Raw genomic sequence first — 144,179 nt, forward strand, 5'->3', positions numbered from 1 at the left:
CCCTGCAAGACACAAATAAGATATAGATGAGACTTTGGAGTTCAACACACGTGGGTTCTCCTTAAATATTTTTCAAGAATGGGTTGATTCCTCTGAGAATTTCCCCTCGCACTTGAAAAGCTTGACCAAAGAATGATTCATCTACAAAACTTCACCACAAATCATTAAATCGACATGAAATTAAATAAGCGCGGTGGAAATAATTCCTAGAAATACATCTATTATCCACTAGAAGATTTATTTTCCTAAAGCAAATAATTAATTCTTATGCTAATATGAGACAAATGCATACTAACATAACTTGAAACAAGCAGCAAATGAACAATGACATGAGGAAATAAATAGAAGCATAACAACAAGTCACGAATTTACACATATGTAAGGAGAACACCATCACGTTTTATCCCAGAGACTATTGTATTATATTGCAAGTAGTGAATACAATCCCGCAGAGTCTCCTCAAGCACAATAACTCGTATTACATGATACAATATGAGAGCACATAGTCTCATTATATAGAGAGTTGGGAGAAAATCTCAAGGAAGAATGCATGTGAGAACTAAACTTGGAGCAAATCCCAAGGAAAGATAAGTCAAGTTCGATGTGGAGAAGATAGAGACACCAGAGCAAAATCAAATTCCATATGTGCACCTCTAGGGAAATTGAATTCCATAAATGGCATAGTAAACATATCCATGTGTGAACCAAAGCAATGAGATAACTCTAGTCAAACCAAATCAAACTCGAACCAAGTGTCGCCACTTCAGATGATGATACCAAAGATGCTTTGCGCAGATCCATAGGAACTACATGATTTCCTCAAGTGAAAATCGTAATCCTCCATATGAAATGCTAAGTGTAGAAGCAACTTGAGCTGACAGTGAGAGAAGGCCCCACAAAATCCTTAGTCTAAATATTCCATAGAATATTCTTTTAGTACATGAGTTCCTCTAATAAATTCGATTTTCCACATGTGCAACTGTCGCTTTATCTCTGGGAAATTCGATTTTATGAAATAATGGTATATTTATGATGGAATGTGCTCAGTCATCTTCCACATGTCAACGATCCACATGTCCGTTGACTCAACTCTTTAACTTAGGATAGTTTCCAAGTCATTTCCACATCACTCTATCACATGGAATAATTTATAACTCTCTATTTTATTTAATTCTAACCTAATTAAATGCCACAATTTCCATTAAACTTAGGAAATATGGGTTTTGAGGGTCACAAGTTATTAACCCCTTAAAGTGTGTCATAGTAGAAAGTTGAGGGCGAGAGATGTCATTTTTATTACTCATACCCCATACAACTTCTCTAGACTACCCTTATTACAATTTAAATACAATTTTATTTGCAATCTTTGACTTGCGAGAAATCTAAAAAATTAAAAAATGACTACCTAAACCTAACCAAATTCCATGAATTTTTTTTTGTGATCTAGTATGGTAATATACATTGACTCTAGACACTAAGATGTGTTATGGGCTCAACCTTCAAACCATCACCCCGGTTTTGGGGTAAAAAGTGAGTGAAAAAACCCAACAATTTATCTGCCTTCGAAAAAAAAGGGATAATTAACCAAAAAAAAAAAAAAACACTCCAAGGTATACTCGTTTGTTGATCGAGTCCCAACATCCTAGGCCTATTAGAGACTCAAAAACTCATCATTACTAATATCACTTATTACAATTCCCCGCAGGGTGTGGAATCTAGGTACAAGAAAGATGATGAGAAGATAGAAGTAGAGTTTAAAAACTTTGTTGACTAATGATATCTAATAGTACAAGTGTCATTTGGATCATCCTTGGGCGTGGAGTCTTCATATAATCATTAGGTGTCACTCCAGTGGTCAACAAGCCCCAAGCAGACAATTAAAGAAAAATCATAAAAGGCAAAAGGCATATAATTAAGGGTGGAAAAATCAAGGTTGAGGCACCTTATGTACCACTATTTCTCCCTCCTATACATTATATACCCAATTGTGGGCATCCCTTTTATTGGCTACCCTTGTACCCCAACATGTGGCCCAGCGCTGCCCCTTTTCATCCCCTACTCCATTCATCTCTTTATCACATGCCACCACCCTTTAAAAGATGTACCTTAGACATATTATCCCCTTTCAAAGTAGAAACCACCTAATAGGAAACTTGGTTAACCCCATTTGAAGCTTGGAGACATTAACACATGCCAAAGCCCACTATGGAAGGGCATGTCATTATGAAGTGCCCACCTGTTGTCCATGGCTTGTAAGCACTTTTACTCGATTTCCTTGATGATTGTTGTACTGGAAGGCTAGGTGATGCATTGGATCTTATGCAGGATTGCAGGTGGTCTCCATTTTGCGTTTGGTCTCCCTATACGAGGCCTTAACTGTTGAAGAAAATGTAACTAGGCTTGGTTTTCATAAATGTACTTTTGATATTTGTATTTATTCAAGAAAATAAATATTATTTTTATTATATATGTTAATCAGTTTCTTGCTCATTGAAATAGGTCTAGCACATGTTAAAGTGCTATAGGTGAGTCAAAGAGTCAAAAGAATTATGTTGAAGACCTTGAGGGCATGTTACTATAGGTATACTTATGTATTAGAGTCAAGGAAGACACCTCCAAGCAAAGTCAGGTCCCCTCCAAGCAAAGGCACCATCAAAGGAAGTAATCTGTAGCAAAGAAGACAAGTCGGCCTTAAGGAGGGACATACCTCTATATATAGATATATAGAGGTTGTCCACTCCTCCATCGTCAGGCTCACTCATATCTGAAATCAGCGAAGTAAATGAAGCTGATAAAAGGGTGAACAAAGGACAAAAAAAGGGTCTCCAAGTGCATCGAAGAAGAATGGTACACAATCGAGCCTAAGAGGACTGTTTCTAGGGCAAGCTGCAGTCACATGTGCGAGGAAAAGGAAGGTTGCCTGCAGTCATAACAGCAGAAACTCACAGTCAACATATCTCATCACTTGGGCTAGAAACATAGGCCTAAAAGGCCTCCCACTCAAGCGAAGAAACAAGGAAGGAAAGCGAAGTTAATAGGACTGTTCTAAAGCCTATTACAGTCACACGTGCGAAGAGAAGGAGGCTGTCTCTGCTGTCATAACAACCCTCCCATTACAGTCATACAAGTTCATTGGTTGGTGAAGAAGAGGAAGACATCATCCCATGTGAAAGGGTCTCATCAAAGATCAAGGATAAGTGTCTCTTCTAGAACAAGTGCAACAAGATCTAACAACAGTTGGAAGGAGGACGAAGTGTCGAAAGAAGGAAGACTAAGTGTCGGGGAACAAAGTGCAGAAAGGAGAAAGGACTTGACTTGTGCTTGGAGGACATTCTAGTCAAGGGTCTAGGGTTTGGCATTTATCAATAGAAGCTTCAATAAGAGAAACTTACTAAAGGGTTTTCCTCTCAAGATAAGAGAGGTTTTGGCCCTAGCAGAGAGCCAACATCTTGTGTTCTTGTTCTTATGGCTTTTGTAGCATTTTGATGAAGTACACACACATGCATTAATAGTAAGAAGAAGAAGATTACGATAACAAGAAAAAGTAAAAATAATCCACAACTGAATATACATCAATGTCTTTTTGCAAGAAAAGCAACAAATTGGTAGGTACCAATAACTTTCTTGCATGGAAGAAGAGGATTGATTTACTTCTCAAGGAGAATGAACTTCTAGAACACATCAAAAGGAATATCACTATCCCTGCTAAGGAACAAACTCAAGCCTTAACCAAGTACAATAAGGATGAGACAAGAGCTCAAAGGATTCTAATAGAATCCATCAAAGACTCTCATTCCTTATGTCTCCAAACTTGAAACATCAAAAGAAATCTATGACAAACTAGTAGAGCTATTCTCGGTAACCACAACTAGAGAAGTGATATCTCTACGAAATGAATTGTACAAAATGAAGATATCAAAGGAAGGAATAGCTCCCTACTTCATGAAGATCTTTGAGATGAGGGATCAACTTCAAGAGCTAGGGGAAGTCATGTCCAACAGGGAAATGACAACTGTAGTACTCAATGCTCTACCTGAGGATTGGGGCAACTTCACATCAAGCATATATGCAAAGAAGGAAGCCACCCCACTAAGTGAAATGTGGTATCTATGCAAGATAAAGGAAACAAGACTCAAAGCAAAGAATGACGTGGGATCACAGGAGCAAGCATTTGCTACCATGGCCAAGAGAAAGGGAAAATTTGGCAAATTTGGTCCACGAAGAACAAACAATAGAGATATGTCCAAAATCCAATGCTTTGGATGCCAAGAATAGGGACACTACAAAAGGAATTGTCCAAAACTTAAGAAGGACAACAACAACAAAAGAAAAAGGGAAGAAGCTCACATGACTCGAGAGGTGAAAGAAGAAGAAAAGAAGCAAAAGAAGGAAGATCCTCTGGATCTTTACTATGACTAAGTCCACTTCTTTACTTAAAGTCTTCTTTCAAAGTTTTGAGTAATATAGGAGCATGTAGGAATATAATAAAATTGCATGTCTAGAAACATCTTCTAGAATCTAGAAGCATGAAGTACATAGAGTTCAAAATGCTCATGTAGAAGGAGCATTTATAAATAGAAAAAAAATGCATGGTTAGAAATATCTTTTAGAATATAGGAGCAAGGTAGATATAGCTAAAGATATTCATGTAGAAGGAGCATATCTAGTATAGGACCTCATCTACAATGAAAGAAAATTGATCATGATTAAGAATATTAGAAGACCTTCATCATCAAAAAGAAAGAAACATTTGCAGGGTAAGGGTTTTCAAGATCCTCAGATGAAATCTTCAAAAGAAGATCCATAATATTAGATATCATTTTTGGGATTCCACTGCGTTAAGTAAGTCATTCAAACGTATGACCATTTCCATGAGAGGTAGTCGTAACTGACTAATTTCTCATGATTTTTGAATAGTTCACTTAGCACTCATTGCATCGGGTGATGCTCACAGGGGTGAAGAAGTGGGATTGAAACTAGTGAAATGTGGAGAACGAATCACATAGCATCAATCATCACTTCCGGGGCTTGCACCCGGTAACCAGGACTTCCCAGGAGGTCACCCATCCCAGAACTCCTCTGGCTCAAGCGCGCTTAACTGTGGAGTTTTTCCCCACAATCAAGCCCACTTAGCTTGCTACCCCATTTGCAAAACCTTAGCAAGTATTGTGCCTCATGAACCATTCAAGTAGAGATCCCTTGACTCTTTTTGAATTTAAGTATGGGGGATTTACGCAGTGCATTATATTAGATATCATTTTTGGGATTCAACTGCGTTAAGTAAGTCATTCAAACGTATGACCATTTCCATGAGAGGTAGTCGTAACTGACTAATTTCTCATGATTTTTTGAATAGTTCACTTAGCACTCATTGCATCGGGTGATGCTCACAGGGGTGAAGAAGTGGGATTGAAACTAGTGAAATGTGGAGAACGAATCACATAGCATCAATCATCACTTCCGGGGCTTGCACCCGGTAACCAGGACTTCCCAGGAGGTCACCCATCCCAGAACTCCTCTGGCTCAAGCGCGCTTAACTGTGGAGTTTTTCCCCACAATCAAGCCCACTTAGCTTGCTACCCCATTTGCAAAACCTTAGCAAGTATTGTGCCTCATGAACCATTCAAGTAGAGATCCCTTGACTCTTTTTGAATTTAAGTATGGGGGATTTACGCAGTGCATTATATTAGATATCATTTTTGGGATTCAACTGCGTTAAGTAAGTCATTCAAACGTATGACCATTTCCATGAGAGGTAGTCGTAACTGACTAATTTCTCATGATTTTTGAATAGTTCACTTAGCACTCATTGCATCGGGTGATGCTCACAGGGGTGAAGAAGTGGGATTGAAACTAGTGAAATGTGGAGAACGAATCACATAGCATCAATCATCACTTCCGGGGCTTGCACCCGGTAACCAGGACTTCCCAGGAGGTCACCCATCCCAGAACTCCTCTGGCTCAAGCGCGCTTAACTGTGGAGTTTTTCCCCACAATCAAGCCCACTTAGCTTGCTACCCCATTTGCAAAACCTTAGCAAGTATTGTGCCTCATGAACCATTCAAGTAGAGATCCCTTGACTCTTTTTGAATTTAAGTATGGGGGATTTACGCAGTGCATTATATTAGATATCATTTTTGGGATTCAACTGCGTTAAGTAAGTCATTCAAACGTATGACCATTTCCATGAGAGGTAGTCGTAACTGACTAATTTCTCATGATTTTTGAATAGTTCACTTAGCACTCATTGCATCGGGTGATGCTCACAGGGGTGAAGAAGTGGGATTGAAACTAGTGAAATGTGGAGAACGAATCACATAGCATCAATCATCACTTCCGGGGCTTGCACCCGGTAACCAGGACTTCCCAGGAGGTCACCCATCCCAGAACTCCTCTGGCTCAAGCGTGCTTAACTGTGGAGTTTTTCCCCACAATCAAGCCCACTTAGCTTGCTACCCCATTTGCAAAACCTTAGCAAGTATTGTGCCTCATGAACCATTCAAGTAGAGATCCCTTGACTCTTTTTGAATTTAAGTATGGGGGATTTACGCAGTGCATTATATTAGATATCATTTTTGGGATTCAACTGCGTTAAGTAAGTCATTCAAACGTATGACCATTTCCATGAGAGGTAGTCGTAACTGACTAATTTCTCATGATTTTTGAATAGTTCACTTAGCACTCATTGCATCGGGTGATGCTCACAGGGGTGAAGAAGTGGGATTGAAACTAGTGAAATGTGGAGAACGAATCACATAGCATCAATCATCACTTCCGGGGCTTGCACCCGGTAACCAGGACTTCCCAGGAGGTCACCCATCCCAGAACTCCTCTGGCTCAAGCGCGCTTAACTGTGGAGTTTTTCCCCACAATCAAGCCCACTTAGCTTGCTACCCCATTTGCAAAACCTTAGCAAGTATTATGCCTGATGAACCAAAAGCAGATGTATCATTGGGAGTCCCATTCATGGGATTCAAGAAAAGGATATCAGCAGGCAAGCTAAGATGAAGCGAGAAGGGCCACACCATGGACAATCAATTGAAGATAAGATGATCAAAGGAGAATCAAGATGAGGTATGTATGCATCAAAGTTTAGTCATGTTATTATATGTATATTATTGAGTCATGGGAATAGTTCTATGACATGATCAAGTAGGAAAGAATCTCTTTCACCAATGACATGCTCGAAGGCATGTACTACAATGCAATGAAGGTCAACAAAAAGAAATACTCACATAAGGAGTATAAGATTGCTAACTAAGAAGCAAGTGAAGAAGGAATGTTGACTAGTCCTAGAAGCAAGCAATGAAGAAGTGCTCCCACAAGGAGCATAAGGTGGTTGACTAATCTATCCAAGAAGAAGCAAATGAAGAAAGAGATCAAGCATGTGAAGAACACCATGATCACAAAGAATCACTATCTAACAAGATTCATTGAAGACATCTCCCGAAAGAAGGCAAAACCACTCTGAAAAAGGAAGGAAAAGATCAAAAGACCCTTGACACCTATGAAGGCCTTGGAGATATGAAAGGTGCAAATAACTGATTCTACTCTACAAAGATGTCATGATGAAGAATCCATCCAGCAAAAGCAACATTTAATGTTGAAGCAATATCAGGATGAAGTCATGAAGGGCTACTAGATCAAAGCATGGGAAGAAGCAAGTACAACGAAGCATCCATGTGAAGAGTAGTCCGAAGCATAGACAAGATGACAAAGGACTAGACAGAAGACAAGAGAACTTGATATATGTCAAGAAGGCCACTTTCCATGAAGGAAGCAATGACATGAAAAACCAGGAAGGAAAGTGATCGATGGATGGTGCCCTACCAGGAAGAAGTTCGAACAAAGACTTCATGACATCAAAGGAAAGAAGGAGATCAAGAAGCTGGAGGACCCACGAAGAAGAACTTGCTAATGAATAGACAAGCCCCTAGCCAAGAGGGAGTTATAACAAGTTCCAAATTACAAAGGAACTTGGACAAGTACCTTGTCAGAGGATACTTGTTAAAATTGGCATCTAGGACCAAACTCCATGTGGGTCATCTTATTTATGGCAGCTGATATTTTTCTTGAATCCCTCTCATCGAAAGGTGTAGGATTGATCTAAAGATCATCTGATTCCGATAAGTATTCATGGAGTTATGAATTTATTTGCGTTATAAGACAATTCGTCAAGGTCGGCCAGCAACCAAATAAACCCCACATGTGCTCAACGTTTTAGTATAAAAGGAGATGACCTGAGAGTCATTTCACACACACTTCTCTCTTGATTCCTCTCCACTCATTTTAGGTTTTAGTGGAAGAGAAATCAAGGAGTAGAAACCCTAGACGTTGGAGGAAAGAAGGCTGTTATAGCCGCAGCAAAGAAGACAAGCCAGCGAAGCTATGGAAGGGATCTACGTTGACCTAAAGGAGCTCATGGAAGAAGTTTAACGTAGCTATGGAAGAGGCCTTAACAAGCCCTAACCGCAATCCTAAAGCAGCCCTAACGCTGTCCTAAATCTGCCCTAACCACAGGTCTGCCCAACCCTAATTGCAGGTTTGTTCAAGCCCTAGACGCAGGTCTATTGAGGTGTCTTGGGTACAGGAAAGGGCAGCGTATGATGCTACAAGAAGAGACCAAGGCAGCGAGGGAGTTAAGGTCTGGTTCAAGGCTAGCAGAGCTGCTGTTAGAGGCCTGAGGAGCTGAGGTTGGAGGCCGAGTTGAAGAAGGGTGATCACAAGTCTATTTGGGGCAGCAAAAAGTTTTAACAACTCCAATTTGGAGTACTCTCGAAATGTTGCCTAAGATTGGTGGTGGTTAGTGATGAATTTAACAATCTCGCTTGCTTCCCCTATGATTTCCTTTATCCATGGAACTTTGTTGTCGATCTCCTCTAAGATCAGATTCAGATTATGGACAATGTAGGGTGTCCAAAAGATGTGGTCATACCTCCCCTCAATAATTAAACTTGCAACTTTGCAAACAGGTGCATTATCTGTGATAACTTGCACCACCCTGTTAGGCCCTATTTGTTTAGTAGCTTTTATAATAACATCAGCAATGAACTGTGCATCTTTTACCTCTATCGAGTAGTTTTCCGCCTTTATAAACAGTGCCCCTTTGGGAGAAGTGGCAATGATATCTATCAATGGTCTGCACCTTGTATCTGTCCATCCATCTAAGACTATGGTAACCCCAGAGCTACTCTAGGAAGAACGAATTGGTGATAAGATATCCTCCAAAAGCTCCTTCTCATTTTTGAGAAGCTAAGTTCTGACTTTCTCATAGTTGGGCCCCTTGTACCCTTGAGGAACTTTGTTAATTTCCCTTATCATATCTTGCCAGTAGGGAGAGCGAACAACATTGAATGGGATACCACATGCATAAATGCACCTAGCCACTCTGGAATCGGTTTCTTCTCTCGCTTGCACATTCACCGATTTAGAAATTTTGCTATCCTGAACTGAAGGAGATGCCCCTCTGGTATTTTTGGATGTTGGTTGTTCATGTTGTTGAGTGGCACTAGCTCTCCTCTTCTTTGCTTCAACTACAATCCTTGGCTCAATGTTAAGTGGAGCTTGAGGAGTAACTTGACTAAGCTCATCATGCCTTCTCTTAATTCCATCCACCTCATCTTGCTCTCTTTGATATGCCCTCCTTATCAATGGGTCTACTGTTTTTGTGCAACCGTTAATCCCCTATCCTCCTTCATGCAAAAGATGTGCCTTCACTCTTGGGTAGGAGCCCTTGTACGAATTACTGCAAAGGTTACATCGCCATTCCCATGAGCCACCACCTCCACATTTTTGAAGCTTCTGAACATGCCTCCAAAGAGGATAATATTCAGCCCTTGGGTTGGCCCTGGGGCTTGAACTCGCAGCACTTTGGTTGGAAGCCATTGTAGCAAAAAAAAAAAAAAAAAACTGTAATGAGAAAAGTTTTCATATTTTTGGGAGCATAAATCCTTAAAAAATTGAAGAAATAGTGGGAAAAAACTAAGAAAATGAATGCTTCTTACCCAAATTAATTTTTTGTAGCTGAAGCTACCCCAAAATGCCAGAAAAGAGAAGAGAAATATGGCTGCAGCTGAGCCAAAAGCCAACAATGCCGAAGCCGGAAACTCTGCACTCCAAATCTGCTGCTCAAATCTCTTTCTCTTGCTGTTGAAATCTCTTTCTCTTGCTGCTGAAATCTCCTTTGCTCACTATTGAAAACACCCTAGCTAAAACCACTGATCTCTTCCTCTTTTCTCCTTTGTTAAAATCGTCCGTCTCCAAGAGAAATGACTTGCTCAATTGTGTGATGTGAGAATGAGGTGAGAGTCTTTTTTATAACTTGAGAGAGGCATCTAGAAGCATCCAGAAGATATTTTAGTCGCCTAGTAAAAAATTTGAAGCGAAAAAATAAAAGAAAATGACAAGTGTTAAGTGGAATCTCTGCCATACGGCCTGGAAACTCGTTTCCAGTCATACTGGCCACATTTCCCTAGTGTGAAATGTGCTAGTATGGTCGAAAATGAGTTTCCAGGCCTTATGATATGAGTTTCCTCATTTCCGTTTCGTTTCCGGCCGGAAACGGACCCCTGGGCAACGTTTCCTGCAACATAGCTTTAAACAATTACTCGCAGTTCCTATGACAAATATTGAAATACATACACTACAACCTTCGCTTAATTAATTTATATACGGAAACAAGCCACTAAGCAAGAAAGAACATACAACACAATAAAACTGCTATTTTTGGACAAATTTCCCCGAAAAACCCAATGCGGGAAAACCGATGCAGCAAATATGAGGGTTTTATTATTATGCAGTGGTAAATCTGAGTACAATTTCTTGGATGCTCAACTAGCAATCTGATACAGAGAGAAACTGGACAAAACAAGTAGTGAGATGCTCTCACCCTATCACTAGAAGAATGTGAGTCTGATCATGCTGGATTGGAGCCTCTGTGTCACCTCTATGTGGCCTCTGCGTAGAACTGCATAAGCCTCACGGAGTCTCTGCGTCCCCTCTACGTGGCCTCTATGCAGAACTGCGTAAGCCTCACGTAGTCTCTGTGTCACCCTTGCTGGGAATCATGTTGCTCCTCCTTCAGACCCTCTGCTGGTTAGAAATTCTAAATTTCTGCCTCCCTGTGTCTCACCCTGGCTCTCGACTTCTGAAACTTGATTTCCTCAGCAGGAATTCGATCTCCCTCTAAGGCCTGCGTTGCCACTACGTCAGCTTTGCGTGGGCTAGCATCTACCTCTCTCTGGACATCGTTCTGCCCTCTCTGCCTTGTACTCTCTAGCCCAGGAAAACTTCCCTCTTCCGGATACTATCTCTGCCCCTCACTGCAAAAGATCACTTCGATCACTCCTCTAGCAATTGTTGCGCTGCCCTCTCTGAGAAATTTGATCTTCTTGATCTCTCTCGATGTGTCTTCCCAATGACCCTCAAGCCTCCTTAAATGATCTTCTTGTTGACATTCAATGGCTTAGATTAGAAGCTAGTCAATGGCTAAGATCATTTCTGCTTGATCCTCGTCTTCTTCTAGAAGTTACACGCACAGTTAGATTAATACCTATTAATTATTTTAATTTCCTAAGTTTAGACTTAGGGACCCATTAAAAATAATTAATTATTTTAATAAAACTGTCTCCCGGTGGAATTTCCCAAAAAGCTTTTTGGATTCTTTGGAATACATGTGCCCAAGCCTCCCTACAAAATTTGAAACTTAGAGCGCATCCGATGCTACCAGAAATCAACACATGGATCTTTGCAAAATTTACGTAAGTAACAAAGCTTAATTGGAGCTGGAATTTTTTTACAGTAAGCCCAAGCAAAGTCCTCCCTTGGCATTTTCACTGTTTAATGCTTACTATGTTTATGCCCTAGGGCTTAGGGGCTGCTGCAGATCACATACCACCAATATGTGTCAATAAACAAGTGCAAATTGATCTGTAAATGGAAGAAAAATCGTAGAACTTTTCCCTAAGCATGGGGTTGCCAACTATGGTGCTTCCAAACCTCGTTGTGTTTAGACTCATAGGATTCATTAGATTATGATTAAGCTCAATAATACTCTAATTGTCACAAAATAAGACAAAGGATGATCTTGAGCAAAACTTAGCTCACCAAGTACATCTGAATTCCAAGAAAGATGCCTCTCGAAAGGAACTAAACTAGCATATTCAACTTCAGTAGAGAAGAGCCCAACCCCCTGTTGCTTATTGGAACACTATCAAATTGATCCAGAACCAAGAGAGAACAAATATCCTGAGGAGCACTACTCATCACATCACATGCCCAACTGACATTAAAAAAAAAGAAAAAAGAAGGGGACAAGTATATGAATCTGAACACCTCTGGAGTAGGAAATGCGCATGAGAATGGTGCCCCTAGAATAGCACAGATTACAATTAACGGTCTGCCAATTACTCTCATGAGGTTCTTGCATATCATAAGAATACATACTAACCATAAAGGAGATATTTGACTGTGTAGGTGTAGGATACAGAAAATTGAAAAGTAAAAACATGCATTTAAAAGGATTGAATGCAATAGTGAGACAACTGCAGATGGTTGTGGGGGTCTTAATTTTGTACATATACACAAAACAACATTTATTCTCATGTAGCAAACTATGGTGCTGCCGATTCTGAAACTGTTTTGGGTGGGATGAGCATGGAAGTTTAGAATACAGTTCTGTTATATTTTCTTCTGTAAATCCCATTTTCTCAAAGACATCCACTTAAGCTCCACTAGCTCCAAAATCTCTTACAACTTGTATTAGCCCCTTGGAGCTCACATACTCTCTCCATCCCAGAGGAGAACCAGCTTCAACACTTAGTCTCTTCTCAATACTTGAAGGAAGAATGACATCCCTATATCCTCGCAGTGGTTCTTCAAACAATACCCCACAAGCTAAAGAGACCACTCTTATCTTCATTCCTCCTTTTCTGAGTTTCTTGGCAGCAGTCTTGCAAAGGCAAAGCTCTGATCCGGTTCTAATCAAGATCTTTGTCAGAATTATCATCCATGCCCTCAATTGTTGTCCCTGCCAGGTTTGCAGCCAACTTTTGCCTAGATAGTGCAATTACAGATGGTCCTTTTATATATCCAATTGCTATTTTGTATGCACCTGCTATTTCATTGTAATCACCAGGTCTTAAGACCAACAAATTCAGTACAGCTCGCAGACCTGCAAGATGCTCAACTAGCTGGTGTGTTGGGCCATCTTCCACTAGACCAATTGAGTCATGGGTTAGTATGTACCCACTCCAACATGGCTGAGAGCAGAGAGCCTCATTGAATTCTTCATGTAGTCTGAAAACACAAGGAAAGTTGCTGCAAATGGGATTAACCCACTACCATGCAAGGCAATTCCATTAGAGATCCCAGCCATGGCATGCTCTCGCACACCATAATGGATGTTTCGGCCCCAAGGGCTTTCTGGCTGCTTGAAATCCTCGAATTCTTTTAGGTAGACTTTGTTTGAGCTTGCAAGGTCAGCACTTCCTCCCATTGGACTAGGTATGACTTTTGCAATTCGATTCAAGCACTTTTCAAAATACCCACGTGTTGCATCTATCTGGTCTGATTGCGAGAATCTCTGTATTCATATACCCAACCACACATAAATTATATGATGCACAACATAATTGAACTTAGTTTACAACAAAGCATACAAAATCCACTTTGCCAAGCACGTCCATGCCTGGAATGAGTCATGTGTTGGGTGTGGAAGTACCCTCTTACTAATCGACCAGACAAAATTAAACTTTGCAACAATTAGCAGCAACATCTATTATTATTCTGTATCAGGAAAAAATAAAAAAGCATTGTAAGTACTGACTGGCAGAGCTAATTCCCAGTCAGAAAGAAGTCCACCCTGAAGAAAGTCATGATTTTTTTGCCTTGTTGATTTGGGGTAGCATCAGATGTGCTCTAGCCATGAAAATTGGTGGAGAGGCTAATGCACATGAGATCTCCAAGACCCAGAAATGGTTTGGACAGATTGTACCCAGTTTGGGAGATATTAAAATAATTAATATTTTTAATGGAGTTCCTAAGTCTAAACTTAGGAAAAATAAAATATTAAGGGTATTAATATAAAATTGGGTTAGAAGGTTCCAAAAGTCATGGATCAAGCCAGATCTAATCTTAGCCGTTGATTAGAGATTTAGTTTCAGTCGTTGAAGGACCAACGAGAAAAGTATAAGAAGAGGCTTGAGGGTCAGTTGGAGAACACACCAGAGTGATCAGTCATTCATTTTGCTAGAGCGGGGTTGCTAAGAAAAGTTGAATCAGTGATCAGCAGTGAGGGGTAGTGATTATGAGGCAAAGAGGCAGAGACAGTACTGAGAGACCAACGCAGAAGCAGAGAGAGCAAGAGCAACAGCTAGTCTAGGCCACGCAGAGACCAGCAGAGACAATGCAGAGCCAGAGGGACTGTGTCATCCACGCAGAGGCTGTTGGAGTGACGTAGAGGGTCCCAGAGGCTGCACAGTGCCTCAGTGCCTCAGTGGACTGACGCAAGTCAGCAGGAGGCTAACACAAAGGCCAGAAGGGTCAGTGCTGAGCTTCAGTTGTGCTGGAGAAGGTTTCGTGGGAATAGAGGTATTGCTGCCGTGTATTTTTCTCTGTCGGGTGAGTCAGTTAGGCACCTAGTTGTACTTAGAAAAATTGCATAATAATATAACCCTCTGAATAGCTACAACGTTTTTCCCACATTGGGTTTTTCCGGGGACATTTGTCCAAAAATAACAGTGTCACTTGTGTGCTTGTTTTCTTTCAGTTGATGATCTGTAGATGTTGTGATTGTATTGTGTTTATTTCGGTATTTAAATGTATTAAATAACTTGTTCGAATTTAAGCAAGTAGAAGAAATAAACCAACAAAATACAAATTAATTTTCTAACAGACAGACTTAGAAAATTCAACATGGTATCAGAGCGTGATTGCAGATCACGGGAAAACTGAAGGCATTAACTTAGCAGAGCATTTGCAGCAGATTCAGCTGTCCCGAGTGACAAAGTTGATCCTTGCAGAAAGCGACAAAGGAAAGAATGATGCAGAGGGACTGCGTCATCAGTCTGGGCCAGAGAGAGGCAGCGCAGAGGCTGAGGAGGGCAGAAACAAGCTCACGCAGAGCCACGCAGAGGCTAGGTGGGCTGACACAGTTGGCTGAGGGAGTTGTTTTGCCGATGCCAGGATTGCGCAGAGCCAAGAGGCTCAATCCTTTAGTTGCTGGGGCATAGGAGGTTGTGGGTAGTTTGTGGAGCGAAGCTGGTGGGGTATTGTGGTTAGAACAGTACCTAACAGGGCAAGACCAAGGTAGAGGGAGTTGCTGCCGAGGCGGATTTCTAGCCAAGGAATCCGGATCAGTGTTGCAGTTGCACAGACGATCAGAGAGGAGCAACTTGATAGTTGGCAGAAGGATTTCCAGGAGGGAAATCGGGACTCAGAGGGAGTCCAAAAGAGAACTTCCAGATGGGAAGTAGAGAGACTTAGCAGGAGTTGAACCGAGAACTTCCAGGCGGGAAGTAGAGAGACTCAGAGGAGTCAACAGAAGAGCAACGAGATGGCCGTGAATGGGCTGAGAGATCAGGACAAGCTGGACGGAGCGTCCAACTTTGTGGTCTGGAAGGCCAGGATCTTGTCCATTCTAGACAGACATCGTATCAAGGGCTTCGCCTTGAGAGTGATGGCTATCCCAGTTGACCTGGTAGCTAATGAAAGGTATGAGGAGGCAATGGCTAAGGCAAAGTGCATCATCCTTGATGGTGTCAAGGATCATGTGGTACCACATATTGCCGAGAATGAAATGGCAAAGGAGATGTGGGACACTTTGAAGACATTGTACCAGCGTACTTCCATGCAGAGGAAGATGCTCTTGGAGAATCAGCTAAGGTCATACCAGATGTAGAAGGGAGAGCAGATAGATGTCTTCCTTCGCTGGTTGAAGGAGATCCATGACCAGCTAACTTCCATAGGGGCCAAGCCAGATCCGGAGTTGATGGTAAGGACCGCACTAAACGTAGTCTCCGAGGATTAGGAGACATTTGTCCAGAGCATACTGGGCAGGACGAGTCTTCTGGATTGGGAAGAACTGTGGGCGACTATTCGTCAAGAAGAGATCAGACGGCTGACCAAGGCGGGGAGTAGCAGCAAAGGGGTCATGATCAAGAAGGATGAGGAAGAGGATGTGGCTCTAGCATCTGTCAGAAAGCAGGAGAAGAGGAAAAAGAAGGACCTCTCCAAGGTCAAGAGCTTCCATTGTGGGGAGCTGGGTCACTATGCGAACTAGTGTTCGAGGAAGAAGAGTAATGGAGAGCCTTCTGACTCGAAGGCAGCGCTAGCGAGGGCAGAGAAAGAAGTCGAGGAGGATGACGATTGTGCCATGAGTGCTCATGTGCCACTTGAGAAGATGTGGGGAGACATCGAGTTGTAGTCAGGAAGACTACATGAGATGAGGGGCGGGATCTTTGAGGTACCCAACCTCTTGGATTATACCTTGCTACGAGAGCCCCGAAGAGGAGTAGCAGAACTAGCGAATGTAGGTAGAGACAGATGTGGATGAAGCGGCGAAGAGTGCTACAGTGCAAGAGTCCTCGGACAGCACGAGGCTAGTAGGCTACAACAGTGCGAGAGGCACAGGAGTGTTGCACCAATGCAGGATGGGACAGAGAGGTGTGCAACGGTGCAAGATGCACAGAGTTGTTGTAGCAGTGTAGAGGTCAGTAGAGGGAGCACTTGTTAGTGGCAGAGGGAGCTTCAACATCGGGAGTGTTTCTAGCCTGACAGGGATGTCAGAAGTTGGGTGGATCAGTTACTTACTTCTCAGTAACTGAGTTGCAGTGCAGTAGCACGATGCAACATGATGAGAGGGGATGCAGTGCAGATGCAGTGTTGGGAGGATGGACCAGCAGCAGCACGGATGCAGAGGGAGCTGTCGTACGGATGCAGCAGTGGTAGTGGCAGGGCCATGGGTAGCAGTACAGGATGCAGCAGTGTAGAGGATGTTGGGCGGGGAGGCTTAGCATCAGCACAAGGACCAGTGCCGGATAATCAGTGTGATGCTCAGTGTGGAGTATTACTAGAGCACAATCCTCGCTAAGAGGGAGTGTTGATTTGGGGTAGCATCGGATGCGCTCTAGCCATGAAAATTGGTAGGGAGGCTAAAGCACATGAGATCTCCAAGACCTAGAAATGGTTTGGACAGATTGTACCCAGTTTGGGAGATATTAAAATAATTAATATTTTTAATGGAGTTCCTAAGTCTAAACTTAGGAAAAATAAAATATTAATGGGTATTAATATAAAACTGGGTTAGAAGGTTCCAAAAGTCATGGATCAAGCCAAATCTAATCTTAGCCGTTGATTAGAGATTTAATCTCGGCCGTTGAAGGACCAACGAGAAAAGTATAAGAAGAGGCTTGAGGGTTAGTTGGAGAACACACCAGAGTGATCAGTCATTCATTTTGTTAGAGCAGGGTTGCTAAGCAAAGTTGAATTAGTGATTAGCAACAAGGGGCAGTGAGTATGAGGTAGAGAGGCAGAGACAATACTTAGAGACCAATGTAGAAGCAGAGAGAGCGAGAGTAGCAGCCAGTCCAATCCACGTAGAGCTCAACAGAGACAACGCAGAGGCAAAGGGACTGTGTCATCCACGCAGAGGCTGCTGGAGTGACGCAGATGGTCCCATAGGCTGCACAGTGCCTCAGAGGGCTGACACAGGTCAGCAGGAGGCTGATGCAGAGGCCAGAAGGGCCAGCATTGAGCTTCAGTTGTGCCGAAGAGGGTTTCGTGGGACAGGTTTTCTAAATACCTGTTTCCAAATATAGAGGTATTGCTGTCGTGTATTTTTCTCTGTCGGGTGAGCCGGTTAGGCACCCAGTTGTACTCAAAAAGACTGCATAATAATATAACCCTCTGAATAGCTGCACCAGTTTTCCCGCATTGGGTTTTTCCGGGGACATTTTTCCAAAAATAACAGTGTCACTTGTGTGCTTGTTTTCTTTCAGTTGATGATTTGTAGATGTTGTGACTGTATTGTGTTTATTTCGGTATTTAAATGTATTAAATAACTTGTTCGAATTTAAACAAGTAGAAGAAATAAACCAGCAAAATACAGATTAATTTTCTAACGGATAGACTTAGAAAATTCAACATGCCTCAACAGGATATTTTGTTTATATATCTCTAGCATTGAGTTCCATTCTTCTAGTCTTTCTCCATATTTTTTCTGCATTTCTTTGCGTCACAAGCAAAAGTAGCCTACCAGTCATAATAAGCTAGATTAAAGAATGTGAATCATAAAGTACACAAAGGCATCTTTCAAAGAAGAAAAATGAGTACAATCAACTAGACATCAGCGAGATAACAATTAAAATAGGTGCTATAGATAGGAGCACTCTCTCTCGTGAAGTCAAAATCCTCTCTTACAATAATCAACTGAATACTAAATAGAGAAAATTGAATATTATACTATAAAGCTCAAAAATAAAATTAATCCTCAATTTCCGACTAGTGGAATTGGCTAAGGATGAAAAATGCTTGTAACAAAGGAAATATTCAAATTTAGGGAAATCATTCATTCTGAGTAGTTCTCATGAAGCAAATTTGCCTTAAGATAGATACACACTCTTATAGGAATATCATGACAACTATTTAAATTCATGAGAAATTTAGTTATCACTAAGAGGACTGTTCATATTCATGACCAATTTGATAACTTTAGATATACAAAAAAATGATATTTCATATTTTGGTAGACTTACATTTGGAGTGTTTGGTGGGTGTATGCCAACTTTGGTTAGCACTCCGCTTGGAGCCTTTGTTGTTGACTTAGCCAAGGGTTTGCTTGTGGATTTAGTTCATGTTTTATTGTTGGCTTCACTCACCTATTAAATATATAAAAGAAGGAAGTGCCCTTGTAATGAAACACTCATAGAAAGCATGCCATAGAAAATTTTGGTTGGTGTAATGCTAGCTATGTGATAGATCTTAAAGATCGTACACTCACTCTTCTAACAAGGATAGTCCCTGTTGACTGCATTGTGCTAGGGTTCTTTGGCTTGTGAAATGCAATTGAAGAGCATAAAGCTTGTGTGATGAAAGTGCTTTGGTTGTAACTTGGAGAATTGGTGTGATCTAGCGCATTGTTGAGCTCCTTGGATAGGCCCTTGTAGTAGTGGTTGGATCCCTTGCAATGCCTTATTATCACTGGTTAGAATTTACAATGACTGTAGATTCCCTAGCTAGGGTTTGGGAAGCTTGGGAGGAATCTTTGCTTAAGATAAGCTGATAGGAATTATCAGTGTTGATAATATCGCCGAAATATCGGCGATATTCGTAAATATCGTGATATTTTCGGCGAGCCGAAATATCGCCGAGAAAATATTGCGATATTTTCAGCTCCCGAAAATATCACGATATTTCCAAAATATTGCCAATATTTCGGCAAAATATCGTGCGACGATCTAATTTATCACCGGGAGACAGTAGAAAATATCCGCGCGGGTTATAAAATTCAGATTTTGGTTTTTTATGAATCATTTTCATTTCTGATTGCTGGAGAAGGAAGGGGAGAGCTATGTGCTTGCTGCCAAGGAGGGTTTGAGCGTTCCATAGCTATTATCGCCACCAACAACGAAGATTTCATTGATCTAAGCTTCAAGAACAGTGAGACAATTTCATTTCTTCCATTAACAGGTATGTTCAAATAAACCCCTATTTTAATGAATTTTTTGTTAGTTTTAGGATTGTTCTTGCTTGCCTATTTGCCTACAATCATTTTGCTTGTTTTTTTTTTCCATTTGAAAATATTTTCATGCCCATGAGCAAATGCAAGGGTTTTAAGTTTTTAAGTTTTCTCCATATTTGGAGAGCAAACTCCATTTTTTTTGAGTTCATAGCTACAGAGGCTATTTATTAATTTTATTATATATTAGAGGTTCATCTCTATAAAATTTCTTCACCTTAGAAATTAGTTTCTTATTGTGCAATGTGAACAGTGAGGTAGGTTTACCATTTGACTATTTCTAAAAGTAAATTCTATGTATGAATTTATGAATTTTCAATTCACATTGCAAAATTGCAAATAATGTAGCAAAAAAACTATTTTGTAAAATGATGTGGTTATTACTTATTAAGTTACTAATTCCAATTTTTTTTTTGGTGCCCTAGGTTTGAGTTAGCCCACTACAAAATACAAATATGCCAAAAGCCTTGGACCCATTTTGGGAGTATGGGAACCCTAATGGTGGGACAAATCGTGCATATCTTACATGCAAATTGTGTGGGACCAAGATGACAGGTGGGGTTACACGACTGAAATACCATCTTGCTAGACTCAGTGGACATGATGTTGGGATTTGTACAATTTCTAGTCCGGAGCTTATACAAAAAGCTCTTGAGGCAATTGATGAAAAAGACAGAAAGAAGGAAGAGGCAAAAAGAAACAAAGCTGAACGTGCAGGTAGATCTTTCGGGATATCTTCTCCTGATTTTGATGTTGAGGGTAGTGGGAGGGGCTCCACAGCTGGCACATCATCACCTGCTACTGCTAGTGTGAGGTCATCATTTTTTGTTCCACGAACAGGACCTGGAGCACAACTTGGCATAAAATCGCTTGTTAAAAATAAGGAGAAGCAAGAAGCAGATAGAGTCATGGGGAGGTGTATTTTTTGGACCGACTTACCTCTTAGGATCACCAAAACCAATCCATTTCGGCAGCCAATGTGTGATGCTATTGCTGTTGTGGGCCCAGGGTACAAAAGTGCCACATATGAGGAGTTGCAGGGGCCAATTCTTCAAGTAGAAAAGCAGGACATCAACTCTAGATTGGCGGAGTTGAAAAAGACATGGGAAGTTACTGGATGCACAGTGATGTCTGATGGTTGGACAGATAGGAAGGGTAGGACCCTTCTAAATTTCTTGGTACATTGTCCTAAAGGTACCATGTTTATTAAATCGTTGGATGCATCAAAACATATCAAAGATGCAGCAACGATATGTGAGTTGTTAGATGGGTTCATTCGGGAGATTGGTGTGCAGAATGTGGTGCAAGTCATAACAGACAATGCAGCTAATTATGTGTCTGCCGGCAAGATGCTTATGGAGAGGCATCCCACATTGTTCTGGACTCCGTGTGCAACACATTGTCTCAATTTGTTGCTTGAGGATATGGGGAAACTCTCCTTCATCAAGGAGGCGGTTGATATGGCTAGGAGCATCCCCAAGTTTATTTATAACCATGCTTTTGTTCTTAGCCTCATGAGGAGGTTCACTAGAAACAAGGAGTTGCGGCGTCCTGTGATCACACGTTTTGCCACAAACTTTATTACTCTTCAGTCTTTGCTTCGATGTCAGTTCGAGTTGAAGCAAATGTTTGTGTCTGATGATTGGCGTAATTGTAGATACAACAGGAGACAGGACGGGAAAGCCATTGCAAAAATGGTGTACTTTGAGACGTTTTGGCGTGGAGTAGAAGAAGAATGCGTAGTTAGTGAATCTATAGTAAAGGTTCTCAGATTGGTGGATGGGGAGAAGCCTGCAATGGCTTATTTGTATGAGGGCATGGATAGGGCCAAGGAGGCCATTCATTCTTATTATGCAGACAAGGGTTCTGTTGGCCTTGATAGGCAGATGATGTTATGGGATGTGATTGATAGTTGGTGGACAGGGATGCTTCATCGACCCATTCATGCAGCAACACTTTTCCTCAACCCCGCATTTTCATACAAATGTGGCTTTGATTTTGATGGCGAGATGATGGAAGGGCTCCATTCCTGTATTCAGAGGATGGTACCTGATCCTGAGCTTCGTAGCAAAATCAATCGCGAGATATAGTCTTATCGGGATTGTGTTGGCCTATTTGGCTTTGATGATGCTATTAGGGAAAGGACCCTCTTCATGCCACGTAAGTGACAAGTCATCACTCATTAGAAATTAGAATTTTCAATTTAGAATTTCCTTACTTATAATTCTATTTTTTTTAAATTCAATTATGTAACTTTTATTTGAAAGTTTAATTATGTTTTAAGTTTTTGAATTTTTTATTTCATTATTTTGTTGTAGATATTTGGTGGCGAAGCTATGGTGCAAGGGCACCAAATTTGCAGAAATTGGCCATACGAATCTTGAGTCAAACATGTAGCTCTTCAGGGTGTGAGCGCAATTGGAGTGTATTTGAGAAAATACACGCAAAAAAGCGCAACAGGTATAACTTTGAGCTCCAGCCTTCAGTTGAGCAATTACACTTATTGTAATTTTTAATTTTTAATTTATGACCTTCAAGTGTCAAGAGTCAAGAGTCAAGACTCATTACTTTTTTTGACACTCTTACAGGTTGGAGTTCGCACGCCTCAACGATTTGGTGTATGTGCATTACAACATCCGACTTCGAGTGAGGCAAATAGAATCACCAATGGATCCAGATGCCATTTCCTTAGACAATATTGATGTATTGTCTCAGTGGAGGGTGGAGTTTGAGGAGCCCATATTGGAGGAGTCACCTTCATGGTTAGAGCCAGTGGCAGATGATCCATTAGAACAGGGGCAGCAAGAGGAGGAGGGTTCGGAAGAGCAGCAGCACTTAGAGGAGGAGCAGGAGGAGGAGGAGGACACTGCGGGAGCATCAGCATCAACACCACCTGCTATAGATATAGAAGAGCATAGCCCCATACCTAGCACTCATTATTTGACATTAGGTGCAGAGGCAGGGTCAGGGCCTTCTACTACTAGGGGCAGGCCTGGCAAACAGCCCATCATGTTTTCCCGTAAAAGGGGGAGAGGGCAGTGATTTCAGATAGATAGTTGCTAGTTTTATTTGTTATGCTACATATAACTCATGATGATGAGATACTTTTATATATGTGATGTTATTTTGTATTGGTTCTCCACATTTGAGTCTTTGAATGGACAATTATGAGGGATCAGCATGATTTGGTATTGCCTTTGATGTATCATTTCTATTTGACATCATATATATCAGTGCTTTCTTCATATTTATGTGCCAATGTGTTTATTTCATGTTGTTATTGCTTTATATATTTAAAAATCTGAAAAAATGAATATATTATGCATTTTTTATCCTTGCCGATATTTGCCGATATTGCCGATAAGATATTTTCTGGACCCTCGCCGATATTTTCCCGATAGCGATATTTTCAACACTAGGAATTATTGTACTAATTTGGAATGAACTGAGGTATATTGCTTTATTTAATATATTGTGATAATAAGGAGTTCTACCATTGCTGTCCTAAATTCTCCTTTATTGCAGATCTGATATTCATGTGTTTTGGGCAAGTTTCATGGCTGTTTGTATATTCTGGTTTGTTGAACTAACAAGGTTGAAATGTTGAATGGTTTGGCATGCCTTAGTTGAAAACTTCAGCTCTGAAATGTGTGTCATACCTTTGCTGTCAATTAATGTAATTTTCATATTATTTGCATACTTGATTAACTACACCCTAAGGGTCGTTGTATTGATCCAGTTTTGGAAGATTTTTTTTTTGGTGTTTATCCAGTTGAACTTGCCAAGACTAAGGTCTTCATATGTAAATATTTTAGTGCAACCCTAAGTTTGGAAGTCCTGCGTATAAATTCATCACCTCATTTAAAGTGAGGTGGCAATTTCAGAATTGGGCAGTTTTTCAAAATTTCTACAAATGTCATTAAGACATTGGGCTAGGCCAATAACGCCCAAGAAATATAATAATTCAGAGTGGTGTAACCTACTCCCCACATGGTAGATGTAGAAGGGAGATGGTTCCTAACATCCGAGGGCATTGATTTCCCCACTAGAAAAGATGGAACTAATGGTGCCTTGTGAAAATGTGTGACTCAATTGCCCAATTGGTGATGCCTTGGAAGTTTGCATCTAATTGTATATGGTGGTGTCAAGTAGCCCTAAGCATTCCCTTCCAATTCCAGAACTTGATTTGGAGTGTATTTCTTTTTTGGTCTAGTCTTTTACAGTCTACTCAGGGCAGAATGAGTGTGCATGATCATCTCACCTTGTGTCTTGAAGACCGATGTAAATGTTTCCTTCTTTACAAGCTCAATAATGAGTGCATTTAAATAAGTGTAACACCATATCTTATTATTCCAGTACCCATTTGACATGAATTTTTATATCAGCAAAATCATCTTTGACGAGATGAATCTAATGGTGAGGTTTGTTTTAAGCATGTATTGTTTTTGCGGTATATGGTCATAGAACACCGAGGACGGTGTTCCCCCAAGGGGGAGGGGTTGTAATAACTCCGATTATTCTGCAAATATATTGATTATCCTAACCATCATGCACTCAAGTAGATATGGTAAATGTTGTCTTGTTTAGTTGTGTAAATATTGTCTACAACTCAAAAATGGGAAATATACATATATGGCTTTTCGGGTTATTTTGTAAATATTGCCAATGATAAATATATAGGCCTCCTTGGTCACTTTGCAACAGTGTGAATACTAGCTAGACATGTCCAAACTACATAAGTATGGTAAAGTGGATATATATGTGTGTGTGTGTGTGTGTGAACCTTAAGTTGGGAAAATCATTGTCTTGGAGGTAACACTTAGATGCATGCAGTTTGTCTGACAGATGGCAAAAAATTCTAAAAACCTAGGACGGGGGCATTTTTGGTTGGTCCAGAGGAGTTGGTGTTAAGTTATGGTATGTTTTATGCTTATAATAGTTTACTTCTTTTTCTTATTATATTCCACAGATTAGCAATCACATGTACATAAAGTAAAGTGCAGATAGAACATTAAACGAATGACAGAAAACAAGCCAAGACAAGAGACACAAGATGTGGCGGCTAGCCAGGGACAAACCCCACAATGTGTGGGGAAACCCTTTGATCAAATCTTCTTTTATCTTCAATAATTCAGCAGAGAGAAATAGTACAATAAATCTGATTTATATCAACAGTAGCAAACCCTAGATCAGCAGCGTCAACATTAGCGGCTTCATCATCAAACTAGGGCAGACGATATCTCACAAACCGACCGTCGAATCAACATGATTCCACCACCAAAAGTTGTGGCTTCCAGAGGAGGTTCAAATGAACCTACATCGCAGTTCAAGTGAAGAGATCTTCTAGTCCACACAGGTCAGTCTTTACTTCTGCAGTTGCAGCGTCAGTTTCGGCAGCTTCCAGCTTCAAACTAGGGCAGTCGATATCTTGCAAACCGTCTATCGAATTGACTTGATTCCACCACCAAAAGTTGCAGCTTTCAGAGGAGGTTCAGATGAACCTACAGTGCAGTTCAGATGAGGAGATCTTCTAGTCCACGTAGGTCAATCTTTACTTATGCAGTTGCAGCTTCAGTTTCAACAACTTCCGGCTTCACATGTGTGAGAGAGAGACCATTTTCTGCGCAGTAGAGAAGAGACTCTTTTCTGCGCGGTAGAGAGAGAGAGATGTGATGAGATGAGTGAGTCCAAATGAGGAAAAGTCCTCCTGTATTTATACACAACGTTGGTGTTTGAATAGATGCGACTGTTGGGCTTCTGAGCCTACATGAGTTGTAGGTCGGCTTGATAATAATTCCATAATCAAAATAAATTCATATCTCCATGAATACTTATCGGAATCGGATGATCTTTATATCAATCCTACACCTCTTGACGAGAGGAATCTAATAAAAATATTATCAGCCATTAATAAGATGACCCACATGAAGTTTTGCCCTGGTTGCCAATTTTAACACTCCCTCTCAATTAGGGAGAACTTCATCTGCAATCTATCTATCAGTCGTTACTATTCATCCATCAAATGCACTGCCCTGTACAGCCTGACCCTTGCCCTGCTCTGCTTTATTGTGCTTTGTCTTGTTCTGCGCTGTACTGATCTGTATTGTTTTGCGTTGTTCTGCTCTGCTCTTGCATTGTTCTGTTCTGCTCTGCTTTTGTCCGAATTATGAAGAAGAAATGATCGAGGATGTATCATATTGACTCAAAGTCAGTCTCATAGTATGTACCACTAGTCCCAGACCAGTCTCAACCAACCCGAAGTCAGCGTCATAGTGAGTACAACTCCACTGGTCTCAGACCAATATCATCCTCCACTGACTCAAGGTCAGTCTCGAAGTGCGTACCACTGGTCCCAAACCAGTCTCAACCGACCCGAAGTTAGCTTCATAGTAGGTACCACTCCTACCACTAGTCCCAGATCAATATCGCAGTCTCAGAGAGTGTACCACTGGTCCCAGACCAGTCTCAACTGACTCGAAGTCAGCTTCATAGTACGTACCACTCCTACCACTGGTCCCAGACCAATATCGTAGTCTCAGAGAGTGTACCACTGGTCCTAGCCCAGTATCGTAGTCTCAGAGAGTGTACCACTGGTCCCAGACCAGTCTCAACCGACCCGAAGTCAGCGTCAGAGTATGTACCACTCTCACTGGTCCCAGACCAGTACTACACTGACACGAAGTCATTCTCAGAGTATGTACCACTGGTCCCAGACCAGTCTCAACCTACCCGAAGTCAGCGTCATAGTATGGTACAACTCCTACCACTGGTCCCAGACCAGTATCATTGATCCCAGATCAATGGAGGTCATCCTAGCGTAGGGAGTACGGTAGATACAATGATGCGTCCATCGGTACTACTATGGTCCCTAACTTCATTTCCCTGCTCATTGATCAGATGAGAGGTACTTGTAGGATGCCTCGACAGGAGAACTAATCAATCCTGTCCTCACAGGAGAACACATCAATCCTGCTACAATTGCCATGGAGAACACATCAATCCAGGCTGCCATGGAGAATACACCAATCCAGGCCTCACAGGAGAACACATCAATCCTGCTACAATCGCCATGGAGAAAACATCAATCCAGGCCTCATAGGAGAACACATCAATCCTGCTACAATCGCCATGGAGAACACATCAATCCAGGCCTCACAGGAGAACTAATCATCCTGCTACACAGGAAAGCGAATCATCCTATTCCACAATAGAGCGAATCATCTTGTCCCACAAGAGAGCGAATCACCTTGTTCCAGTGCGCACCACCAGGGGAGGGTGAGTCACCCTCTGGTCGTATGTTGCTCCAGTAAGAACTGCAAGCCCTCAGAGCTCCCAGAGCTCAATGTATGCAACATGCAGGACCCTTGTAGAAGGGTTTCTTGATGACTCCAAGTCGTTTGGGAAAATCACATATTAGATCTTTCCTCGGGGCTTTGACAAGGTATATAGACCTGTGCATCATCTTAATGCGATGGAGCCTCCTTGCTCATCGACTTACCATATCCCAGATGATGTTTATCTGCTGGAGCAATCGACGAATACGAGATTCCTCAATAATCGAATCCCACCTCTGGTTGTTATAGAGAATCATAGTGGTATGAGTTCAAACAGCTCACTGAAGAGCTTCCCCAACCAGGAAGCTTCATACGAGATCATACTCGTAGATATGTATCCGGTCTCGGTGGTGTTTATGGCAACCGACTTCTTCTTCCTGCTCATCCATTATATTGAAGCAGAATCCAAAGAGAAACAACACTAAAAAGTGCTCCAGTGATCCTCCACACTACTTGCCTAATCAGCATTCGAATAATCATGCAGTTTCATATTTCCGGCAGTGTATCTCAATCCATTTGTAATTGTGTCACAAAGATATCTTAGAAGATTCTTGGCATCAATCCAGTGAGGCTCAACCAAATATGAGCTCACAATGCTAACTGTAAAACATATGTTCGGACGGAGGTTCACTAAGAACATCAATGCGAATGAGTTTATGAAACTCAAAGGCATTTCCCAAATCTGGTCCAACATCACTACCATATAACTTCTAAAAGTTAAGATCCTCGAGGTAGTCACAGGCTTGTAGTCCTTCATACCGAATCTTTCCAATATCTTTACCACATATTTTCCTTGAGATAGGAAAATTTCCCTTGGCTTCTGCCATACTTCAAGTCCTTGGTCCTTCATTTCAAATTCAGAAGCCAACTCCCTCTTACATTTGTGAATGAGAGGGTTTGCACCTGTTAGAAAGAGGTAATCCACATACAACACCAGTATGAGAGGCTTGTCATCTTCAACCTTAAAGTAAAGGTTAGGATCGGCTTCACTCCTAGTGAATCCCAACTTCATCAAGTAGCTATCGATCCTCTCATACCATGCTCGGGGTGCTTGCTTCAGCCCATAGAGAGCCTTCTTCAACCTGCATACATGAGATTTTCGATCATAAATCTCAAATCCTTCGGGTTGCTCCACATAGACCTCTTCTTTGATCGAACCGTGCAAGAATGCGGTCTTGACATCCATCTGATGTAGGTTCCATCCTTGTGAAGCCACAAGGGCTATGATCAAGCGGATGGTCGTATATCTGGCAACAAGTGCAAATATCATAGTCTATACCTTCCTTCTGGGATAAACCACGAGCAACAAAACAAACCTTATACTTTTCCGTACTTCCATCTGCTGCATGCTTTATCTTGTAAAGCCATTTTGAAGTAACAATTGTCTTGTCTGAGGTCTGGGAACTACTTCCCAGACATCATTCTCCATAATAGACTCATATTCTATGGTCATAGCATCCTTCCATACTTAATGCTTGACGACATCTGAGAATGATGAAGGCTCATTTTGTATGATCGTGCTCATGATGGTCAGGTATCCTTGATACTTGTTAGGTTTCTTACTTTGACGGAAGGTTCCTCAGGGTGCAGCATGTCCTTCAGCATCATCAAGTATCCCCCTAAGCCATGAAGGCCTCTTCCTAGAAGAGGAAGGCTCATGTGGATGAGGATCAATCGGATCCATGGGTTCTTCTACATCAGGTATTGATTCATCATCCTTTTCTTTTGGTTCCCTGGTGTCGGCTTCTTGAGAGCTCCTCAAAGTCGGAAGATTGTCCACCTTGCTGAGAGCCATATCTTCATCAAAGGTGACATCATGACTAATCACGACTTCCCTTTGACCGGCGGTGAACATTTCTTTAGGAGTCTTGGAACCCAATGCTTAATGGGGGCATCGATTTTGTACATACATGACGGTGTTTGTAATTTCAGCGCATAGAAACTTCGGAAGTCTTTGATCATGTAGCATGGCCCGGACAGCTTCCACAAGCGTGCGGTTCTTCCTTCCCGCCACACCATTCTACTTAGGAGTATGTGGTGTAGCAGTCTCCCTCTTAATGCCAACCTCAGGTATGCCTGAGTGAACCAACTGTAATATATCGGAGGTCTTGCTTTGGCTTGAGGGGAATGGTCGGCTTGAGGGGAATGGTCCCCTTTTGAGCTTTCCTTTGGCACATCCTAGACATACACCTTCTTTCTCTACTTGGAATTTGGGCATCCCTGTCACCATTTGTCTTACACCGAGTATAGCTTTATAATGAAGGGGGGCAAACCTTCGATGCCAAAGTTCGGACTGAAGAGATGTGTCATAAGACATGACACCTAGCGGACTTCCATCGACCTGATATAATGAATCAACACTAAACCCAAGAGTAAAGGCATCTTTAACATTATTTTTCCATATACGTACCTTGCCATCGCTGAAGGTTACCTTGTAGCCTTTGTCTTCCATTGCTGAGATGGACACTAGGTTCTTTTTGAGGTTAGGTGCATTTAATACATCCTGGAATTTCTAGCCTTCTTGAATGGTTGTCCTCTTCCTCGATTCCCAGCTCTCCTCTTACCTTTGCTATTGAATTTGTCATTCCTTTGATTGCCATCAGAGGGATTTTGATCATCGTCCCGGTGTGAGTCCTTTCTATCAGGGCACTCCCTTGCATAGTGACCTGCTTTATCGCAGATGTGCATCGTCATTTTCTTCCAGCCTTTGGTCCAGCCTTTCCTTTTGATTTAGTCCCGGAATTATTTCTTTTCTTAGCATGAGAAGAAAAGGCAGTAGGAGGACCTTTAGGCATGGGCATTTCTTACTCTTCTTCCCTTGTTTCTTCTTGAATGCATCTAGCCATTAATTCCTCGAAACCAGGAATTACATTATAGTTCAGAAGAGTAGTCCTGAACACGTACCATTCGGATGGTAATCCTCCAAGAGTCGTGAGTGCCATTTCCCTGTCAGTAATAGCCTCCCCAATAGATAGGAGATCGTTCTTGATCTCGGTTATTCTTAAGAAGTATGCTTTCATACTCTCATCTTTACCCTTCTTGATTTCCCTCAGTTTATTTCTAAGAAACAAAACTTGATTTGCATCATTAACTTTAAATAAACTCACCAGTCTATCGTAGATTTCCTTGGAGGTGTCCAGTTCAGAGATGTAGGCCACCAAGTGCTTGTCGATAGAGTCCCGGATGATCTTCTATTTTGACTTCTTCGGTTTTCCATTTGTTCCATGTAGCAGCAGATGCATTTGATGGAGGCTCAACAATATTGCCTCTTACATGGTCCAACACTCCTGGATCTTCTAGGGTTAGATCGATAGACATCTTCCATCCGTGATAGTCATCTTTCTTACGAAGCTTGCCTTCGGCAGAGTGTTGAGGACCCCATAGTTCTTTTAGGATAGCCTTTCCAATCCTCTCTTCGGTGATTGCTCTTGCTCTTGCTCGGGCTTTGTCTTCACCTTAGCTCTGATACCATGTTAAGTTATGGTATGTTCTATGCTTATAACAGTTTACTTCTTTTTCTTATTATATTCCACAAATTAGCAATCACATGTAGATAAAGTAAAGTGCAGATAGAACATTAAACGATCGACAGAAAACAAGCCAAGACAAGAGACACAAGATGTGGCGGCTAGCCAGGGACAAAACCCACAATGTGTGGGGAAACCCTTTGATCAGATATTCTTTTATCTTCAATCATTTAGCAGAGAGAAATAGTACAATAAATCTGATTTATATCAATAGTAGCAAACCCTAGATCAGTAGCATCAACATTAGCGGCTTCATCATCAAACTAGGGCAAACGATATCTCACAAACCGACCATCGGATCGGCATGATTCCACCACCAAAAGTTGCGGCTTCCAGAGGAGGTTCAGATGAACCTACAGTGCAGTTCAGGTGAGGAGATATTCTAGTCCATGCAGGTCAATCTTTACTTCTGCAATTGTAGCTTTAGTTTCGGCAGCTTCTGGCTTCAAACTAGGGCAGTTGATATCTTGCAAACCGTCCGTTGGATTGACTTGATTCCACCACCAAAAGTTGCAGCTTTCAGAGGAGGTTCAGATGAACCTACAACGCAGTTCAGATGAGGAGATCTTCTAGTCCATGCAGGTCAATCTTTACTTCTGCAGTTGCAACTTCAGTTTCGGCAGCTTCTGGCTTCACATGTGAGAGAGAGAGACCCTTTTCTGTGCAGTAGAGAAGAGACTCTTTTCTACGTAGTAGAGAGAGAGAGATGTGATGAGATGAGTGAGTCCAAATGAGGAAAAGTCCTCCTGTATTTATACACAATGTTGGTGTTTGAATAGATGCGACTGTTGGGCTTCTGAGCCTACATGAGTTGTAGGTCGGCTTGATAATAATTCCATAATCAAAATAAATTCATATCTCCATGAATACTTATCGGAATCGGATGCTCTTTATATCAATCCTACACCTCTTGACGAGAGGAATCTAATAAAAATATTATCAGCCATGAATAAGATGACCCACATGAAGTTTTTCCCTAGTTGCCAATTTTAACAGTTGGGCTAGACTGGACCCTAACCAATCATATACAGAGATCGAACAACATAAAAGAGAGGGAATGGAGCGGGGAAGGAAAAAAAAGGATTTTTCTGTTGGGAGACAGAGGGGATCTATGCCGATATGGAGGAGAAACAAGGGAGGAGACAAAGAAAAAAAGGAAGCAGAGAGCGTAGGTCAAGGCAGCAAAAAAAAAGAGAAGATTGAACGGGAGACAGTTCAGTTAGTGCATGGTAGCAGAGAAGAGAGGCACAAGAAGCTTGGGCGTGCATCCTGTGCGGTGAAGAGAGCAGAACAAACCTTGGATAATACCAGGGAACGAAGGACTTAGGCTAGCAACTCCCTTGGGTAAGTTGTTGATCCATACTCATTTAATATATAAATTTCAGAATTAATATTCCCTGCCTGCATACCAACTAATGAGTAAACCGTGGGTCTAATGTTGTGGATAAGTAAAATTATTATGTTACAAGTTGGGGTGGGATTTAGAATCCTGGAATCACTGAATTGAAAGGTTTTTTTCTTTATCTATGACCGTTCTGCCATTCTAGAATTAGTTTAAAATAGAGAATCATGTTTCTCTCTGCCGAAGATTGTTTAATAGTTGTTGACACCTAATCGTCAGGATTGGGTGAATATAATGTAAACAAATAATAAGTAAGATGAATAGTCATCGGGAGATGAAGTGAACAGTCTCTCCCTCATGTATATAATAAAGACCAACCTGAAAGAATATAAGATACAAATCAATTTTGCTTTGAGGAGTTACTGCCTGGCTTGACATGGTGTAGCTGAAATAATGAATAGGACAATCTTAAATATGGTACGATCCATGCTCTTCTTCAAAAATGTAAAGATAATGTTTTGGGCTGATGCTGTTCCATGTGCTGCATATATAAAGAATAGATGTCCATTTAATGCTATTAGAAACAAGACTCCATATGAAATGTGGTATGGACATGTTCCTTCGATAAAGCATCTCAGGGTCTTTGGTTCCACCTATTATGCCTTGATACCAAAGGTACATAGAAACAAATTTGGTGCTAGAAGTCGTAAATGTATCTTCCTGGGGTATTCAAACACCTCCAAAGCATATCGTCTCTATGATGAAGTAAATAAAAAGTTTGTTGTATCTAGAGATGTAATTTTTCTTGAATCATCCAAAACTGACAATGTTGTTGAGCGACAACTTGATCGCTTGGATAGATTCGCAAAAGCAAAATCATTTCATGAATTTGATAATCAGATTTCACATCTTGAAGGGGGGATTCCTATACTAGATCGACATGTGGAATCTTCTTCTGAAGAACACTCTCCCCTGCATGAAACTCCAACAACAGATGATGCTTTAAGTGATGTGATTGACAGAAATGGGAGACTCAACCTTGATTCAGTCCCAACTCAATCAGCGGAACACCCTGGACCATCTCAGAAAGGTCCCCCAAAGTGGCTGACAAAGACACTTGAAATTATTCATCCTGATGAGGTTGGAAAGACAAGAGCTAGAAATTCAAACCGGCAAAATGGAGGTGATGTAGATGACTCTAATTCACCTGTTGATATGGATGTTTCTTATGATTGTGAATTGAACTTGTCTACAGATTTTGAACCAACTTCCTTCAAAGAAGCTGCTTCTCATGATGAATGGAAAGAAGCGATGCAAAAGGAGTATGATGCCCTCATAAAGAATGGCACTTGGAAGCTAGTTGATCCTCCATTAGGAACCAAACCAATTGGCTGCAAGTGGGTCTACAAGAACAAGTATAAAGTTGATGGCTCACTTGACAAGCACAAAGCTAGGCTTGTGGCAAAAGGTTTTGCACAGAAGGAAGGGGTCAATTATGAGGAGAATTTTTCCCCCACAGCAAAATGGGCTACCATCCGGACATTCTTTGTCCTAGCAGCTTAGAACGGTTCGAAAGTCCATCAAATGGATGTAAAAACTACTTTCTTGAATGGAGATTTAAAAGAGAATCTTTTTATGTCCCAACCCGAAGGATTTGCTGTGAAAGGACATGAACATAAAGTATGAAAACTTGTGAAGTCCTTGTATGGCCTCAAACAAGCACCGCGAGCTTGGTATGAAAAACTCACTGAGCATCTTCTGAAACTTAATTTCAAACATTATGATCTTGATGATGCAACTTTATTTGTCAAGAAAGTTGGCAAAACAGTTGTATATCTTGTGGTATATGTAGATGATCTTTTGATGACAGGGAACAATGAAAGCTACATTGCATCCATAAAGAAGGAATTGGGGAAAAGTTTTGAAATGACTGATTTGGGCTATGTTCATTACTATCTTGGTATTGAAGTAACCCAACATTCGAAGTCCATATTTCTTTCTTAAAAGAAATACATTGGAGATCTGTTGAACAGGTTTGTCATGACAGAATGCAATCCTCTTACTACTCCAATGGAACAAAACTTAAAGCTCACATCTATTGAAAGAAAAGAATTTGAGGATGCAACAAAGTATAGACAGCTTGTAGGAAGTCTCAACTACCTAACTACTACCAGACCAGACATTTCGTTTGTTGTTGGAATCCTCTCCAGGTTTATGCAAAAGCCTTGTGAGGGACATTGGTCTGCTGCAAAAAGAGTTCTAAGGTACTTGAAGGGAACTCAAGACTTTGGAATCAAGTATACACAGGTGGACGACTTCAGCTTGATTGGATACTCTAATTCAGACTTCGATGGAGACAAAGAAACTGGGGTATCTACTTCAGGATATGCTATGAGTCTTGGATCAGGAGCTGTCTCCTGGAGATCACGCAAACAATCAGTTCCAGCAGATTCCACAACAGAAGTAGAATACGTGGCAGCGGCTGAAGCAACAAAAGAAATTGTGTGGCTCAGGAAAATTCTTGAAGATTTGCAGGTAAAACAAGTACAATCAACTCCACTCATGATTGACAATACCTCTGCAATAAAGTTTGCCAAGAACCCAAAGTTCCATGATCGAACGAAGCACATCAATACCAAATATCATCTGATTCGACATCGTGTTGAGGCCAAAACAATCCATCTCTGTCATTGTTCCACTAAGAGCAAATTGCCGACATCTTCACCAAAGCACTTGGAAGAGAAAAGCTTGAAAGATTCAGAATGCTGCTTGGACTCACCAACATCCCTTTAGATTAAGGGGGGGAATGTTGACACCTAATCATCAGGATTGGGTGAATATAATGTAAATAAATAATAAGTAATATGAACAGTCATCGGGAGATGAAGTGAACAGTCTCTCCCTTATGTATATAATAAAGACCAACCTGAAAGAATACAAGATACGAATCAATTTTTCTTTGAGGAGTTACTGCCTGGCCTTGTTTTTTGGTAATACACACTATTCAAAATATATATCGGTTTCTTTTTACATTGATCACCCAATGCAGCCTGTTGTCGCGCAAACTGGCACGACAACGCTCAGACCGGGGGCTTGTCACTCTGATCCCCGGTCTCTCCGTTTAAGCCTGTCTCCTGAGGCTAAGGGGGGTAGACCCTACGAGGGGAGGAGACCAACTATCGACTAGTTGGGCGGAGACACGATATGGCAAACACTAAGATAATTTGACTTAGCAGACCAGTGCCTTTAAAGCGATTTCTTGTTAGATGATATATAAAATGTAAGACCATGAACAATAATCACTTACGATCAAATAGCCTAAACAACGCTTGAAAATTCAGTAAACCACAAAAGGCAAGGAAACTCAATAACAATATCAGGCAATTAGGGGAAAGATAACACAGCTATAGGCCACCAATTGTTAACCAGATACCACGTCAAGATAATTGTTCAGGTAAAGCATTCACTCCACATCAATAAACTTAAATCTCAGCATAAACAAAATTTCCCAAATCACTGATCTTTGACAAAAAGAATTTCCACCAAATTTTCAGGCAAAAGATTTCAAGCTAAATTTCCAGCTGAATGTAAATCTCTTTCTCTTTTTTTTTTTTTTTTTTTTTTTTTTTATAAAATCTAAAAAAAATAAAAAAAATCTAAAAGTTAATCTAAAACTATATAAGACTAAATCTAAAATCTTTTTATAAAACTAAAAAAAGAAAAAATATATTTTTATTTTTATTTTTTATGTTTCAAAGCCAAATTCAATTTAGACTATCTAAAAAATCTAATTAAAAATCCAATCTATTGAAAACTTGTTAATATATCATCTAATGAAAACTTTATATAAAAGTCTAAACTAAATAAAACAATATCGAAATTTAAATCTAACCTAAGCTGCACATTAAAAACTATATCAAACACACCTATGCTTAAAAAAAGGCAAATCTCATTTTTTATTTGTTTTATATGATTCAAATCTAAACAGAAAAAAACTAAGACATAAACCTACGCTAACCTATGCTAGAAAACACGGGTTTTCAAATGACTGCTACGGTGAGACCAGCACGCCTAACACAGAAGCCGCAGAGAGCAACAGGGTCGAAATGCTGAATGCGTCTTCAGTTTTTTGATGGCGGGGGTGCTTGCAGGTATGCGGGACAGAGCAGACGTCAAAGGGTAACGCTAGGCAGATACAGTCATGCGCTTGGTGAAGGGAAACGCTGGGAAAACACGTGATGGGCAGCATAAATCGATGAAAGCCTAAACCAATGCTAACCTGGGAATGACGTGCTACCACCGGCTCATGCTCAGCGTGAAACAAAAGGACGGAAAACCCTACAGCTCACGATATGCTGAGTTTCAGCTTAAGGAAAAAACAAGAAAGGGGAATGAGACTCACGCTGAACGAGCTCACCCAATCCTCAAGAGAAAAGAACGGCAGACTTATGATGATCTGCAAGCAAGGTCGATTTGATTTGCCATGAAAACGATGATGGGATTACTGTGGAGACCCTATGACGACCCAGCAACAAAAAAAAAGATTTCGGAAATGCTATACCTGAAGACTGCAAACAGAGGGAAGCTTATATGACGGCTAAGCTATGGCCAGTTTTTCTTGCAGGTTTAAACAACATACATAACCCAATGCTTGCTTGAAAAAACAAATTTGAAATGCACAGTCATAAGAAAACAACAGGCAGAGGATGATAGCAGCAAAAGGAATGGTTGGGCACTTACCTGATATGCGTACACACAATGGCGATCAAGACAAATATACTCGGAACGTTTTCTGTTGTTGACTTGCAGGTATTCGACATTAACAAGGATCCACCGCCTTCCTTTCCAGCCAAATGTTATGCTCCTTTTTTGGAAAATTGCAGCCGGCGGTTTGGAGACAGTCAACAGCTCTCAGATGCACTGCTATTTCAAGTCGAGATGCTGGAAATAAAACCCTGCCGCTTCTAGCAACAATGACCTGCACACTGCCACTGCAAGGAAACCCCAATATCTGGCAGATACATATGCAAAATTTCACAGTAAACCTTTCACAAAAATCGACTAAATTCAAAATTTTCACAGCTCTAAGACAGCCAGATTTAACAGTAATGACAGTAATGTTTTTGAAATATCAGAAGTAAATTCACTGTGAACTTCACTGTAAATCAGAAAAAATTTCTCAATGTAAAACATGCAATAAACTTTAACAGATTAACCCGGGGCACAATCAGCTGGGCTCTACACAGAACAGCCTGTGGGAGTCGGCTGGTTCAGCCCAGAACTTCCCCAAACGCCCACAAATAGCCTTCACCCTAAAGTTTCCTGCACACCTCAAGAAAACATCAGCAAACAAGGGCAAGAGATGCTGCTAGATTTCAAAAGAAAATGGAGATACCTGCCATTTTCCAGAAACCCTACAGCATTCAGACCCTAGCACGTGAGCAAGATACCTGTGCTCACAATGCTCTGAAAAAAAATCAGCTATTTTAACTGTTGAAAAACTGAAATATGCAGAAATTCAAACACCTCACAGCAGTTCCAGAGAGTAACACCAGCCAGTTTGAAACCCCAAAGTCTTTTTATTAATCAGAAATCAGTTTACAAGAGAGCTTTCAGTACAGACTCACAGATCAGATAACCTCAAAATGACCTCCTAAGACCCTACATAAAGGAAATGATCCCAACGGCTAGTTTTGGGTGATCCACAAAAATATTATTATTTTATTGCTTAGGGTTTTTTTTGCTTTATGCTTTTTTATTTTTTATTATTTTTTACTTTTTAAAATTTTTTATTTTTTTAATTTTTAATTTTTAATTTAATTCTAATTTTTTTTTTTTTTTTTTTTTTTTTTTTTTTTTTTTTCTTTGATTATATATGAATTTATTATTTTTATTCATTAAAAAAAATTTTAAATTTATTTTAAGACGGATCATCAAACCCAGCCGTTGGAATCATCACTTAGCACCTAGGACCTAGGACTCATGAGGGGATTTACAACATTTTCAACCCTCAAGACACATTTCATCATGATTTTTTTACAATTTTTACAATTTACATCTCAAAGGGATGAATCCACTTTAACATAGACCCTCATAGACCACCCAGATCTGCGACACAACTATAATCTAGCAGAGTAACATGCTAGGATTCTCCTAAAGTCCTAATAACGAAATGCATCCCGGCTTTGGGGTTGGGTTTGAAGGAAAACTCTGCCGATCCATGGATCGGTGAGACTAAAAACCTCCCGAGACGCAGATCATCATTAGAAAGTTAGGTCCACCTAGGCAACTTTACATACATGACTCTGATCTGCTTAGATTATTTACATTTCAAACATGCAGACTGGGTTTACAACAAAAAGATCAAGCTGTCGATGACTGTAGGCTGGCACGGACATGTCGCTCAGGAGCTATCCCTCTCTGCCAACAGGAAGGAGGTGTACTGCATGGGTAGTTGACCAGTAGTGTTCAACATCTGGCTCTACTTGGGGACACGTTGCTGCACTGGTAGGAATGTGAGAATCCAGAATCTGCATCCATACAACACACAAATAAAAATAAGTAGCGTCCATTCCCAAATCATCATATGCATTAAGTACAGGAAAAATAAAAGCTCTTCATTTATTGACTAACTAATAACATGAAAAGTAAATCTAATCCTAAAAACAGAAATAAAATGCTGAAAAGACAAGGAGTAGGGATAGAAATACAATACAAAAGATGCCCCATGGCATCAGATATCATCTCTGAAGAACAGCTTGAGCATTTGGCCGTTCGCTGGTAGATGAAGTGGTTCACCATCCAATCTGCTCAAGTGGAATGAGTTTGGTCCAGCTATGTCTCTAATGATGTACGGTCCCAACCACAAGCTGTCAAACTTTTTATGCTTTCCTGGTTTTTCATTTTTGCGATCCCAAAGTAAAACCATATCTCCAACCTGCAAAGATCTAGATCTAGAGCATTTATCAAAGCTTTTCTTAATATTAAATTGATTTTTGCATATAGTTTCAAAAGCTGTCCGACGAGTCTCATCTAATTCCATAATCTGATCTATCCTATTCTGAACAACATCTTTATCAGTGGAAAAATTTTGGAGAAGCTGATAGGCTGGCAATTTTAGGTGCACAGGTAAGGTAACATCCAAGCCATAAACCAATTCAAAGGGAGATTTACCAGTAGATTTCTTCTTAGTAATTCTGTCTGCCCACAAAGCATACTTGATTTTGCTGTCCCAAGACTTCTTGTTATCTCCTACTATTTTCTTGATAATGGTTATGAGATTTTTATTACTTGATTCAGCCAAACCATTACCCTGAGGATAGTAATTCGACGAATGAGATAAGATAATGCCATATTTGAAACAGAAAGATGTAAACTCTGAGGAACTAAAAGCCTTGGCATTGTCCGTAGTGATTTTGGCGGGGACACCAAATCTAGTAATGATGTTATTCTCAATGAAATCCATAATCACCTTTTCAGTGGCATTCTTAGCAGGAATGGCTTCTACCCATTTAGTGAAGTAATCAGTAGCAGTCAAAATCCAGGAGTAGCCATTGCTAGAATTTTCATGGAACTTCCCTATGAAGTCCAGACCCCAATGCTGAAAAGGTGCCTCTACAATAACAGGCTGTAGAGGAAGGGCAGCAAGCTTCTGTTTCCCAGTGAACAGTTGACAGGCTTGACAAGATCTAACAAATTTGTGCACATCAGAAAAAATCGAAGGCCAATAATAGCCAGCTCTCAGGATTTTGTGGGCAGTAGTTCTAGCGGCATAATGACCACCACAAAATCCTGAATGAAATTCGGAAATTAATCTTTTGGACTCAACATCGTCAACACACCTAAGCACTATGCCCTCTGGATTTCTCCATCCAAGGCCATCCTTCATAAGGCAGTACTTAGTGGCTTTTAGTCTAAGAGCCCTTCTTCTATGAGTGACTAAGTGGTTAGGACACGCAAGATTTGTCAAGTAGTAAACTATGTCCTTATACCATTCATGCTCAGCTAACCTTCTTAATTCTGGTGAAGAAAGATCGTCAAGGCAAAACAGACCAAGAGTCTTTTCATTACTTTCAGCTAACATTTGAGCTAAACCTCGTCCTTTGATCAGCTTAGTGGGTCTAATCTCTAAATCATACTCCTGTATCTTAGTAACCCACCTAGCGCGAGTCCCTAAGCAATCAGTTTGAGTTAATATGTCTTTAACAGCAGAATGTGGGACGAAAGCGATGATCTTAGAATAACCCACATAAGTTTTAAAATGCTTAAGAGACTTGACTAGGGCATAGGCCTGCTTTTCCATGGTATTGTACTTCAATTCGGAATTTTGAAGTGCTCTACTCATGAAAGCGATAGGCTGCTCGTGACCTTCTCTATTCTTTTGAAGTAAGACACCGGCAATGGTATCCTCAGAAGCGAAAGAAAAAATCATGAAATCTTTGGAGTAATCAGGACTAACAAGGACAGGAGCCTTCGCGATAGCAGACTTGATTTCTTGGAAAGCCCTTTTGCCCTCTTCTTGCCAGACAAATTTCACATCCTTCTTCAGAAGACTTTGAATGGGCTTAGCTATTTCCGCATAATTCGGGATAAATCTTCTAATAAAATTTATCTTTCCAAGGAAAGACTGAAGGGACTTGAGGTTATGCGGGAGAGGAATCTTTTGAATTGCTTCAACCCGTTCAGGATCGACCCTGACTCCTTCCTTAGAGATGATATGACCCAGAAGTTTCCCTTCAGTTACCCCAAAGACAGATTTAGCCGGATTCAAAGAAATTCCATATTCTCTACATCTATCGAAAACTTGCCTAAGATGATCTATATGACTGATACCATCTCTAGAGAAAACAGTAAGATCATCTTGATATATTTCGATAATTTTCCCGATCAATCCTTTGAAGGCATAGTCCATGGCCCTCTGGAAAGTAGCTCCAGCGTTTGTCAACCCAAATGGCATTCTGATGTATTCAAAAGTGCCCCATGGTGTTGTGAATGTGGTCTTGTGTCGATCTTCCTTTTTAACCCAAACTTGATTATAACCAGAAAAACCGTCTAGCAACGACATCATTCCAGACCCAGTTACTCTTTGCAGCAAAGTTTCCATTTTTGGCAAAGGGTAATTATCCTTTTTGCATGCTAGATTAAGGTTTCTAAAATCGACACAAAGTCTTATTGTACCGTTCTTCTTCCTGACAATCACCAAATTCGAACACCATGTCGAATGCCTAGTTTGAGCGATGATTCCTGCTGCAAGCATCTTCGCTAGCTCTTTTTGGACAAGGGGGGCTAACTTAGGATTAATCTGCCTAAGTTTCTGCCGAAAAGGTTTAGCATTTTCGTCTTTTAAGGGAATAGTATGCTCCATAATATCTTCCCTATAGCCCTTCAACTCATCATAGGAAAAAGCCAAAACATCTCGATATTCACGAAGTAAATCAATTAACTTTTTCCTTTCCTCCAGACTAGCACCTTGACCGATTTTAACTATTTTCGGATTTTCAAAAGTACCAATGTTAACTTCAAGGCACTCGCCTGGGTCCAACTTGTCTTCTTCTCTCAGCTTCGTGGCATCATGCCGATCAAAATATTGCTCTAAGGCAACTACATTTCTGGGAGTGGGATTTATGATATGTCCTTGATCTAAAGACCCATCCTCGCCAGAAACTAACCGGAAATCCTCAAACTCGTCTAAACTATTGAGAAAACGCACGACTTGCTTTTCATCATTAAAAACTTGCCAATGCTCTGAGTTGTCTGGGACAGATGGTCTGAATATTATCTCCATTTTAATTTTATCGTTGATTAACTCATCAGACAACTGAAAAGTGCTAGCAGCTACGGCAAGTTCATCTGCCGAACTATTTAGCTCTCTAGGAATTGCTTCAAGGTTAAGGGCATCGAAGTGCTCCATAGTATCCCACACAGCATTTCGATAGTTTCTTAATCTCTGATTTCTACATGTGAATTTGTTCTTAAGCTGCATGATAACCAGATCGGAATCCCCCTTTATGTTAAGCAATTTAATCTTCAAAGCTTTGGCCAATTCAAGGCCCAACAATATGGCTTCATACTCAGCGACATTGTTGGTTGCTTCAAATTCTAGACGATAGGCAAACTTGAATACGTGACCAAGGGGAGACTTAAGCACAATCCCAGCACCCTTACCATGACTAGAGAACGCACCATCGAAATACATATACCAGACTTCATCCTTAAGGTCTTTAATCTCATCATCGGGAGGAATTATGAAATTGGACATGATAGCATAGTTCCCGATGTCAGATTTTTCTTTAATTATCTCGTTATGAGGCTTTTTAGGATTTTCAACATGAAATTTCCTCTCAGGCTCTCTATTTAGTCTAACAAAACCGTCACCGCTAGGAGAAGGAATCATAGCATATGACCAATTCATCTGAATGCTTCCCCCTAGATCAGAGGCCCACTTCCTAGACAACAGCATACCCCAAGCATCAGGTACATCAACAACAACAATATCCATAACCACCATGATGTCTGGGTAGACCGAAAGATGAACTTGCAAATCCTTGATTAAACCATGTACTTCGATCTTCTTAGAATCCATGGCGCATATATTATAGTAGGGTCTGGAAACTCTTAAGTTAAGCTGTTCCATAACCCTTTTAGTCATAACACAAGCAGATGCACCTGAATCCAACATGCAGTTATTCAATTTATACCCATTGACTAACAAGGTGATAAAGAAGGGTTGATGATCCTTGTTATCAGCATCCACGCTTTGCAGATAGATAGGAGCATCATGATAGTCAACCTCACGAATCTTCTGTTGAGAAGCGTTGACTTGAGGACCCTGAATTGCTTTTAGTAATTTGTCTCTTTGGGAAGGGATCTTAGCGATCTCAGAGACGGGAACCCAGATTTTAGCATTATTAAACCAACTCCCCAAATCGACATCTATTCCCGAATTTATACCAGGGTTTAAAGTTCGAGGAGGAATTTGATTCCCGCCCTGATCCTTATCCCTTCTCTGGTATGTCAAACCCTTATCTCTAGCAATTTCCAGAATTTTCTCAGGAGAAGGTTTCTCACCATATAACCTAGCCAAAATGTCATCTTCGTCTTCAAGGTTATTTATGCTAAAAGCAGATTGAGGATTCACAACATCATAGCTCCTTTCCTTAACCTCTATCCAATCATTCAGGGGCAAAGGGAACTTGCTCCCTACTACGTTTATTTGCTCACCTGTCCCAAGCATTCCATTATCGAGAAGTCTTCTGATAATGGGACAAGAGGACTCTTCGTGAAAATCAGCACAAGCACGACAGTAGGGAGGAGCATCATCCACCAGATTGGTAAGCGGATTAGGGGGCCTCTGCTCACTAGTTTGACCCTTTCTTTGCCAGTTACTATTTCTGTTATTATTATTTCGAGGCTGAAAATTTTGCGGTTGCGCTCTTTCCATTTGAAATAACCTATTCTGCAAAGTGTTTATCTCCTTGTTATGATTAATTTCCATGGTTTCAATTTTCTGAAGCAATTTGAGAACAAGTTCATTTTCAGGCTCTTGGGCTGCTTTTCCCTTAGTTTCCTTCAGTTTTGTAGCAGCCCTGTCATAACCTGGGATTTCAGACTTCCCAGAAGCTGCCTTGTCCTTCTCAAGTTCTACAGCTAAGGTTTGGCAAGCTCGATAATCAGTAAGTTTAGCACGCCTTAACTCATAAGATGGCTCAGGACCAAAGGCATCAATATAAAAATCTTGGAGAGTTTTATCTGAAGGTTTATAATCTTGAGGTAGCTCTTTAATAATGCTATTAAACCTTCTATTAAATTCCTCAACAGTTTCGTCTTCTCTCTTTCTCATCAGAGTAAGAGCTCTTACAAGATGTCGTCCCTCTCTTTTATCTCCATATTTTTCTCTAAATGAATTAATGATTGATTGTAAAGAGTCAAAAGAATTAGGAGGTTTTTCTGTAAACCAGTCATGAGCATCACCTCCTAGAGTCAAGATAAAAAGGGTCATCCTGACATCCTCATGATCAAAATCAGGAGATCTAGCGTACTTAGCCATCCATATGTTGAAATCTCGCAAATGGGAATTAACAGTAATGGCATTATCTCCATGAAAGCTAGGCAATTTGTCTATCCCAACAGATGGAATATCATTGGGGGCTCCAAGAATGTTAGAGAAATCACAAGGACCCAACAGACTCATGGTGTTGCGCCTAACCTGACCCCTAAAGAGCAGATGAACGTCAGAAAGGGCTTCTTGTCCAAGATTTGTAAGGAGTGCACGAGAAGCGAGTTTGTGTGATCGCACCCTGTAAACCTTTTCAGGATCCGGAGTGGGGTTGCACAGACTGCCTGGATGTCTTCTAGTGTACACTCTCGCAGATAATAATGGAAGTGGAGTCGCCACTTGAACAAGAAGCTAAGCACGGAAAAGCTTGAAAAACAAGGACCAAGGACAGAAAAACTCTATCCCCGGCAACGGCGCCAAAAAATGTTGTCGCGCAAACTGGCACGACAACGCTCAGACCGGGGCTTGTCACTCTGATCCCCGGTCTCTCCGTTTAAGCCTGTCTCCTGAGGCTAAGGGGGGTAGACCCTACGAGGGGAGGAGACCAACTATCGACTAGTTGGGCGGAGACACGATATGGCAAACACTAAGATAATTTGACTTAGCAGACCAGTGCCTTTAAAGCGATTTCTTGTTAGATGATATATAAAATGTAAGACCATGAACAATAATCACTTACGATCAAATAGCCTAAACAACGCTTGAAAATTCAGTAAACCACAAAAAGCAAGGAAACTCAATAACAATATCAGGCAATTAGGGGAAAGATAACACAGCTATAGGCCACCAATTGTTAACCAGATACCACGTCAAGATAATTGTTCAGGTAAAGCATTCACTCCACATCAATAAACTTAAATCTCAGCATAAACAAAATTTCCCAAATCACTGATCTTTGACAAAAAGAATTTCCACCAAATTTTCAGGCAAAAGATTTCAAGCTAAACTTCCAGCTGAATGTAAATCTCTTTCTCTTTTTTTTTTTTTTTTTTTTATAAAAGAAAAAAAAAAAAAAAAAATCTAAAAATAAAAAAAATCTAAAAGTTAATCTAAAACTATATAAGACTAAATCTAAAATCTTTTTATAAAACTAAAAAAAGAAAAAATATATTTTTTATTTTATTTTTTATGTTTCAAAGCCAAATTCAATTTAGACTATCTAAAAAATCTAATTAAAAATCCAATCTATTGAAAACTTGTTAATATATCATCTAATGAAAACTTTATATAAAAGTCTAAACTAAATAAAACAATATCGAAATTTAAATCTAACCTAAGCTGCACATTAAAAACTATATCAAACACACCTATGCTTAAAAAAAGGCAAATCTCATTTTTTATTTGTTTTATATGATTCAAATCTAAACAGAAAAAAACTAAGACATAAACCTACGCTAACCTATGCTAGAAAACACGGGTTTTCAAATGACTGCTACGGTGAGACCAGCACGCCTAACACAGAAGCCGCAGAGAGCAACAGGGTCGAAATGCTGAATGCGTCTTCAGTTTTTTGATGGCGGGGGTGCTTGCAGGTATGCGGGACAGAGCAGACGTCAAAGGGTAACGCTAGGCAGATACAGTCATGCGCTTGGTGAAGGGAAACGCTGGGAAAACACGTGATGGGCAGCATAAATCGATGAAAGCCTAAACCAATGCTAACCTGGGAATGACGTGCTACCACCGGCTCATGCTCAGCGTGAAACAAAAGGACGGAAAACCCTACAGCTCACGATATGCTGAGTTTCAGCTTAAGGAAAAAACAAGAAAGGGGAATGAGACTCACGCTGAACGAGCTCACCCAATCCTCAAGAGAAAAGAACGGCAGACTTATGATGATCTGCAAGCAAGGTCGATTTGATTTGCCATGAAAACGATGATGGGATTACTGTGGAGACCCTATGACGACCCAGCAACAAAAAAAAAGATTTCGGAAATGCTATACCTGAAGACTGCAAACAGAGGGAAGCTTATATGACGGCTAGGCTATGGCCAGTTTTTCTTGCAGGTTTAAACAACATACATAACCCAATGCTTGCTTGAAAAAACAAATTTGAAATGCACAGTCATAAGAAAACAACAGGCAGAGGATGATAGCAGCAAAAGGAATGGTTGGGCACTTACCTGATATGCGTACACACAATGGCGATCAAGACAAATATACTCGGAACGTTTTCTGTTGTTGACTTGCAGGTATTCGACATTAACAAGGATCCACCGCCTTCCTTTCCAGCCAAATGTTATGCTCCTTTTTTGGAAAATTGCAGCCGGCGGTTTGGAGACAGTCAACAGCTCTCAGATGCACTGCTATTTCAAGTCGAGATGTTGGAAATAAAACCCTGCCGCTTCTAGCAACAATGACCTGCACACTGCCACTGCAAGGAAACCCCAATATCTGGCAGATACATATGCAAAATTTCACAGTAAACCTTTCACAAAAATCGACTAAATTCAAAATTTTCACAGCTCTAAGACAGCCAGATTTAACAGTAATGACAGTAATGTTTTTGAAATATCAGAAGTAAATTCACTATGAACTTCACTGTAAATCAGAAAAAATTTCTCAATGTAAAACATGCAATAAACTTTAACAGATTAACCCGGGGCACAATCAGCTGGGCTCTACACAGAACAGCCTGTGGGAGTCGGCTGGTTCAGCCCAGAACTTCCCCAAACGCCCACAAATAGCCTTCACCCTAAAGTTTCCTGCACACCTCAAGAAAACATCAGCAAACAAGGGCAAGAGATGCTGCTAGATTTCAGAAGAAAATGGAGATACCTGCCATTTTCCAGAAACCCTACAGCATTCAGACCCTAGCACGTGAGCAAGATACCTGTGCTCACAATGCTCTGAAAAAAAATCAGCTATTTTAACTGTTGAAAAACTGAAATATGCAGAAATTCAAACACCTCACAGCAGTTCCAAAGAGTAACACCAGCCAGTTTGAAACCCCAAAGTCTTTTTATTAATCAGAAATCAGTTTACAAGAGAGCTTTCAGTACAGACTCACAGATCAGATAACCTCAAAATGACCTCCTAAGACCCTACATAAAGGAAATGATCCCAACGGCTAGTTTTGGGTGATCCACAAAAATATTATTATTTTATTGCTTAGGGTTTTTTTTGCTTTATGCTTTTTTATTTTTTATTATTTTTTACTTTTTAAAATTTTTTATTTTTTTAATTTTTAATTTTTAATTTAATTCTAATTTTTTTTTTTTTTTTTTTTTTTTTTTTTTTTTCTTTGATTATATATGAATTTATTATTTTTATTCATTAAAAAAAATTTTAAATTTATTTTAAGACGGATCATCAAACCCAGCCGTTGGAATCATCACTTAGCACCTAGGACCTAGGACTCATGAGGGGATTTACAACATTTTCAACCCTCAAGACACATTTCATCATGATTTTTTTACAATTTTTACAATTTTTACAATTTACATCTCAAAGGGATGAATCCACTTTAACATAGACCCTCATAGACCACCCAGATCTGCGACACAACTATAATCTAGCAGAGTAACATGCTAGGATTCTCCTAAAGTCCTAATAACGAAATGCATCCCGGCTTTGGGGTTGGGTTTGAAGGAAAACTCTGCCGATCCATGGATCGGTGAGACTAAAAACCTCCCGAGACGCAGATCATCATTAGAAAGTTAGGTCCACCTAGGCAACTTTACATACATGACTCTGATCTGCTTAGATTATTTACATTTCAAACATGCAGACTGGGTTTACAACAAAAAGATCAAGCTGTCGATGACTGTAGGCTGGCACGGACATGTCGCTCAGGAGCTATCCCTCTCTGCCAACAGGAAGGAGGTGTACTGCATGGGTAGTTGACCAGTAGTGTTCAACACAGCCCTTCAACAAATTTTAAAATTACAAAGGCAAAAAGACAATGTATTAATGAACACTACAACGTTTCCTAGCACTCCATTATCAAAGCGGTATTCCATCAAACTTTGTGGTCTCATTACATGCAATAATCAATCCTTCAAAATTTCCCGGCAAGAGGAATTTGCTGTCTAGTCATATCAGAACTATATTTTTTCCCATTAAGAGTAAAAGTTCTGTTGCAGAAGTTTTTTTTTGTTACAGTATGCATTCAATCATATCCTTCGTGGGAATAGTTCTCACTGGCAAAGAGAACTATCCTGAGTGGTCTCGGATGATAAAACACACACTCATTTTCAATGAGTTGTGGAAAGGAGTGTGTGTTGGAGACGGAGACAAAAAGCCAGAACAGCCTACCTCAAACAAAGAGCTCGTCATTTGGGAAAAAAAGAACAGCAAAGCTTATGCATTAATTGCAACATCTATAAATGAAGAGGTGAGTCGCCATATTTCGCCATTTTCAACTGCTTTTGAAGCCTTACAAAAGCTGAAAGAACTCTATGACTCACATTCTGCACTTGAAGTTGTTCAACTCATGATTAAACTCTTCACTCTTGAACTGCAAAATAATGATCCTCTTGTTCTTGCATTTGAAGTAAAGTCTATAATGCATGATATCAAATCTAGTAAAGTTGAATTGGATATTCCTCTTATCGCTTTTCTCAAGGCACTTTATCCTACTTACTCCAATTATCTTGAGTCATTGCAAGCAAATGGAAATCTCAAAGATATCACCTTTGACTCTCTTGTGAAAAAGTTTGCTGAAAGAGAGAAAGCTTTTGGAAAGAAGACAACCCCTGAATCTTCTGAAGAGGCTGTGTGCCTTGCTCATAAAGAAAAGAATCTTGCTCAAGATTCTTCCAGAGGAAGAGGTGGTCGAAGAGGAAGAGGAAGATATTTCAGAGGCAGGGGGGCCAAAGTTCAGACACTCTCAAGGAGAAAAGGCAGATTTGCACTGCATACGCTACAAGAGAAATGGATCACATGATGCCTCTACATGCAAGTTACCATGGGACAAAATTGAGCAGCAAAGAAACCAACAGAAAGGTAAAACTGATGATAAAAACAAAGGTAAAGCACCTGAATCCGCTCACTATGTTGTGGCACAATGTAATATTGGAGTAAATGAAGATTTATTTAATGCTTCACTTGCTTCTTGGAAAAATGATTGGTTGCTTGATTCAGGAGCAACCTGCTACATGACTCATAGAAAAGATTTTTTTGAAGAATTTACCGACAATGTTGATGGAGTAATATACTTTGCAGACCAATAAAAAATCAAGCCATCAGGACTTGGCACAATCAGGCTTAAACTCCTTGGTCTTCCAGACTTTCTTTTGCGTCATGTTCTATATCTCCCACAGCTCAAGAGAAACTTGTTGTCCTTGGTCCACATCCGCCAGCAAGGTCACTCCATTCATATGTTTGATGGCAAGCTTGAAGTAAGAAAAGCATTTGACCACTCACTTGTCATGAGGGGAATAGAAGAAGAAAGGCTTCTCAAGCTGCAAGGAACCTCTGTTCGTGCACAACATTTCTCATACAATTCTCATTATGAAGAAGGTACACTACCATCAAGTTTATTATGGCATGCTAGATTTGGACATTTGAACTACGACAGCCTTCGCTTGTTGAAGAAAAATGGTGTTGCTGGTTTGCCTACAATTCCTAGGAAACTTTAGCAATGTGATGCTTGTATTCTAGGAAAGCATAGCAAACAGTCTTTTCATGATTCACATTCAAGAGCACATAGAAAACTTGAACTCATTCATTCATATTTATGTGGTCCAATGCCTGTTCCTTCTGCAAATGGAAACAAACATATGATGACATTTATTGATGACTACACTAGAATGTGTTGGGTTTATTTATTGAAGAACAAATCTGATGCTTTTCAAACATTCAAGAACTTTCATAAATGGATTGAAAATGATGCACAATCTCATATTGGGTCTATTTGCACTGATAATGGAAAAGAATACACATCAAATGAATTTGAAAACTATCTTCGCCAACATGGGATCAAACATCAAACAACTGTGCCTTATAATCCCCAACAGAATGGTGTAGCTGAAAGAATGAATAAGACAATCTTAAATATGGTACGATCCATGCTCTTCTTCAAAAATGTAAAGATAATGTTTTGGGCTGATGCTGTTCTATGTGCTGCATATATAAAGAATAGATGTCCATCTAATGCTATTAGAAACAAGACTCCATATGAAATGTGGTATGGACATGTTCCTTCGGTAAAGCATCTCAGGGTCTTTGGTTCCACCTGTTATGCCTTGATACCAAAGGTACATAGAAACAAACTTGGTGCTAGAAGTCGTAAATGTATCTTCCTGGGGTATTCAAACACCTCCAAAGCATATCGTCTCTATGATGAAGTAAATAAAAAGTTTGTTGTATCTAGAGATGTAATTTTTCTTGAATCATCCAAAACTGACAATGTTGTTGAGCGGCAACTTGATCGCTTGGATAGATTCGCAAAAGCAAAATCATTTCAAGAATTTGATAATCAGATTCCACATCTTGAAGGGGGGATTCCTATACTAGATCAACATGTGGAATCTTCTTCTGAAGAACACTCTCCCCTGCATGAAACTCCAACAACGGATGATGCTTTAAGTGATGTGATTGACAAAATTGGGAGACTCAACCTTGATTCAGTCCCAACTCAATCAGCGGAACACCCTGGACCATCTTAGAAAGGTCCCTGTTGGGACTCAGAAATGTCATATTTTCATCCACCTTTTTCCTTACATTTCATCATCCCATTAACATGTTATCATATCACTTTCCTACATACACTTGGGTTTCACCTTCTTATTTTCCATTTTATTCATTTTTGTATTATAAGTGAATTTATGATTAATTATTAGAAAATGTACATATTTTTATATATATATCTCAAGAATATGTGAGTTTTGTGATGTAGGAAATATGTGAAGAATTAATATCTCCTCCACCATATCAAGGAGATAATTATGCAAGCCTTTTTCTACGGAGAAAATCATGGAGGCATATCGAGAAAATCATGGAGGCATATCTTATCCTAAGGAGAAGATCATGGAGGCATATCGAGAAAATCATGGAGGCATATCTTATCCTAAGGAGAAAATCATGGAGACATATCTTATCCAAGATATGTGAGAGATTTGTGGGATCATGTTTGAGAGATTTGTGCGATGATATCTTGTAATAATGGGAAACTAGTTGAGAGTGCTTGAGAGAATATTTGATATGTAATTATGGAAAGGTTATCTTCCTCATGTATATAAGAGAGTGCTCTCTCTTCATTGGAATGAAGAATGAATAATAGAGAATGGAGATTAACTTTGATTCTTTCATGATTTGTAATTTAGTTATTGTAATATAATTTGACATAGTTTTATTGTTATGAGCTCATATCTGTTGTTTGCCATTCACTTCTTCACATGTTGTATTTATTTTCCTTTATGCAATTTCATGCTTTCCTAGTTAGTGTTTCAATGCTTTAATTTGATTTCAGTAATTTAGATTAGATTAGATTAGATTAGTTCCACTTCAGTCCTGCATATATAGTGCATGTGTCTCGTAAGCCTACGGACCTCGGATTGATAAATTAAATAGTTGGGTAAGTACTACAACGGAATTAAACGAACATAGTTTCACCCAACAGTCCCCCAAAGTGGCTGACAAAGACACTTGAAAGTATTCATCCTGATGAGGTTGGAAAGACAGGAGCTAGAAATTCAAACCAGCAAAATGGAGGTGATGTAGATGACTCTAATTCACCTGTTGATATGGATGTCTCTTATGATTGTGAATTGAACTTGTCTACAGATTTTGAACCAACTTCCTTCAAAGAAGCTACTTCTCATGATGAAGGGAAAGAAGCGATGCCAAAGGAGTATGATGCCCTCATAAAAAATGGCACTTGGAAGCTGGTTGATCCTCCATTAGGAACCAAACCAATTGGCTGCAAGTGGGTCTACAAGAACAAGTATAAAGCTGATGGCTCACTTGACAAACATAAAGCTAGGCTTGTGGCAAAAGGTTTTGCACAGAAGGAAGGGGTCAATTATGAGGAGACTTTTTCCCCCACAGCAAAATGGGCTACCATTCGGACACTCTTTTCCCTAGCAGCTCAGAACGGTTGGAAAGTCCATCAAATGGATGTAAAAACTACTTTCTTGAATGGAGATCTAAAAGAGAATGTTTTTATGTCCTAGCCTGAAGGATTTGCTGTGAAAGGACATGAACATAAAGTATTCAAACTTGTGAAGTCCTTGTATGGCCTCAAACAAGCACCGCGAGCCTGGTATGAAAAACTAACTGAGCATCTTCTGAAACTCAATTTCAAACATTATGATCTTGATGATGCAACTTTATTTGTCAAGAAAGTTGGCAAAATAGTTGTATCTTGTGGTATATGTAGATGATCTTTTGATGACAGGGAACAATGAAAGATACATTGCATCCATGGAGAAGGAATTGGGAAAAAGTTTTGAAATGACTGATTTGGGCTATGTTCATTACTATCTTGATGTTGAAGTAACCCAACATCCGAAGTCCATATTTCTTTCTCAAAAGAAATACATTGGAGATTTGGTGAACAGGTTTGGCATGATAGAATGCAATCCTTTTACTACTCCAATGGAACAAAACTTAAAGCTCACATCTATTGAAGGAAAAGAATTTGAGGATGCAACAAAGTATAGACAACGTGTAGGAAGTCTCAACTACCTAACTACTACCAAACCAGACATTTCGTTTGCTGTTGGAATCCTCTCCAAGTTTATGCAAAAGGCTTGTGAGGGACATTGGTCTGCTACAAAAAGAGTTCCAAGGTACTTGAAGGGAACTCAAGACTTTGGAATCAAGTATACACAGGTGGACGACTTCAGCTTGATTGGATACTCTGATTCAGACTTCGATGGAGACAAAGAAACTGGGGTATCTACTTCAGGATATGCTATGAGTCTTGGATCAGGAGCTGTCTCTTGGAGATCACTCAAACAATCAGTTCCAGCATATTCCACAACAGAAGCAGAGTACGTGGCAGCAGCTAAAGCAACAAAAGAAATTGTGTGGCTCAAGAAAATTCTTCAAGATTTACAGGTAAAACAAGTACAATCAACTCCACTCATGATTGACAATACCTCTGCAATAAAGTTGGGCAAGAACCCAAAGTTCCATGATCAAACGAAGCACATCAATACCAAATATCATCTAATTCAACATCATGTTGAGGTCAAAACATTCCATCTCCGTCATTTTTCCACTAATGAGGAAATTGCCGACATCTTCACCAAAGCATTTGGAAGAGAAAAGCTTGAACGATTTAGAATGATGCTTGGACTCACCAACATCCCTTCAGATTAAGGGGGGGGAATGTTGACACTTGATCATCAGGATTGGGTGAATATAATGTAAATAAATAATAAGTAATATGAACAGTCATCGGGAGATGAAGTGAACAATCTCTCCCTCATGTATATAATAAATACCAACCTGAAAGAATATAAGATATGAATCAATTTTGCTTTGAGGAGTTACTGCCTGGCCTGACAATAGTGAATCTGAGACCAAACTATTTCTTTGTTGAAAGTTGGTTTCGAAACCAAACCGTGTTGTTTGAGAGGCAGTAAGTATAACCTAAATAGGGAATATAACTCTGCTCCAAGAGTCATGCATAACTTTTCTAAAAGCTGCATCCGTGAACTATGAATATTTACTGGGTGAAATTAGCTTTGGCATTGAATTTGAAACCAAACTGTCTTTGGCAACTCTTTGCTATAGGACTGTAATTGCAACTAAGACAGGGATTATAGCTCTACTCCTGAAGCCACGAAAAGTTTTGCTAAAAGCAGTTTCCATGAGCTACGTTATTTCTCTGTGCTGATGGTGACTCAGATTGGTAGTAGTGATTTCAAACTATGATTCAATTGTGTAATCTATGGCATGGATTAGAACCCTATTGTCAAAGTTTCTTTTCTGCATTTCTTGGTGGGTGGAGGTAGCAGACCTCTGGTTGCCTTGGCTAGTCATCTTTGCAGGGACACTCAAAGTGTGGTAGATCTTGGATAACTTACACAAGGTGGGGTTACTGCAGCAACAAGTTCAGGGTGGAGGAAAACCTCTGGAGTCCCTGAATTGGGTGAGGATGCAGGTTTTCACCTCCAGAGCCCCTCATTGGCTAGTGGGCAGACATGGCTTACCTCTGGAGTCCCTGGACTAGCCTATAAATGAGTACCTTTTATGCTAGAAGGGTGGAGGAAGATCTTTGGAATCCCTGGGATAAGTGAAGGTGGAGATTTTCATCTCTAGAGCCGCTCATTGGCTGTCGCGTGGAGAAGAATTATCTCTAGAATCCCTGTACAAGCCCACAACTGAACATCTATGTGCAAGGCAGAAGTGGGACAGACCCTTCCTTGTTGAGTGCTCAGAATTAGTAAACTCTGGATTCCCAGCACTGGGTGGAGTTGCTGAGCAACTTCAGGGCGGAGGCAGATCTCTGGAATCCCTGGGAGCTGTTGGGTGGAGGAGAATTACCTCTGGAACCCCTGTACAATCCTATAGCTGAACATCTATATGTAGGGTGGAGGTGGGACAGACCTCTGGAATCCTTGGTCTGGTCATTGGGATAGACTGCACAAGCTAGGGGGTGGCAGCTGCATTGTTGGCAGCTTGTCAATGGTTGGGAGGAAAATTATGGACCTTATCCCAATGCCCGTTCTGAGTCACACAATGTTAGGTACCTTATTGACTGTAATGCCTGAAATTTGCTGGGACAGTTCACCATGTACCAGGGACACTAGATTACGGTACTTCCTAATTTGCATCATAGGAGGTGGATTAATGGGATTCTGTAGTCATGGATAAAATTGTACAATTTGGCACTGTTGTTAGCCCATATGCTTAATGTACTTCCACAAGTCGGAGGATTTACACGTCATAGGCAAGTAACATACAGACTTCTGGGACAGTATTGCCCATAAGGAACCTTGACATGATGCAAGGTCTCAAGTCTTCTTAAATTTGAGTCACCAGGTAGTATGACCAGGCATTTAGAAAGACACCATCAGGGTGAAACTTCCCCTGTTGTCTTAAATGCGATTCATAGGAATGCTGCCTAGTGTTTTGAAGTCATCTGGAGCAACAAGTTTTGTGTTATGTACAGATTAGCATGATTGACTATGTTTATTGTTGTTTTATCTCTGTTGGGTTCCTAGCTTAAAATCTATGGACATAAGTCCTATCAAGTCACTACCTCTAATTTCTCTCTGTCAATTTCATTAATGTATGCCCTCTTTAAGGACTATACAAGGTGTTATTTGCCTGATATATATAGATACTAGGAAAGAGAAGTTTGTACTAGTTGCTGTAGCTATGTTTGGTTCCTTATTTCATAGACAACAAGAGAAACTCATGACAGTATGTGATCTCTGTGGCTTCTAAATTATACTGACATCTACCCTTACTGCACAGTCATAACATGTTGCAATAATTAGGTGTGAATATCTAAGTGTGAGCAATATGCTGTCACCATAGCATTTTGGTTATTGTTATAAAGTACTGGCACACACTGATGTTATTTAAAGTCACGTTAGGATATCACTGAGCATGATAATGTGTGAAATCATTTAACTGCATTCATGGTTAGGTATACTGTTAAATATAGTCATTCAACTCAATGCTGGGTATGGAGTATTGTTATTTGATGGCTACGCAGGGTGTACTTTCAAGGAACGACAGTCTCTGGAAGTAACAATGCTTTAATTAAGGTGGGCAATTGTTGTCTTACAACAAGAGCTTAAGCGGGCATCATATGAAAAATCCATCCATGGGTTGTTTGCATCAGCTAATAAGACCTCTATCATAAACGATGAAAGGTCTCTGACAGCGCACCAATCCTTAATTGTGTTAATGTAGGCAAAAGTCAAGCTAAACAAAAAGCTAAGTGACAATATGAGTACCAAACTCAAGATCAAGCTGTGGCAGTCATGAACATAATCCCTCTCTTTCACTCTTTTTTCTATAAGGCTGGAAGAGCTTCTAATATCAGGGCTGCTCCTGAACAGTGGAAAAATAACCCAAATCATATATTCTTCCAACAAAGGAGCACCACATATTATAATCATTTAATATGAGGTCTGTTCTAATCACATGTTTGTGGAAGAGATTAAAAGGAAGGTCATCTTCTCTCTGTATTGTTATCTCTAGGCCATCACATGTAGAATATTTCTACACCTTTCTGACCAAGTATAAGTTATGTAGCAGTATTAGAACCTAAAAATGATAGATCCTTGTGTAGCTTCAATTGATGGAATGATGCTTCAGTCATATTGGCCGATTACAAAAATAAAGTGTTCAATAAGTAGTATATCATCTGAATAGATGCCCTCCATGTGTGGGTGCCTTGAACCAATAACATGGAGATGTGTGCAAGGGAACCTATTCAAATGGATAGATACATCAATAGGTGGAGCACTCCAATGAAACAAAATCTACAATAAGTTGACTGGTTCACTTCTTAAGGAAGGTGTTTGTGCTTTTAAATATAGGCTGGAAAAGGTCAGTCCCTTGGCTGGAAAGAATACATGAACACAAAGCTTTAAATGATGGTTATTAAATCTTGTGAACGTAAACAGCTCTGGAACAACCGAGAGCTTTCCACTTGATGATGTATATGATGTGAGTGGGCATGGAAAGAATCTTCTTTCATTGATCTTCAAAAAAAAAAAAAGAGGGCTGATACACTTTCCTTGATTGAGTTTAAGTTCTAGAATCATGTCTACTTGACTGTGTAAGGGATGTTGTGGCCTCTAGTAGCATTGAACATTAGAAGATGACATTATTGTTGTGTTTTCAGATCTTGATTGCTGGCAACTAATTGGCTGAGGATGGTACCTTTAAATTTGGCTGCTTGAGTTCTCATTGCTAAAGTACTAAGGTCACAGGGTCAATTTTCATCGATGACCTCAGGGTTAGGCTCTGTTAATAATGGGTAGTAGCTCATGGTAAGAATAGTTATTGAATGTATGAGGGATCCCTTAGAAAGAAAAGATGCCCAAAAAAAAATTGAATTTTACCTTATTCTCATAATCTAACCATGGGAGTCGGACATCATAGTAACTGCCTCTGGTTAATAAGGGGGATATGTTACATGACCTCCACGCCTTCATCTCTTTATATGCTCATGTGTATCTCCAACGAGTTGTCTTGAGGGCAACTCTTTACCCTAGCTGACCTCTCCTATTGTTGAGCAAACCCACCAGTCATACAAATAAATTCATAACTTCATTTCTACTTGACATCTCTTGGTGTTTAATGTGTCCCCTTGCTCCTCTAAGGGTCCCTTACATCCTCCAAGTGTCAAATCAAATCAAACTCCTTATGATTTTACACCCACAAGCTTGGGTGCAAAGCTTGCACCTTGGGTTCTAAACCCACAAAGTGACTTGTGGTGCTCCTTCCTCCAAAATCCTGAACCCTAGGGCTTGGAGTACCTCCCAAGCTACCAATCTCAATATTGTGTTGCTGAAACAATAAATCAGTGAAGAGATTGGTTACTTATGACTGATTTTACTATATCAACATTGTTATTCTTGTTGTCTTAATTATAAATATGGTGGTGTTGTCATAAAATACTCCCTTAAGTGTTAATCTGGGCATCGTGTAGTCATTTGCACCAAAACCCAAAGAGATTACATCTACATGAGTATTTCATAATATTGTTTGATGAAAGACATCACTAGTAAACAAACAAATTTCTGAAAAAACATTGTGGGTATTACGTTTATCAATTGGTTTGACCCAAGACTTCATTGGGAAACTACACAAGCTCTAGAAAACGCAGTGGACACTTAAGGTTTTCCCATAGAGGAATATTACATCTTCAAAGACCAACTTAGGTTCAAGTCTAAGATCAGTTAATAAACTTAGCTTAATTGTCATAAATATCACTGTCTCTTACAAAATATTAGTAAAACATTCCCTTCGTATGTGTTGAAATTTCTAAGTATTACCCGTTAGAAATTTTATCTGTATTCTCTGGTTTATTTCACCTACTTGTTTAATTACTAACAAGTTATTTAACCATATAAGCACTAAAATAAACACAATACAATCTCAACCATCTACAGATCAACAGCTGAAAGAAACAGACAAACCCACAAGTGGCACCGTTATTTTTGGACAATCGTCCCCGGAAAAACCCAATGCGAGAAAACCGGTGCAACAGTTCTAAGGGTTTTTATTATTAAGAAACTTTTCTGAGTACATTGGGTGCCAAACTGGCTCACTTGACAGAGATACAAAATCTGGCAGTAATACCTCTCTTCGGAAGCAGATATTCGGAAAGTCTGCCCCACGAAACCCTCTCCAACACAATCTGAAGCACTACGTCAGCCTTTTGAGGCTCTGTGCAACCTCTCTGGCTCTCTGCATCACTCCTGCAGCCTTTGCGTGGATGACGCAAGCCCTTCTGGCCTCTGCGTAGTCCCTGCTAGCCTCTGCGTGGCTCCCTCTGGCTCTGCGTCTGCCTCTCTGCTTCTGTGTTGGTCTTCTGGCACTATCTCTGCCTCTCTGCCTCGTACTCACTGCCCCTCATTGCAACTTTGATCACTGATTCGATTTATTTTAGCAAACCCCGCTCTAGAAAATAGAATGACTGATCACTTTGGTGTATCTCCAACTGACCCTCAAGCCTCCTCTTATACTTTCCCTGTTGGTCCTTCAATGACCGAGATTAAATCTCTAATCAATGGCTAAGATTAGATTTGGCGCCGAGATTACATCTCTAATCAATGGCTAAGATTAGATTTGGCTTGATCCATGTCATTTAGAACCTTCTAACCTAGTTTTATATTAATACCCATTAATATTTTATTTTTCCTAAGTTTAGACTTAGGAACTCCATTAAAAATATTAATTATTTTAATATCTCCTTAACCGGGTAGAATCTGCCCAAACCATTTTTGGGTCTTGGAGATCTCATGTGCTTTAGCCTCTCCACCAATTTTCATGACTAGAGCACATCTGATGCTACCGCAAGTCAACACTCCCTCTTAGCGAGGACTGTGCTCTAGTAATACCCCACACTGAGCATCACGCTAATTATATGGGCATCGATCCCTATGTTGATGCTTGGCCTCCCTGCCCAACATCCTCTGCACTGCTGCATCCTGTACTACTGTCCATGGCTCTGGCACTGCCACTGCTACATCCGTATGACAACTCCCTCTCCATCTGTGCTATTGCTGGTCCTTTCTCCCAACACTGCATCTGCACTGCAGTTCTCTCTCATCATGCTGCATTGTGCTACTGCTAACTGCTACTGCACTGCAACTCAGTTACTAAGACGTAAGTAATTGATCCACCCAACTGCTGACATCCCTGTCAGGCTAGAAACCATCCCGATGTTGAAGCTCCTTCTGCCGCTATACTGTGCTCCCTTTGCTACCTTTGTGCTATTGCAACATCTCTGTGCGTCTCACACCGCTGCAAACCTCTCTGTGCCATCCTGCACTGCCGCAACCTCCTCTGTGCCTGTAACGTCCTGCAGATGTGCGACGCATTTGGGCGCCGGGTGAGCCGGGTGCGCGCGCAGGCGAGAGGTGAGTTGGGCCGCACGGCGGTTGTGCGACGGAGGCGCGACAGTGCGACAGACTTGCGACAAAAGACTTGTGACGAAACCTGTGATACAAATGAAATGAGATGGAGTTTATACCCGGATTAGAGCGTGGAGTGTTTAACTTGAGGCCGACTTGCGATGGCGGGTAGGCCGACTTAAAGTTGGGCGTTGAACGATGGCTAAGGGGTGTGTGAATGATGGTTGGGTGGTCGGCTGGGCAAGCCCCACCCACACTTGCGATGAGTATAAATGTAATGCGTTTGGAGAGCATTTGGACATCACGAATTCGATCATCACTTCGCACCAAGAGAAGAGTGCGCAGTCTTGTGCGCAGGAACAAGAGGAGGTAAAGGCGCATATCTCATGCGCACTTCTTGGTTTAGCCACACGGTTTGGAAACGCACTTGGAGTTGGGTGAAGGTGTTGGGAAAGGTGTGCCCGTTGGTTGGTTAAGGCGTGCACGGTGAACGTGTAGCGCCCGTTTGTGCCAAGTCTTGGCGTGGGTGTCTTGGTGGCTCGGGTGAGCGCCCGCCCATCGTGCAAGTGTGCACGAAGTCTTGTTGGTGTGTTGGGTTGTGAACGGAAGTGTGTCTCGGGTGGAGGCGCCTGTGTGTGGCGACTTGGAGGCGTGCCCAAGTTGGGCAAACAACACGATTGTGCGACGAGGTGAACGAAGGGTTGGTGAGTCGTGCGGCGACCGTGCGGAGGTGCCGACGAGCTGGGCAACCAAGTTTGCCGAAGTTGTGAAAATTGACTAAGTGTAAATTTGGGGTTTCCCAAGATTTAACTTGTACATTGTAAAAGTGAAGATTGTATAATATATTGATTCGGGCAGACTCATATTGCAGGGAGTTGCCCCTCCCTTTATACTGTTGTGCATTTCTCTTGTATAATGTTGTTGATAATGAATGTGTATGGGTATTCATTGGTATAAAGGAACACATTAATAATACTTTGTTGCGAAACACAAACTAAGTAGGAAAAGTGGAATGTTAGGCGTAGTCCATGAACATAAGTATTGGTGAAAAGAAAGTGTTCGGTGGTGCCGCACCTCGCTATAAGCGGTTGAAAGATTACCGCAGGTGTAGGGGCGTGACAGTGCCTCTTGCACTGCTGCAACCCTTTCTGCACTGCCTGGGACTACTGCACTACTAGCACTCTCTGCTGCTTCATCCGCATCCGTTTCTACTAACATCCGCCATCCTCCTACTCTCTCTTCGGGGCTCCCGTAGCCAGGTATGATCCAAGAGTTTGGGTACCTTAAGGATCCTGCCCCTCATCGCCTGTAGTCCTCTTGACTACAACTCAATGTCTCCCCACCTCTTCTCTAGAGGTACATGAGCACTCATGGCACAATCGTCATCATCTTCTACCTCCTTTGCCGCCTTCACTGCGCTGCCTTGGAGTCAAACACCTCTCCCTTATTCTTCTTCCTCGGACATTGGTTCGCATAATGCCCTAGTTCCCCATAGTTGAAGCACTTTATCTTGGAGAGGTCCTTTTTCTTCCTCTTCCCATGCTCTCCCGCAGATGCCAGAGATGCATCCTCTTCCTCCTCTTTATTGCTGCTTCCCGTCTTGGTCAACCGTTTGATCTCTTCTTGGCGAAGAGATGCCCATAATTCTTCCCATCCTGGAAGATTTGCTCTGCCCATAATGCTTTGGATGAACGTCTCCCACTCCTCAGAGACTGCGTTCAAGGCAGTCCTCACCATCAATTCCTAATCCGGTGTGGCCCCTATAGAAGTCAGCTAGTCCCGGATCTCCTGCAACTTGTTGAGGAAGTGATCTATCTGCACCCCCTTCTGCATCTGGTATGACTGCCGCTGATTCTCCAGTAGCATCTTGCTCTACACAGAAGTGCCTTGATACAATGTCTTCAAGGTATCCCACATTCGCTTTGCCGTCTCCTTCTCGGCAATATGCTGGACCACATGATCCTTGACCCCATCAAGGATTATGCATTTTGCCTTGGCCATCACATCCTCATACCTTTCATTGTCAGTTTGGTCGACTGGGATAGCCACAATTCTCAAGGCGAACACCTTGATACGATGTCTATCTAGAACGGATAGGATCTTGTTCTTCCAGATGACAAAGTTGGATGCCCCGTCCAGCCTGTCCTGATCCCTCAATCCGTTCACGACCGTCTCTCTGCTCTTCTTTTCGACTCCTCTGAGTCTCTACTTCCCGCTTGGAAGTTCTCTCTTCGACTCCCTTTGAGTCGCTACTTCCCTCCTGGAAGTTCTTTTCTAGACTCCCTCTGAGTCTCGATTTCCCTCCTAGAAATCCGCCTGCCAACCATCGAGTTGCATCTCTCTGATTTCATATGCACCTGCAACAGTGACCTGAATTTCTTGGTTGGAAATCCGCCTAGGTAGCAACTCCCTCTACCTTGGTTTTGCTCCGTTAGGTACTGTTCTGTCTCGGCCGCTTGCACCCCACCAGCTTCACTCTCTTGGATCTACCCACAACCTCCTATACCCCGGCAGCTGAAGAATTGAGCCTCTAGGCTCTGCACAATCCCGGCAAGGCTAATATGCTCCCTTGTCCAACTGTGTCAACCCTCCCGGTCTCTGCGTGGCTCTTCGTGAGCCTCTTCTGTCTTCCTCAGCCTTTGCATTGGCCTCTCTGGCTCGAACTGATGACGTAGGCCCTCTGCGTCAACCCTTCTCTACTGCTCTCTGCCTAGGAACAACTTCTGTCACTCGGGACAATTGTTTCTGCTGCAAATTCTCTGATTCAGCTGGCGCTTTCATCTCTCCTGTGATCTGCAACCCTCTGAAGACTGATACCATGTTGAAATTTCTAAGTATTACCCATTGGAAATTTTATCTGTATTCTTTGGTTTATTTCGCCTACTTGTTTAATTACTAACAAGTTATTTAACCATATAAACATTGAAATAAACACAATATAGTCTCAACCATCTATAGATCAACAACTGAAAGAAATAGACAAACACACAAGTGACACCGTTATTTTTGGACATCTGTCCTCGGAAAAACCCAATGCGGGAAAACCGGTGCAGCAGTTCTGAGGGTTTCTATTATTAAGCAGCTTTTCTGAGTACACTGGGTGCCAAACTGGCTCACCCGACAGAGATAAAAAATCTGGCAGTAATACCTCTCTTCGGAAGCAGATATTCGAAAAGTTTGCCCCATGAAACCCTCTCCAGCATAATCTGAAGCATTGCGTCAGCCCTCCTGGCCTCTGCGTTAGCCTAAAACCCTTTGCGTCAGACTTCTGAGGCTTTGCGTGACCTCTCTGGCTCTCTGTGTCACTCTTGCAGCCTCTATGTGGATGACGTAGGCCCTTCTAGCCTCTGCACAGTCCATGCTAGCCTCTGCGTGGCTCCCTCTGGCTCTACGTCTGCCTCTCTGCTTCTGCACTAGTCTTCCGGCACTATCTCTGCCTCTCTGTCTCGTTACTCACTGCCCCTCGCTGCAACTTTGATCACTCTGGTGTATCTCCAACTGACCCTCAAGCTTCCTCTTATACTTTTTTTGTTGGTCCTTCAACGACCGAGATTACATCTTTAATCAACAGCTAAGATTAGATTTGGCTTGATCCATGTCATTTAGAACCTTCTAATCCAGTTTTATATTAATACCCATTAATATTGTATTTTTCCTAAGTTTAGACTTAGGAACTCCATTAAAAATATTAATTATTTTAATATCTCCTTAACCGGGTAGAATCTGCCCAAACCATGTCTGGGTCTTGGAAATCTCATGTGCTTTAGTCATGGCTAGATCACATCCGATGCTATCCCAAATCAACAGTATGCAAGATAATGAACTCTTGGGCTTATCATCCAATCCTAGTTTGGGTCCGAACTTCTTTGTATTTTGAACTCCTATAGTTTCTCCTGCAATGGGGAACTTGAGGCACTTATTAGAAATATGGATTTATCTATTGCCAGGCAATGTTGCCATTCCTCAAGGGTTTATGTAAAATGTGCTAAAGCTAGATGCTAATTTGCATGTCTATTATGTTATGGTCTGGTGAAAAGTTGGAGCACTTCCCATGAGGATTACACACGTGTAAAATTGGTGGGCATGTTTTCCATGGTAATGTTGTTGATCAAGTTTCCCTGAGTTCTGATGTCATGTTAGTTCAACTGAATAGATACAACTCTGTCATGCTATCCATAAGATGAATGTAAGCCCACTTCCTTAACACAGGGTGATCTACCAACCAAAAAAGAAAAAAAAGGGGCTGCTTTATATGATTGCAAAATTTTTTAGTTGCAAAATCTTTGATTTTTCGCCTTCACTGGTCTAGCTATTGATTTCAGAGTGACATATGTTTGTACAATTCACAGGTCAAGGCTATGGAGTTGGCAGGTTGCAATTGGGTTCATGTTGATGTTCTGGATGAGCATTTTGTGCCAAATATTACCATTGGACCTTGGGTGATTGCTGCATTATGACCCATGACTGATTTGTCACTGGATGTACATTTGTCTAATAGACACTCTTTCTTATATGACTCTTTCTGTTTGAGTGTCTATTGTTTAGAGTGAGCATCTAGATGTGATCTTTAGATATTTTAGATTTCGTGTATTAGTTGTGAGATAAAAGATGGGTTGATTTGATACTCAAATGTGATTACTGTTTTTGATGTCGATGGATTATGATTTTATGGTCTTGCAGTTAAATGTGTTAATTGATTTAGTAATGCTTCAACTCATTCAATATACCGGAACAACATGGACTAGATTTTATCAAGGCTGGGGCAGACATTGTTAGTGTCCACTATGAGCAATCTTCCACTATCCATTTGTACCGAACAATAAATCAGGTGGGATTATTATCTAATATCTCTATTTGAGAGACAGTTTGGTGGAAGTTAATAGCTCAAGATTTATGATGTACTGGTAACTGAATACATTACTAGACACTAACTAGAACAACTACAGTAAAAGATATTGAGATCTACCAAACTGACTTTTGCAGTCTGTTTATAGTTTAGTTATGATGCATTGGCCTTGTTAGCACTCCAGGAAACTCTCCTAGGTTGTAGCTTGGAGTTGCCTGGTAACATATAAATCTTCAATATCGTTCTCTGAACTATTGGAATGGATTGGAGTTTGGATCAAGCCAGATGAATGTTTCAACTCTGTTTCCACTCAAGACATGCATGAACACCCTCAGCTTGACAAGGCTTTCAACCACTAATGCTCAATAGTTTATAGATTCAATGAATAGATGGAGAATCCTGACTGTACTAGAAGATACATACATAAACACATATGGATGGCTAGCTACAGAAAGTGAATGAAGCTTGCAAATCTAATTTATCAACGCAAAGATAAGATGACAGTTATCTGGCATTAGACACAGAGGAAACCATGAATAACCTATTCAAGTGCAAGCTTATAATAGAAGATAAGATGGCAATTGAACATGTAACAACAAAAGAAGCTTGTATTACTGAAATGAAGATGAGACACAGGGAGGAACAGAGTATCCACAGTCTCCAAAAGTTGAACCCTTATTACTTCGAACTTTCAGCCATTTATAGGCTTTTTACAATGCTCTCAAATTCTCTAAGGCTCGAGATGTCATAATCTATCCCCTCTGTCTTCTAATTACTTGATGCCATAACTAGACAAATATGAGCTCAGAGGGCTCTGTTTCTAACAAACATGGTAATCAAATTCTGGTAATTTTTCCGCGCTGTCAGGTGGCTCGCTTGTGCCAGAAATTTTCCATGATCATTTCTGTTGGTTCGGCTGTATCGTGCTATTGTTTTTTCCCCTTTCAGCTATGCATTCCATTATTTTAGTTCAATTGTCCGAGCCGTTAGATCTTAGATGGGTAGATCGAACAGCTATCGGCCGAAGGAGGTGCTCGAAGGATAATGCCGGGAAGCGGTTTAATCAAGCGGAATATGGTTTACATCGGGCAGTAAGTGGTAAAGGTCGGAGCTCGCCTGATTCCATTCATCGCCCGCCACATAGCAATGGAGGAGAGAGAGGAAACCGCTTTATTGGGTGGGTATCCCTCTCTCTTGTTGCCCGAGCGATATGCGCGATAGCCGTTAGATCTGGCGGAAATGATCTAACAATGGTGATTGGTCAAAGCAGGTGAGCGTATAACATTGGTCGGATGAAGTGTGGATCGTCAAATCAGTGGGAAGATCGACGGCAGGGGACACGAAGGTACGGGACGACCTCGAGGAATGCGCAAAGGGGTGCATATGGACGGAAAGGTAAGGTTTTTGGGGGCTTTTGCGCATTAGTGCATGTTTTCATGCGCTTTGAAAAATAATAATGCATAAGGGGGCAAAAATGGATTAATTCATGTAGGGCCAAGGTGAAAGTGGGTTTTGTTATGATATGAGGGTTGGGTTAGGACATGAGTGAACGTGGATGGGAGTGGATGAGTGAGAAAAGTGAGGTGATGGACCATATGGGAACCTCTCCACGACAGCAGAATAGACCATTTCCCTCCTTTAGTCTTCAAAATAGCAGCACTGCACCTCAGGGCTAACACTGGCTCCTTCTGGGGATGAAAGCCTCCCTGTGAGGTTTCAAGAACTGCAGACTACTGCCTTTCCAGTAACAACCAAAACAAACTTATCTCCTAGTGTTCCATTGGGCATGGAGTTTATTTGCATAGAAAACAAAAACTGAAAAAACCTATTACAATATTAAGGCCTTAAAGCCTCATATGAAGTAAAGTTTCAAAAACCGCCCATTGACTGGGCCATCAAAAACACCTTCCCCTCCAAATTGTGCAGAATGAAAGTATTGTTCATCTGAACTTGAGCAATGACAAACGGTCCCGTCCATAAGGCATCAAATTTACCATGGTTGCCCTTCTTTTTTTTCAATGCATCCCATTTGAGAACCTAGTCACCAACCTGAAAACTGTCCATTTTTGCCTTTCTATCAAAGGTTTCTTTGATCTTCTTCTAATGAATTCTTGACTTCTCAACTAGTTGTTCTCTGATCTGCTGTAATTCAACCAAGTTACTCATTCTCCTCGCCATGTTATTCTCTTCATCCTGTTCTTCTTGCAAGAATTTGGCCACAAGGAGAATCAGCTGGATAGGAAAAACAACATCAGCGCCATAAACTAGTTTAAATGGAGAATTTCCTATGGACTTCTTGTTGGTAACTTTGTCAGTCCACAGTGCAAACTTCAACTTGGAATCCCAGCTCTTTTTGTTGTCCTCCAGTAGTTTTTTGATTATCCTTACAAGACTCTTGTTAGATGATTCTGCTAGGCCATTGCCTTGAGGATAATATGACGTAGAATACACCAATTGAATGCCCATGGATTCACACATGTCCACCAATTCTTTTGCCCTGAAAGCTGCTGCATTGTCAATGACTAGTTTGGTTGGGCAACCATATCTAGTGAAAATATTCTCATTCAAGAACTTTATGATAACCTGATGATTAGAATTTTTAGTGGGTATAGTCTCAATCCATTTGGTAAAATAATCAATGGCTACCAAGATCCATTTGTGCTAGCCACTGGAATGTGGATTGATCTCACTTATGAAGTCCAAGCCCCACTGCTGGAAGGGACCATTGGCATGTACTGGCTTCAAGGGCAGAGATTTTAGCTGTTGTCTTCTTGCAAACCTCTAACATTTGTCACAAGACTTCACAAAAGAAAACACATCAGAGAACAGAGTAGGCCAATAATACCCAGCTCTCAGGATCTTGTGGGCTGTGGTTTTCCAATAATGATGCCCTCCACAGATGCTAGAATGGAACTGGTGCATGACTTCCATAGATTGTCCTTTGTCTAGACATCTCAAGAGGATCCCTGATGGGTCTCTCCAATAAAGCAGGTTTTTATTAATGCAAAATTTGGCTGATCTGAGCTTAATGGCCCGGGCTTGACTTGAGCTATGCCCTGGAGGGACTTCTAGCTTCTGCAAAAAATGAACTACACTGGAATACCATTCATAGGTGGCTAGATTTTCAGCCAAAGACTGATTCTGCTCTTGCTCTTCTGCTGCTTCCTCTGTCTGCTCACCACCTGAATTTGAACCCATGCAATTGATGTCTAACAAACTGCAATTTTCCTCAGCCATAAGCTTAGCCAAGCCCTGGCCTTTGACAAGCTTGGTGGGCTTCACCTCTATGTTGAACTCTATGAATTTTGCAATCCATTTAGCTCTCTTTCCATCAATATTTGGCTGAGTTAGGACATCTTTTACTGAGGCTGAAGGTACATACGCAACCACTTTGGAATGCAGAATATAAATTCTGAATGCCTTTAGAGATTTTAAGAGAGCATAAGCTTGTTTTTCGATAAGGTCATACCTTAGTTCAACATCCCATCAGAGTTTTGCTGAAAAAAGCCACAGGGTGCTCTACACCTTCATCATTTTTCTGCAATAGAACTACTGCAAGAGTATCATAAGAGGCAAAAGAGAATATATAAAACTCCCTAGTATAATCTGGACTGATTAGAGTGGGAGCTTCCATGATAGCTTGTTTGATGGCTTCAAAAGAGCTTCTTACAACATCTGTCCATTTTATTTCTGATCCTTTCTTCAACATGGAACTGATGTGCTTTACTAGCTCTGCAAAGTTGGAAATAAACCTCCTGACAAAGCTAATCTTACCCAGGAAAGATTGAATGTCCCTTTTTGACCTTGGGATGGACAATGTCTGAATTTCTTGAACTCTTGCTGGATCGATCTTCACACCTTCAGTAGAAACAATATGTCCCAGAAGTTTACCTTCTTCTAGAGAAAATTGTGACTTCTTTGGATTCACAGAAATTCCAAAGTGTCTGCACTTTAGAAACACCTTCTTCAAATGCTGCAAATGGTCCTTGTGACTGCTAGAAAAGACGGTTATGTCATCAAGGTAAATAAGGACAAACTTGTCCTTATCTCCCATAAAGGCTATGTCCATGGCTCTCTGAAAAGTAGCCTCAGCATTCATCAGTCCAAAAGGCATCTTGGAGTACATGAAAGTGCCCCAAGGAGTAGTGAAGGCGGTCTTTTCCTGATCTTCTGGATGTACAACAATCTAATTGTAACCTAAAAATCCATCTAAGAATGACATGACTCTAGCCCCTGAAACTTTTTGCAGGGAGTGTTCCATCTTAGGCAGGGGGTAGTTGTCTTTTTTAGAGCATTTGTTCAAATTCCTGAAGTCAACACAAAGTCTGATTTCTCCATTCTTCTTTCTTACTACCACAAGGTTAGCTATCCACTTTGAATACCTTAGGGGAACTATGATCTTGGCATCCAACAGCTTCTTGATTTCCTTTTCAATCAAAGGCAATAAGAGAGGGCTGATAGGTCTTAATTTTTGCTTAAAAGGGATGGTGTTCTTCTCCAATGGGATCTTATGCTGAATGATGTTGGTGTCATAGGTCTTAAGATCACTGTACTCCCAAGCAAAAATATTAGCAAATTGTTTCATCAGGGTGCAATACTCGGAACTTTGGGCAAAAGACAAGTGAGTGGACAGATTTATGTACTTTGGATGGTCTGGACTCCCTACATTATGTCTATGAACTGCAGACTCATTTTCTTTTTTGGCAGGCTTATAAGGTACATCATTATGATCAAACAACTTCTCTAGGGGCACTAATCCTTTGGGTATATGGTTACTAGGGAGCTGAGCAATGCTATCCTGACCAATCTCGTCCTTTAGCTTGGACTGGTTGCATTCTTCAATGTTAAATTATGGTATGTTCTATGCTTATAAAAATCTAATAAAAATATTATCAGCCATGAATAAGATGACCCACATGAAGTTTGGCCCTAGTTGCCATTTTTAACACTCCCTCTCCACTAGGGAGAACTTCATCTGCAATCTGTCTATCGGTTGTTACTATTCATCCATCAAATGCACTGCCTTGTACAGCCTGACCCTTGCCCTGCTTTGCTCTATTCTGCTTGTTCTGCTTTGTCTTGTTCTGCCCTGTACTGATCTGTATTGTTCTGCTCCGTTCTGCTATGCTCTTGCATTGTTCTGTTCTGCTCTGCTTTTGTCCGAATTATGAAGAAGAAGAAATGATCAAGGATGTATCATACTGACTCAAAGTTGGTCTCAGAGGATGTACCACTGGTCCCAGACCAGTCTCAACCGACCCGAAGTCAGCGTCACAGTATGTACAACTCCTACCACTGGTCCCAGACCAGTAACATCCTCCACTGACTCAAAGTCAATCTCAAAGTGCGTACCACTAGTCCCAAACCAGTCTCAACCGACCCAAAGTCAGTGTCATAGAATGTACCACTCCTACCACTGGTCCCAGACCAGTATCGCAGTCTCAGAGAGTGTACAACTGGTCCCAGACCAGTCTCAATCAACCCGAAGTCAACGTTATAGTATGTACCACTCTCACTGGTCCCAGACCAGTACTGCACTGACACGAAGTCAGTCTAAGAGTATGTACCACTGGTCCTAGACTAGTCTCAACCGACCCGAAGTCAGTGTCATAGTACGATACAACTCCTACCACTGGTTCCAGACCAGTATCATTGATCCCAGATCAAAGGAGGTCATCCTAGCGTAGGGAGTACAGTAGATACAACAATGCGTCCATCGGTACTACTATGGTCCCTAACTTCATTTCCCTGCTCATTGATCAGATGAGAGGTACTTCCCTTGAGTCCCAAACTGCATGGGTAGGATGCCTCGACAGGAGAACTAATCAATCCTGTCCTCACAAGAGAACACATCAATCCTGCTACAATCGCCATGGAGAACACATCAATCTAGGCCTCACCGGAGAACACATCAATCCTGCTACAATCGCCATGGAGAACACATCAATCCAGGCCTCACAGGAGAACACATCAATACTGCTACAATTGCCATGGAGAACACATCAATCTTGCTACAATCGCCATGGAGAACACATCAATCCAAGCCTCACAGGAGAACACATCAATCTTGCTACAATCGCCATGGAGAACACATCAATCCAGGCCTCACAGGAGAACTAATCATCCTGCTACACAGGAGAGAAAATCATCCTGTTCCACAGGAGAGCGAATCATCTTGTCCCACAAGAGAGCGAATCATCTTGTTCCAGTGCGCACCACCAGGGGAGGGTAAGTCACCATGTGGTCGTATGTTGCTCCAGTAAGAACCGAAAGCCCTCAGAGCTCCCAGAGCTCAATGTATGCAACATGCAAGACCTTGTACAAGGGTTTCTTGACGACTCCAAGTTGTTTGGGAAAATCACAGATTAGATCTTTCCTCGGGGCTTTGACAAGGTGTATCGACCTGTACATCATCTTAATGCGATGGAGCCTCCTTGCTCATCGACTTACCATATCCCAGATGATGTCTATCTGCTGGAGCAATCGACAAATACGGGATTCCTCAGTAATCGAATCCCACCTCTGGTTGTTACAGAGAATCACAGTGGTATGTGTTCAAACAGCTCACTGAAGAGCTTTCCCAACCAGGAAGCTTCATATGAGATCATACTCGTAGATATGTATCTGGTCTCGGCGATGCTTATGGCAACCGACTTCTGCTTCCTGCTCATCCATTATATCGAAGCAGAATCCAAAGAGAAACAACACTAAAAGTGCTCCAGTGATCCTCCACACTACCTGCCTAATCAGCATTCGAATAATCATGCAGTTTCATATTTCTGGCAGTGTATCTCAATCCATGAGATATTGTGTCCTGAAGACATCTCAGAAGATTCTTGGCACCAATCTAGTGAGGCTCAACCAAATATGAGCTCACAATGCTAACTGCAAAACATATGTTTGGACAGAGGTTCACCAAGAACATCAACGCGAATGAGTTTTTGAAACTCAGAGGCATTTCCAAAATCTGGTCCGACATCACTACCATATAACTTCCGAAAGTTAAGATCCTCGAGGTAGTCATAGGCTTGTAGTCCATCATACCAAATCTTTTCAGAATCTTCACCACATATTTTCCTTGAGATAGGAAAATTTCCCTTGGCTTCTGCCACACTTCAAGTCCTTGGTTCTTCATTTCAAATTCAGAAGCCAACTCCCTCTTACATTTGTGAATGAGAGGGTCTGCACCTGTTAGAAAGAGGTCATCCACATACAACACCAGTATGAGAGGTTTATCATCTTCAACCTTAAAGTAAAGGTTAGGATCGACTTCACTCCTAGTGAATCCCAGCTTCATCAAGTAGCTGTCGATCCTCTCATACCATGCTCGGGGTGCTTGCTTTAGCCCATAGAGAGCCTTCTTCAACCTGCATACATGAGATTTTCAATCATAAATCTCAAATCCTTTGGGTTGCTCCACATAGACCTCTTCTTTGATCGAACCGTGCAAGAACGCGGTCTTGACATCCATCTGATGTAGGTTCCATCCTTGTGAAGCCACAAGGGCTATGATCAAGCGGATGGTCGTATATTTGGCAACAGGTGCAAATATCATAGTCTATACCTTCCTTCTGGGAGAAACCACGAGCAACAAAACGAGCCTTATACTTTTCCGTACTTCCATCTGTTGCATGCTTTATCTTGTAAAGCCATTTAGAAGTGACAATTGTCTTGTCTTGGGGTCTGGGAACTACTTCCCAGACATCATTCTCCATAATAGACTCATATTCTATGGTCATAGCATCCTTCCATACTTGATGCTTGACGGCATCTGAGAATGATGAAGGCTCATTTTGTATGATCGTGCTCATGATGGTCAAGTATCCCTGATACCTGTTAGGTTTCTTACTTTGACGGAAGGTTCCTCGGGGTGCAACATGTCCTTCAGCATCATCAAGTATCCCCCTAAGCCATGAAGGCCTCTTCCTAGAAGAGGAAGGCTCAGGTGGATAAATAGGATCCATGGGTTCCTCCAAATCAGGCATTGTTACATCATCTACCCATAGAGACAGCTTCCACAATCGTATAGTTCTTCCTTTCCGCCACACCATTCTGCTCAGGAGTATGTGGTGTAGTAGTCTCCCTCTTAATGCCAGCCTCAGATATGCTTGAGTGAACCAACTGTAATATATCGGAGGTCTTGCTTCAGCTTGAGGGGAATGGTCCCCTTTTGAGCTTTCCTTTGGCACATCCTGGACATACACCTTCTTTCTCTACTCGGAATTCGGGCATCCCTGTCACCATTTGTCTTACATCGAGTAGAGCTTTATAATGAAGGTGGGCAAACCTCTGATGCCAAAGTTCGGACTAAAGAGATGTGTCATAAGACATGACACCTAGCGGACTTCCATCAACCTGATATAATGAATCAACATGAAACCCAAGAGTAAAGGCATCTTTAACATTATTTTTCGAGACACATACCTTGCCACCGCTGAATGTTACCTTGTAGCCTTTGTCTTCCATTGCCGAGATGGACACCAGGTTCTTTCGGAGGTCAGGTGCATTTAATACATCCTGGAATTTCTAGCCTTCTTGAATGCTTGTCCTCTTCCTTGATTCCCAGCTCTCCTCTTACCTTTGCTATTGAATTTGTCATTCCTTTGATTGCCATCAGAGGGATTTTAATCATCGTCCTGGTGTGAGTCCTTTCTGTCAGGGCACTCCCTTGCATAGTGACCTACTTTATCGCAGATGGAACATCTTCCTTTTCTTCCACCCTTAGGTCCAACCTTTCCTTTCGATTTAGACTCAGAATTATTTCTTTTCTTAGCATGAGAAGAAAAAACAGTAGGAGGACCTTTAGGCAAGGGCATTTCTTGCTCTTCTACCCTTGTTTCTTCTTGAATGCATCTAGCCATTAATTCCTCGAAACCAGGAATTACATTATTGTTCAGAAGAGTAGTCCTGAACACGTACCATTCGGATGGTAATCCTCCAAGAGTTGTGAGTGCCATTTCTTTGTCAGTAATAGTCTCCCCAATAGATAGGAGATCGTTCTTGATCTCGGTGATTCTTAAGAAGTATGCTTGCATACTCTCATTTTTACCCTTCGTGATTTCCCTTAACTTATTTCTAAGAAACAAAACTTGATTTGCATCATTAACTTTAAATAAACTCACCAGTCTATCGTAGATTTCCTTGGAGTTGTCCAGTTCAGAAATGTAGGCCACCAAGTGCTTGTCGATAGAGTCCCGGATGATCTTCTTTGTTCTGACTTCTCCGTTTTTCCATTTGTTCCAGGCAGTAGCGGATGCATTTGATGGAGGCTCAACAATATTGCCTCTTACATGGTCCAACACTCCTTGATCTTCTAGGGTTAGATCAATAGACATTTTCCATCCGTGATAGTCAGATTTCTCACGGAGCTTGTCTTCGGCAGGAAAGAGTGTTGAGGACCCCATAGTTCTTTTAGGATAGCCTTGCCAATCTTCTCTTCGAGCTTTGTCTTCACCTCAGCTCTGATTCCATGTTAAATTATGGTATGTTCTATGCTTATAACAATCTAATAAAAATATTATCAGCCATGAATAAGATGACCCACATGAAGTTTGGCCCTAGTTGCCAATTTTAACATTCAATGGTTTCGTTTTCTTGGTCAATGTGCATTTCAGAAAATTCATCAATAACTTGTAAAAACCTATTAATTTCATCATAATCTTCAAAAACTTTCCAGTATTTGACATTGTCAGGCAGAGATGGTCTATATTTCACCTGAACTTCATAAGTCAATTTAGGAGGCAAAGGGGGAATAAACGTGCTAGTAGACACAACAAGGGAATCAGCAAGTTGGTTCTTCATTCTAGGGATGTAAGAAATGCTAAAACTATTAAAAGAACCCTTGAGCTTCCATACCTCATCTCTGTATGCTTTCAACCTTGGATGCTTTGCTTGGAAAGTTTTGTTCACCTGCTGAATGATAAGATCTACATCTCCAAATACCTTCAGACCTTTGATGCCCATTTCTCTAGCAACGTTTAAGCCCAATATCAAGGCTTCGTACTCTGTTATGTTATTTGTGACCTGAAAAGTTAACTTGAAAGATAAATGAATGCATTCTTGTGTGGGGGACACAAGGACTACACCTGCCCCTGCAGCTTCCTTAGAGCAAGCTCCATCAAAGAACATGTCCCAAATTTGTGGGCCTTCTTCCTCTATGATCTGGCAAACCGGTTTCCTAAGTTGCATGGAGGCCAACTGGGATTCTTCAATCTGAAGAATACAGGCTCCAAAATCAGTGTCGACAGCATAGATGGGATGATTAGTGGGATTCCTTTCATCACTGATGATATAAGCCAATTGAGCTTCTTTGTATAATCTCCTACTCTCACCTCCAAAAACTGGGACAGTAGCATAGGACAGATCATTTTGCAATGTTCCACCTAATCTCTTGATCCAACCTCTGGAAAGCAACATGCCAAACTTGGGGGGTACATCTACTACCACAATATCCATCATCATGCTCTTCATGGGTAGCTGAGACAAGGTGATGGCTAGGTCTTTGATTAATCCCAAACATTTCACTTTTCTAGAGTCAAAAGAAAACAGGTCATGATAAGGCTTGGTAATGTTAAGACCCAACTCATCCATGACAACCTTGGGCATTAGAATATGGCTGGCTCCTATGTCTAGAAGGCAGTTGTGAAGGATTTTGTCATGAATATTCAAAGAGACAAAGAATGATGGGGAGCTGTCATCATAATTTTCAATCATTGAGCTGAGAACAACAGCTGGTTTGTCATCTTGCAGATTTACATAGTCAGTGGAGGCTTGGATGGCTTTAGGCTCAAGGGCCTCGAGGATAGATCTCTTGAAGGACTCATTCTTCACTAGTTCAATCAGAGGTATAGGTATTCTTAGCTTCTGAATTTCTGATTCAAAACTGAAAGGAGAAGGAGATTTGTCAAGGCCTCTTACCTCATGAACTGGAGCTTTGAGGATGATGGGATCAACTGCCGTTCGTTTCTGCTTATTAGCTTGTTGTATTGCAGGGACAACAACTTTCTGAACAGGAGTTTCCTTGGTATTATTCATCTTCGACCTCAAATCATATCTGTGTTGATCATCAGTTTGCAGAACAGCTCCACCATCCCCCTCTTGGCTGATCTGGTCATTAAATAATGGCTTTTCATACGCAGCTAAGGTCAAAAAGGAGGCACTGCCTTTGTCTTCCAGACATTGGATCTCATCCTCTTCTTCAAACTGTTCTTCTTCCATGACTATATCTTGGTAAGGGGTCTTCACCCTTTGGTCTTCATTGGCATCTTTGCTTTTTTGCAGAATCTACAACTGCTCATTAGCTCTTCTATATGGATTTGGATTTCTAGGAGCAAAGGTATTAGGAACTCTTCCTTTCCCAGGGTGCTGCTCAACCTTTAATTTGGAGATTTCAGAGGTTAATGACTCTATCATCTTGGTCATTTTATCTATCTTGGGATCTGAAGATGATGAATATTCACCCCTCTGTCTCCTTCTATTAACATTCCCCTTGAGCTTCTTTGCAGCGATGATGTTTGATTCTACTTCCAAGGCTGCATCCTGCATATAAGCCAAGGTAGCACATTTTCTCTCCCTCAACAATAGACAGAAGTCAGAATCAAAGGCACTGGCATAGGTGAGTTTAGCAGAGGTAGTGGTGGGTTTTACTTCAGGTGGTATCTTGCTGTACATGTGGTTAAACCTCTTATTAAAATCAGACAACAACTCACCATTTTCGCTCTTTAAGTTCCCAAACTCGGTGTGGTAGTAGAGTAGATCCTTCTTATCCCCCCATTGCTTTAGGAATGCATCGTCTAAAGCCTCAATATCTGCTATAGACCTTGGGGTCAGTTCTCTGAACCATTTTCTAGCCTCTCCATCTAGACTTTGGACAAAGACTCTCATCCATACATTAGCTTCACTAATGTCCATGTTATCAGCATAGTTATAGAATGATTCAAGATGTTCCTCAACTGTAACACCTTCAATCCTAGTGAACTTAGGCATATACTTCTGATATTCTCTAGTAGGCATAGCATTCAAAGGAGTGGGCAGTACTAGAGGTTCATACCTAGCAGCTATAATTCTTTCCATTTTGGTAGGTGCTGCCATAGCTGTGGTGGCTATAAGGGTACTGGAAGTATGAATGATAAAGGGTTGAGGAGTGACTGATGGGACTAAACGACTATGATGGATAGGAGGAGAGGCTTCCTTTGGGCTTACATCGAAAGAAGACCCTAAAGAATAAGGAGCTCTATGAATCTCTAAGATTTTTTCTTCACTGCTAGTATTAGATGCTATACTCTCAACATGTATTTGTTCTATTACAGGATTTTCTTGAAGAGATATAGAATATTGTTTAGAGCTACCTGAACCTGATGCTCCTTTTTGCAATGCCTTTCTTTCTTTGATGATTTTTTTAGGGTCAGGTACTAGGTCAGCTCGTGGCTTCTGAGGATTTCTCCGAGTATTCCTCACAAACTGAGCCAGAACTATCCAGTGGAGTCGCCAAAAGGTTCGTCCTCCAGTAGAGTCACCAAGAGGTTCGTCCTCCAGTAGAGTCGTCAGATAGATGATTACAACCCAAATAGTGTCTAGGCTTTGTCTATCATCAAAGCTGGATCTGTGTCGTCCCCCAGGGAAGCTGAGCTTCAGTCTCCTCTCCCTGACAACGGTGCCAATTATGTTAGCACTCCAGGAAACTCTCCTAGGTTGTAGCTCGGAGATGCCTGGTAACATATAAATCTTCAATATCGTTCTCTGAACTATTGGAATGGATTGGGGTTTGGATCAAGTCAGATGATTGTTTCAACTCTGTTTCCACTCAAGACATGCATGAACACCCTTAGCTTGATAAGGCTTTTAACCACTAATGCTCAATAGTTTATAGATTCAATGAATAGATGGAGAATCCTGACTGTACCAGCAGATACATACATAAACACATATGGATGGCTAGCTACAAAAAGTAAATGAAGCTTGCAAATATAATTTATCAACGCAGAGATAAGATGACAGTTATTTGGCATTAGACACAGAAGAAAACATGAATAACCTATTCAAGTGCAAGCTTAGAACAGAGGAGAAGATGGCAATTGAACATGTAACAACAAAAGAAGCTTGTATTACTGGAATGAAGATGAGACGTTGGGAGGAATAGAGTATCCACAGTCTCCAAAAGTTGAACCCTTATTACTTCAAACTTTCAGCCATTTATAGGCTTTTTACAATGCTCTCGAACTCTTTGAAGCTCGAGATGTCTTATTCTATCCTCTCTGTCTTCTAACTACTTGATGCCATAACTAGACAAACATGAGCTTAGAGGGCTCTGTTTCTAACAAACATGGTAATCAAATTCTGGTAATTTCGTCGCGCTGTCAGGTGGCTCACTCGTGCCAGCGATGTTCCATGATCATTTTTGTTGGTTCGGCTACATCGTGCTGTTGTTTTTTCCCCTTTTGGCCATGCATTCCATTATTTTAGTTCAACTGTCCGACTGTCAAAAACACTGACAAAGCCAACAAATTTCCTCCCCGGGTGACTGATGGGAAGTGGGGTATGGGGCACTTGGGCCGTTGGATGGGGAGGAATGGGCGGAGGAGATCAATTGCCGGAGGCTTGAAGTCGTGGCGGGAGCGAAATAAGTTTGAGCCGTCAGATCTTAGATGGGCAGATCGAATGGCTATCGGCCGTAGGAGGTGCTCGAAGGATAACGCCTGAGAGCGGTTTAATCAAGCGGAATATGGTTTACATCGGGCGGTCATCGGGCGGTAAGTGGTAAAGGTCGGAGCCCGCTTGATTCCATTCATCGCCCGCCACATAGCAACAGAGGAGAGAGAGGAAACCGCTTTATCGGGTGGGTATCCCTCTCTGTTGTTGCCCGAGCGATCTGCGTGATAGCCGTTAGATCTGGCGGAAATGATCTAATGATGGTGATTGGTCGAAGTGGGTGAGCGTATAACGTTGGTCAGATGAAGTGGACCGTCAGATCAGTGGGAAGATCGACGGCGGGGGACACGAAGGTACAGGACGACCTCGAGGAATGCGCAAAGGGGTGCATATGGATAGAAAGGTAAGGTTTTTGGGGGCTTTTGTGCATTAGTGCATGTTTTCATCCGCTTTGAAAAATAATAATGCATAAAGGGGCAAAAACGAATTAATTCACGTAGGGCCAAGGCGAAAGTGGGTTTTGTTATGATATGAGGGTTGGGTTAGGACATGAGTGAACGTGGATGGGAGTGGATGAGTGAGAAAAGTGAGGTGATGGACCGTATGGGAACCTCTCCACGACAACAGAATAGACCATTTCCCTTCTTCAAAATAGCAGCATTGCACCTCAGGGCTAACAGGCCCTTCCCTTTCAAAACCTGGCATGTTCATATCATTACTCAAGAACAAAACTGCGATTAAATTAATATTGCTTAGTTCGCAGGCATGTGTATATGGCACAGAGAATCACATAGATTAAGCCCTTTAATGGTTATTAGTAGTTATGCAAGTCTATGCAACCCAATCAGACTTCATGAGGATAAATTTGTGAAGAACAATCCTGATTACCAACATTTTTGGCTTGCTATAAATATTTTTGGATAAAACCATGTAGATTTGAAATTTAGACATTTTTGGTGAATGCATCACCCATCATCGGGAATAAATGTTGAAAAATGTAACTACGTTCGATCTTCATAATTATCATTGTACTTGTATCAATATGTATGTCATGTAAAAACAAAAAGAAGAAAAATAAATTTATTATAATTATTATTATTTTCTAAGTCAAAGCATGTTCTTCATGCTTCTCGGGTTTATTGAGTCGAAGAAAATTTGTCATGAGTCAAAGTTCCATTTGGACTATTTGTAAGAAAAGAAAATTTTTATTTTAGTCAATTTTGTCACTACAAGACCAATTCAGCCCTCAAGATGGACAAGTCAGCCAGCCCATCAGTTGTGCCTCTTCATATGGTCAAACAACTATATATTGGCAATTGTGCTCCACATTACCAATTTGATTTCTATGAAAGGAAGAAGAAGAAAATCAGCGAAGTAAAAGGAGGAGAGCAAAGTCCAAGGAGAAAGAGAGTCTTGTTTTCTGCTCTAATCTGTCGACATGTGCGAGTATTCTCTATGGTTTTTTAGAGCTGTTGCAGGGCCGAAATTTCAGGGCCCGAGATTTCACGGGCCAAATTTTTAGGGGATGACCAAAATTCAAAGATTTGACCAACATTGAATTTGATGACTTTGATCTGGTGGAAGAGACTTGGAGGAGGGCTGACTTGGGTTCTTTGTGACTGTTTTGGTCTTGGGTCTTGGGTATCTCACTTTGATATGATTCTATAAGAAGATGATTTTCTTGGGTTTTACCCTTTGTGGAGTTTTTCCCTGACTTGGATCCTAAGTTCCCGTGTTCTTTGACTCTTGTGGTCTTTATATTTTGTATTTTGGTAATTGCTTGATGAAGAAGAACATAATAAATTAAATAAGAAGTCAACAACCATTCACAAGTAATTATCTAGAAAGAGAAATCACCCTAATCTACAAGCATATTGATTTCTCAACAATAAAGACCAAGAGTAACATTCTAGTTACTTTTAAGCAATTTAAAAATAATCTTTTTGAAGTATTTCTCAAGCTTAAAGAACTGTTGAGGTATTTTGGATTCATTTGTTAGATTGTTGTTCACTCTTTTCTGAGATATTAGCATGGCCATACATATATTGCTCAGAGTTATGCATTTTACCAGGTAATTGTTTTCTTAAATGAAAGTAACATTCAGATTGCTCTTCTGGATCCTATTCCTCACAAATCCCAAGCTTTTTGGGCCTGTTTCATTGAATATGCTTTTTTGTTCATCATCCATGTTATAAATTAAAATTGTAACTTTGTAGATGTGATGGCATTTGGGTATCTACACAGTTCCCTATCACAATTTGCTTTCCTGCCTCGTAATTTTCTATTTTTTGTTATTATAATCAATAAAATTACTTGTCTGACTTTAATTGACATTAATGAGTAGTGATGCTAAATTGAGTCTGATATGTGTGCTTCAACCATGTTTTTTCAGTTTTCATGTAAATCTAATTTATTGACTTGTAATGTGTTGGTTTAAAGTTCCCTATGATCATAAGGAAACTGCATACCAGAGGACAATAAAATTGTTATGCAAAACCTCTTACTGGGAGAAAGCATACTAAAATAATTCTTGTGGCTTTGGTATTCTTTGGGAAATCTCCATTTTCATTAGCAAGTTTTTCATCCAAGCTCTGGTGTCTGGAGTCCAACCTTTTTCCAATGTTTGTGGTTGTTTGCTCGAGCATATTCCTAAATGGAAAATTGTTCTCTTTATTGTAAATTTTAATTTCTAGCATGCAAAATAGTACATATATTCTGCTTTCGACATGGCCTTAGAGCAATTTTCCTCATATAAACATATGAAACAGTCACGTTCATTATTGGCTTATATTTTTTTGTTTGTCAAATTATAATGGTTGTCTTCAATCTTTTTTTCTTTGAAATTCAGATCAAGAGTCTTGGAGCGAAAGCTGGAGTAGTGTTGAACCCAACAACTCCATTAAGTTGTATAAAATATGTGCTTGATGGTAAGTTTTAACGGAAAATTCAGAAATTGTTGTTAAAAAAAATAGCATTTATATCTATTTATGTTTGCAAACTATGTTAACAAACAATTTATTCGAAATTGCACTTCAATATTTATTTACACAGGCACCGGAATGGTATTTAATGCAACTCTTTTGCGAGTATCTAAACATTATCTGCTATGTTTTGTAACAAATTGATTGTTGGTATCATATAGAATTTCTTTTTAATAAATTGGATGAAATAGTTCTAATTTAGTACAGTATCTATTAGAAGAGGTATGGTGAATCTGATTTGTCTTTGACTTGATCTTGTATTGTTAAATTTTTCTTGACACTAGGGTTTTCTTTTGCCCAGTTTTGTTTCTGCAATCGGCAATTGAACTTGGCTTCCAATAAAATTTTCAATTGTAGCTTATTGCAACATTTTGTCACCTCATCATTGAACTCCATTATTTATTTACATGGGTAAAGCACATTCTTTGCATGTGTGCACTAGTGCATGGTTATGTAAGAGAATAAGACAGATGATATGCTGAATATCAAAACATACCTGTGCTGCAGCATGCATATCTAAAAGGGGAGATGAATATGACATTGTGTTTTAGCTTGTGATTATTGAGTTTGCAAGGAACCTTAATTTTGAGAAGGTTGATCACAGATGTTGCACTGTGTTGTTGGTAATGTTGCCAGTGGTAGGCTTGGTCTTGATTATGTCAGTCAATCCCGGCTTTGGTGGGTAGAGCTTTATAGAAAATCAAGTCAAAAAAATCTCAGACCTAAGGAGAATGTGTGTGGATAGAGTAAGGAAGTAGATGGACTTTCTCAAGCTCACTATGTTAATGTTGCCTCTATCGTGCAGATTTGTGTGGCGTTACAGGCCACCAGAGATCCTTCAACCTGAGAATCATAAACTAACATTTCAGTTACTCCTTCAAATGTCTACAAGGTGGGTATGAAAGTTTTTATATTTTTGCTGATTAGGGATTTTTCTCAGATGCTATTGTTCTCTTCTTCTTCTGTTTGCTCACATTTTCAGATTTTACTAATCGTTCTCTAATTTAGGTTATTGAAGCCAGGGCCAAAGCACTAGTAGCAGGATCTGCAGTATTTGGAGCAAAGGATTATGCTGAAGGTAGGTTCGTATTCTCTAAATGATCAATACAGTTAAATTTGACTATAATATTTATCTTTTGTACCGTCCAGACAGGTATCTGAAGTTCTAGGCACTAGTAATAATCGAGGTTGCACAAGCTAAAGATGAGTTTTGCATTGCATCTATTAAGGAAATCAAGACCAGTAAGAGGCCAACACGAGTTACAGCATGAGACCAGTTTTAATAAGTTGACTTTTATGCAGTATATGGTTCTGATTCTATTGCCAGCTAAGTCACATGACACGAGGACACGAGACACAGCGACCCCAGAAACAGGACACAATGGACATGTTTTATATATATATATATATAATACTGAAATATAGTATTAGTTTATTAATTTACTACATCAATGATGTTCATTGCTCACAGTTCATTGTTCATTCTTGAATCTTCATGTTATTAACTTATTAAACAGGCTGAGAACCAAATCAAGGATCTCAACAGGGGCATTCTGCATATGGCACATATGACATCAGACACTAATATTTTCTTTCTCAACAGTTCTAGCTCTCGTGTTGACTAGTATATGAATTTGACTTACTCAAGTTGCACATCCTAGAAAATGTGGGCAATTGCAAGACAGACTCAACTAAGTAGAGCCCTATATATTTAAGTCAACTCTCTGTAGCCATTAAAATTTGCAATCAAAACAATACAATGGCTATGTATGCATGCTTTCTTCATTGGTCAAACTTGGAGATATGCAGGGAGTCAAAAAATGTTTTGAAGAGTGGGAATTCGATGGCCTAAGTTATGATATCAAAGTGTCCAATGTACTAATTGATGCCTATATCACAAAAGGAATGGTTGAAAAGGCAAGCCGCAGAGTCTTTCTTGAACATGTTTTAGAAAAAGGAGGAAAACCAAATTTCAAAACATGGGAAATGTTTGTGGAAACATGGGAAATGTTTGTGGATGGATATTTAGAGAACAGGCAAATGAATCAAGCTATAGAGACCATGAAGAAAACTATTTCAAAAGTTAAAAATTGTGGATGGCAGCCAGCACCTGAAGAGGCTCTTGAATAGATTGACAGAAATTATATAGGTATGGGCGTATGGAATACAAGAAAATGCTGACCTGGTCCCCACACGCTCAAAAACAAGAAATTTAAGCCCCAAACCACAAGCTCCAAACCATGAACGCTATTATCCAGGACCCAGGTCGATGTGAAGTTGACAGTTGGGAATCGCTAAAGGAACTTCCAACACAACACAACAACGACTCCAACGAGCAAACAATGACCAAGTTCCAACACAACGACTCTAGCGAGCTTTGATGGTGAAAAATGACTGAAAAAACCAAAAAAATGAACCATGCATGGGCTTTATGAGTGACCTTTTGTGGGACATGTGTCCTAAGGGTCAAAAACGTTAGGGCACATTTTTGCCATGTCGAAAACGCATGTCACAATTGGAGGACATGATAAAAAATGTTTTGGACACGTTTTAGGTTGTATTTCGTGTCCGACACATGAAATACGGGACACGTGACCCTAAGGGACGTGTCCAGTGACTTAGATCACCAGTTTAGCAGATTGATCTCTTGTTCTGCCCAGAAACAAGCCGGAACTGATGTGAAGGGTCATTAGTTGCCATTCTGTGGCAAGTGTAATATTATCTATTATTTTTTATTCTCCATGTAACTTGCAAAATCACACAAATAAGAATGACTGTCAGCTTATCAAAGTCTACAAGTCTACATATTGTAGGAAAATCTTAAATGGAAATTTATTCCTTAAAAGTACTCGTGACCTATAGAAAGGATTACTTTTAATATGCATAGTTTTTTCTTTTGTGGATTCCAAACACATTCTAGATCGGGGTGTAAGCAAATGTAAAATTATATATACTGAAGCATGCAGAAATTTTTGCATTTAAATCATTTTTATTTAAAAGGGAAATCCAATATTTGACGGCATGAGTTCCAAAATTGATCATATATATTTTTTCACTACCAGCTTTTGGAACTTATGGCTAACCTTTTCGACATGATTATAAGAATTATTATAGATTATTTGTGAGGTGTTATTAAATCATGATGAAGGGCTTAGCTTTTCTTCTATTTTGAAGATCCATTGAGAGCAATGCCAAGTAAATGTGTTATAGAGCATTACATGTTATCTCGACATGCATACACTAATTAAATATTGAAGTCGTGAGCAATAGAAATCTTTGCTCGATTTTATATATTATCCACCAAGACCCCCATCATATATTTTTGCAAAATTTTGGGTTTTTGACCTGAGAGATGTTTATAAATTTAATCAGTGATATTTTCAAGAGGACAACAAAGTTTGCAATAATATTATAATACCATCATTCTTGCACTTTGTTGTTCTCACACTTCTAGAGTCCACAACTCGCCCTCATCTCATGATGGATTAGTGTAAGAACTGTAGAAATGGTTCCCAGTTGTGGGGTTTTGATTCAGACTGTGTGCTCTTTTACTGCAAGGAGGCAAGATGAGAATATGCGAGCTCTTAAAATCGAAAATATTGTAGAGCAAGTTCATGGACGTTGTCTATGAACTCCATTGAGGGAATGAGGTACATGGCTCTTGAAATCGAAAATATTGTAGAGCAAGTTCATGGATGTTGTCTATGAACTCCATCGAGGGAATGAGGTACATATTATGTGGCATCCATTAAATTCGTCCCAAAATCACTGGTCTACTAACTACTATAACAATTGCTAAACTTGAGTAGCAGTGAAATTTCACATGAAGACAATCATGGAAAAAAATAGGCTATAAGTGCTTCTCTAATCAAAAATTTTAACTCACAAATATCCAAGATAACTCATTACAACAACAAAATTTAGCATGGGCTATCTAACATAAGCATAATGTAGATAATCCATTCCAAATGAAATCCCTTGAAACAATTAACACCAAATATTCATCACAAGATTCCAAATATTTTTACAAACATGTGAAATATTCATCTCAACATTGCAAACATTTTGACAGACACATTCTAGAGCTTCTAACTTCTTATTTTTTTCCAATTAATATATAGGAAAGAAAATGAAAATAAGAATTAACACGAGAACAATGGTTGTCAATGAACAATTTAGACAATTTACCTCCCAAACATAATGAATTTTACACAATTGCTAGGCTCTAGAATGACGTGGGTTCTCTCATTCTTTGTAGGATAAATTAACTCTCAATGTCAACAATCTTATAGTAATTTGATTTAAAATGGTTATGAAATGGGTGCAAGGCTCAATATTTGCAAAAATATTTAGGCATGGTATGAAAGTTAGCAAACATTGTGAATCAATGTAAATGTATAACTTGAATAAGATAAGAATGAAATAGAAAAATGAAAGAATTAAAAAATAAAATTAGGAGAGAAGGTTGAGGAATGAGAAACAAAGGGTCATGTTTTTTGGCTCTCTTTTACCTCCTATGTCCCTATTTTTTATTGTATTTTATTCTCAACGGCTTTTTTTGGTAGAGAGAAAGAGACAGAGAGAGCCATCAGAGCATTATAATTAGAGATTGTCAAAATGAAGAAACTATGACCCATTTGAAGTTAGATTTCCCATTTGGGTTTCCAGGGTGAAATATTTGTCTTATGGTGTGTTTCAATTGTTATATGAACTAGGTTTGTAAGTTTAACCATGATTACTTCCTTCAATTCTAAGGTAATGCCCACATTACTATTAAATTATAGACTCATGTAGCACCATAATTCATTGGTTGAACCTTTGATGACACGTAATGGTTCTTGAACATTGAGCTTGGTTGAAAGAATAACACCCTCTCTCAATTGTGTGATAGTTGGTTTATTTCCTCACCAGTTACGATGCAAAGAATTATAAACCTAGATCGCATTCTTTTAACCTTCGAGTCGTCACTATCTCTAATTATTGGGTTATACACATAATTCCACTCTCTTTTCAACCATGGAGTGGACTGTGGGGATTGTTAGTTTTTGTAGCATCGGATGTGTTCTAGCCACAAAATTTTGTGGAGAAGCTAGAATACATGAGATCTCCAAAACCCAGAAATCGTTTATGGAAATTCCACCTAGAGAGACTTAATTAGATTATTAGTCGTTTTTAAAAATATTTCCTAAGTCAAAACTTAGAGAATATAACTAATTAATCATAATTCCATTTCTTGTTATTTGCGTTACTGTTGCTTTGGTGTGCAGAACGATCTGAAACTGTAGTGGGCATTGGCATTTGTTGTCTAGTCCCCAGATTGATGATCTGTTAATTAATTAAGTCATAGTGTGAATGTTCTAGAAACTCACACGGAGCAATAGGGAAATAATTTGGGCCATTGATTATGTTTTAATCTTGGTCGTTGGTGCTCCAACAAAATATTGTAAGAAGTTGATGGGTAGATGGAGAATACATCAGTGCAGTTACTCAGTTGCCCAGGAAGATTGATTTTCTCAGTGGCTATGATTCAGTAGAGGAGATAGAGCCAGAGGGTGAGTATTATGTAAGAGAGAGGGGGCAACGTGAGGGAGAGCGTATTCCACAAGAGCACTGCGTAGTCACTGCGCAGAGAGTGACGCAGAGGCACTAGCGTATGGGTAGAGGGTCCATATCTTGGTTAGGATGTTGCTGTGGAGAGTGAGAAATTTCTTTTAAAATTTCTCTTAGTATTTTTCTCTGTCTAGATTGCTAGAATTCTTGTACTCAAATTTGTTGCTGAAAATTAATAAGAAAACCCTCATCTGTTGCACCGATTTTCCCACATTGGGTTTTTCCAGGGACCATTGTCCAAAAATAACTATGTTAATATTTTCTATGTGTGTGCTAGAATCTATCTATTTACAACATTTTATTTTCTGCAAGAATTTATTGTGAAAATTTCAGTAGTAAACTTATTTGATATTTGTCATAACAAATAAACTCCATAATTTATTTGACAATTAGAAGAATATTTTTCAGTTATTGCAATAGATGAAATTTTCACATGGTATCAGAGCAGATATGATCAGTCAGAGATCTCAGTAGCAGAGAAAGAAGAGGTTCATTGCTCAATGTGAGCAACAATTTGAATCCCCAGAGGGCAGCATAGTCTCTTGGCCAGGAAGCCGTAATTCTTGAGGAAAATCAGCTTTTTTGACAGAGCGACAAAAAAACTTGATTTCTCCAAATTAAGAAAGTTCGGAGGTAGATGGAGCAGCCCTATACTTTTTGCACAACAGATCTCTAGCCAAACATAGTAATTTTTGCAGTGGTTTGCTGAGCAGATTTAGCGTCGGGAGGAATTAGAAATATCACATAATATTATGGACAAAATTAACAGTCAGGATGATTCAAATTTATCTTCTAGTTTGGAGTATGAATTTTCTTGCCTATCAAGATCATCTTCACCTAGTGTCTAGTATATAGATAGTGGAGCTTCAGCTCATATGACAAGAGTTAGATAATATTTCTCTTGCTATCAAGAAGAGCAGATGGACTTCCAGATCTGAATGGGTAGCATAACTAAATGTACTCTTGTAGGGAGAGGCACCATAGAGTTTCAGAGGGAGTCAGGAGCCAGCACCAACGCTACTAATGTATTGCATGTGCCTGGATTGGGTATGAACCTAATTTCAGTGTCCCAGTTGCAGGACAAGGGGTATGATGTACACTTTGTAGGGAAGAAAGTGTATGTCAAACACTCAAGCTGGAAGAAGGTGAAACAAATTGGAGCTCGAAGCAACAGGCTATACAGGTTGCAGCTCGATTCTCCAATGGCACTAATAGGCAGTGACAGTAGCAGTGGAAAGGAGTTGAATGAATTGTGCCACAGGAGGATGGGACATTTACACCATGGAACACTCAAAATGTTCAGAGAAACTGTAACAGTAGTTCCAGTTCTCAGTACAGAGCACGATGATGTATTCAGAGGATGCGTACTCGGAAAGTACGCGAAGGAAGCATTCCTGAGAAGTGACTGCAAAGAAAATGGCGTGTTAGGACTGATACACTCATATATTTGTGGCCCTATGTCCACTAGGGCTTTTAGTGGTGGCGAATACTTCGTCACCTTTATTGATGACCATTCCAGAAAAATCTGGATCTATTTCTTAAAGACCAAAGATGAGGTATTTGGTCGGTTCAAAGAGTTTAAGGCACTTGTAGAAAAAGCGACAGGGAAGAAGATCAAGGTTCTTTGCTCAGATAATGGTGGAGAATATATTGATAAAGATTTCACATATTTCTGCACAAAGGAAGGCATTAAAAGAGAATGGACAACTCCATATAACCCTCAGCAGAATGGAGTAGCGGAGCGGAAAAACAAAACAATAATTCAGGTTGCAAAGGTTATGTTTTATGATCAGGAACTACCCAGATTTCTATGGGAAGAGGCATGTAACACAATAGTGTACATTCAAAACAAAACTCCTCATAAAGCATTGGGGAAGAAAACACTAGAGGGAGTCTTCACAGGAAAGAAACCCGAAGTAAGTCACTTGAGCATTTTTGGGAGTGTATCTTACTACCATGTGCCAAATGAAAAACACAGTAAATTGGATCAGACTGCAGAGAAGGGGTTCCTTGTCGGGTATAGCGAGAACTTAAAGGCATACAGGATCTAAATTCCTAGTAGTAGGAAGATTGTAGTGAGACGAGATGTAAAGTTCATGGTGTTGAAGAATCCAGGGCAATGGGGTATAGTAGGATTCTTCTAGACTTTATAACAATTTGTGAAGCTCTTTTATAATTTATCTTGTTAGCTTAATCTTCTTCTTCTTATTATTAATGCATTTGTGTTTACTTCATCAAACAACTACCAAAAACATAAGAACAAGAACACAAGATGTTGGCTCTTTGCCAAGGAAAAATCTCTCTCTCTCTTATATAGGAAAACCTTTTCGTAAATTTCTCTTATTGAAGCTTCTATTGATCAATGCCAAACCCTAGACCCTTGACACGAATATCCTCCAAGCACAAGTCAAGTCCTTCCTTCTTCCTGCACTCCGTTCCCCGACACTTCGTCCTCCTTTCGGCACTTTGTTCTTCTTACAATTGCTGATAGTCCTTGTTGCACTTGCTCTAGAAGATACACTTATCCTTAATCTTTAGTGGGACCCTTTACTTCCGACGATTTCTTCCTTCCTCTTGACCAACTGAGCTCCTTCTTCAAGGTGTAGTTGCAGACTTGATATGACTGTCCTGCAGCCCTAAATTCTCGCATGGTGTGGGAGGTTTCCTTGAGTATTTGGTTCCTTTATTCTTCGATTGGGAGAGTCTCTTCTTCACTCTAGTGGGAGGCCTTATAGGCCTAAGTTTTAAGCCCAAACAACGAGAAGTATGAGATTGTTATTTTGTTGCTGTTATGACTGCAGAGATGCCTCCTTTTCTCGCATGTGTGACTATGTTTGACCCTAGAAACAATCCTCCAACCTTCGGTGATGACTTCTCCTTCTTCGCTGCACTAAAGGCTTCTTATACTCGTCCTTTTCCACCCTTTTCTTGGTCTTCCTTGCTGATTTCAGAGGTGGTTTGTTTGTAATTTGAGGGAGTGGACAACCTCTATATATAGAGGATTGTCCCTCCTTTAGGCCGACTGGAGGCCTACATGGAGAGGACTTGTCTTTGCTTGGAGGGATATTCTTTGACTCTTATACAAATATGTACATGTTGTAACATGCCCTTGAGGGTCTTTAACATTTTCTTTTGAGTCTTTGACTCACTTATAGCACTTTGACATGTGCTAGACCTATTTCAATGAGCAAGAAACTCATTGATAAATATAACAAAAATAATATTTCTTTTCTTGAATAAATACAAATATCAGAAGTACATTTATGAAGACTGGATCTAGTTACACTTTCTTCAACACATGGATGACAGAGCTTTTAGGAGATCTTGAAAGATGCTTGCAGGTGATCAGAATCAATCAATAGAAGTTTTGTTAGTCCAACATCAAGGACAACTAGTGGGACTAGCAAGAGGACAGTCACAGGGATCAAGTAGAGTGACTAGTGCTAGTATTTCCTCAGGGGTAGGAGATTTGGGGAGTTCTCAACAAACAAAGCAGCAGGAATAGGAGGAGGAACTGATTGGACCTCCCACCACCAGTGGTAGAACCAACAGGGAAGTTTGTCATACATTGAGAGATGCAAAGGAGTTTATCAGAACTTCTAGGACGAATAAGAGACAATGCAGACAACTTGATAGATATCAAGCCTTGGTAGCTCAGGTTGCAGAACCCTCCAGCTTTCAAGAAGCCGCACAACATCAGGTGTGGGTGGATGCCATGGTAGAAGAGTATAGTTCTATCATGACAAATGATGTTTGGGAGGTAGTGCCAAGGCTGAAAAACAGATCAGTTGTAGGTTCCAGATGGATCTACAAGATCAAGTACGCTACAGATGGCAGTGTAGAGAAGTACAAGGCTAGGTTCGTGGCAAAGGGGTATGCACAGAAAGAAGGAATAGACTACGAGGAGACCTTCGCCCCAGTCGCCAGATATACCTCTATCAGATATGTTATATCCCTAGCAGCTCAGATGGGATGGGAGATTCACCAGATGGATGTCAAGACAACATTCTTGAATGGGGTGATAGAAGAAGAGGTGTATATAGAACAACCTGAAGGCTTTGAAACTCATGAGAAGCACACTCATGTGTGCAGGTTGAAGAAATCCCTATACGGGCTCAAGCAGGCACCCAGGGTGTGGTATGGTCAGATTGACAGTTACTTGCAGCAGTTGGGATTCGTCAAGAGTGATGCATATCCCAACCTCTACTATTTGATGGTAGAGGACGAGCCACTCATTTTGGTTTTGTATGTGGATGATCTCTTTTTGACAGGATCATCAGGGCTCATAAAAGATTGCAAGAGGAACCTTGCAGCAGAATTCGACATGAAGGATATGGGGTTGATGCACTATTTTCTAGGATTGGAAGTTTGGCAGAAGAATGGGGAGATCTTCCTTGGGCAAGGGAGATATGCTACAAATATTCTGAAGAGGTTCAGAATGCAGGATTGTTGGCCCATGACTATGCCCATGATCACCAATTGGAAGAAGATAGATGCATCAGGGGACAAGGAAGTTGACCCCACCTTGTATAGACAACTCATTGGGTCTCTCATGTATCTGGTCAACACTAGGCCAGACATTTGTTTCGCTGTCAATACCCTTAGTCAGTTCATGGTTGAGTCGAAAAGGGTACATTGGGCAGTAGCAAGACACATTCTAAGGTATGTGCGCGACACAGTTGGGTATGGGTTGAAATATACTCGAGGAGATGATGTTAGATTATGTGGATTCACAGATGCAGATTAGGCAGGTAGTTCAGTGGATAGGAAAAGTATCTTCAGGTACTGCTTCAGTGTTGGATCAAAGATGGTTTCTTGGTGTAGCAGGAAGAAAAAGTCAGTAGCACTTAGCTCAATAGAAGCAGAATATATGGAAACCAACACAACTACATGCGAAACTATTTGGCTTAGGAAGCTGCTTGTGAGCATGTTTAGGCAGACGATGGGAGCAACCAATGTCTACTGTGATAATCAGAGTTGCATAAAACTCTCTGAGAATCTAGTGTTTTATGACAGGTCAAAGCACATAGATATCAAATGTCATTTCATCAGAGACTGTGTACAGTGTGGGGCAGTCCAGCTGTAGTATGTTCCCACAGGAGATCAGGTAGCAAACATACTCACGAAGGCTCTAGGGAGAGCTAAGTTCATCCAATTCGGGGAACAAGTGGGTATGGTGGAGAACTTGTTTCAGTAGCAGATACTGGGTATCTCAGATGGTTCTCAGTTGCAACAACAACAACAGATGAGAGGGAGTTGCAGTGTTGGTAGCAATTCAGCAGGGTCAGTAGTAGCACAAGTGCAACAGCAGCACAGGTGCAACGTATATCATAGTTGCGTAGTAGTTGGTGGGAAGCAACAACTAGGTATCAACAGTGTGACAGGAGATGATGCAGAGACAGGGTGGTGCTACAAGGGGCAGCAGCACTAGAACACATTCCTCGCTAAGAGGGAGTGTTAGTTTTTGTAGCATTGGATGTGTTCTAGCCATGAAATTTTGTGGAGAGGCTAGAATACATGAGATATCCAAAACCCAGAAATAGTTTATGGAAATTCCACCTAGAGACGACTTCATTAGATTATTATTCGTTTTTTAAATATTTCCTAAGTTGAAACTTAGGGAATATGACTAATTAATCGGAATTAATTAAGTCATGGTGTGAATGTTCTAGAAACTCACACGGATCGATAGGGAAATAATCTGGGCCATCGATTATGTTTTAATCTTGGCCGTTGGTGCTCCAACAGAAGATTATAAGAAGAAGTCGATGGGTAGATGGAGAATACACCAGTGTAGTTACTTAGTTGCCCAGGCAGATTGATTTTCTCAGTGGCTATGATTCAATAGAGGAGATAGAGATAGAGGGCAGTAGAAAGAGTTTGGAAGGTAGATTTCTAAATTCAGGAAGAGGCAGCGCGAGGGAGAACGTATTTGTTGAAGTTTCTAAGTTTACTTAGTTAGAAACCCTCCATGCACTTTATCTTATTTATTCCTGCCTACTTGTTATTTTACTTAACAAGTTATTTACAATGTAAATGCTGAAAATAAACACTAGTGCATGCTCAACATATTACAGATCAGCAACTAAAGGAAACATAAACAATCATGCCATATGACACCATTATTTTTGGACTAATGTCCCCGGAAAAATCCAATGTGGGAAAATCGATGCAAATATTTGAGGGTTTTCTTATTAAGCAATATCAGAGTACAATCTGGGTGCCGAAACTGGCCTACCCAACAGAAGAATTTCCTTGGTAGTAATACCTCTCAGTTTCTGACAAATCTCCTGGCTGAAACCTCGGATAATCCTTCTGGCAGCTACTTAGCACCAATTTGCCCTAGAGACCCCAGCGTCAGCCTCACTTTGGACTGCGTCAGCCCTCTCTGCCTCGCGTTGGCCCTGCGCCACCCCGGATGGGTTTGCGTCAGCCTTAGGAGGCCCTGCGTCAGCCCTCTAGCCTTCTGTGTCAGCAACGATGGCCTCTCTAAGGCTCTGCACAGGTCTCGGCTACCTCTGCATGGCCCTGCGTGAGCCCTGGCTAGCTCTGCGTCACTCTCCCCAGCTACTGCGTTGCTCTCCTGACACTATCTCTGCCTCTTTGTCTCTCTGTACTCAAATGCCCCTCAGCTGCATCTCTCGATCACTAATTTTATCTCTCTTAACAAACCCCGCTCTAGAGAATAGAATGACTGATCACTCTAGTGTACTCTCCAAGTGACCCTCAAGCCTCCTCTTATACTTTCCCTGTTGACATATCAACTGCCGAGATTAAGTCCCTAATCAACGACTAAGATTAGATCTGGCTTGATCCATGTCTTTTGGACCATTCTAACACAGTTTCATATTAATACACATTAATATTTTATTTTCCCTATGTTAGACTTAGGGACTCCATTAAAAATATTAATTATTTTAATATCTTCTGAACTGTTTAAAATCTGTCCAAACCCTTTCTAGGTATTGGAGATCTCATGTGCCCCAACCTCTCCACCAAATTTCGTAGCTAGAGCACATCCGATGCTACCCCAAATCAACACTCCGTCTTAGTGAGGACTGTGCTCTAGCAATACTTCTCACTGAGTATTACTCTGATCATCCGGCATCGGTCCCTGTGCTAATGCTAGGCCTGCTTCCCACCATCCTTTGCACTGCTGTATCTTGTACTATTGCCCATGGTTCTACCACTTCCACTGCTACATCTGTACGAAAACTCCCTCTACATCTGTGCTGCTACTAGTCCTTTCTCCCAGCGCTGCACCTCCTCTCATCATGTTTCATCGTGCTGCTCACTGCTGCACTGCAACTCAGTTACTGAGAAGTAAGTAACTGATCTCCCAATCTGACCTCTTTGTTGGGCTAGAGACACCCACTGATGCTGAAGCTCCCTCTGTCGCTGATAAGTGCTCCCTCTCTAACCTCTGCACTGTTGCAACAACTCCATGCATCTGGCACCGTTGCACACTTCTCTATGCCATCCTGCACTGGTGCAACACTCTTGTACCTCTTGCACTATTGTAGCCTGCTAGCCTCCCGTTGTCTCGGTACTCCTGCACTGTAGCTCTCTCTGCCGCTCCATCCGCATCTGTCTCTACCCGACTCAGCCAATCCTGCTACTCCTCTTCGGGGATCCTGTAGCAAGGTCTAATCCAAGAGGATGGGTACCTCGAGGATCCTACCCCTCATCGCCTGTAGTCCGCCTGACTACAGCTCGATGTCTCCCCACTTTCGTTCAAGTGGCACGTGTGCACTCATGGCACAGTCATCGTCTGTCAAAACTTCCTTCTATGCCCTCGCTGGTGTTGCCTTAGTCTCGAAAGACTCTCCCTTACTCTTCTTTGTTGGACACTGGGTTGCATAATGACCCAACTCCCCACAGTGGAAGCACTTGATCTTGGAGAGATCCTTCTTCTTCCGCTTTTCCTGCTTTCCCTCAGATGCTATGGCAACATCTTCCTCCTCCTGTTTGACTTTGATCCCCTTGCTGCTGCTACCCGTCTTCGACTGTTGTGTGTGTTGGGACTCATAAATGTCATATTTTCATCCACCTTTTTCTTCACTATTCCTTACATTTCATCATCCCATTAACCTTTTATCATATCATTTTCATACATACATTTGGGTTTCACCTTCTTATTTTCCATTTTATTCATTTTTGTATTACAAGTGAATTTATGATTAAATATTAGAAAATATACATATTTTTATATATATCTCAAGAATATGTGAGTTTTGTGATGTGTAGGAAATATGTGAAGAATTAATATCTCCTCCACCATATTAAGGAGATAATTATGCAAGCCCATTCCTAAGGATAAAATCATGGAGGATTTGGTTGGCATATATTATCCAATTCCTAAGGAGAAAATCATGGAGGATTTGGTTGGCATATCTTATCCAATTCCTAAGGAGAAGATCATGGAAGATTTGGTTGGCATATCTTATCCAAGATATGTGAGATATTTGTGGAGGATTCAAAGGGATCATATTTTGTAATAATGGGAAAGTAGTTAAAAATGCTTGAGAGATTTGTGGGATCATATTTTGTAATAATGGGAAAGTAGATTAGTGGAAGATCATTATGAGTTTGTTACTCATCCCATTGTATAAATAGGAGTACAATCTCCTCCATTTGTAAGCTGGAAGTTTTTGTAATCTTGATTTTGAAATAAAGGATCATACTTCAATTTTGCTTCTACATCTAAGTCTCCATTGAAGTGGTGTGCTGGTGGAGTTATGGAGGGCCCCCATGGCCTCACTTGCATGCTTATTTGATTATAATTTACTTTATGTTTTTGTTTGATTTCAGCTTTCAAGTTTTGTTAAATGTTTTAATATTGGAAGAATCTTATTTGAAGGTGTTCTTGTAAGAGAACCGTAAGATCTCATACAATTATTAGATCTAGGTTTATTTCATTTCAGCTTTTAAATTCTTATTAGATGTTCTAATGTTGAAAGAGATCTTAATGAATATGTTCTTGTAAGGGGACTTTAAGATCTTGGACAAATTATGAATCTTTCTAGATCTATATATTTTAGATAAGCACTTCTAAGTTTACCTTCCCGGGTTGACATTAAATTAAGCTCTAATTTGCATATGCATTTTAGACCACACATTTTGGCGCCGCTGCTGGGGAAGTGCAACTAGAAGGATTTAGTCTTTATTTTATGCATTTGTTTTTATGGACTAATTTGTGGAACTTGGTGACAACAGGTTCGTAAAAGAGTTCAAAGTTTGGAGCATTTTTATTTTCGCACATAGATAATTTAAATTCAGTTTTTATTTTAAACCCCCCATTTCTCACTAATCCATCTACGGATGAGGACTTTGACAATGTTGAACAGGTACTTCTTGGAGAGCAAGGACAATAACCTTGAGCCAACTCTAAGACAAGATTCTCACATACTTGCAAAACATAATGTAAAATTTTTAAATCTTGATGTGAGCATGTTCGAATTTTTAGTCCGTAGATGGCTTCACTGGAAGCATGCTTTTACTTAGAAAATAAAACATCTTTTAAGTTAATGTAGAATAGATTAGAAAAATAAAAATGAGATCTCATTAGAAGTCATTAGAAGTTTTTAGTCTTGTTTTCAAAAAATAAATCATCATGAATAAATTCAGTGGCACATCTTTGCATCTCTATGTCTTGTTTCTGTATCACGGGTGAGCCAGGAGCCTGATTATCGGAAAGATTTGTCTTCCGAGAGTCTAAATGCCCCCGTGACATTGCAGAAAGAGTGTAGATAATGCAAGGTTTTGTTGCAGATCTTAATTATGTTTTTTTCGCAGATCTTAATTGTGTTTTATCCATCCACGCTAACCTGAATAAATAAAAATAAATCAAGAGATTAGTATGCTCTCTTCTTGCGCTTCGTGCGATCTGGAAGATCAGAAAATCTATTGATTTATTTCAAATAAAGATACTCTTGCTGGAGAAATAATCTGCAATGCGACAATAAAGAATGAGAAAAAGATCATCTTAAAATAATTTAGATAAAATCTAGTTTTTTTCTTTGAATTTTAGCTTTGAAAAAAAAAAACAAAAAAACGTCAGTTTTCAAAAGTGGTTTGTGGTCGAACCAGGACAAATTTGGAAAAACGAAGACATGGGTTTTTTCCATAATAGAATGAATTATATAACCCATAAATCGTTTGCTTAAATTCCTAACGGTCTAAGAGGAAATCGTGGTTCTTCGGGACCCTATTTTGGTAATTGCATGAAGAAAAAAACGGTTTTTACAATTAATATGCAGAGGAATTCAAAGTTACATAGTAGCTCGATTTTTCATTGATTCTAGAGGATTTTGTGTGTTTTTTAGGATATTGAAAAAGAATCCCATTGTTAGTTTATTTTTAGAAATTTTCTATATTAATTTTTAATTGATTTCTTTATTAAAAAAAAATGATTTTTTAATTTTGTTATTAAAAAAAAAAAATTGAATTTCATTCTTTTGTTTTTTTTATTTAAAAAAAAAAAAAAAAAATCTCACAAAATTCATGCAGGTCTGAAAATAAAAAAATGGAACACTTGGAAACAAATTTTGAGGATCGATTTATCAAACATTTGGAGGATTCTATAAATGATGATTATCTTGTTTCAATAGCTTCAAGTTGGCATAACATATTTCTGTTGAATGCTTTTATATCACATACTAATATGTAGACCACAACAGATCTTTCTAATGCCAATCTTTTTGCCGAGTATATTTCATCTGACCCAAACAGGGAGTATTACTTTTCATGGTTATTTTAAGAATGGATTGATTTTAATATCATGATTAAGTCAATTTCAACACTTTGATTGTCCTTAATATGTTTTATTTGGTATGAAATTTTTGCGTAAGAATCATGAAGGAAATGGCCATTTCTTCTTGAACACACTTATGTTTTCTTTCTGCCAAGTTTTTTTTACAGGTTACAGGATAATCAAGTGATCATAAGGAGATTACATTGTGACGACAATTGGTCTTCCAAAGACTACAATTCATGAAAAATTCTAAAGGCAACCCCAACTCCACAACCACTAACTTGCACCTCCCTTTTTGAAGCACATTTTGAATTCCACCAATTGTAAATTCATAAAGCATGACATTTCCATATCCATTTTTCACAGCAAGAGTTCATCTTCATACACCATGCATTTCCTTACATCCATTTTTGGACGCTTGAAGGAGCTAATTCTTCACTGCACATATCATGACATTTTCCACTACACAACGATCCTTTTGCGTCATGATTACTTCCTTTTGAATAAAACTCATTCCCTTTCCATGATTACATTGCCTTGTTTTCCTCGCCATGCTAATCCACACTGCTTGTCCGTGAGTTCTTTCCATTTATAGTCCTACCAAATCTTTTTGTACAAACTCGCGTTGACTGATGTGGGATTCCTTAAGGCCCACCTTTCAACAAGTCTTGCCCCATCGACATCAGCACCTTATCTGGGAAATAGACTAGAGTTCCTTTTGAGTACCTAGAGGCTTGCATGCCTTAATGGCAAGTTCTCTCGCTGGCGATCATGGGAATACATCAATGTCCCTTGATCTTCAGATCTTGCAAGTGGCTCGACCTCAACACATCCATTCGCACTTCGCAAGATGTACTCGGGTACCTTGGCACTCATTGACATCAATGGTGAGTTGCCTCGCATTGGTTAACGACATACATCAATGGCCGATAATCCAATGATTTCTATTCATGCTCGACATCGACACATTCTTTCGCATGATTAGACTTGTACCAAGAAGTTTAGTAGCAGGTGAAGACTATACACTTTTTCACGACTCCCTCAGCAGTTACAGCAGCATGAATTCTGATCTATGAGAGTACCACAGTTCCACTTTCAGCATTTCTCTTTTCCATGATTCAGCATCAGCAATTCAGATTCCTTCATCTCCCAAGATCCAGTTACAACAACATCAGTCACATTTTCCTGATCCAGCAGTAGCAACAGCTACATTCCTATTGCATAATTCATTATTCTTGGGTAAGTAGAGGTATGTTGTTTTCTAATCTTTAATCATGCAATTCCTTATATGCTAACTTGAATATTTTGGAAAATTCCCTCACCATGCTACATTTCCTTTCACAAGCCATGTCAAGTTGCATATTCACTTCCATGATTCCATTTCTTCACCACACTACATATTCACTTCCATGATTCCATTTCTTCACCACTATCACTCCATTTTTTTCATTTACCATTTACCAACATTTATTTTCCAATGACACTTTGTTGCACTTTGCTTCATACGCAATATTGGCATGCTTCATTAATATTACAAAAGGCCTTTCTTATGCACATAATGATTTCCAGTGAGTGTTTACATTATTATTGAAGAAAAGAGAACAAAAAACGAAATGAATGTTGTTAACACAAGAACCAACATTCTTTGTATTCATGGTTGTCACACAAGAACCAACCATAAGAAAATGTAAGTTGTTACTCATGTCTTTCACATATCCTGGAAACATTCATTATTAAAAGACATCATCATGTAAAGCCAAAGTTCAAGATGCCAACTGTTCTTAAAGAGACCCATGCATGGTTGCATGAGGACATGCAACAAGTTCAGTTGGGGAGGATGTTGGGACTCATAAATGTCATATTTTCATCCACCTTTTTTTTCACTATTCCTTACATTTCATCATCCCATTAACCTTTTATCATATCATTTTCATACATACATTTAGGTTTCACCTTCTTATTTTCCATTTTATTCATTTTTGTATTACAAGTGAATTTATGATTAAATATTAGAAAATATACATATTTTTATATATATCTCAAGAATATGTGAGTTTTGTGATGTGTAGGAAATATGTAAAGAATTAATATCTCCTCCACCATATTAAGGAGACAATTAAGCAAGCCTATTCCTAAGGAGAAAATCATGGAGGATTTGGTTGGCATATCTTATCCAATTCCTAAGGAGAAGATCATGGAGGATTTGGTTGGCATATCTTATCCAAGATATGTGAGAGATTTGTGGAGGATTCAAAGGGATCATATTTTGTAATAATGGGAAAGTAGTTAAAAATGCTTGAGAGATTTGTGGGATCATATTTTGTAATAATGGGAAAGTAGATTAGTGGATGATCATTATGAGTTTGTTACTCATCCCATTGTATAAATAGGAGTACAATCTCCTCCATTTGTAATCTGGAAGTTTTTGTAATCTTGATTTTGAAATAAAGGATCATACTTCAATTTTGCTTCTACATCTGAGTCTCCATTGAAGTGGTGTGCTGGTGGAGTTATGGAGGGCCCCCATGGCCTCACTTGCATGCTTATTTGTTTATAATTTACTTTATGTTTTTGTTTGATTTCAGCTTTCAAGTTTTGTTAAATGTTCTAATATTGGAAGAATCTTATTTGAAGGTGTTCCTGTAAGAGAACCGTAAGATCTCATACAATTATTAGATCTAGGTTTATTTCATTTCAACTTTTAATTTCTTATTAGATGTTCTAATGTTGAAAGAGATCTTAATGAATATGTTCTTGTAAGGGGACTTTAAGATCTTGGACAAATCAGGAATCTTTCTAGATCTATATATTTTAGATAAGCACTTCTAAGTTTACCTTCCCGGGTTGACATTAAATTAAGCTCTAATTTTCATATGCATTTTAGACCACACAGTGTGATCTCTTGCTGGTGAAGAGCCGCCCACATCTCGTCCAAGGTGGGAGAGTCCCTCTACCCAGTATACTCTAGACAAATACCTCCTAGTCTTCTGAGACAACATTCAAGGTTGTCCTCACCATCAACTCCTGATCCAGTGTGGCTTCTATAGCAGTCAACTGATCTCGGATCTCATTCAGTCCTCCGAGGAAGGTGTCAATCGGTTCTCCCTTCTTCATCTGACACGACCTCAACTGATAATCAAGTAGCCTTCTTCTCTGCACAAAAGTATGCCGGCACAATTTCTTGAGAACCTTCCACATCTCATATGTTGTTTCCTTCTCGGCAATATGTGGTACTACATGATCCATGACCCCATCAAGGATGATGCTCTTGGCCCTCACCATTGCCTCCTTGTACTTGTCGTTATCATTAGGGTTGACTGGGATAGCTATTACCTTCAAGGCGAAGTTCTTGACACGATTTCTGTCAAGTATGGATAAGATTCTGGCCTTCCAGATTGCGAAGTTTGATGCTTCGTCTAGTCTATCCTAGTCTCTTACTCCGTATAGTGCCATGATGCTCTTCTACTTCCCTCCTAGAAGTTCTCTATTCGACCCCTCCGAGTCTCTACTTCCCGTCTGGAAGTTCTCTTTTGGACTCCCTTTGAGTCCCTATTTACCTCTTGGAAATCCTTCTGCTATTGTCGAGATGCCCCCTACTCTGATCGTCTTGTGCAACCGCACCATTGATCTAGGTTCCTCGGCTAGAAACCCTCGGTAACAACTCCTCTTGGCCTTTCTCTATCAGGTACTATTCTGACTACAATACCTCACCAGCTCCACTCTGCAATATTCCCGCAGCGTTCTAAACCCCAACAACCTGAAGGTGAGAGCTCTTAGGCTCTGCGCAATCCCGACACCCACAACCTGGCCTCCTCAACTAACTGCGTCAGCCCTCCCAACTACTGCGTGGCTCTACGTGAGGCTCCTTTTGCCTTCCTTAGCCTCTGTGCTGCCTCTTCCTGGCTCACCTTTGATGACACAGGCACTGCATCACCCTTCCTTGTTGCTGCTCTCCTAGAAATAACTTCTGTCACCTCGAGACAGCTGTTTTCTATTGTTATTGCTCCACTCGGCTAATGTCCTTAGTCCTCTTGTGATCTGCAATCACGCTCCAATACCATGTTGAAGTTTCTAAGTTTACTTAGTTAGAAACCCTCCATGCACTTTATCTGATTTATTCCTACCTACTTGTTATTTTACTTAACAAGTTATTTACAATGTAAATATTGAAAATAAACACTAGTGCATGCTCAACATATTACAGATCAACAACTAAAGGAAACAGAAACAATCACACCATATGACACCATTATTTTTGGACCAATGTCCCCGAAAAAACCCAATGTGGGAAAACCGGTGCAACTATCTGAGGGTTTTCTTATTAAGCAATATCAGAGTACAATCTGGGTGCCAAAACTGGCCTACCCAACAGAGAATTTCCTTGGTAGTAATACCTCTCAGTTTCTGACAAATCTCCTGGCTGAAACCCTGGATAATCCTTCCGGCAGCTACTCAGCACCAATCTGCCCCAGAAACCCCAGCATCAACCTCTCTCTGGACTGCGTCAACCCTCTATGCCCATTGCTGGCCCTGTGTCACCTCGGATGGATCTGCGTCAGCCTTAGGAGGCCCTGTGTCAGCCCTTGGGCCCTCTGCGTCAGCAAGGCTGGCCTCTCTGAGGCTCTGCGCAGCTCCCGGTTGCCTCTACGTGGCCCTGTGTGAGCCCTTGCTGGCTCTACGTCACTCTTCCCAGCTACTGCGCTGCTCTCTTGACACTATCTCTGCCTCTCTGTCTCTCTGTACTCAAATGCCTCTCAACTGCATCTCTCGATCACTAATTCTATCTCTCTTAGCAAACCCCGCTCTAGAGAATAGAATGAATGATCACTCTGGTGTACTCTTCAAGTGACCCTCAAGCCTCCTTTTATAATTTCCTTGTTGACATATCAACGGTCGAGATTAAGTCCCTAATCAATGACTAAGATTAGATCTGGCTTGATCCATGTCTTTTGGACCATTCTAACACAATTTCATATTAATACACATTAATATTTTGTTTTCCCTAAGTTAGACTTAGGGGCTCCATTAAAAATATTAATTATTTTAATATCTCCTGAACTATTTAAAATCTGTCCAAACCATTTCTGGGTATTGGAGATCTCATGTGCCCCAACCTCTCCACCAAATTTCGTGGCTAGAGCACATCCGATGCTACTCAAAATCAATAGTATTCCACAAGAGCATTGCGTAGAGAGTGACACAGAGGCACCAACGTATGGGCAGATGGTCCATCTCTTGGTCAGGAAGTTGCTGTGGAGAGTGAGAAATTTCTTATAAAATTTCTCTCAGTATTTTTCTCTATATAGATTGCTAGAATTCTTGTACTCATATTTGCTACTGAAAATTAATGAAAAAATCCTCATCTGCTGCACCAATTTTCCCACATTGGGTTTTTCCAGGGACAACTGTCCAAAAATAATTGTGTTAATATTTTCTATGTGGGTGCTAGAATTTCTCTATTTCCAACATTTTATTTTTTGCAGTAATTTATTGTGAAAATTGCAGTAGTAAACTTATTCGATATTTGTCATCATAAATAAACTGCATAATTTATTCGAAAATTAGAAGAATATTTTTTAGTTATTGTAATAGATGAAATTTTCACAGGGATTAAAAATCATAAGCCTAATGTATGAATAACCCAGATCATACCATACTTTTCTTAAAAGGAATCAATGGTTATGGTTATGATGATATTACCTTCCATTGGTGAGTTTGGGAGTGGTGTATGGAATTTCTATTGAGCCCTTACCACCCTTAAAAAGCCTGAATGGAGTCTTGTATCATGCCCATTTAGATTATTGGTAGCTGTATAGGTCGTGCTCTTCCTTGGGGAGGTTCTATGTAGCCATATGGCATGGGCACAAGTTATATGCAACACTTTTGGATACCTTGTTGCACCTCCACAATATTACTACAACAATTGAATATCCATCTGTCCATGAGAATGGGTCTTCCTCTTATTTGTCTATATTCCTTTGGTGTTAATGGGGTATGAATTTTCCTATACTTATGGGCCTAAGTTTCTCTTCTATTTGTTTCCTCTTCTATTAAGGCTGGGAAGGAAAATCCAAAGCTCTTTCTTCCCAACTGGGCCAAGTGTATTAAAGATAGAAGGATAGAGAGTCCAGTACTCCCTAAAGCCTTATTAGAGTGCTTATCCTTCCTTCTCTTTTGGTAGAAATAACACCAATAGGTAAAAGACTTATGGTAGATATTGGCCTAAGGTGTGTTCGCATTATTAATATTCCATTCCTGCTTCCCATATGGATAAATGTGTACCTTTCCCTTTGCAGTGTTGAACCAAGCTTTGCGAGTCCAAGATGCCATTGCCTTTAGTGCTAGCCTTTTTTTTTTAAATATCATATGAGAGTTCGATGCTTCAATTATGAAATCCCTGTCAATATCCATTCCCTAGGGAGGGAAACTCGTTTGCAATCACCACTAGTTGGTAGATATTGCTTCCTTCCCTTAGGGATTGGGCTACCCGAACATTCCTTAAGAGGAAGAGAAGATGGGGCCGACAACTTCCTCCATTTTCCCACACTCGAGTTCGAAAAGGGGTAAAAATTTGCCTAGACTTCTAAACCTAAGTTTCTTTTTTATTTGTTTCTTGTTCTATTAAGGTTGGGAAGGTGAATCTAAAGATCTTTCTTCTCGGTCGGGCCAAGTGTATTGAGGATAGAAGGATAAAGACTCCAATGCTCCCTAAAGGTCGGGCCCAGTGTTCCACTTCTACTATTCTTATGCTTTTGGGAGGACCTCATATCACAAAGTTGTTGGGCTTCACCCTTTCACTAGTGACATTACCAGCTACTCCTGATAAGGCCACCTTATCACTCCCCAATTTACCACCAAAGCCATCTCTATTTCAGGTCCCCTACCCATGATGGTAGATAAGAAGAAAAAAATAAGGAAACAATTTGTTTTATTTTCAAGTAGCTTAAAAACGTTCATGTGTCTGGGCTTTGACTTTTCAGGCGAGGAAGGAAAATACATGAAACACTCTTAGGAAATCATTGGAAAAGAGATCAATCTTGTGCAACCACTAACTCATATATAATGTCAAGTGCAACCCAACCACTAACTCATATATTATTTCATTGGTCATTTTAGTAAGGGATTGATCTTAACAAAGTTAAACCACAACATATATAATGTAGTGGGGTGATTTCATTAGGTGATTTCACAAAATCAATGAACCACCACAACATATATAATAGGAGTGTGTTCTCCCAAAGAATAATTACATAAATAATATCTCTTTCACAGAATGACATATCTCAGGAATGAATTATAATTACGTATATAATTCATTGTTGAATTATTGTTATTGGGTCAGATCATGCATGAAGGAGATTGAAATTCTATAATGCATCTAGGAATACCTAGCAATGTCATTTTCAATGGTTTTTCTACTCAATTTTTTCTAAGAAAAAAAAGTACAACTACATCTCAACCATTTGGTGGAGCTCCTATAGCATTGAGGATTGACCCTATTACCACAATGCAAAGAGTCAAACCATTTTTTTGCATATTATATATTATGGTTTTCACAAGGGTAAATTTTATTTAACTAAATGTATCTCCTCAGAGTATGAATTCTCCCCAAGCTCTTTTAGGGCTAGGAAAATTAATTTGTTCGTAAGTTATTAATATTTTCTATTAATTAAAACATCGTATTCAAGAAAAAAAATGTGATCAAACCCATTTGTTATATGTTTAGGATAACAAAAAGATTGATTTGAAAATGGATCTAGTGAATCCCAAAGATGAAAAAACAAAATTAACTTACACTAGAAAAACCTAAGGGTCTTTCTAATAGTGAATAAATATAGTCCTCTTGTTAAAATTAATTCAAAGCCATACCAAATTAGCAAACGAGGGATAAGTATGTTGCATCATGTCTGAAACTCTTCATCTATGTTTTATATCATACTTGTTCAAGATCAATAATCTGAGAGGGATGGGGAATAGAAAAGTTCAAATCAATAGCATATGTAAGATTTCTATTCCTTTACTCGTTAATCATAATGAAAAGTGTTGAGTTTTTATAGTGTCTTCTATACTGATAATTACTTCAAATGATTTAAATAATTTTCACATTCTTATCCATTATTTCATTATTAAGCAATTACACAGAAGAAATCAACAAATTTAGATATATGACAATAGGATCATGAAGAGACAACCACACAAAAAATACAAGTGTTTACCTTGGGAAAACCCACATGGGGGAAAACCCAACAACCTTTTCCTTAGAGAAATCATCAAGTTCAACATAGGTACATCAATCAAATACAATGTCAACCATACCAACAAAGTAGGTAGTTCAAACCTAGTCCACTACCTCCTAGTGAAGTCATAATTCTGTGTAAGAAACTTGCCTTGGTATGCTTAGCTAGGGTAGAATTTCGTCCTCCTTCATTCATAGAACTCTATCTTGCAACTCTATTATATCTCAGGAACTCATCCTTTTTTTGTCTTAGAGTCTTTCCTCAGAAATTCAATTTTTCACAGAGATAGGTAAGATGTTTTCTCAGAAGTTTGGTCTGCACTTGAGCTAGAGATTTGTCCTTGAAATCGTCCTTCTTTCTTGTCTCCTTTGCATGGCCAAGCAAAAGATTACGCCTCAAAATGTTTGCTCATTCTTTTGCCTCAAGAAGTTCGAATTTGATTCAATAGAACAGATTTGTATTGCGCTTGGAGGGAGGTCGAATGATGTCTATATATAGTGTCTTGATAGGCCGAATAGGTGTCTCTAGAAACTAGGCTGACGTGACTAGCAGGTGGGTCGACCTAGCTATTTTGGAGCCAAAATTTAATTTTTCAAAATTCAAATTTTTTTGTTTTTCAAAACCGACATGAAGAACATATCAAATATATATATTTGAAAGTTGCATGAAGAACATGCTTTACAAATACATCAATGATTAAAATAATAATTATGAAGACCAACCATAGATATAAAAATTCAACACTCCCTCTTAGCTAGGGAGGTATTCATAATGACTATCTAGATATTATCATGTTGATAGATTTCTCTAAGAAAAGGTTATTACAAATCATCACAATAAATAGGTGAACACTCATAACACATGGTAAAACAGGTTACCATAATCGAGCCAACAATTGTGACACATGGTACATCGATAGCATCAACCTAATACCATAATCAAGTCAAACATTTTTGACATGGTGTAAATTAATACCATTATCACGATACCATCATTCAAGTTAGTACCTTAGACCTATGGTACATCGGCACCATAATTCAGGTCGATACTTCAGATACATGGTACATCCACACCATAAATTGGGTCAATACTTCAAACTTATGGTATAACCTCACCATAATTTGGGTAAGTACTTCAAACACATGGTGTATCATTTGGCATCAACTAGTCATCATAATTCGAGTCAAAACTTGACATATGGCATCTGGAATAGTCTTGGTTCACCATCATTCAGGTCAATGTCTCGACACATGGTGAATTGCCAAAGGTCACACTCTTATTAGAGTAATTTGGGGCCCTATGCTAAATGAGCTTGATGTTCCAGGGCCATTCTTCCTAATTCGGGTCCATGAAGAATGCCAGCCCTCTATAGGACCATTCTCCCTAATTCAGGTCAATGTACTAGACATAGGGATATTCTCCCTAATTCTAGGCAAAGGCCAATGTGCTAGACACAGGGAGAATTTCAGTCCACAATGTTATTGCATCAACAATCCTTCTCAATGAGAGAGGAATTCTCAACAAGTCCAAGCTTGTCCTTGAAGCATAAATACTTTACTCAGGGACAAAGGATTTACCAACAGTCTGTTACACTATAGAATAATACTGAAACCATTCTACTTCTTTTTGTACCATGTCTTAGTACTAAATCTCGTGGTGCTTCGACTTGTCATCATGGTCGTCACTTGCACATAATCAAGACAATCCTACAAGTAGCCTTTGAAGCCAAACTACTTATCAACTAGCCAATCCAGTTGTAATTTATGTAGCCATTGCAATACTGATTGCAACAAATATCTGCTTCATGCTCATAATCATAATGGAGCCCAAATTGATACAATATCCTGATGAACTCTTTATGTCTTCAACACTCTCTGCCCAATCTGAATATGTAGTTGTACTTCACTATTTGAGACAAATTTCAAAACATAACTGACTTTACCATGACCAAATGTACCACACTGGTATACCAACCCTTTTATTGGGTTTCTCACCACAATTGTTTCCCTATCACCCTAACTAGGTGCTCCCTCTCACACTAAGACATATCTTGTTGTGGTAATTACACCATTATGGCCTCTAAACATATAAGCTAATCTACCCTGACAATGTCAATGACAGTTAATAATTTTGAACTTAGAGACCTAATCCCTCTAAAACTAATATGCGGCTCTCTAACTTCTCCCAGGGGAAATTCTTTCTACCACAACTACTCCATTTGACACGAGTCCTCCAACTTCCATTAGAGACAAATCAAATGAGATCAACCAAGCCGAGTGTGTCTGCTTGTAGTAGCCTTCTTTAATCACAAGTTTTCTTCTGAGGTAGCTTCATGTACATTTACTTTTGAGTCTTTGCATCCACCTAGTGCATTTTCAAAGGAATGTCAATAATTTTAATAGAAGTGTACCTTACAACAGGAGAAAGTATTTTGTCATGATCCTCTCCCTCCCACTGGCAGAACGTTTGATTCTCAATTCTATATTGTCAACTTGTTGCATGCAAGATCTTGAAGATTCATTTGGAAGTTACCACTGACTTCCCATCGACACAAATCCATGCATACTTCAAAGTTTCTGATATGCTTACTCCCTCTGAGCTTGGATTTCATTTGTACAATATCTCTCAACACAATCTTTGCTTTGTTCTTCCATTCTTTTCATTTACTGCCAAAGCTTTAGAAGTATTCATTATGTAGTTGCAATCCTCACTAGGAGGCCATGTAAGAACAATTACAACCAAGCAAAGAATTAAAAAACAAGAGACTAATTAATAGTTAATCAACAATAGTAATAATCAATCAAGAGAGATATAAAATGCTTATCTTTTGCGGATTATAGGGGAATGTCAGGTCCCTCTTGATCTTAGCTCCCTTGCATCCAATTTTATAACTTAATCATCCTTGAATCATCATGATGTCATTCCATCCTTGCTAGGGTTAGGGTTCCTTCTTTTAGTAGAATAATTTATCTAGGTTCAATCCTAGGGTTTTGTCCATAAACACTATACCTTTCTTATCCAAGCCTATTTTCCCTGCTAGGGTTTACAAACCCTAGATTCTCAAACGTCCAAAACCCTAGAACACATGTGATGATATTTATCATTGTCATTGAATAGGAAAATGTGTCAAGATCAATGATCTTCTAATGTGATGACAGATCTATATCATAAATGATATTTTTCACAGCTCAACTATACATTAGATTTGACTTGTTCAACCCCAGAGAATGGATCATTTTTCTCAAGAGAACTTCAACCTTCAATCTTGAATAGGAACTCGACCTCATAATCTTGACATGTCCAATGAACTCATTTCATCAAGGTATGATTTCTTATTTGGAATATTGACTTCCTAGAGAATAGACATTAGGACTGGGAAAACATACCTTGTCATCAATATAGCACAATATTCATGCAGTCTTTTTAGCATCCGCCATCTTCAAACATTCAGTACTATGTGTTTTTTTGTTTTTGTTTTGAAGACATTACCAAACCTTGCACCTTCAACACTTTACACACAAGTCATAGTCCATATCATATCAAGATGGATTACATACCACACATCAATAGGTGTTTGCATAATTGTTCTTCATATAATGCATATGATTTGTAAGGGCGTATTTTATTGACACAATTTTCAGATTAAGGAGCAATAATGTGATTTTGTGAATAGTTCCAAAGACTATTATGATTCAAGCATTTAGACCCGTACTTGGTGAGCTTTGCTTTTATGATGAAAATAGATCTTCAAACAAAGTTATAGTGAAGATACATACCTTTCATTTCAAAGGTTCTAGGAAACATCAACCTTCAAGCATAGCTTTCGAACATTTCAAATTGTAGTATGCTTTGCATGCAAACTCTTTCAAGCGAGGAGCCAAATAATTAAATTCAAGAAATGCTTCAATCTTAACAACTATGAAATGCCAATGCTACTTCAAGTGTTTTGGAGATAGTTGTTGATTTGGGGTAGCATTGGATGTGCTCTAGCCATGAAAATTGGTGGAGAGGCTAAAGCACATGAGATCTCCAAGACCCAGAAATGGTTTGGGCAAATTCTAATCGGTTTGGGAGATATTAAAATAATTAATATTTTTAATGGAGTTCCTGAGTCTAAACTTGGGAAAAATAAAATATTAATGGGTATTAATATAAAACTGGGTTAGAAGGTTCCAAAAGTCATGTATCAAGCCAAATCTAATTCTAGCCGTTGATTAGAGATTTAATCTTGGTTGTTGATGGACCAATGAGAAAAGTATAAGAGGAGGCTTGAGGGTCAATTGGAGAACAGAATAGAGTGATCAGTCATTCTATTCTCTAGAGCAGGGTTTGCTAAGGGAGATAGAATCAGTGATCAACAGCGAGGGGCAGTGAATACATAATAGAGAGGTAGAGTTGGCACCAGAGAGATAGTGCAGAGCTGGGAAAGGTTGACGAGAGGCAACTGGGTGCTACAGAGAGGCCACTAGGAGCTGCACAGGGCCAGGAGAGGCCAGCATGTGTGACACAGAGGGTCTAAGGGTTGACGCAGAGGCTCTAGAAGCTAACGCAGAGGTTAGCAGCGCTAACGCATGGCCAAGAGGCAGCGTTGGGAGGTTTTCGTGGGGCAAACTAGGTGCTGGTGAGCCGAGGAAGGGTGATGCAGTCCCTATTAGAGTGACACAGAGCAGTGAAGTTGCAATTGTTGTTATGGGATCGTTCATCAGGTGATTGATCAGTCAGAATATTTGTCTCCAAGGAGAGGTACTACTGCCGAGGGCATTCTCTGTTGGGTGAGCCATTTTTGGCACCCTGGTTGTATTCTGAAAATTGCATAATAATAAAACCCTCTGAATAGCTACACCAATTTTCCCGCATTGGGTTTTTCTGGGGACATTGGTCCAAAAATAACAGTGTCACTTATGTGCTTGTTTTCTTTCAGTTGATGATTTGTAGATGTTGATATTGTACTTGTGTTTATTTTCAGTATTTACATAGTAAATAACTTGTTAAGTAATTAAACAAGTAGGAAGAAATAAACTAGATAGTACAGGAAGAATTTCTAACAGGTTAAACTTAGAAATTCCAACATGGTATCAGAGCGTGGTTGCAGATCACAAGATAAATGAAGGCATCAACTAGCAGAGCAGTAGCAGCAAATTCAGTTGTCCCGAGTGACAGAGCTGATCCGTGCAGAAGGCGATAGAGGAAGGAGTGACGCAGAGAGACTGTGTCATCATTCTGGGCCAGAGAAAGGCAACGCAGAGGCTAAGGGAGGCAGAATCAGGCTCATGTAGAGCCACACAGAGGCCAGGAGGGCTGACGTAGTTGGCTGGGGGAGTTGATTTGCCGGTGTTGAGATTGCGCAGAGCCAAGTGGCTCAATCCTTCAATTGCTGGGGTATAGGAGGCTGTGGGTAATTTGCGGAGCAAAGCTGGTGGGGTACTGTGGTTAGAATAGTACCTAACGAGGAAAGACCAAGGAGGAGGGATTTCCATAAGAGAAATCGAGACTCAGAGGGAGTCGAACCGAGGACTTCCAGGAGGGAAATAGAGAGACTCGGAGGAGTCGAAAGAAGAGCAACAGAATGGCCGTGAATGGACTAAGAGATCAGGATAGGTTGGATGGAGCATCCAACTTCGTGGTCTGGAAGGCCAGGATCTTGTCCATTCTAGATCGATGTCGCATCAAGGACTTTGCCTTGAAAAAAATAGCGATCCCAGTTGACCCAACTGAAAATGAGAAGTATGAGAAGGAAATGGCCATGGCGAAGTGCATCATCCTTGATGGGGTCAAGGATCATGTGGTGCCACATATTGCTAAGTAGGACACGACAAATGAGATGTGGGATGCCCTGAAGAAATTGTACCAGCATACTTTCGTGCATAAGAAGATGTTACTTGAAAATCAACTGCGGTGATACCAGATGCAGAAGGGAGAGCAGATAGCTGTCTTCCTTGGTTGATTGAAGGAGATTCGTGACCAACTTGTTGGAAATAATACTGAGAGGGGGGGTGAATCAGTATTATCAAGCAATTTACCAAATCTTCCTTATTTGATCTTTTGAATTATTCTTGCATATCAGTACCATAAAATAATGAGCAAAAATAGACAGTCACACCAAAGAACACAAGATGTAAGGTGGAAACCCAATGCGGGAGAAAACCACCTGCTGCAATATGTCTCTATCTTCTTTCAAGAAATTCTTTTTACAATGATTTTGTACTGGTGCAGTCCTTTACCAGCACGCAGGCTACAACCTGCAGAGAGCTACAACTCTCTCTCGTTTTCCAGTCTCTCCTGGAAGGGAGCTACAACCCCCTACTTCTTTTCATGAAGAATCAAATGATCAACAAGTATACAACAGATACAGTCCACTACAGATATCAGATCAGTAATTACAGAAATAACCCAGAACACCTTATGAACAGAAATATACAGTCAACAGATCATCTTAAGACAGGGACGCATATTTTCTTTCTGTGACCTGCGACTGGACGCAGTCTACCTTCCACTGTTCTGCGTGCCGACGCACTGTTCCTCTATGCTTTGCTGCGACCGGCGCACCCAGAAACACTATCGCGCCGCGTCTTTTGCTTCAGAGACGCACCCAATAACACAGTCGCGCCGCGTCCTTTGCCTCAGAGACGCACCTGAGCCTTTACTGTACTGCGTCCCGATGCACTTTCCCTTCACTGAACCTGCGTCCCTTCAGATATAAAAGATATGAGGACTTCAGAACCAACCCAAACACTCAGATCCACAGATCTGATCATGCGCCATAGAGATCACAGTCCATTAGAAGATTCGCCTCTATAGATCTGGACTAGATCTCACCAAAAGATATTCAACCAAGATGATTCTTAATCCAAATGAACTCCTTTGCTTTATATAGGCAAGCTTCTCCCCAAAACATGGAACAAAACCACGAGCCGACACCATAGAAACACAAAACCGTCGGCTAGATACCACACAAGAAACCCCCACGTGCTTTTCTCTGCCTTGAAATGTGTGCACTGGGCGGACGCACCTCCTGAACGGCTGGCCTGCGTCCCTGGACGCGGGTTCTGTATGGTATACCTGCGGGGACGCACTTGCTGAACATATTTCCTGCGTCCTTCTTGATTTATCACCTGAATGGGTTTGCCATCAAGGACAACACCTGAATCATAATGCCAACAATCTCCCCCTTTGGACTTGATGGCAACCACATAATCTTCAGCTTCATTCTCCCCCTTTGACATCAAGGGCAAAGGGTATGCTCCCCCTATGCTCATGCATCTCCAGATCTGTAACCAGAAATCCATCATGAAGGAGATAGAGACATATTGCAGCTATTTCGAAGATCTCCTTCTCCATAATGCCAACAATGCATTATGTGCTCCCCCTGAGCCTATACCACCAATAGGAAGATGATCAACAGTAAGATGATGCATCAACAATCCCCAGCTTTTGCCTGAGGTATTCAAAAGTGTCCCTGGGCAACGGTTTGGTGAAAATATCAGCAACTTGTTCCTTAGAAGGAACATACTCCAACTTGACCTTCTGTTCAAGTACTTGTTCCCGGAGAAAATGGTACTTGATTGGTATGTGCTTGGTTTTTGAATGCATAACCGGATTCTTTGAGATGCTGATTGCACTTGTGTTGTCACATAAGATAGGGATTGGAGGAGTACAAGTGATTTGATAATCCTGCAAATTCTGCATCATCCAAAGGAGTTGGGTGCAACAAGATGCAGCAGCAACATATTCTGCTTCAGCTGTAGACAAGGCAATTGAACTCTGTTTCTTGCTGAACCAAGAGACTAGTCTGGGACCCATAAAGAACGCACCACCACTTGTGCTTTTCCTGTCATCCACGCTTCCGGCCCAATCTGCATCTGTATAGGCATGAAGAGTAAGATCTGTATCTCTAGGATACCATAAGCCATAATTTTGAGTCCCTTGAAGATATTTGAAAATTCTCTTCACTGCTTGAAGATGAGTCTCCTTCGGATTTGCCTGAAATCTTCCAACTATTCCAACTGCATGCATGATGTCTGGTCGGGTACCTGTCAAATATAGTAAACTTCCAATCATAGATCTGTAGGTTGGTTGATGTACTGCTGCAGATTCATCATTTGCACTGAGACTACATCCTGTGACCATGGGTGTACATACTGGTTTTGCATCTTCCATGCCATATTTCTTCAAAATCTGCTTGAGATACTTGGTTTGAGATAAAAAGATTCCTCCTTCCTTCTGTTGGATTTGCAAACCAAGGAAATATGTCAGTTCTCCTAGCAAGGACATTTCAAATTCTTTCTGCATGACTGAGGCAAAGCTTTGACTCATAGCTTCTTCATTGCTGCCAAAAATAATGTCATCTACATACACAACAAGTATTAGCAATTTGTCATTTTCAACTTTTATATACAGATTACTATCTGCTGAACCCTTTAAGAAACCTTGTTGATGAAGATATTTGTCCAACCGGTAGTACCAAGCCCTTGGAGCTTGTTTGAGACCATAGAGAGCCTTTTTCAATCGGCATACAAGATTTGGATCATTTCCAAGAATGAACCCATCTGGCTGTTCAATGTACACTTCTTCTTCCAAGTCTCCATTCAAAAAGGCTGATTTCACATCCATTTGAAATACTTTGAAGTTCTGAAAACTTGAGAGAGCAAGGAACATTCGGATGGCCTCAAGTCTTGCAACAGGAGCAAAAGTTTCTTCAAAGTCTATTCCTTCTTGCTGCGCATACCCTTTACAGACGAGTCTGGCTTTGTTTCTAATTACTTCTCCATTTTCATTCAATTTATTTTTGAAGACCCATTTTGTTCCAATAACATTCTTATCTTTTGGTCTAGGAACCAGCTCCCAAGTGTTGTTCTTTTCGATTTGCTCAAGTTCTTCATCCATTGCTTTCACCCAACATTCATCTTTGCATGCCTCTTTCACATTTTGTGGTTCGGTGGAGGAAAGTAATGCCAAATAGCTTGAAGCTTCTGCAACTGTTCTTCTAGTTTGTATACCTGCTTCTTTTTGTCCCATGATCTGAGATTCTAGATGGTTCTTCTGAACATATCTGGATGGAGTCTTTTCTTCTATTCTTGTCCGTTCTTCTGCTTCTTCGTGAGGTTCTTCTTGAGATTCTTCTTGAGGTTCTTCTTCTTCATCATTCTGTCTTTGAGGGTAGCTCTCATCTTCTTCGATGTCTTCACGATGTATTTGCCTAGGAATATATCCCTTTTCATCAACCACTACATCAATGCTGTCAACAATTCTGCCAAGTCTTTTATTGTAGCATTTGTATGCTTTGCTATGTGGAGAATAGCCAAGAAGAATGCCTTCATCTGCTCTAGGATCAAGTTTGCCAAGCTGCTCCTCAGTATTCTTGATATAGCATTTGCTCCCAAATATTTTGAAGTGCTTTACCGAAGGAGTTTTACCACTCCAGAGCTCATGAGGGGTTTGAGTGCTGTTCACCCGGACATTTGTCTTGTTGAGAATAATAACCGCAGTATGTGCAGCCTCACCCCAGAAGGTTGCGGGGGTTCCTGATTCATCAAGCATAGCACGAGCCATTTGTTGGATTGTTCTGTTCATTCTTTCAACAACTCCATTTTGCTGAGGCGTTCTAGCTGTAGAGAATTCTCTCCTTATCCCATGTTCATCACAGAAATCGAAAAATTCATTTGAAGTAAATTCCCCACCTCTGTCAGATCTGAGGCACTTAATTTTGTGACCTGATTCATTTTCAGCCAAGGCTTTGAAGGTTTTGAATTTTTCGAATGCTTCATCTTTGTGCTTCATAAGACCTAACCAAACAAACCTGGAGAAATCGTCAATAAATAATATCAAGTATTCCTCTCCTCTAGGTGTTCTTTTTCTGAATGGTCCACATACATCTGTATGTACTAGCTCAAGAGGCATGCTGGCTGATCCTTCTTTCTCTGGAAAGTTAGTTCTGGTTTGTTTTCCAAACTGACATGATCTGCATATGGTGTTGTCAGGAATTTTGATATCTGGAAGATCGCGAACTGCCTGATATTTGCAAGCTTTCCTTATTTGTGAGAAGCTTAGATGTCCCAACCTTCGATGCCATAACCAATGCTCTTCATTCTTGCTTAGATAGCATTGTTGTTGTCCTTCATCAAATATGTATAGATTATTTGGAGTTCTCTTTCCTTTGAGAACTGTTTTACCTGTATCAAGATCACGAACAAGGCATCCATTTGATCTGAATATAACCTCGGTTCTTTGATCACACATCTGGCTGACACTTAGTAGATTATGCTTCAATCCATCAACAAACAAAACATTTCCAGCCTTAACATCTTCTTTTAAAGGAGCAATACCTTTTCCTTTTATAGTTGCAGGAGTATCATTTCCAAAAGAGACTTTCTTTCCCTTTTCTAAATTAGAATAAGACTCAAGTTTTTCTTTATCACCTGTCATATGCTTCGAACATCCACTGTCAATGTACCATAGATTTTCTTGTCCTTCTGCATAAAATGCTATCCCACATCTTTCTGTTTGAGGTTCCTTTATTCTCCATGTTTTGGCGCCTGAGGCTTGTTCCTTTTTCTGCTCTTGTACCTTTCTTTCCGGAAACCTGCTTCTGCATTCAAAGTCTTTATGTCCAAAATTATTGCAAATAGAACATTCAACTTCATTTTCAAGAGCTGAAAAGTTGTTATAGGTCCTTTTTGTAATCCCTGTCATACTTCTTTGTTTTTGAGCTTCCCTAGTCATGATTGTTTTATACGCAACACATTGAGCTGCTTTGTGACCAAAGTTATGGCAAGAAAAGCATTGTCCATTGAAGAAGCTTCTGCGATTATTGGATCTCCCAGCCAACTGATTGTAATTTCTATTTTCATCTATTCTTGAACCAAATTGAGAAGATTTTACCTGTGGCTGGTTGTGGCTTTTGTTCACCCTTAAGCTGGATTGCCCCTGATAGTTTCTGCTTGACATTTGTCCCTGCTTTACCTGATGATCTTCCTTGTGCTCTTGCTCATTTCTTCTTGCTGCATCAAGATAACTTTTTGAAGTGGATGCTTGAGAAGTTTCTCCATTATAGCCCAAACCTGTCTTATTTAGTGGAGACCGCTGCACACTGATAATCTCATCCAAAATTTCAGATCCTTTGACAAACTTGAGATTAATAGTTTTTGTTTTCTCAATTTCTTTTCTAAGACCAACAATTTCACCTTCTAATTTTTCAAGATGTTTTTCCTTTTCATCAATTTGGAATTGTAGAGTATCAATAATCATGTTCTTTTCTTCTATGCATCTCTTGAGTCTAGTAATTTCATCATAAAGGTTATCCACATCTACAGCATCCTCATAATCATCATCTTCAAATGCCATTAACAACCTATATTTATTACCTTGTTCATCTTCATCACTGTTTGATAAGCCATCACTATCTTCATGGGTGTAGTAGCTTTTCTTATTTGCGCTTTGTTTCTTGTTCCATCTAACTGGTTCCTTTCCTTTATCCTTATAAGAGCATTTTGCAGCATAATGACCTACTCTTCCACAAGCAAAGCATTTGAAAGGTAGCTTACCTCTGAACCTTCCAGAACCTCTTTGAAGATTTCTGACAAAATTTGATTCTTCTTCCTCTTCTTCTGGATCATGGCTTGCTTCATAGTAATCTTCTTTGCCTGATGCTTTAAAAGCAGCCTCCCTTCTGTCTGATGGTCCTCCCTTTCTCATTTCATAAGCAGTTAGAATTCCATGTAGCTGAGACATAGTAAGAACACGGAGATTTTCTTTTTCTTCTATTGCAGATACTTTGGATTCAAACTTGGGGGATAATGATCTTAGAATCTTTTGAACTACTAGAGACTCCTTTACTTCTTCACCCAAATTTTTCATACAATTTACAATCTCATCTACCCGAAGAAAATAATTAGCCACACTTTCATCATTATACATCTTGAGAGTCTCATATTGAATTCTGAGAGTTTGAAGTTTGGCTTGTTTTACCTGTTCATCTCCTTCATAGCTTGTGATCATTTTGTCCCATATTTCTTTTGCTGATTTGAAGTGCATTACCTTCATGAATTCTGTTTGGGATATACTTCCTAATAGAGTACTGACTGCTTTTGCATTTGTTTCATACTTCTTTTTCTCAGCTGGATCTGTAGGAGTAGCTGAAGGAAAAGCATAGCCTGTTTCTACAATGTCCCAAACTTCAGTACCAAGAGATTGAAGATATGCAGTAACTCTTACCTTCCAATAATTGAAGTTTGTCCCATCAAAAACTGGTGGCCTGATTGATGCTTCTCTCTCGTAGTTGCTCATGATGAACGATCTACCTTCAAGCGATCAAGCTTTTCTGAAGGACCTGCTCTGATACCAATTGTTGGAAATAATACTGAGAGGGGGGGTGAATCAGTATTATCAAGCAATTTACCAAATCTTCCTTATTTGATCTTTTGAATTATTCTTGCATATCAGTACCATAAAATAATGAGCAAAAATAGACAGTCACACCAAAGAACACAAGATGTAAGGTGGAAACCCAATGCGGGAGAAAACCACCTGCTGCAATATGTCTCTATCTTCTTTCAAGAAATTCTTTTTACAATGATTTTGTACTGGTGCAGTCCTTTACCAGCACGCAGGCTGCAACCTGCAGAGAGCTACAACTCTCTCTCATTTTCCAGTCTCTCCTGGAAGGGAGCTACAACCCCCTACTTCTTTTCATGAAGAATCAAATGATCAACAAGTATACAACAGATACAGTCCACTACAGATATCAGATCAGTAATTACAGAAATAACCCAGAACACCTTATGAACAGAAATATACAGTCAACAGATCATCTTAAGACAGGGACGCATATTTTCTTTCTGTGACCTGCGACTGGACGCAGTCTACCTTCCACTGTTCTGCGTGCCGACGCACTGTTCCTCTATGCTTTGCTGCGACCGGCGCACCCAGAAACACTATCGCGCCGCGTCTTTTGCTTCAGAGACGCACCCAATAACACAGTCGCGCCGCGTCCTTTGCCTCAGAGACGCACCTGAGCCTTTACTGTACTGCGTCCCGGCGCACTTTCCCTTCACTGAACCTGCGTCCCTTCAGATATAAAAGATATGAGGACTTCAGAACCAACCCAAACACTCAGATCCACAGATCTGATCATGCGCCATAGAGATCACAGTCCATTAGAAGATTCGCCTCTATAGATCTGGACTAGATCTCACCAAAAGATATTCAACCAAGATGATTCTTAATCCAAATGAACTCCTTTGCTTTATATAGGCAAGCTTCTCCCCAAAACATGGAACAAAACCACGAGCCGACACCATAGAAACACAAAACCGTCGGCTAGATACCACACAAGAAACCCCCACGTGCTTTTCTCTGCCTTGAAATGTGTGCACTGGGCGGACGCACCTCCTGAACGGCTGGCCTGCGTCCCTGGACGCGGGTTCTGTATGGTATACCTGCGGGGACGCACTTGCTGAACATATTTCCTGCGTCCTTCTTGATTTATCACCTGAATGGGTTTGCCATCAAGGACAACACCTGAATCATAATGCCAACACAACTAACTTCCATAGGGGCCACACCAGATCAGGAATTAATAGTGAAGACCGCATTGAACGCAGTCTTAGAGGATTGGGAGGTATTTGTCTAGAGCATACTAGGCAGGTCGAGCCTTCCAGAATGGGAGGAACTATGGGCGGGTCTTCGTCAAGAAGAGATCAGATAGGTGACCAAGGCGGGGAATAGCGGCAAAGGGATCAGAATCAAGAAGGAGGAAGAAGAGGATGTAGCTCTAGCATATGCGGAAAAGCAGGAGAAGAGAAAGAAGAAGGACCTCTCCAAGGTCAAGTGCTTCCATTGTGGGGAACTAGGTCATTTTGTGAACCAGTGTCCTAGGAAGAAGAGTAAGGGAGAGGCTCTTGAGACCGAGGCAGCACCAGCGAGGGGGGAGAGAGAAGTCGAGGTGGATGATGATTGCGCCATGAGTGCTCATGTGCCACTTGAGAAGAAATGGGGAGACATCGAGTTGTAGTCAGAGGACTACAGGCGATGAGGGGCAGGATCCTTGAGGTACCCAACCTCTTGGATTATACCTTGCTACGGGATCCTCGAAGAGGAGTAGCAGGACTGGCGGATGTCGATAGAGACAAATGCGGATGGAGCGATAGAAAGTATTATAGTGCAGGAGCCTCAGACAGTGCGAGGCTAGTAGGTTGCAACAGTGCTAGAGGCACGGGAGTGTTGCACCAGTGTAGGATGGCACAGAGAGGTGTGCAACGGTGCAAGATGCAGGGAGTTGTTGCAGCAGCGCAAAGGTCACTAGAGGGAGCACTTGTTAGCGATAGAGGGAGTTTTAGCATCGGGAGGTTTTCTAGCCTGACAGGAATGTCAAAAGTTTGGTGGATCAGTTACTTACGTCTCAGTGATTGAGTTGCAGCGTAGTATCACGATGCAACATGATGAGAGGGCATGCAATGCAGATGCAGTGTTGGGAGGATGGACCAGCAACAACACAGATGCAAAGGGAGCTGCCTTACAGATGCAACAATGGCAGTGGCAGGGCCATGGGCAGCAATACAAGATGCAGCAGTGCAGAGGATGTTGGGCGGGGAGGCCTAGCATCAGCACAGGCACCGGTGTCAGATAATCAATATGATACTCAGTGTAGAGTATTACTAGAGCAGAGTCCTCGCTAAGAGGGAGTGTTGATTTGGGGTAGCATCAAATGTGCTTTAGCCATGAAAATTGGTGGAGAGGCTAAAGCACATGAGATCTCCAAGACCCAGAAATGGTTTGGGCAGATTCTAACCGATTTGGGAGATATTAAAATAATAAATATTTTTATTGGAGTTCCTAAGTCTAAACTTAGGAAAAATAAATTGTTAATGGGTATTAATATAAAACTAGGTTAGAAGGTTCCAAAAGTCATGGGTCAAGCCAAATCTAATCTTAGTCGTTGATTAGAGATTTAATCTTGGTTGTTGATGGACCAACGAGAAAAGTATAAGAGAAGGCTTGAGGGTCAGTTGGAGAACACACCAGAGTGATCAGTAATTCTATTCTCTAGAGCGGGGTTTGCTAAGAGAGATATAATCAGTGATCAGCAGCGAGGGGCAGTGAATACATAGCAGAGAGGCAGAGTTGGTACCAGAGAGACAACGCATAGCTAGGAGAGGTTGACGAGAGGCAGCTGGGTGTTATGCAGAGGCAGCTGGAGCTGCACAGAGCTAGGAGAGGCCAGCGTGTGTGATGCAGAGGGTCTAAGGGTTGACATAGAGGCTAGAAGAGCTGACACAAGGCCAAGAGACAATGCTGGGAGGTTTTCATGGGGCAGATTGGGTGTTGGTGAGCCGAGGAAGGGTGACGTGATTCCTATTAGAGTGACGCAGAGCAGTGAAGTTGCAATTATTGTTGTGGGATCGTTCATCCAGTGATTGATCAGTCGGAATATCTGTCTCTGAGGAGTGGTACTATTGTCGAGGGCATTCTCTGTTGGTTGAGTGTTAAATTATGGTATGTTCTATGCTTAGAGCAGTTTACTTATTTTTCTTCTTATTAGCCACAGATTAGCAATCACATATACATTAAGTAAAGTGCAGATAGAACATTAAATGATCAACAGAAAACAAACCAAGACAAGAGACACAAGATGTGGCAGCTAGTTTGGGACAAACCCCAATGCTGGGAAACCCTTTGATCAAATCTTCTTTTATCTTCAATAGTTCAGTAGAGAGAAATAGTACAAAATCTAAATTCTGTAATTTTATATAAGTAGCAGCAAACCCTAGATCAACAAAGTCAAACTTGGTCAAACTAGCTGAAATTGACCTCTAAAATATTTGGTCAATTTCTGGTCAACTTGTCCTCGAACAGCCTGAAGAAACAGCCCTTGAACAACCCCAAAAGTTCAGTCAATTTGTAGATTTCTGAAGTCAACTTGTAGCCCTAAACTAGGGTAGTCAACATCGGTCAAACCAGAGGTCAGATCACCTCGATTTTCATGCCAAAAATTGCGGCCTGCCTAGGAGAGGCAACCACACCCAATCCACACTCTTGGAAGGTCAACGCTTGGTCAACCTTGGTCAAAGAGATGACTTGCTGCCCTAGCGTCCTTCTTTCTGCATCTTCCTTGCCCTAGGACATCTTCCTTTCAGCCACACGTGTGAGAGAGAGAGAGGATCCTTTTGTGCGTAGGAGAGAGAGAGAGAAGATGAGTGAATTGAATTGTCCAAATGAGGAGAATGCTCCTTGTATTTATATGCAAACGTTGAGGTTGAATAGACATGACTGTTGGGCTTCTGAGGCTACATAAGTTTGTTGGCCAACCTTGACAATTTGTCCATAATCAAAATAAATTCATATCTCCGTAAATACTTATCAGAATTGGATGATCTTTAGATGAATCCTACACCTCTCGATGAGAGGAATCTAGGAAAAAATATCAGAAGCCATAAATAAGGTGATCCATGGAGTTTGGCCCTAGTTGCCAATTTTAACACTCCCTCTCAACTAGCAAGAACTTCATCTGCAATTCGTCAGACTGTCACTGCTATCCATCCATCAAATGCACTGTCATGTACAACTTGACCCCACTCTGCTCTACTCTGTTCGAACTATGAAGAAGAAGAAACGATCTAGGATGTATCATACCACCCTCCACTGACCTGAATTTAGTCTCAGAGTGTGAACCGCTCTCACTGATCCCAGATCAGTATCATTGATCCCAGATCAATGGAGGTCATCCTAGCATAGGGAGTACGGTAGATATAGTGATGCATTTATCGATAATACTACTATGGTCCCTATCCTCATTTCCCTGCTCATTGATCATATGAGAGGTAATTCCCATGAGTCCCAGACTACATGGGTAGGATGCCTCGACAGGAGAACTAATCATCCTGTCCACAGGAGAACGAATCATCCTGTCTAGTGGATGTCGCAGAGAACTAATCATCCTGGCCTACAGGAGAACTAATCATCCTGCTCCACAGTCGCCACGGAGAACGAATTATCCTGGCCCACAGGAGAACTAATCATCATGTTCCACAGTCGCCATTGAGAACAAATCATCCTGGCCCACAAGAGAACTAATCATCCTATTCCACAGTCGCCATGAGGTGTCACAGGGGATGGTCGAACCTTTACCCTGTACATAGTGCACCACCAGGGGATGGTGAGTCGCCCTGTGGTCACATGTTGCTCCAAGAAGTACCCCGCGCCCCCTTGGAGCTCCCATATCTCAATACATCATACTCGACCCTCATAAGAGGGTCTCTGAATGACACCAAGTTGTTCTCGGAAAGTTAGGAATTTGACCTTTCCTAGGGGCTTTGTCAAAATGTCAGCGACCTGTTCATTTGTACCAATATGTTGGAGCCTTATTGCTCCTCGCTGCACCATATCTCGAATATAGTGGTACCTAATATCGATATGCTTGGAGCGATCATGAAATACAAGATTCTCTGATAAATGAATCCCGCTCTGGTTGTCACACAGAATCACAGTGGTATCCAATGTAAATCCAAACAGCTCACTGAAGAGCTTTCGCAACCAGACTGCCTCACAGGAGGCCATGCTAGCAGCAATGTATTCTGCCTCGGCGGTGCTCAAAGCCACTAACTTCTGCTTCCTGCTCATCCAGGATATCGAGGCAAATCCCAAAGAGAAACAGCACCCGGAAGTGCTCTTTTGGTCCACCACATTGCCTGCCCAATCAACATCAGTATACCCAAGTAGTCTCACATCTCTGGCAGTGTATCTCAACCCATGAGTGATTGTGCCACGAAGATATCTCAACAGATTCTTGGCACCAATCCAATGTGAGTGGTGAGGCTCAACCATATGTTGACTCAATGTGTTGACTGCAAAGCATATATCCGGACGGGAGTTCACCAAGAACATTAATGCTCCGACGAGTTGACGATACTCGGTAGCATTTCGTAAAACAGGTCCGGCAACACTACCACTTAACTTCTTGAAGTCAAGCTCCATCGAGGTAGTTACGGGCTTGCAGTCCATCATGCCGAATCTCTCCAATATCTTCACCATATATTTTCCTTGAGATAGGAAAACCTCCCCTGGTTTTTGCTAGACTTCCAGTCCTAGGAAATAGTGCATAAGTCCTAGGTCTTTCATCTCAAACTCAGAAGCCAGCTCCCTCTTACATTCGTGAATGAGAGGGTCTGCACCTATTAGAAAGAAGTCGTCAACATATAGCACCAGTATGAGAGGCTTGTCATCTATAACCTTAAAGTAAAGGTTAGGGTCGGCTTCACTCCTAGTGAATCCCAACTTCATCAAGTAGCTATCGATCCTCTCATACCATGCTCGGGGTGCTTGCTTTAGCCCATAGAGGGCCTTCTTCAACCTGCACACATGAGATTATCGATCATAAATTTCAAATCCTTCGAGTTAATCCACATAGACCTCCTCTTTGATCGAACCATGTAAGAACGCAGTCTTGACATCCATGTAATGTAGGTTCCATCCTTGCGAAGCAGCAAGGGCTATGATCGAGCGGATGGTGGTATATCGGGCAACAGGTTCAAATATCTCGTCATAGTCTATACCTTCCTTCCGGGAGAAGCCAAGAGCAACAAAACAAGCCTTATACTTTTTCGCACTTCCATCAACTGCATGCTTTATCTTGTAAAGCCATTTTGAAGTGACCACTGCTTTGTCCTAGGGTCTGGGGACCACATCCCAAACATCGTTTTTCATAATGGACTCATATTCCTCGGTCATAGCATCCTTTAATACTTGATGCTTGACGACATCTGTGAATGACGGAGGCTCATTTTGGATGATCATGCCCATGATGGTCAGGTATCCCTGATACCTGTTCGGCTTCTTACTTTCACGGAAGGTTCCTCGGGGTGCAATGTGTCCTTTAGCATCATCAAGTGTCCCCCTAAGCCATGAAGGCCTCTTCCTAGAAGAGTAAGGCTCTTGCGGAGGAGGATCAATAGGATCCATAGGTTCTTCCACATTGGGCATCGTCTCATCTTCCTTTTCCTTTGGTTCCTCGATGTCGGCTTCTTTAGATCCCCTTAAAGTAGGAAGATTGTCTACCTTGCTAAGAGCCATATCTTCGTCAAAGGTGACATCACGACTAATCTCGACTTCCCTTTGACCAACGACATAGATTCTACAACCCTTAGTATTTTCGCTATAACCCACGAAGATTCCTTTCTTTCTAGATGCACCCAATTTATTCCTTTTTTCTTTAGGCACATGAAAATATACAGGGCTTCCAAAAATTCTAAAATGAGATACGTCAGGTTTCTTACGATGAACATTTCTTCGGGAGTTTTGGAACCCAATGCTTGATGAGGGCATCAATTTTGTACATATATGGCGGTATTTGCAGCTTCGACCCATAGAAACTTCGGAAGTCTTTGATCATGGAGCATAGCATGGACAACTTCCACAATTGTACGATTCTTCCTTTCCGCCACACCATTTTGTTAAGGAGTATATGGCGTAGTTGTCTTCCTCTCAATGCTAGCCTCTTTGCAAAAGTCATGAAACTCATTGGATTCATATTCAGTCCCATTATCAGTCCTTAAGATCTTGACCTTCTTTTCGGTTTGATTCTTGATCAAGGCTTTGAAGTGCCGAAACCAGGAGAACACTTCATCCTTCTTTTTCAAGAAGTATATCCAAGTCTTGCAAGAATAATCATCTGTAAAAATGAGGTAATATAAATATCCTACCAAGGAGTTCACAGGCATCATACCGGATATGTTTGAGTGAACCAACTGTAATATATCGGAGGTCTTGCTTTGGCTTGAGGGGAATGGTCACCTTTTGAGCTTCCCTTTGGCACATCCTGGACATACACCTTCTTGCTCTAATCTGAACTCGGGCATTCCGGTCACCATTTTTCTTACATCGGGTAGAGCTTTATAATGAAGGTGAGCAAACCTCTGATGCCATAGTTTGGACGGAAGAGATGTGTCACAAGACATGACACCCAGTGGACTTCAACCGACCTGATATAATGAATCAACTAAAACCCAAGAGTAAAAGCATCTTTAAAGTTCTTTTTCCATACACGTACCTTGCCATCGTTGAAGGCCACCTTGTAGCCTTTGTGTTCCATTGCCAAAATGGACACCTGGTACTTTCTAAGATCAGGTACATATAATACATCTTGTAAGTGGATGGTACCCTGATTCAATTGAATAGTGACATTCCCCACGCCTTTCACGGGATATTTTGAATTATCTCCAAGAAGAATTTCCAGGTTAGTTTCCTTCTCTATCAGATTATAGAGAGCTTCTTTGTAACCAGTGAAGTGCCTCGAGGCACCATTATCAATAAGCCAATTTCCCAGTGAGTCTGGGGGAGCAATAGTAGATAGAGCTGCTGGTAGATAATATTCATCTTGCTTATTGTTAACAGTGTTAGATTCATACCTGGAATTTCTTGCCTTCTTGAATGGTTGTCCTCTTCCTTGATTTTCGGCACTTCTTTTACCTCTGCCATTTGACCTGCCATTCCTTTGATTGCCTTGAAAGGAATTTTGATTATCGTGCCGGTGTTAGTCCCTTTTATTAGGGCACTCCCTAGCATAGTGACCCGTTTTATTGCAATTGTAACATCGTCCTTTTCTTCCACCCTTTGGTCCAGCCTTTCCTTTGAATTTAGCCCCGAAATTGTTTCTTCTTTTAGTATGAGAAGAAAAGGCAGAGGGATGACCTTTAAGTATGGGCATTTCTTGCTCTTCGATCCTCGTTTCTTCTTGAATGCATCTGGCCATTAATTTCTCAAATCCAAGAATTACGTTATTGTTGAGAAGAGTAGTCCTGAATATATACCATTCAGATGGAAGTCCTCCAAGAGTTGTGAGTGTCATTTCCCTGTCAGGAATTACTTCCCCAATAGATAGGAGATTGTTCTTGATCTCGGTGATCCTTAATAAATATGCTTGCATACTCTCATCTTTGCCCTTCTTAATTTCCTTCAGCTTATTTCTAAGAAACAAGACTTGATTTGCATCATTAACTTTAAATAAACTCACCAATCTATCTTAGATTTCCTTGGAGGTGTTCAGTTCGGAAAACATAGGCCACCAAGCATTTGTCGATAGTGTCCCGAATGATCTTCCTTGCTTTGACTTCTCCCTTGGTCCATTTGTTCCTAGTAGCAGCGGATGCATTTGATGGAGGCTCAACAATCCCGCCTCTCACATGGTCCAACAATTCCTGCTCTTTTAAGTGTGTTGAGGACCCCATGATTTCTTTAAGATAGCCTTGCCAACCTTCTCTTCGGTGATTGCTCTTGCTTTTGCTCTTGCTTGGGCTTTGTCTTCACCTCAGTTCTGATACCATGTTAAATTATGGTATGTTCTATGCTTACAGCAGTTTACTTATTTTTCTTCTTATTAGCCACAGATTAGCAATCACATATACATTAAGTAAAGTGCAGATAGAACATTAAATGATCAACAGAAAACAAGCCAAGACAAAAGACACAAGATGTAGTGGCTAGCTAGGGACAAACCCCAATGTGGGGAAACCCTTTGATCAAATCTTCTTTTATCTTCAAGAGTTCAGCAGAGAGAAATAGTCCAAAATCTGAATTCTGTAATTTTATATCAGCAACAGCAAACCCTAGATCAACAATGTCAAACTAGGTCAAACTAGCTGAAATTGACCTCTAAAATACTTGGTCAATTTCTGGTCAACTTGTCCTCGAATAGCCTGAAGAAATAGCGCTTGAATAGCCCAAAAGTTCAGTCAATTTGCAGATTTCTGAAGTGAACTTGCAGCCCTAAACTAAGGCAGTCAACACCGGTCAAACCAGAGGTCAGATCACCTCGATATTCGTGCCAAAAGTTGCAGCTTGCCTAGGAGAGGCAACCACACCCAATCCACACTCTTGGAAGGTCAACGCTTGGTCAATGCTGGTCAAAGAGATGACCCGCTGCCCTAGCATCCTTCTTTATGCATCTTCCTTGTCCTAGGATGTCTTCCTTTCAGCCACACGTGTGAGAGAGAAAGAGGCTCCTTTTGTGCATAGGAGAGAGAGAGAGAGAGAAGATGAGTGAATTGAATTGTCCAAATGAGGAGAATGCTCCTTGTATTTATATGAAAACATTGAGGTTGAATAGACATGATTGTTGGGCTTCTAAGCCTAAATAAGTTTGCTGGCCGACCTTGACAATTTGTCCATAATCAAAATAAATTCATATCTCCATAAATACTTATCGGAATCGGATGATCTTTAGATGAATCCTACACCTCTCGATGAGAGGAATCTAGGAAAAAATATCAGAAGCCATAAATAAGGTGATCCACATGGAGTTTGGCCCTAGTTGCCAATTTTAATAGTGAGCCATTTTTGGCACCCTGGTTGTATTTTGAAAATTGCATAATAATAAAACCCTCTGAATAGCTGCACTAGTTTTTCCGCATTGGGTTTTTCCGGGGACATTGGTCCAAAAATAACGGTGTCACTTGTGTGCGTGTTTTCTTTCAGTTGATGATCTATAGATGTTGATGTTGTACTTGTGTTTATTTTCAGAATTTACATGGTAAATAACTTGTTAAGTAATTAAACAAGTAGGAAAAAATAAACCAGATAGTACAGGAAGAATTTCTAACGGGTTAAACTTAGAAATTCCAATAATAGTCTTCTTTTGGAGGTAAATATCTTAATTTTGTGCAAATGAACTTTAGTAGAATACAAAAGACATATTTTGAACTCTTTCTTAGATTCAACCTTACCATAAAGCTTTAGTGAATCATCTAGAACCTTTCAACCTTCCACAATAGGTTGAATTAGAGACTCATTAGGGTTCTTCCAAACATTGTCTCCCTATCTTCACATAGAATAGAACTCACACCTTTGGATGAGGTTTCAATGATTCCTCCTTTTTTTAAATTTCCAATATGAATAGATCCAACTATAGACTTTGTTTTGAGACTTGATTTTGAGGTAGGTAGTGAATGAATCTCAAATTAGACAAGTTTCCTTTTGTCAAGATCATTGGTATCTTTTGATGCATTCACATGAGGCCATGTGTGCTTTTTCCCATCCTTTGTTATAGAGGCTCATGATCACGCTTCATGAATTTAGGGTATGCTTCAATAATAAAATGTAGATTGGATTATCTCCATACAAAGATGCTTTCAAATTCCTTTGAACTGCTTCCTCCACAATGACACTATCTTGGCTTCAATAACAAAATGTAAATTGGCTTATCTTCATCCAAAGATGCTTTCAAATTCCTTTGAACTGCTTCCTCCATAGTTACACTAACTCGACTTCAAGGATTCCTTGGCCTTAGCCATAGAGGCTTAGACTCATGATTAGATAAGGTATGACTTCTCCTTGTATGCTTCAATGAAAATTTATGTGTCTTTATGCAAGGTCATGATCACCTTTCTTAGCATAGCCTAGACCCTCAACCTTCTAAGGAAATCGTTTGACACTGCTTTGATATTATTGACTTTTGTAACCCTTTGAAATGACTTCGATATGAGGTTCAAGGCTTCGGCCTTGTGTAATAAGCTATGAGACTTACATACCTTCCTACTAAAGATGAGTTGAAGCTCTTTTCAACCTAACTTCAATATGAGTCTTCGATCTTCTTGAAGAAGGTTTCGACCTTCTCACAAACTTAAGAATGACTCCTGATCCTTTTTACATGAGGCATTGGCCTACTTGAGGATATCTTTGTCCTCCTAAAAATTTTCACTAGGGCTTCGACCCTTTTCAACCTTTGCTTAAATACAAGACATGCTCTTCTTTCAGAATCAGAGGCTTTTGTCATTTTATAGACAAAATAAAATTAGGGTTTCTAATACAGATGATAACCTTAAGTAAATTGCTTCTTTTAGGGCTACTCTTTTTACCCAAGGTCTGACACCATGTTGAGTTTTTATAGTGTCTTCTATATTGATAATTAATTCAAATTATTTAAATATTTTTCACTTTCTTATCTAATATTTCATCATTAAGCAATTACAAAGAAGACATCACCAAAATAAGATTTATGACAGTAGGATCATGAAGATACAACCACACAAAGAAAACAAGTGTTTACCCTAGGAAAACCCATATGGGGGAAAACCCAACAACCTTTTCCTGAGAGAAATCATCAAGTTCAACAGAGATACATTAGCCAAATACAAGGTCAACCAAACCAACAAAGTAACTAGGTCAAACTTGGTCCACTGCCTCCTAGCCAAGTCATAAGTATGCCCAAGAAACATGCTTTGGTTTGCTCAAGTAGGGCAGAATTTCATCCTCTTTCATTCATAGAACTCGGTCCTACAACTCCATTATATCTCAGAAGCTCGGCCTTTTTATGTCTTAGAGTATTTCCTCAAAAATTCGGTTTTTCACAGAGATAAGTAAGGTGTCATCTTAGAAGTTCGGCCTATGCACTTGAGCTAGAGATTTGTCCTTGAACTCATCCTTCTTCCTTGTCTCCTTTGCATGGATAAGCAAAAGATTATGCCATAGAATGTTGACTCGTCCTTGAAGTTGCTTCAATACAACAAATCTCTATTACACTTGGAGGGAGGTCAAATGATGTGTATATATAATGTCTTGATACGCTGAATAGGTTTTGTTGCACTCAAATTGTCAAAGTTCCAAGCGGAAGTGCCAACTTTTTCAACAAGGATCAGATCACATATTAGCAATCCCTGTGTCATGGTCATCCCATTCTGCAAATTATATATTGTAAATGGTCTTAGTAAAACCAGGATCCTATGTAACCACCTAGTCAAGCCTATAATTTGACGACAAATTCCATCCTAGGAGAATTTTTAACCTCACTGAGTACGTGTGTTTTTCGACACGACTAATCAGAAGAGTTTTTTCCCTCCAGCTTAAACCTCCAAAGCTAGGGTGAAATTTATTGTCGAATTATTATATGATTCCTAGTGTTTTAGTCAAGTCTGATGTAAAAATGGTTTGGGAATAATTTAAGCTAATTGGCTAAATTATTTTATTACAAATCACTTGGTTTACTAGATCATATTGAGTCGCAAATGGGTTGTGTGTCTTGAGGGTCTAAGATGAATGTGTATTCCCTCTTTGAGTCTTGTAAAAGAAAAACCATATGTATTAAAGGGTTGGAAAAATAATTAATCCCCTCATGTGTAAGTTAATTCATTTTTTTGGCAAAATAAAATAAAATCCTAAGCTCGAAAAATAATTAATTAAAGTCAAAATTAAAATGTCTAGGAAAATAAATTCTCCAAATGGAAAAATTCGTGGGTCTTGAAGGAATCAATTTTTAAAGGTCCTCCACCAAGGAAATATTGTTTTTTTCAAGAAAATTTGGACCATTAGTTCTAAATAATTAATTTTGAACTAATTAAAATGGAATTAAATGATAAATTTGAAAATTCCTCAAAAATAAGAAATCAAGGGCCAAGATTAAAAGATTTTGAAGTACTTATCAACGACCAAGATTATTTTGACAAGGATCAAAGAAACTTGCCGTTATTTTTCCATTTGGAGGATTTATCTATAAATTAGAGTCATTTGAGTCTCTAGTCATCCTGATCTCCAACTAGAATTGTTGCCAAAGCATTGTGTAAACTATTGTCCCGCGGGGAACTATTTTTTCTACCATAATAAAAGACTTTGCGATGCAACTCGATGTGTTCTTGTTTCGTTGATCTGTGGTATGTATTGATTACAGACTTCCTATGTGGTGCTTTATGATTATTATTTTGAGATAATACATAGTGTTTGCAGGTACTCGATCCTTGGTCTCCAAGTTCACAGACTATAGGCAAGGGTTACTTTGCTTGGATCTCTAGTTTTTATATGGTGGATTTAATCTTCGCTTGGGCTATAGTAATCATTAATTTTTTTGAAGCGTTTTAGCCATTCTTTCAAGTAAAAAAAATTATAAAAATTATTTTCTCAAAATCCATTTGAAAACCCATGTATATTTTGTAAATAAAATTGTAAATTGTAATTGTAATTTATTTTTCTAACTTGGGTTGGGGTTTTAGATTTATTTTGTATATATTTGGGGTTTGGGTGTCTCTATTTTCATTTTTGCAGGTTAGATCAAGATGTTAAGTAGAAGAAGAGCTAGATCTAGGCCCTTGAGGGTAAGATCTAGTCTCTTGGAATTTTTGCAAAGTTCTCACAGAAGAATTTTCAGAAAATCAAAGATCTGAAGCATAAAAAAATTTCGGAGCAAAGGTTTCAAATTTTTTAGGGCTTCTAGCTCGGTTCCGCCATCCAAACCCTCAATGTCCCTCCTTATTCCCTTTGCGTCTTTGTTTTTCGACCTCCTAGGGCTAGCTGTGACCCTTAGGGGCTACCACTCTTCTTCCTTCCCCTAGCCGCAGGCCCTAGAAGCCTTGTAGCTCCCTTTTTAACCTTCCATCCTCCTCCATGAGAGCTTGTCGGCCCTTCGTCCCCTCCTCGACCCTTCGTCCAACCTTCCCCTCCTCTCCCTCTCCTTTCTCCCCTCGATTCTCCTCCCTCAACCTCCTTTCCTCTTCCCCTAAGTCGCAACCTTCTAAGGACTTGCAGAGCTCCCTTGTGGAGCCTTTAGGCCCTAGGCTTTAGGCCTTAGCTGCACAACCCGTTTTTCCCAAACGCTAGCCTCACTGAGCAAAGTGTTGGCCCTTCTTGGTCTTTTACAGCCTCCTTGTGACCTGATCTATCATCCTAGCCCATTTATCCCTGCAAATTTGCTTCCCTTGTCCTTGTTCTCCAATTTTTGGCATCTTTTACCCCAAAATTGACCAGAACCCTAATATGAAGTTTTAAGGCTAAATACTTGGTGGTTTTGCAGGATTAAGGTCTCAAAATTCATATCTATAAAGCGGCAAGGTAATCCCAAAGTTTCAACGATTTTCAACAGTAGGATCTTCAAGGCCTTGGGCCTAGGGTTTGCCGAGGAACTGAAAATTCAATATTGTTAGTCCTTATCAATTATATGCTTCAAAGATATTTCAGACTTGAATTTCACAGTTATGCAATCAATTCTAGCAAGCTAAAATGTTAAATCTAGGTCAAATTAGAGATGCCCAAGTCGCCAAAACTTGTGAAAAAATAGATTTTGCAATTTTAATCGATTTTGACCGATTAGAATATGATTTTAGGGCCTAGAAATTAATGATTTAATTGTTGTATTAAAACTAAAGCAAAACCTTAGGCCCAAGGCCTTGAAGATCCTATCTTGCATAAGCATCCTAGATCTAGACATATATTAATAATTTACCTCCTAGCATAAGCTAGGTTGATAGAGATAGAGGTCAACCCTTCTTATCTAGCTTGAGGGGCCTCGACAACTTTTCAGTGGTTAACACAGTGACCTTGCAGTCATCAGAGCCACAATCTCTGCAGCGCTAGAGACATCAGGTGATAGAAGCCTAACAAAATGTATTGTTAATCAAGCCCTAGCCTGCTTCCTGTTAGCCTCCTTCCCACAACCTACCTTGGAGCCCAACTTCAAAATAGTTAAAGGAAGGTTACACTTAGACTAGGCATTTAACTAAATTTACCGAGATCATTTCATTTGACATAAGTCCTAGGATTTGCATATCATATAGGTCAGTCAATCATTCAAGCAGCGCGTGTCCATCTGGTCATTTGGTTTCAATTCATAAGAAGCAAGAATTTGTGACTCGACTAAGGCACTAGTATCATAATAGAAAAAACTAATTTAATCAATAATCTTGCTTAAATTCAACCAAGTGGCTAGGCCACTCATCCGTATCTCCCAAGTAAGTTGATTCTCAACTTGTTTTTCTTCACTTCATTCCATAGGGACTACCCCCCATAGCCTGTTGTTGGGAGACAACTAGAATAGAGTGGGCGGGGATTAGAGTGACAACCCCCGTCCTGAGCATTGTCGTAGTGCCTGTACAATCTGGGCGTCAATAGGTGTCTCTAGAAGTTGGGCCGACTTGATTAGGAGGGCTAACCTAGATATTTTGGAGCCAAAATTTAATTTTTCAAAATTCAAATGTTCTTTTTTTTCAAAAATCGACATCAAGAAAATGTAATTAAAATAGCTACAGAAATTCAACAAAAAAAAGAAAACTTATATTCATTCCAGTTACATGGGACTATGTGGAAACTTGTGGAACCTAAATTAATCCCTAATGATTATATTCTCAATGGTGAATCTTGAGAGTATCACATTGATCTACTTTATCTTGAAATGGAGATTGATTACTATGTTATTGTCTAAATAATAAAATCTATTGATTAACTACAAGCTAATGCAATGTCTTTTGTCCTCTCAAATTACTATTGGCTTATGTCTTCAAGTTTGAGTGGTGCTTAAAGAGAATATGACAAGAACATTTTCTTTGCTTTGTAATGGATCCCCCTCAACAATAAAACAATAACTCTATACAAATAAATTTCGCGGATTGAAGACATGTTGGCCCGATGTTTTATTCACTCATCAAGGCAATAGAGCAACACTGACTTCATATGAGTTGCTTCAACAATGGATTGTTAATATAATTAACTCAATAAGTGATCTCATGCTCTACGACTTATCAAATGGAACCAAAATAACATATTACAAGACATAATAAAGTTATATACTTGAACTAGGTTAGAAGCAAGGTTAGCTAGCCCAATAAGAAATATAAGACATGATGCTCGGAATTTGTCAATTGCATCTTTGTGGAGGGGGTCCATCCATAACGAAAACTTTAAGTGGTTCAATTTTAAATCACCAAATTGCACAACTAACCACCAAATTATAATCCAACTATTAGCTCTCTTCAAATAAATTCAGTGATCCAATAAGGTTACCATATACCCAACTCATGTTTTTCAATGCGAATTAGGTCATGAGATTATTAGGGAACATTTGTTGCCATCTATTATCCCTCCACTACCTAAGGATTTAGCATAAATATAAAGTAAAAAAGAAAGCTATTTTTTTGTCCACATGGCTAATACAAGGCAATAGTTTGACTCCCAAGTCCCAACATAAAATTGAAACACAACCAACAAGGACAAACAAATATAGGTATTTAATTATGATGGCATATATTAATGTGCCTATATTTAGTTGGTCATTTTAACTAGATGTTGCGACATTACGTATCATGTTTACATTGAAAGGCCCTTACAAAATTGGTGGATACCAATGACACTAAAGTAACCTACAATCAAAATACAATATGCCTTAAAAATTCCAAAACCTAAACTCTAAGCATTTTATTATGAATGCTTGTGTTTCTCAAGTCTCTCTAAGTAGCACTATCATAAAAAATATAAGTTAGAAATGTATATCCAAACCATCCTTGTTGTCCATGTCATCCCATCAATGTATTAATAGGCCAATGGCCTCAGTGTTTATTTCTTATGTTGATATCTAGATTACTTCCACATCTATCATCTTTTAGGGATAATTGGATCTTTTTTCTCTCTAATAACGCCAAAGCTTTCCAACTTCCATGATAAACAAGAATAAATTTCATTAATCACAAGAAATTCCTCTCTTTCTCATCTGCACAATAAAAGGGTTGTATATGAAATCTAAAGATTATTTTTCCTCATTTACAATATACCCAATCTGAGTTGCATGTGCATTTCAAACATATTCCTACATATTCTAGATTTAGATTCCTTATAGCTAATGTTCGAGCACAATTCACACCTAACTAAATGATTTTGAAGGATCAATAACTCAACCCATTAGAGAAATTTTGAGGTCTAAAATGGGGCCTTAAAACAAAAATGTACAACCAAAATCAGCTTTATAAGAACTAATAGGATTCAAGATGATGATGTCAACCATGGGGAATGATCCACCATTTTTTGAGTAAAAAAATAAAATGATTAAAAAAAACACTTTTTTCAACTTGTATTTTCGACTTATCTCCCTACGATTTTACTCAAATTTCGAGTGGGATTACTCGTTGGATGCAGAATTTAATTCCTCATCCAAGAAGTACCCATGTTGCATACTTTTGATAGACTCTACTACACGAAAAAAAAAACAAATACATGAAAAATGTGATTGTAATCACATTTTTTCAAGTATTTCTCATTTTTCGTGTAGCAGGGTCTATAAAAAATATGCAACATGGGTACTCATTGGATAAGGAATTAAATCATGCATTCAAAAAATGCTCTCGCTCAAAATTTGAGTAAAACCATAGGTAGATAAGTTTAAATATGAGTTGAAAAGTAGTTTTTTTCTTTTTTTTCCCTCTAAAATTTGATGATGTAATCTAATATTATTTTCACTATTATTTTATAAAATTCCTTAGGAGGCTCATTTTAGACCTGAAAATTTCTCTAATGCCAATCTTTGTTCTATTTCTTATTAGATGTTTTTATCATTTTAGAATTTAGTGGTGCTAAAATGACTAGAAAGAGCCAAATAATATGTTAGTAATTACACGAGGTTCGAACTTCCAATATATTGGTCAAAAGTACCAAAATATTTTTAAATCTTGAATTTGAACAGAAACATTGGAAGTTGTTGACATAGCTTTATAGAATATTTAACTTGATGTTAGAGATTTTCCAAGAAATTATGATTATATTTGAGAAATACCATAGGGAAAAAAGATATAACCAAGAAATAAAGTTAAATCAAGAAACAATAGTTTAATGTAAGTATACTCCTGGAAAACCAATATTTAAAACCCTAGAATGTGAAGACTAGGGGAGTTCTATAGAAAGCAACATGTACACAACAATTAGTAGTTTTATAACACGACATACAAGAATGGAATTTTAAACCATAACAATTTCAGTGACATTGCCTATGATGTTGTATGACATCATGAATCTTATGCACTTAGTTGAAAATATAAAGCATTTGAGAAAATCAAGAAAATAATTTTACGAAATTTTTGGGAAAATCCGAGAGAAAATATAATCTAAGAAGATGTGACAGTAAAAGGTCATATATTCTCCCAAGATTGATTCTTAAAAAACTTCATATAGAGGAAAAGCCATGTCTTCCACATTTTCTTCCATGGTTATGAGAGAACTAATGTGAATAAGTTTGTCCCTATAATCTAGGAATAAACTTAACTACAGATGGAAAGATAAGAAGCACCATATGATTAGCATGCTAATGGACTAGAATATTATCTGTCGTTGTATAGAGAACGTCGTGATATTCTCAATGAGGAGAAGAAATGGCCATTGGTAAGTGAATCGAGTCAACCAAATCCAACTAGCATAACTCTTCTTGTTTCAAATTAAAATGATTAGTGAAGAAAAAACATATTTTACATATATTTACACCAAAGGTGTTCCTATGATGGGTTTGGCTGGGAAAATCCGACCAATCAAAGAGGCTTGTTATCGTGTTAACATGTTAACATGTTCTTTCCATAGGACAGTTGCTTCAATGATTCATATTAGCCCATTTATCAAACCATTTATTTCCCTTAGCAATCATATGAATCACAATAACTAAAGAAAGAACATGAATGATCAATGTAAAAGACAAGCCAAGACAAGAGAACACAAAATATGGGTCAAGCCAGGGAAAAACCCCATGATGGGGAAAACCCTTGATCAACTCTTCTTATTATTAATATCAAATGTTTAGCAGAGAGAGAACATTGACTTGCCAAATTGATGTTAAATGAATGGCCCAAAAATGTAATTCTTAAACATACTAATTTTCCCTCTGAAAGATGAAGTCAAGTTGTTGTAGGTTAGGGCTGCTTACAACTCACTGCATTTTTACTTGGCAACTCTAAAATGTCTTCATACAACTGCGGCTCTTCAAGATAGGCATGGAGCTTCATTTCGTTGGACCTAGGGATGGCCAAATTAAGTCCTTAGAATACTTGGCAAATTTGTGGCTTATTTCCTAAGTCAACACTCTTCCAAATAAGCACCTAGCTTCCTACTCAAGATGAGGCCTCACAATAACCTCAAGAGAGAAGATTTAAGGCTCAGTCTTTTTCTGCAAAGTCAAGGACAGGCCTGCAGCTCCTTGTCCGCTGCTCTAAACAAGGGATTTCAGACCTTGCAATAGGACAGACCTTGCGGCCCAACAAACTAAGGAAAAACCATCTTCAATCAAGCACAAGAAGCCCTTAAACACACTTTCTCCTACTCAACCTTACAGTGGGTTCCTGTGGCCCTTAATCACCATTAAATGAAACCCAATCACAATCTTCTAACCCTTGCACGAGAAGATCCTTTCCTATAGCCAAGATCAGATGAGATTTCTTGCCTCTTTGATGATTTAAATGATGGTGGAGGACTCTTCTATATATACAATTTTCTTGGCATCAAGAGACGTGACTATTGGACTAGTTGAGCCGACATAGAGATAAGGCTGACCTCAATAATTTTTGTGTGAGATAATAAATTAAAAAACCCACTTGTAAATATCCAAATTTGACGATCTTTAGATTGATTTTGGTCGAGAGGAATTTAATGAAATAATTATCCTCATAAAATGATCTGTTGAAAGTGGGATTTGGCCCTAGTTTCCAATTTTAACACTCCCTCTCAACTAGGGAGAATTCCACTTGTAGAACCAATAGCTATGATATTGATCGTCATGCCATCATGAACCATCTCTGTATTTCGACTTTGCTCTACTCTACTCTTTTGAACACTGAAGTAGTAATGAAGAAGAATTAATCAAGAGTGAGTCACAAGACCTAACCACTCTCCACTGACAAAAGTCAGTCCAGAGGTAAAACCTCAATCAGATGTTATCCCAGATCAAGTTGAAGAACACCAAGCATCTTAGTCAAAGGGATTATGACAGTACTCGATGCATCCATCAATAGTGCTATGGTCCCTAATCACTTTTTCCAACTCATTGGCGAGATGAGAGGTACTTCCCATGTGTCCCGGACTACATGGGTAGGATGATACTGAATGAGCAGCAGGGAAAGAATGTATCACATCCTTCTCACAACCACAAGTAAGGAAAGGACAAACTACATCCTACAATCACACATCACAATCATACGTAGGGAAAGGATGAACCACGTCCTACATACACACATCACAATCATACGTAGGGAAAGAACAAACCACATCCTACATACACAAGTCACAATAGTCAATCGTAGGAAGGATCCTACACGTGGGGAAAGGATGAACCACGTCCCACCGACATGTCAACCATCAATCGTAGGGAATGAGCATCCTACATGTGGGGAAAGGATGAACCACATCCCATCGACATGGCAACAGATGACCATTGGCATCTCTCACTTGGGTATCCACAAGATAAGGTGAACCACAAATCCTACTCATATGCCATAGGAGAAGGTGAACCACTCATCATATGCATATGTCATCAACAGTAAGGGAAGGTGAATCACTCACCCTACCCACATGTGTCTGCAATCGTAGGGGAAGGTGAACCACTCACCCTACACACATGTCAGCCACCATGGGGTGTCACAAGGGAAGGTGAACCACTCACCTTGTACATAACACATCAATAAGGGAAGGTGAACCACTCACCCTGTACACAACGCATTAATAAGGAAAGATGAATCACTCACCTTATGGTCGCTCATAGCTCAATAAGTATCCCAAGCCCCCAGGAGCTGCTAGAGCTCAATGTTCAAGCTTAACCAAAGATCCCTTCATATAAGGAATAGTGCCAAGCTTCTTTATGAAAGTTAAGACTAGATCAATGGGAACCTCATAGCTCCATCTAACAGCATATAGATGTATATATATAGAAAACATTTTGATTTTCAATAGAGATCTTGGTAGCACTTAGCAATCCTTTGCTTCTTGCATTTCTTTATGAAGAAAATATTTCACTGGTCTTTCTCCCTCTTACTTAGGGAGACCAGAGCCTAAACTTGTCTTTCCAGGGTGCAGTGTATCCATCAGACAACCTGCTCATCATGATATGTGTTCACTCAAACATGTACCATATAAAATGGTATTTGAAACACTGGATTCTCGAAATCTTCTTCTGTAATATACAACGAAGGTGTGCACAAATGGCTCATTGAAGAGATAACTCAAATTGCTTCATAGTAAGCCAAACGAAGCTTCCAGACTTCAGTCTTTCATGAAATAAGATGAATTATAGCATCTTCAATACTTTTACAAGATGTCTGGATCAACAACTTCTCCATTATATTAGACCTTAGGGCTAAGGAATAAATCAACTCCCTCTGAATCATAGCTCCCTCTGAATATTTGAAAAGAAACCTTACCCATCAAGTCATCTGCAACCAGTTAATTATGACCTTTAACATGGACAACATTCTTGAAAATAGGCAAGAGGAGTGACCATTGCAAATTTATGCAAGAAGATGAGATGACACATAGCTTTTCCCAGTTTTCTGAAATGGAGGAAATTTGTCATCAATTACTGCTCAATTTCAATCACATAGAGAAAGGACATGATTACTGCAGTCATCTCCTTTCCTCGGTGAAGCCTGTAAAATTAATGGTGAAGGCTTGAACAATATCTACTGAAACCACATCGTTGGAAGAAAATATTTCTTGTATTCCTCCATAGATTCGGATATAGATTCACCCAGCAGATGGTAAGGGTTTATCGAAGACTGAGTAGAGTGCACATTCCCATTTATGATTAGATATCTTTGCTATCACATTTGCTTCTGTACTTCACGGTCAAATGCCAGAAATGAGATGCTTTCACTTCTAGTCCAAGATGCCAAAGATGAAGGTAATGTAATAGCTATATAAGAACTCGGTATACATGTGAAAACATACTGTCAGCTATCCTCTATTCAATTCAACAGAGTTCTAGCTGATTGATAGGACATATTGAATCATGGAGATGATGCTCAAAAAATCAAACTTAGATATGTCGTGCAATTATTGTTGTTGATATTGTGAGAATGTTGAGGAGTCAAGCTGGTTTACTTCCAATAATACCTTCCATGTCATATATATATATAATGTTATTTAGGAAATGCCTTGCCTTCGGAAGACAAACTAGAGATTTTCTTGGTCCATTTTCAACTAAGATCACAATTGGGCTTTTGCAGACATTACTTCACAAATCTTTGTTTGATCTGAAAGATGAAGTTAAAATTTAAAGAAATATAAGTTACCATTGTAATATCAATGTTGTTGTGGTGCCCCTCTCTAGTCGACTGGCAGTGATATGACATTAACATTTATTTAGCCCTAAGGCCCACACTTTATTGTTTGAGGACCTCAGCTTGAGGATTCAGACACATGACTCTAATATTAGTGGTTGTGATGTTTATGTATGCTATCTATTGGTATTATGATGATTGTAGCATTAATGGTTATGCATGTTCTCTATTATTATTATGATGATGATAGCATTAATGGTTATGCATGTTCTCTATTGATATTATGATGATTGTAGCATAAATGGTTATGTTTGGTCTCTATTGAATTTTTGATGATGATAGCAGTAAAGGATATGTATGCTCTCTATTGACATCATGACGATGATAGCTTTGATCGATAGGTATGTTTTCTATTAATGTTATGATATTATGATGTTGATAGCTTTGATGGATATGTATGCTTCCATTGATGTTATGATGATGATAGCCATGATGGATGTGTCCCCTATGTTACCTACCTGCATTAGTTCTGGTTCATAATAAACAATGATGTGAATGACTAGGTGATGTTGATGATGCTATTATGACAATGACTAACACTGAGAAACATTGTTATTGATGATTATTGAGTATGGCAAGAAACCACTAGAGGAACTCACATATGACGAGTTGACGACACCTGGTTTGATGAAAATTTATATTATTTTATCTTTGAAATTTTAAGTTAATTTTGAAACATGTTATATATGTTTATCTATATTCTGATGATATGTTAGTGGTTGCAGGCACAGATTAGTTGCTTGGCCGAATGACTCACATATGGGTGATAAGGTTGTACAATTGGATGGAACTGCATGGGAGGGGTGGGGAAATGTCCCTGTTCTCACCCACTAGCACTCCCATCATGACTTGCGCTGGAAAGGTTGAAACACCTTCGCCTTGAAGATCACGATGTCATGGGGGCAGGTCCCAAAGTTGCGTCACTCATGAGAATTTTACTGGGGGGGTGCACATCAAGGCGAATTCCTTAATCCCCGACACCATTAGTCTCACTATAGCAGGCAACATAAAAGATGATAGTGGTCTTTGTCGTTGCACCTATATTTTCCCCTCGTAGCCACTGAATGTTTAAAGGGCATGTGGTGTGGCACCGTTGGAACTTCAAGGGAATTTCTTGAAGGGAATGACCAACTTGGCACCCTTGGCATCACAAATAAATTGTTAGGCGTGACACCCTTGGAACTTCAAGGGAAGTTCTTGAAGGGCACGACCAAAACTTGGCACCCTTGGAATCATTAAAAATAAATAAATTAATAAATATAATCAAGATATGAAAACCAAGTAAATTCACATCAAGGGTAAATGATGTTAGAAACTAAGATAATTAAATCAAGAATAAAACTTGGGTTAAGATGATCGTAGGAAGAAATATAATATTTTACCTTAAAAACTCTACCTTTCCATGTTGGAAAATATTAGAGAGATAATGTAGTTTAATTAGGTAAAAGGGGGAAAGATGGACATAAATGTAAGGATAAATATGAATCCTAAAATAGTTAAACCTAATCAAGAGAAGAGGATGGTGAATTAAAATAAGATTAATAAATTAAATTTTAGAGAAATTTAGAGAACCTCCATGTGGCAACAACCAACATAAGAATATTTATCTAAGAGATAACTTGAGCTAAATTAGGGAGTAGATAGGGGATCAAATCTTGACTTATCAATTGACTTTAGTAATGAACACAAATTAAGGAGTAAAAAGGGGGATTAAGAGACAACTAAGAGAAAAAATAGGAATCTTGTTGAGGTGAGGAAAAATATTAGTTTTAAATTAAAATTTAAGTAAATAATTATGGAGACCCTTGATGAGAGAGTGACACATGGGTGGGTGAAAAATCAAACTATTGGATTATCAAAAATAATTAATTATGCATGAAATGCCAAGTGTTACCTATGAAGACTCCTATAAAAGAAGAGGTAGGCCATGGGAGAGAGGACTTTTTCTTTACCCTACTGTTGGATGGATGAGACTATGTCAGAGTAGTGACTACGAGCTATAGTGAGTTTGGTGAGGTAGAGGACTTTAGAGAGGGGACTCTTGAGCCAAAGAGTGCTCTCCTCTACCAACTAATACATTCCTCCATTGTACAACCCCATTGTAGCTCGAGGGTCCGCGGGGAAGGAGAGTACCCAAGGAGTAGGCTGGGAGGTCAACTGGTGGGTCATTGCATTTGGATTAAGCACGTCGGCAGTCACACTCGGGGGCGACCGACAACAAAAGAGGGCAATTAGCGGCAAGTCAAATTTGAATCTCGTCTCTTGGTGAACAATACCTATGTTGTTATAATATTCTTTTGTATGACTTCATTATGGTTTTAGTTAATCACATGTAAATTAGATGATATGTTCAATGAAGTGAAATTCAAGAAAGTTTTATATAATGCTTAATAATTTTTGAGTTCCCAATGCTATTTTCTTATGGTTGTATTTTTAGTATTTAAAAAAAAAATATTTATAGGGTTGGTCCCTACACTTGGTATCAAAGCTTAGTTAAACCCTTGAGACCTATGGGCCCATGCATGCATGACTAGTTTTGTTAAATATCTACTACATTCTACTCGAAAATTGTGTATGGTGACCTTTCAAGGCTCTTAGTTGTCTATTAGATGCAGAATCCCATAGTTGTACAACAGAATTAGTCAAGCCAACACCAATATGTCTTCCATGCACAATAATTTATTATGACCGATATCCTAACTATGCTCAATTTCCAACGTAATTCATTATAATTTTGTGGATAATTATAAAAAGATTTCAACACCTATAAAACAAAAAAAATATAATTAACCATATATGTGTCCATAAAAATTTACAAAAGAAACATATTTATTAAACATTATTTAAATAAACCTTTGTCACAAGTGGATATGACATGATTATTATGTTCGATGTGTCTGAGTTTTCCTGCGTCTTGTCATTTCATTGTTTGTGCCTTCGATTTTAATGTTGACAGTCTTCCTATACTCAGTTTGATTTCATATTTTGGAAGATCTATTTTACAGGTCAGGCTTGTCCAAGTACGATTCATTTGGGCATTTCCTTTCCATATTTCTTCATATTAAAATCTTCTGTAATTGCATCCATCGTAACAATTTTTGTATCCCTTGCGTGTGGTTCAGGAAATTTATGATTGTATTGAAGATTTATGATACGATTGGCCCAGCCATTGCAATCCAAACCAATTACATATCAACACATGTGGATAAAAAAAAATGCAGATCTAGGTAGTTAAGGAATTTTGAAATCTGTCTAAAAGCACATTTACAATCCCCTGCGGAGATACTCATGGTAGTTTTAGCCTTGGATGATGTTGAAAAAAATGGATTCCTTCTGGAAATGGCCACAACGACGTTGATCTCGCAAAGAGAACTGGTCTCTGCATTCATATATATTAACACCCATACCCATACGACGATCTTCTGCAATTTCCAGGAGAAATTTGTAATGCTCTAGATGTATTTCCATCGTTGAAAGCCGATGTACGAACAACAGTCAGACCATGATCTGCAGCGTGTTGAAAATCAAAGGTAATATTTTCCCTTTCTGTTAGGTTTGTTGCTACAAACATCATCCAA

At 39.9% G+C, this 144,179-nt stretch overlaps 1 pseudogene; it reads right to left on the reverse strand.

Annotated features, from left to right (window-relative positions):
• Positions 1–12,147: 12,147 nt before the first annotated feature.
• LOC149177406 (transketolase, chloroplastic pseudogene) lies at positions 12,148–13,685 on the reverse strand (annotated as a pseudogene).
• Positions 13,686–144,179: the final 130,494 nt, after the last annotated feature.

The sequence above is a fragment of the Pinus tabuliformis genome, chromosome 4_1 (assembly GCF_031772625.1).
Source record: "Pinus tabuliformis cultivar Carrire ecotype Pingquan chromosome 4_1, CPIR1, whole genome shotgun sequence".
Classification (NCBI taxonomy): domain Eukaryota; kingdom Viridiplantae; phylum Streptophyta; class Pinopsida; order Pinales; family Pinaceae; genus Pinus; species Pinus tabuliformis.